General features: G+C 44.9%; 2 protein-coding genes and 1 non-coding gene across 3 annotated transcripts in view; all 3 read right to left on the reverse strand.

The window, feature by feature from the left end:
- Positions 1-15,520, reverse strand: part of LOC121573483 (integrin alpha-2-like) — a 33,947-nt gene extending 18,427 nt beyond the window's left edge. Inside the window, exons 1-4 of the mRNA XM_041885519.2 lie at positions 15,413-15,520; positions 9,926-10,049; positions 1,784-1,893; positions 1,167-1,258 (exon numbers count right to left, since the gene is read on the reverse strand). Of these exons, the coding sequence (XP_041741453.1) occupies positions 1,167-1,258; positions 1,784-1,893; positions 9,926-10,049; positions 15,413-15,461 (375 nt within the window). The 5' untranslated portion in view covers positions 15,462-15,520. The remainder of the gene's footprint in view (positions 1-1,166; positions 1,259-1,783; positions 1,894-9,925; positions 10,050-15,412) is intronic.
- An 8,832-nt stretch (positions 15,521-24,352) lies between these two features.
- Positions 24,353-118,919, reverse strand: LOC121573486 (integrin alpha-1). The gene is made up of 30 exons (XM_041885522.2): positions 118,651-118,919; positions 88,466-88,586; positions 69,544-69,656; positions 60,981-61,069; positions 58,553-58,667; positions 57,256-57,383; positions 51,554-51,702; positions 50,987-51,137; positions 49,799-49,973; positions 49,374-49,447; positions 47,324-47,468; positions 44,382-44,524; positions 42,011-42,154; positions 40,710-40,970; positions 40,449-40,579; positions 36,510-36,685; positions 36,153-36,298; positions 34,837-34,944; positions 31,881-31,957; positions 31,429-31,555; positions 31,213-31,293; positions 31,018-31,094; positions 30,733-30,822; positions 30,476-30,584; positions 28,204-28,317; positions 27,891-27,995; positions 27,694-27,798; positions 27,452-27,547; positions 27,107-27,220; positions 24,353-26,724 (listed from the first exon to the last, which is right to left on the reverse strand). The coding sequence occupies exons 1-30, from the start codon at positions 118,691-118,693 to the stop codon at positions 26,665-26,667; spliced, it is 3,567 nt and encodes a 1,188-aa protein (XP_041741456.1). The 5' UTR covers positions 118,694-118,919; the 3' UTR covers positions 24,353-26,664.
- trnat-ugu lies at positions 96,651-96,725 on the reverse strand. The gene has a single exon. It is a non-coding gene; the product is annotated as a tRNA-Thr (tRNA).
- Positions 118,920-144,179: the final 25,260 nt, after the last annotated feature.

Consider the following 144,179-nt stretch of genomic DNA (forward strand, 5'->3'; position numbering starts at 1 on the left):
GTTAGGGTATCTAGGGTTAGGGTATCTAGGGTTAGGGTAGCTAGGGTTAGGGTATCTAGGGTATCTAGTGTTAGGGTAGCTAGGGTTAGAATATCTAGGGTTAGGGTAGGTTAGAGTATCTAGGGTAGCTAGGGTTAGGGTAGCTAGGGTTAGGGTAGCTAGGGTTAGGGTAGCTAGGGTTAGGGTAGCTAGGGTTAGGGTAGCTAGGGTTAAGGTAGGTTAGAGTATCTAGGGTAGCTAGGGTTAGGGTAGCTAGGGTTAGGGTAGCTAGGTTTAGGGTAGCTAGGGTTAGTGTAGCTAGGGTTAGGGTAGGTTAGAGTATCTAGGGTAGCTAGGGTTAGGGTAGCTAGGGTTAGGGTAGCTAGGGTTAGGGTAGCTAGAGTTAGGGTAGCTGGGGTTAGAGTATCTAGGGTTAGGGTAGCTAGGGTTAGAGTATCTAGGGTTAGGGTAGCTAGGGTTAGGGTAGCTAGGGTTAGGGTATCTAGGGTTAGAGTATCTAGGGTAGCTAGGGTTAGGGTAGCTAGGGTTAGGGTATCTAGGGTTAGAGTATCTAGGGTAGCTAGGGTTAGGGTAGCTAGGGTTAGGGTATCTAGGGTTAGGGTAGCTAGGGTTAGGGTATCTAGGGTTAGAGTATCTAGGGTAGCTAGGGTTAGGGTAGCTAGGGTTAGGGTATCTAGGGTTAGAGTATCTAGGGTAGCTAGGGTTAGGGTAGCTAGGGTTAGGGTAGCTAGGGTTAGAGTATCTAGGGTTAGGGTAGCTAGGGTTAGAGTATCTAGGGTTAGGGTAGCTAGGGTTAGAGTATCTAGGGTTAGGGTATCTAGGGTAGCTAGGGTTAGGGTAGCTAGGGTTAGGGTATCTAGGGTTAGAGTATCTAGGGTAGCTATGGTTAGGGTATCTAGGGTTAGGGTAGCTAGGGTTAGAGTATCTAGGGTTAGGGTAGCTAGGGTTAGGGTAGCTAGGTTAGGGGTAGCTAGGGTTAGGTATCTAGGTAGCTAGGGTTAGGGTAGGGTGGGTATCTGTTAAGAGTAGCTAGGGTTAGGGTATCTAGGGTTAGGGTAACTAGGGTTAGAGTATCTAGGGTTAGGGTATCTAGGGTTAGGGTATCTAGGGTTAGGGTAATTCTACTGCTATACAGACTCAGAAGTAGTGATGTGAAATCTGCTTACCATAAATGTATCTTCTGTAGCTGTACGGGTTAGGGTCAGCCCCAGGCTCATGTTGACATTGACGTTCCTCACTGTTGATATGCTGACTGAGTCTGAAACAGGAGAGGAAGAACAGTTAGTACACTGTACTTACATTACAGGAATAATTACGCTGTAATAAGAAAAACACTTTAATGTAAAGTGTTATTGAATACATTATCATGGTGTAATTACAGAGGTTTACCAACATTCATTAAAACACACAATGAGCACAATGAGTTCAATGAGAACTTGCAACTCTGAACAAAATCCCATCCTAACCACTGTGGCCATCATTCTGACTTACAGACAGATTTGACAGGATTCGAAAAGATTTCAAGGAAATGATGTGGTAAAACACAAGCTAACAATATAGGACTCACATAAGGATTGCTAAAAGAATGACAGTAGTTTATAGAAAATACAAAAGGGGAGAGTATGAATAGTTAGCCTGGGTGCTAGTCTGTTACTGCTCTCTTGCCAACTCCTTATGGAATTTAAAGCAAATTCCATGTTTGGTTTGACAAAGACAAAAATGGAGTTGGCAAGAGCACAAATAGATCTGAGACCAGGCTAATGAATAGCTGTAACTGTCATACTCTGCAGGTTGAGTCTATGACATCCTGAACTGGCCCCTCTGATCTCACACTTGTAGACATCTCCTTTCCTGTCCTGGTTGTATCCACTCCAGGGAGAACCAACCAGCAACCTGGGGGGAAACACACACACACACACACAAATTACTTACAGTTGAAGTCGGAAGTTTACATACACCTTAGCCAAATACATTTAAACTCCGTTTTTTCACAATTCCTGACATTTAATCCTAGTAAAAATTCCCTGTCTTAGGTCAGTTAGGATCACCACTTTATTTTAAGAATGTGAAATGTCAGAATAATAGTAGAGAATGATTTATTTCAGCTTTTATTTCTTTCATCACATTTCCAGTGGGTCAGAAGTTTACATTCCCTCAATTAGTATTTGGTAGCATTGACTTTAAGTTGTTTAACTTGGGTCAAACGTTTCGGGTAGCCTTCCACAAGCTTCCCACAATAAGTTGGGTGAATTTTGGCCCATTCCTCCTGACAGAGCTGGTGTAACTGAGTCAGGTTTGTAGGCCTCCTTGCTCGCACACGCTTTTTCAGTTCTGCCCACAAATGTTGTATAGGATTGAGGTCAGGGCTTTGTGATGGCCACTCCAATACCTTGGCATTGTTGTCCTTAAGCCATTTTGCAACAACTTTGGAAGTATGCTTGGGGTCATTGTCCATTTGGAAGACCCATTTGCGACCAAGCTTTAACTTCCTGACTGATGTCTTGAGATGTTGCTTCAATATATCCACATAATTTTCCTTCCTCATGATGCCATCTATTTTGTGAAGTGCACCAGTCCCTCCTGCAGCAAAGCACCCCCACAGCATGATGCTGCCACCCCCGTGCTTCACGGTTGGGATGGTGTTCTTCGGCTTGCAAGCAACCCCCTTTTTCCTCCAAACATAACGATGGTCATTATGGCCAAACAGTTAAATTTTTGTTTCATCAGACCAGAGGACATTTCTCCAAAAAGTACGATCTTTGTCCCCATGTGCAGTTGCAAACCATAGTCTGGCTTTTTTATGGCGGTTTTGGAGCAGTGGCTTCTTCCTTGCTGAGCGGCCTTTCAGGTTATGTCAATATAAGACTCGTTTTACTGTGGAGATAGATACTTTTGTACCCGTTTCCTCCAGCATCTTCACAAGGTCCTTTGCTGTTGTTCTGGGATTGATTTGCACTTTTCGCACCAAGGTAAGTTCATCTCTAGGAGACAGAACGCGTCTCCTTCCTGAGCGGTATGACGGCTGCGTGGTCCCATTGTGTTTATACTTGCGTACTATTGTTTGTACAGATGAACGTGGTACCTTCAGGCGTTTGGAAATTTCTCGCAAGGATGAACCAGACTTGTGGAGGTCTACAATTTTTTTTCTGAGGTCTTGGCTGATTTCTTTTGATTTTCCCATGATGTCAAGCAAAGAGGCACTGAGTTTGAAGGTAGGCCTTGAAATACATCCACAGGTACACCTCCAATTGACTCAAATGATGTCAATTACCCTATCAGAAGCTTCTAAAGCCATGACATCATTTTCTGGAATTTTCCAAGCTGTTTAAAGGCACAGTCAACTTTGTGTACGTAAACTTCTTACCCACTGGAATTGTGATACAGTGAATTATAAGTGAAATAATCTGTCTGTAAACAATTGTTGGACAAATTATTTGTGTCATGAACATAGTAGATGTCCTCACCGACTTGCCAAAACTTTAGTTTGTTAACAAGAAATTTGTGGAGTGGTTGAAAAACTAGTTTTAATGACTCCAACCTAAGTGTATGTAAACTTCCGACTTCAACTGTACAATGGGGTGTAGATCTAAATTACACCATTAATGGTAGCTAATACTATTGTTAGGAAATATTTGGGTACAGTACCATACATTGACAACAAGACAATTACAGTAACATAATCTGTAAGCAGAGTTTTTCCTTTTCTACAGGTGTGGAAGGTAAACACATCCTGTACCAAAGTCATCATTAACAGTTCATTTTAGGGTGGAAAGTACAATAAGCACCTTAACCCTGAGGAGGCAAAGTGCAGATTTGATCACTCTTTTGTTGCTGAGAATTTTCCTGCACAGCCTGAAATGCAAACTTGTAGTGTGTTGGAGGTTTAAAAAGGCTTCTAAAGTTTGTTATTTCTACTTTAAAATGTCAGACTTGATTTACCCTATGATTTGAAACCCAATAAACCCTATAGAAAATGTCCATTATATAATCCACATAATAATTCACATTTCCTGTTGCTGCAGGATTATTTTCCTGCTGTAGCAAACTGGCTCAAATTAAGATCCTACATCTGTATGAGCATGTTTTCAGTCTCTTTCTGTTGCATGAGAAGGAAAGGGCCATAATAAGTGCCAGTCCTGTCGTCTGCTGCTGGTGGCTCAGGAGCTGGGTAAACATGGGGATTATCACCATGTGAGTCAGCCAGTCAGGACACACATGGCCACTAGATTACACAATGTGATGTCAAACCCAACTTCCACAGAAACCAGCCACACGTATTACCACACATATTTTTACACACACGCACGCACGCACGCACACACGCACACGCATGCACGCACACACACACACACGCACCTACTAGATTTCACACCCTTATAAATGCCAAGCCCACTCCATTACACATTACACATCATGGAGGAAAGCCCCACCTTGCTAGACTACACAGTGTGGACGGACAGACCACACAGCGTTCCTAGACTGATGACACACAGATGGACTCACTACAACATCCTGTGAGGTACAGTATGACAACATAACAGCACCACTCAGACTGAGAATGAGTGGACACAGACATGCTGAAATATGGTCACTGAGGTGTGACAGTGTGTCAGTGAAGTCTTGCTGTGTTTGATTGGCCACTCATGGGAGTACATCTGGAGTTCTGGGAATACCTGTATGATGTTCTATTGCAAACCAATCTATTTTTGTTTGGCCAGGACACAGTGTGTTGGTGTGATATTAAACCTGGTAAAGACTGAATAAAAGCCCATGGTATCAGCTGTATGCCGGACAGGATGGAACGTGGGCAAAGTTCCTCACCTGCTTGGAGTCATTAAACCACAAAGAAGAGAAACATGCCTTCCACTGGCTACAGAATACGCAGCACATTATTATGTTGTGCTTCTCATTGCTGGTGTAAGATGAACTGTTACCATTAAGTATTCAAATCTTGGTATTTGTGTTCTCTGTTTCCTGGAATATTCCAAAACTCCCCTTCTTTAATCGTGCTACATAGGAATAATGATTAAGCTAGTAGTGTGATTCAGAGAGCGATAAACGTCCCCTGACTTTAGAGTTAGAGCCAAAGCCTACACTCTGAGACAGGAAGCAGACAATTAGACAAAGGGAATGTACTTTGACCCCGGCCCTCTCTGTGATGTCATACATTCAGGCTTTCAATACAACAAGGCAATCTCTATTCTTTGGGGTTCACAGGGACTCTGGGTTTTCCCTTTACTGACTCACTGCTTTTTTTCTTTACCCTCCTCATTTCAAGTGGGGTATTTGTCAAGATTACAAATGACCAAAGAATAAATGTCTACTAGTTTGAGTATCAGTCTCTAATACACAGGCTAAATCACTACTGTTATTTTATAATAAACCTAGTGTCATCCACCAGCTGGCTCTCTATCTGTTGAATTAGCCCGGGGAAGAGGTTAGTCAAAACCTGTTGAATTAGCCCAGGGAAGAGGTTAGTCAAAACCTGTTGAATTAGCCTGGGGAAGAGGTTAGTTAAAACCTGTTGAATTAGCCTGGGGAAGAGGTTAGTCAAAACCTGTTGAATTAGCCCGGGGAAGAGGTTAGTCAAAACCTGTTGAATTAGCCCGGGGAAGAGGTTAGTCAAACCTTGTTGAATTAGCCCAGGGAAGAGGTTAGTCAAACCTTGTTGAATTAGCCCGGGGAAGAGGTTAGTCAAACCTTGTTGAATTAGCCCAGGGAAGAGGTTAGTCAAACCTTGTTGAATTAGCCCGGGGAAGAGGTTAGTCAAACCTTGTTGAATTAGCCCAGGGAAGAGGTTAGTCAAACCTTGTTGAATTAGCCCGGGGAAGAGGTTAGTCAAACCTTGTTGAATTAGCCCGGGGAAGAGGTTAGTCAAACCTTGTTGAATTAGCCCAGGGAAGAGGTTAGTCAAACCTTGTTGAATTAGCCCAGGGAAGAGGTTAGTCAAACCTTGTTGAATTAGCCCGGGGAAGAGGTTAGTCAAACCTTGTTGAATTAGCCCGGGGAAGAGGTTAGTCAAACCTTGTTGAATTAGCCCAGGGAAGAGGTTAGTCAAACCTTGTTGAATTAGCCCAGGGAAGAGGTTAGTCAAACCTTGTTGAATTAGCCCAGGGAAGAGGTTAGTCAAACATTGTTGAATTAGCCCAGGGAAGAGGTTAGTCAAACCTTGTTGAATTAGCCTGGGGAAGAGGTTAGTCAAACCTTGTTGAATTAGCCCGGGGAAGAGGTTAGTCAAACCTTGTTGAATTAGCCCGGGGAAGAGGTTAGTCAAACCTTGTTGAATTAGCCCGGGGAAGAGGTTAGTCAAACCTTGTTGAATTAGCCCGGGGAAGAGGTTAGTCAAACCTTGTTGAATTAGCCCGGGGAAGAGGTTAGTCAAACCTTGTTGAATTAGCCCGGGGAAGAGGTTAGTCAAACCTTGTTGAATTAGCCCGGGGGAAGAGGTTAGTCAAACCTTGTTGAATTAGCCCGGGGAAGAGGTTAGTCAAACCTTGTTGAATTAGCCCGGGGAAGAGGTTAGGTCAAACCTTGTTGAATTAGCCCGGGGAAGAGGTTAGTCAAACCTTGTTGAATTAGCCCGGGGAAGAGGTTAGTCAAACGTTGTTGAATTAGCCCGGGGAAGAGGTTAGTCAAACCTTGTTGAATTAGCCCAGGGAAGAGGTTAGTCAAACCTTGTTGAATTAGCCCAGGGAAGAGGTTAGTCAAACCTTGTTGAATTAGCCCAGGGAAGAGGTTAGTCAAACCTTGTTGAATTAGCCCAGGGAAGATGTTAGTCAAACCTTGTTGAATTAGCCCAGGGAAGAGGTTAGTCAAACCTTGTTGAATTAGCCCAGGGAAGAGGTTAGTCAAACCTTGTTGAATTAGCCCAGGGAAGATGTTAGTCAAACCTTGTTGAATTAGCCCGGGGAAGAGGTTAGTCAAAACCTGTTGAATTAGCCCAGGGAAGAGGTTAGTCAAAACCTGTTGAATTAGCCCGGGGAAGAGGTTAGTCAAAACCTGTTGAATTAGCCCGGGGAAGAGGTTAGTCAAACCTTGTTGAATTAGCCCAGGGAAGAGGTTAGTCAAAACCTGTTGAATTAGTCTGGGGATGAGGTTAGTTAAAAACTGTTGAATTAGCCCAGGGAAGAGGTTAGTCAAAACCTGTTGAATTAGCCTGGGGACGAGGTTAGTTAAAAACTGTTGAATTAGTCTGGGGACGAGGTTAGTCAAACCTTGTTGAATTTGCCCGGGGACGAAGTTAGTCAAAACCTGTTGAATTAGTCTTGGGACGAGGTTAGTTAAAAACTGTTTAATTAGTCTGGGGATGAGGTTAGTTAAAAACTGTTTAATTAGTCTTGGGACGAGGTTAGTTAAAAACTGTTTAATTAGTCTGGGGACGAGGTTAGTCAAACCTTGTTGAATTAGCCCGGGGAAGAGGTTAGTTAAAAACTGTTGAATTAGTCTGGGGACGAGGTTAGTCAAAACCTGTTGAATTAGCCCAGGGAAGAGGTTAGTCAAAACCTGTTGAATTAGCCCGGGGACGAGGTTAGTCTAAATCTGTTGGATTAGCCCGGGGACGTGGTTGGTCAAAACATGTTGAATTAGTCCGGGGACGAGGTTAGTTAACACCTATTGAATTAGCCTGGGGACGAGGTTAGTTAAAAACTTTTGAATTAGTCTGGGGACGAGGTTAGTCAAAAACTGTTGAATTAGCCCGGGGGAGAGGTTAGTCAAAACCTGTTGAATTAGCCCGGGGAAGAGGTTAGTTAAAAACTGTTGAATTAGTCTGGGGACGAGGTTAGTCAAAACCTGTTGAATTAGCCCAGGGACGAGGTTAGTCTAAATCTGTTGGATTAGCCCGGGGACGTGGTTGGTCAAAACATGTTGAATTAGTCCGGGGATGAGGTTAGTCAACACCTATTGAATTAGTCCGGGGACGAGGTTCGTTAAACACCTATTGAATTAGTCCGGGGACGAGGTTAGTTAACACCTATTGAATTAGCCCGGGGACGATGTTAGTCAAAACCACATTCAATAGAAGTCCACTTACAGGGCCTTGCAAAAGTATTCAGACCCCTTGGATTTCTTCACATTTTATTGTGTTACAAAGTGGAATTAAAATTGATTTAATTATAGTTTTTTGTTACTCTGTTACTCCTGAACTAAAATACACTGAGTATACCAAACATTAGGAACACCTTTCTAAAATTATTTTGCCCTCAGAAAAGCCTCCATTCATTGGGGCATGGACTCTACAAGGTGTCAAAAGCGTTCCAAAAGGATGCTGGCCCATGTTGACTTCAATGCTTCCCACAGTTGTGTCAAGTTGGCTGGATGTCCTTTGGGTGGTGGACCATTCTTGATACCCACGGGAAACTGTTGAGCATGAAAAACCCAGCAGCATTGCAGTTCTTGACACAAACCGGTGCGCCTGGCACCTACTACCATACCCCGTTCACCTACTACCATACCCTGTTCACCTACTACCATACCCCGTTCACCTACTACCATAATTATTTTTTTGTCATTTAGCAGACACTCTTGTCCAGAGTGACTTACATGAGCAATTAGGGTTAAGTGCCTTGCTCAAGGGCACATCGACAGATGTTTCACCTTAGTCAGCTCAGGGATTAGAACCAGCGACCTTTCGGTTACTGGCACAACGCTCTTACACAGTAAGCTACCTGCCACCCTACCCCTTTCACCTTCTGTAAGGTCCCTCAGTCAAGTATTGAATTTCAAGCCCAGATTCAACTACAAAGACCAGGGAGCTTTTCGAAAGCCTCATAAAGAAAGGCAGTGATTGGTAGATGGGTAACAATAACAAATCAGACATTAAATATCTCCTTAAACATGGTCAAGTTAATAATTATGCTGTGGATAATGTATTAACCACCTAGACACATCGAAGAGACAGTCTTCCTTCTGAACTGAGCTGCAGGACAGGAATGAAACTGCTCAGTGATGTTACCATGAGGCCATTGGTGATTTTAAAAGAGTTACAGAGTTCAATGGTTGTGATGGGAGAAAACTGAGGATGGATCAACAACATTGTAGTGACTCCACAATAATGACCTAAATGACAGAGTGAAAAGAATACAAATATACTGAATAGAAATACTCCAAAAAATGCATCATGTATGCCACAAGGCACTAAAGTAATACTGCAAAAAAAACACAGCAAGGAATACACTTTTTGGCCTAAATGTAAAGCCTTATGTTTGGGGCAAATCCAACACCACATAACTGAGTAACTGCTTCCTTAATTTCAAGCATGGTGTTGGCTGCATCATGGTATGGGTATGCTTTACATCGGCAAATACTGGAGAGTTTTGACTTAAATCTGCTTGAAAATTGCTGGCTAGCCATTATCCCCAACATCTTGACAGAGCTTAAAGAATTTTGAAAAGAATAATGTGTAAATATTGCACAATCCAGGTGTGCAAAGCTCTTAGAGACTTACCTAAGAAGACTCACAGCTGTAATTGATGCAAAAGGTGTTTCTATAAGTATTGACTCAGGGATCCGAATACTTATGCAACAACTATATTTTAGTTATTTAATTTATATATTTTATACATTTTATTACACTTTGACATCACAGAGTATTTTGTGTATATTGTTGAAAATAAAACCAATCCCACTTTGTAACACAATCAAATTTGAAGATATCCAAGGGGTCTGAATACTTTTGCAAGGCACTGTAAGTCCTTGAGGCGATGATACAACTCGTCATCATTATTTGTTCTGTTGGGTCATTTCCCACTTAACATCTCTTATGAAATGTTTGTCTAGTGGAGTGTGGAGACTGAACAACATCTTCAGGTCCCTTTCCTTTGTTAACGATGTTTCCATCCACACAGAGAGAGTTAATGTGCCATAGATTAAACCACACAGTACTTCTGCATTGCGGCCTATGCAATGCATTACTCAGTAGTCTCACCATTTGCCCTGGTGATTCCTGAACTGTTGCACAGTGTATCCAAACTCCTCTACAGCAGGTTCAGAGAATACCTTGGCTCCAGCAGTTCCCACATTAAAGGATAAGGACCGGGGGATGCTCCAACCTGCAGAGATAGAGAGAGCACAGAGAGGGAGCGAGGGAGCACAGAGAGGGAGAGAGGGAGCACAGAGAGGGAGCGAGAGAGCACAGAGAGGGAGAGAGGGAGCACAGAGAGGGAGAGAGGGAGCACAGAGAGGGAGAGAGGGAGCACAGAGAGGGAGAGAGGGAGCACAGAGAGGGAGAGAGGGAGCACAGAGAGGGAGAGAGGGAGCACAGAGAGGGAGAGAGGGAGCACAGAGGGAGAGAGGGAGCACAGAGAGGGAGAGAGGGAGATATAAAGAGAGAGAGAGAGAGAGTGTGTGAGAGAGAGAGAGAGCAAGAGAGAGAGAGAGAGAGAGAGAGAGAGAGATCACACCATCATAAATATCTGGCTGTGCATGACTGTATCAGTGATGACCAATCCGGACAAGTCGCAGCATGACAATGTGTACAGATTACTGGTCTGAGGAGCAGACATGTCGGCGCAGTGGCTGGTCATAGAGAACACACAGTAGTTACAGGGGCCTACTGAGATGAGTGTGAGTGTTATTCAAACCACTACTAAGGCCTCTGAGGACAACAAAACAACACTCATGTCACGACACCTTCCATAACAATAACAGAAATGACACAAAGAGACACTGAGTAACACTAGAAACACTGGCAATGTTTGAAGAAACGACCTTCCTTGCCTTTCTTGCACTAACACTTGCCTTTTATTTTATTAATATCACTGACTTCACTGATAGCTGCTTTAATCAGGAAAGGTTTTACTTACTATGACTGTGATACGTGGTTGTCTTACCGAGCTACCCTGGTTAAATAAAATTAATTACGATGAATGATGATGACGATGCTCTGGATAAGAGCATCTGCTAAATGACTAAAATGTAAAATGTAAAATCTTCAGAACTGAAGCAGTACAGAAATAATGGGTTAGGATTTAGCATTGCCCAATAATGCATTTTTCTTACTTGAAGACAGTGACATAGAATGGGATATAATGCTACTCTTCACGTATGCTGTGGAAGCCAATATAAATCGATTTAATAGACTTTGTTCAAAACACGGTGTCTGAGCATTTTATACTGCAGTCCAAAGAGCCTTTTGCTTAGTAGGGTGGTGACACCACAATCAGGTTAAGTTCATATGCCGTAACAAGACCCAACCCAACACAGGCCAGGTGTCACCACACTTTACACAAATAGAGAAATGAGGCTCACAACTCCATAACTGCAGCATTTTGCTCCATACTACTACACGGCTAAGGTACTATAGGGTTAGGGATACTATTATAAAATTGTAATGGTTTTTAATAACACTGTTAATAACTACATAAAACATTATGAACACCTGCTCTTTCCATGACATAGACTGACCAGGTGAATACAGGTGAAAGCTATGATCCCTTATTGATGTCACTTGTTAAATCCACTTCAATCAGTGTAGATGAAGGGGAGGAGACAGGTTAAAAATATATTTTTAAGCCTTGAGACAATTGAGACATGGATTGTGTATGTGTGCCATTCAGAGGGTGAATGGGCAAGACAAAAGATTGAAGTGCCTTTGAACAGGGTATGGTAGTAGGTGCCAGGCGTACCGGTTTGTGTCAAGAACTGCAACACTGTTGGGTGTTTCGCGCTCAACAGTTTCCCGTGTGTATCAAGTATGGTCCACCACCCAAAGGACATCCAGCCAACTTGACACAACTGTGGGAAGCATTGGAGTCAACATGGGCCAGCATCCCTGTGAAATGCTTTCGACACCTTGTAGAGTCCATGCCCCGACGAATCGAGGCTGTTCTGTGGTGTTTATGTGTGTTTACATTATGGAACCTTCATCATACACTATGATGATAGAATCAGATTCAAAAATACAACAGCAACTGAAATATTCCATGGTGCTGTTTTGGAATGGTTAACAGCCTTGAGAATGTAAATATATACATGCCCACACTGCCCACACTGCCCACACTGCCCACACCCATGTATTAGTCATTCTGATAAAGACTTATACAACTTTCTGTGTTTCCTCATCGTCAGGTAAACTCATCCTCTGTAGGACCTAGCATGTTTAGCATTGGTTGTCTTCTAACTAGTCGGTGAGTCACATCACATACAAACACTAAAACAGGGCTGCGAGGGGGTCAACGTCTCCAAATGACACCCTATAGCCTATATAGTGCACTACTTTTGACCAGAGCCCTATGGTCCCTAGGGTGCTATTTGGGATGCAGCCTTATCCACCTGTTAGATGTATGCACTCACTACTGTAAGTTGCTCTGGATAAGAGGGTCTGCTAAATGACTAAAAATTGGTAGGCAGATAACTTAGAACAGGATGTGAAAATTGGTAGACAGATAACTTAGAACAGGATGTGAGTATGTGATTGTCCTCCTATTTATCACACCTATGAGTTGTGGTTACACTGCTGGGTCTATAGCCATATTAACATGTCTGTTTTAAGCTAAGTAGCACCTGCCTGAAGAGTCCCTGAGAGTGAGATAATGTACAGCATCAACACCAATGAATAGATCCTTAGACACTTCTCAAACACAGTGACTACATGACCCTGACAGTTCAACTTGGGTGTCCATCTATTTCCACAATTTTTTTTAGAATAATGACAGTTATTTCCCAAAACTCTAAAAAAGAACATTGTGGTTGCCATTGACAGAGTATGTGAGATATGAGTGAGAAATGTTTTGCCTCTTGGCCAAAATGGTCAACGACCACTCACATGCCTTATCAGTGTGTTCCCCAACTGTCACCGTGGAAACAGGGATTCCGGGACGGGCAGTGGCAGAGGCACACAGAGGACCTTTAATTAAAGTGGACTGATACAGTGTGACAGAGAGGGAGAGAGTGAGGTATACAGTGGTAGAAAGAGAAAGTGAGGTATAGCAGCGATAACAAGAATGAAAAAAGGAGTCACAGAGAGACAGACAGAGAAAGACAGATAGAGAGAGAAAGAGAGACAGGGTGAGAGAGACAGACAGATAGAGAGATGCAGAGAGACAGGATGAGAGAGAGACAGATAGAGAGAGAAAGAGAGAGAAAGAGAGACAGGGTGAGAGAGACAGACAGATAGAGAGATGCAGAGAGAGAAAGAGAGACAGAGAGACAGGGTGAGAGAGACAGACAGATAGAGAGATGCAGAGAGACAGGGTGAGAGAGAGACAGATAGAGAGAGAAAGAGAGAGAAAGAGAGACAGGGTGAGAGAGACAGACAGATAGAGAGATGCAGAGAGAGAAAGAGAGACAGAGAGACAGGGTGAGAGAGACAGACAGATAGAGAGATGCAGAGAGACAGGGTGAGAGAGAGACAGGTAGAGAGAGAAAGAGAGAGAAAGAGAGACAGGGTGAGAGAGACAGACAGATAGAGAGATGCAGAGAGAGAAAGAGAGACAGAGAGACAGGGTGAGAGAGACAGACAGATAGAGAGATGCAGAGAGACAGGGTGAGAGAGACAGATAGAGAGAGAAAGAGAGAGAAAGAGAGACAGGGTGAGAGAGACAGACAGATAGAGAGATGCAGAGAGAGAAAGAGAGACAGAGAGACAGGGTGAGAGAGACAGACAGATAGAGAGATGCAGAGAGACAGGGTGAGAGAGAGACAGATAGAGAGAGAAAGAGAGAGAAAGAGAGACAGGGTGAGAGAGACAGACAGATAGAGAGATGCAGAGAGAGAAAGAGAGACAGAGAGACAGGGTGAGAGAGACAGACAGATAGAGAGATGCAGAGAGAGAAGGAGAGACAGGGTGAGAGAGACAGACAAAAGAGAGTGTTCCCACTGGCCCTGTGTAAACCTTGCTGATTCTGTCACAATGTGGTTCCAGTCGGCTGGATGCTTTGTGTGCAGCAAGCTGGATAACCCACTGCTCTGTGACTGACTGACTGACTGAGCACCTCATTGGACAGCGGCTGGGCAGCGGGGGGCTCCGGTGAATCCATGTCTATTGGGAGTTCTTCCTGGTAAAGTCAGCTGGTCAGGACAAACTCTAGCCTCTGACGCAATCTATACCGTCTCTTCACCTTCACTAACATCTCAAACAACCTGTCATATGACATGATAGCAAACATAGCTTGTTTTGACTGTGAGAACTGCAGTCAGATCTCATGAAGCCATTTGTAATGGAGTTAATAACATTTACATTTTAGTCATTTAGCAGACGCTCTTATCCACGTGCCGTAAACTCACTTCACAGCTAGCTTGAAATGTCGCCAATGGAGCTATCGAATTGGATCCATTTCTATAGCTCAATCGGTTCGTACGTTGTCAAGCGCGCAGTTACGTGTGTTGGCGAGGTAGAGGAACCTGATTCAAGGCCAGTCAGGGGCAGGTTCAGGGAGGCAGCACTATAAGCTAAGATGGCACACTGACACCGGTTATAAATACATCAATAAATATGACACTCTTAGAAATAAGGGTTCCTTTTTGGTTCCAGGTAGACCTCTTTTGGGTTCCATGTAGAACCCTCTGTGAAAAGGGTTCTACATGGAACCCAAAAGGGTTCTACCTGGAACCAAAAGTGTTCTATCTGGAACCAAAAGGAGTTCTTCAAAGGGTTCTCCTATGGGGACAGCCGAAAAACCCTTTTCGGTTCTAGATAACACCTTTTTTTCAGAGTGTAGTAGTAACTATGGTTTAACAACTATGCTTTGCAACTCCTCAGTCAATAGTCTAATATACTGTTTGTGACTGTGATGTTTAGACCATTGTTGCAGCATGTTCATTCACACACCTCTACAATAAGGTGTATGTGCTCCCCCTTGGCACAGCCCATTGTAACCTCATCCTGATGATATATGGACCTGGCTGGCATTAACGATTTTCATTGATTCAGGCAACAGAATATCACATGGGGATGTCAACACAGCTCTCACCTTACAACACACACTAATACAATATAATCTGACCTAACCTGCAATAGTGCTGCTTTCCAACACTGACTGACACTCTTGACATCAACTGTAGAAAACATGCTCTTTCTAGCAGATAAATGGTCATACAATAAAATAAATAATCAAATTCACTCCAAATACAGTATTTCATTCCTGATATCCATAGTATTTAAAATATTTTAGTACACCTCCAGCCTCATCTGTACTGGCATGATGTTTTCAAAGGCATGGAAGGCAGACCTATGCAGAATGTTACTGACAGATTGAAACAACGTTGTCTTGTGGCCAGTTATCTCAGGGGAGACATTCAACACTGTTATACTTTCCATTGAGAGCCAACTCGCCTAATATGAAGTCAATGGCTCATAGTGTTGATCAGTAAGTAAATCACGCACTTGGAATATCTGTGGCACTTGACACTCCATGCAAAATAAAGTTGTATTATCTCATACGGAACGTGCATAAAAGTGTAAAAAAGTACTTACATTGGATCAAAATCAGCGTTAAAACAGTCCTCTTTGGATTAAACTCCATTGTTGCAAGAGTAAAAAATAGGTGATGAAAGCAGCGCCTCTTCGGGTCCCCTTTTTTAACTTCAGCAGACTTCTCACGGTTGGTGAAATTCGCTCCGGAGGGTAGATATTGAGAAGGACAGAGAGGGAGTGGGCGTACCTACGTCACAGCGCACTACCTGACCCACAATTGCAGTGCGCTTCCGAGGAGCGAACAAGGGCTATAGCTCAATTATTATTTATTTTTTCTTATTGGGGGGTAGATCAGCTTAATATTGCAAATAGATTGTAACTTCCATCAATGTAATTGTCTGCATCACTTCCAATCCCCCAAGTTTTTTATATATATACTCTCCTTTATTACTTTTCAACCCCGCCATCCTTTCCCTACTTGGGGTAAATTAGTGAACAACAATGCCCAGGCCTCTACTTCCAGCCTATACTTACTATCGAAATAATTCGAAATAATTCTATTTTATTTGTTTTTGCTCCTGAACTTCTTCTACTCTCAACCTCTCCGATTATTTTCATGATGTCCATCCGGTTTGCTTCTATATGCCATATCTTTCTAACTGTGCTCTTTCCCAAAAGCTCAATGATTGCGACATCTGGTTGGTTTGACCTTGCAAGGTAATATACTGTACTGTAGTGTAGTGTTCTCGTCTCAAATATGTTCGTGCTGCTACAATTAAATTATGACACGACATTGATTGGCTTGCAGGAGTTCTGTAGGTAAAATTCTTCATGTATACAAATGCCACTTAGATTTCTAACATGAGCTTTTATATGGAGAGAACGACCAACTTCACCAAGCCCATTTTAATATCCTTAATATTGACTTGTCTGAGTGAAAAGGCGCCTGTGATGTAATTATTTTCAATCCAGTATAGCATAGAGCAGGGATCATCAACAAGATTCAACCGCAGGCCGATTTTTTCTTGAGCAGATGGTCGGTCCGGAACAATTTGTAGACTGCAAATTGAAATCAAGAATCCCAAACAGATATAATATTTGACTAAAACATAATAATTTCAAACCTTGCTTACATTTGTATACGATCACGTGTCTCTCTATTATGCGTGAGAATACTTGGGAACAGATTTCTTAAATTAAAATCACTTGGAGCTGATTTCCTGGTGTTTTTACAATCTTTTATGTCCCAAATTAAAAAATTGCTCAGAACTTGGGGGCCAAATAAAACCACCGGTGGGCCTAATGGGGAAACCTGGCCTAGAGTGTAACTGTGGACACAATTGAGCAACATATTTTCTCTCACAAAAGCTCCTTCTCATTTTGTGGACTGTGGTTGATGATGACATCTCTCACGATGACTTGATAACAACAATGCACCTATACAGTCACACTACAGGATATGGTAAGGTATGAGTGGACAACTAGGTCTGGAACCATTTACTGTTATCTACACAGAAGGGAAGGCGGTGCTATCTTCTTTATACTCCTTATAAGATCATCCATTCAAGATAACAACATGCTATATACTCAGTAATACACCACATGCTCGTTCAAACATAGTGATAAACCAAATGGTATGAATGGTGACCAATGAGTCATTATGTTTTAGTAACTTGTCTGATTTAGTATTTACATTACGTCTGTGTGTCCATATAAATGTTTACTGTATATGTTTCCAGAGAATGATATATTGCATTTCAATTTGACAGGTGACTCTTGGGACTATTTGTTAACAACACACCCACCCCTGCCTGACCCCAGTCCCTCATAGTTACATGTCACGACTTCCGCCGAGGCTGCCTCCCCTCCTTGTTCGGGCAGGTTTCGGCGTTCGTCAACAGCGGCTTACTAGCTACTGCCGATCCCATTCTCATCACTCCACTTGTCATGTCTTGTCTTGTCAATCACACACACCTGGTGCTCATTCCCCTAATTAGTATGTGTATAAGTGTTCCCTCTGTCTTTGTGAGTGATTGTTTCATTGTGAGAGCGAGTAGCTCACTCTTCCATTTGTTATTGCCAAGGTGGAATATTTCCCTTGTGATAGTTTCGTTTTGATGCTTGGTGTGTTTTATTTATGTAAATAGAATAAACTCTGGACTTCTGCGTTTTACCCCCTGAAAGATTGTACACCATTTCCTATAAAGCTCTCTCTAAAGGTGCTATGTAAGTCCTGAGGCAGAGCAGTAGTGCTATGGAAGCCCTGAGGCAGAGCAGTAGTGCTATGGAAGCCCTGAGGCAGAGCAATAGGTAGTAGTGCTATGGAAGCCCTGAGGCAGAGCAGTAGTGCTATGGAAGCCCTGAGGCAGAGCAATAGTCAGTAGTGCTATGGAAGCCCTGAGGCAGAGCAGTAGTGCTATGGAAGCCCTGAGGCAGAGCAGTATTCAGTAGTGCTATGGAAGCCCTGAGGCAGAGCAGTAGTCAGTAGTGCTATGTAAGCCCTGAGGCAGAGCAATAGTCAGTAGTGCTATGGAAGCCCTGAGGCAGAGCAGTAGTGCTATGGAAGCCCTGAGGCAGAGCAGTAGTGCTATGGAAGCCCTGAGGCAGAGCAATAGTCAGTAGTGCTATGGAAGCCCTGAGGCAGAGAAATAGTCAGTAGTGCTATGGAAACCCTGAGGCAGAGCAATAGTCAGTAGTGCTATGGAAGCCCTGAGGCAGAGCAGTAGTCAGTAGTGCTATGGAAGCCCTGAGGCAGAGCAATAGTCAGTAGTGCTATGGAAGCCCTGAGGCAGAGCAATAGTCAGTAGTGCTATGGAAGCCCTGAGGCAGAGCAATAGTCAGTAGTGCTATGGAAACCCTGAGGCAGAGCAATAGTCAGTAGTGCTATGGAAGCCCTGAGGCAGAGCAGTAGTCAGTAGTGCTATGGAAGCCCTGAGGCAGAGCAATAGTCAGTAGTGCTATGGAAGCCCTGAGGCAGAGCAATAGTCAGGGATCTCCCTCTCTGTGTCTCTGTCTCTCTTTCAAAGGCCTTTATTGGCATGGGAAACATGTTTACCTTGCGAAAGCAAGTAAAATAGACAATAAACAAAAGGGAAATAAACAAGGACATTTCTCTCTCTCCCTGTCTCTCTCTCTCTCTCTCGCTGTCTCTCTCTGTGTCTCTATCTGTGTCTCTCTCTCTCTGTGTGTGTATGTCCCTCTCCCTGTCGCTCTCTCTCTCTGCCTCTCTGTGTGTCTCGGTCTCTCTCGCTGCCTGCCTCTCTCTCTCACCCCACAGAACCCCAATGATATCCATATCCATGGGTTTAACATCAGCATTGTCATCAATCATTAACCCAAACTGTGTAACGATCCCGGCAGTCTGAGTCGGGTCCTGTCTGTGGACTAGTTTTTTCGGCTCGTGATCTCCAGTTTCCCGAGGGTTCTGGAACGCTCCGGGGAGCTCTCTTGATTTCCGCACCTGCATCCCATCAGCAATCTGCACACCTGGTCCTGATCATCACCCTTCTTAGGCTCTGGCCTAACATCCATTCCCTGCCGGATCGTTAGCCATGAACATCACTCGTCCGGAACCTTCATCCAACCTCTGCCTGGTGGTCGGCGGCTGCCGAGCCATGATCGGATCAACCACTGCACCCCCAACAACTAATCAACGCCGCCCGCTCTGTTCCCTGGATTATTCAGCATCACTCTTGAACTTGTAAATAAACACTCACCTTCGTTTCAACTTACCTTGTCCTGGTCTGCTTCTGGGTTCTGGCTTTGTAACTCGTGACAGAACGATCCGGCCAGTAATGAACCCAGCGGACCTGGACTCTGTTCGCCATGCCATTACCCATCAGGAGAAGATGTTGGGCCATCATAGCATGGAGCTACAGGAGATCGCGTTGGCAGTTCGGAACCTTTCTACCGGTCTGACGGAGGTCCAGAACCAGCGCGAGTTTCCGGTGGAGGATCCACTACCGGTTTCACCCATCTCGCCTGCCGCGTCTGGAGCGGTGTCCTTCCCGTGAGCCCAAGGTTCCGACGCCGGATAAATATGGGAGGGGGAGCTGGGAAGATGCCGTTCTTTCCTTATGCAGTGTGGGTTAGTGTTCGATCTACAGCCCTACTCTTATGCCACAGACAAGGCTAGGATAGCCTTTGTGATTGAGTTGCTGCGTGGTCGAGCGCTGGAGTGGGCTTCAGCCGTTTGGGAACGACAAGACCCTGCATGGCTTCATACCCGGGGGTTCACGGCCGAGCTGAGGAAGCTTTTCGACCATTCCGTCCGAGGGAGGGACGCAGCTAGGCGCCTGTTTTCGCTTCACCAAGGAACTCGTAGCGTGGCCGACTTCGTGATCGAGTTCAAGACGTTGGCTGTGGAGAGTGGGTGGAATGAGGAGTCTCTGCAAGCGGCCTTCTACCAGGGTCTGTCGGAGCAGCTCAAGGATGAGTTGATCTCCTATCCGGAGCCTAGTGACCTGGACAGCTTGGTAGCTTTGTCTATTCGGGTGGATAATCGAGTCCGAGAAGCGAAGGAGGGAGAAGCAATGGGGTCCGTCCAATCGATCAGCTTCTCAGGTTCCAGTCGGGTCGGGGATTGGACCAGAATACGTCGATCATCGTCCACCACACAGGATTAGTGGAGAGGTCCTGTCTCCCGATTCGGAACCAATGCAAGTAGGGCGGCACGGGTTAACCAAGGAGGAACGCCAACTCAGACGTAGGACTAACTGTTGCCTCTACTGTGGTGGTTCGGGACATTACCTCGCCACCTGTTCCCGGCGGTCGTCAAACTGCGCGGCTCGCTAAAGTTGGGAGGACTTTTTAGCGAGCCAGTTTCGACCTCTCAATACCTCTGTCAGACCCCGTTTCCCGGCTACCCTTGTGAACAGGAATCAGAGCTTAGCGATTAACGCTTTTATCGATTCAGGTGCCGATGGAAGCTTTCTTGATGCCGAGTTGGTGGAACAGCTGGGGCTTTCCAAGGAGCAATTGCGGAAGCCATTGAAGCGACCACTCTGAACGGCAGTAGGCTGGCACGTATCACGATGAGGACTGAACCGGTTAAGATGCTGTTGTCGGGGAATCATTCGGAGATGATTTCATTCTTCATTCTGCCGTCTTCCCATGTTCCTCTGGTCCTTGGATACCCCTGGCTGAAGGAACACAATCCCACGTTCGATTGGGTGACGGGCAAGGTAACGAGTTGGAGCCTTGATTGTCATGCTAACTGTCTCAAGACTGCCTGTCCCCATTCGGTTCCCAGTCAGGTGATTGAGGCTAAACCCCCAGATTTGTCCCTGGTTCCCGAGACATATCACGATTTGGGGGAAGTGTTCAGTAAGCAGAAGGCTCTGTCACTCCCTCCCCACCGACCATATGATTGTGCCATCAACCTGTTCCCTGGAGCTGTCTACCCCAAGGGAAGGTTATACAGTATCTCCCGCCCTGAACGTGAGGCTTTGGAGACCTACATCAAGGAGTCCCTAGCTGCTGGTCTCGTTAGTCCTCGTCATCACCCCTGGGGGGCAGGATTCTTCTTTGTGGGTAAGAAGGATGGCTCTCTTCGACCGTGTATTGATTATCGGGGGTTGAATGACATCACGGTCAAGAACAAGTATCCCCTGCCCTTGATGAGTTCTGCCTTCGACTCCTTACAGGGTGCTACGGTGTTCACCAAGCTAGACCTACGCAATGCGTATCACATAGTCCGGATCAGAGAGGGAGACGAGTGGTTGACGGGTTTCAATACACCCGATGGGTCACTCGAGTATCAGGTGATGCCGTTTGGACTGACCAATGCTCCAGCGGTATTCCAGAGTATGGTGAACGACGTCCTGAGAGATATGATCGGTCTCTTTGTGTTTGTTTATCTGGATGACATTCTGATCTTCTCGAAGGAACCTTCCGACCACGTCCAGCATGTCCGGCAGGTTCTGCAGCGATTGTTGGAGAATCGCCTGTTCGTGAAGGCCGAGAAGTGCGAGTTTCACGCCCACACGACATCCTTTCTCGGGTACATCATCTCCAGGGGAGAGATTAGGATGGACCAGGAGAAGGTTAGAGCGGTTCTGGAATGGGCCCAGCCCGGTGCGAGATTGCAGCTCCAGAGATTTTTGGGGTTGCGAATTTCTACCGCAGATTCATCCGGGATTACAGCCGTGTGGCCGCTCCGTTAACTGCCTTGACTTCCAGTATCAGGAGCTTCAAGTGGAATCCGGAGGCGGATCGAGCGTTTCTGGATTTGAAGAGGCGATTCACCAACGCACCGATTCTCTCTCAACCGGACACGGCCCGTCAGTTCGTCGTTGAAGTGGACGCGTCTGATGTGGGAGTTGGCGCCATCCTGTCGCAGCGATGCTCCACGGACAGTAAACTCCATCCCTGCGCCTACTACTCTCGTCGCCTTTCGCCTGCGGAGAGGAATTACGATGTGGGTAACCGGGAGCTTCTCGCGGTGAAACTTGCCTTGGAGGAGTGGCGCCACTGGTTGGAGGGGGGCGGAGCAACCGTTTATTGTCTGGACTGACCACAAGAATCTTGCTTACGTGCAATCGGCTAGACGTCTCAACTCCCGTCAGGCCAGGTGGTCGTTGTTTTTCGGACGATTCAATTTTTTCCCTGACGTTCCGACCTGGATCTAAGAACGGTAAGGCGGACGCCTTGTCTCGGATGTTCTCCAAGACGGAGGAGAGTGGGTCCAAGACCGAGACAATTCTCCCCCGGAACTGCGTCGTGGGAGCTGTTAGGTGGAAGATTGAGGAGGAGGTGATGGCGGCCCCTTCGGACGCAGCCCGGTCCCGGTAACGGTCCACCCGGTCGGTTGTTTGTGCCTGAGTCGGTTCGTCCCTGCGGTCCTCAAATGGTCCCACGCCAGCAAGATGGCTTGTCACCCTGGCGTGGCTCGGACGATGGCGCTTCTTCGCAGACGTTTTTGGTGGCCTGCCATGGCCGAGGATACTCGGGGTTATGTTGCTGCCTGTCCGGTGTGTGCGCAGAATAAGAGTACCAATCGGCCCAGCTCTGGACTACTTCACCCCCTTCCTATTCCCCGGCGACCATGGTCGCATCTGGCCCTGGACTTTGTCACTGGGTTGCCCGCTTCTGAGGGGAACACGGTCGTTCTGACTATCGTCGACAGATTCAGCAAGTTCGCCCACTTTGTGCCTATTGCCAAGCTTTCCCTCTGCCTCGGAGACGTCGAGATCCTGGTTAGGGAGGTTTTCAGGGTCCACGGTTTGCCCAGTGATATCGTTTCCGACCGTGGCCCTCAGTTTACCCTCTGCTGTCTGGAAGTCCTTCTGTTTGGCCATTGGAGCTACAGTCAGTCTCACATCTGGTTTTCACCCCCAATCTAATGGTCAGGCGGAGAGAGCCAACCAGAAGATGGAATCCACGCTACGCTGCCTGGCTTCTTCCAACCCCACCTCCTGGGTCTCTCAGTTGCCTTGGGTTGAGTATGCCCACAATACTCTCCCCTACATCTGCCACTGGGATGTCTCCCTTCCAGTGCCTGTATGGCTACCAACCTCCCTTGTTCCCTTCTCAGGAGAAGGAGCTCTCAGTGCCTTCTGTTCAGGCCCATATTAATCGTTGCCACCGGACCTGGCATCGGGCCAGAAAGGCACTCCTTAGAGTTTCGGACCGGTATCAGCTCCAGGCGAATCGTCGCCGGATCCCCGCTCCCACCTATACCATCGGAGATAGGGTCTGGTTGGCCACACGGGATCTTCCTTTACGGACTGAGTCTAGGAAGTTGTTACCAAGTTCATTGGTCCGTTTGTGGTGGAGAAGGTGATCAATCCGGTGGCAGTTCGACTCAAGCTCCCGAGGGACGCTCAGAGTCCATCCCACCTTTCATGTCTCCTGCCTCAAGCCTGTTTTCCTCAGTCCTCTGTTGCCTCCTCCGCCTCCTCCTCCTCCTCCTCGGATGATCGGAGGTGGTCCTGCCTACACGGTGCGACGCATCATGGATTCCAGACGGCGGGGCCGGGGTTTCCAGTATCTCGTGGACTGGGAGGGGTATGGTCCTGAAGAGAGGAGTTGGATTCCGCGGCGACAGATCCTAGATGCTGACCTCATCCGTGACTTCTACCGCTCCATCCTGGCGCTCCGGGGAGTCCGCCCGGTGGCGTTCGGTCGGAGGGGGGTACTGTAACGATCCCGGCAGTCTGAGTCGGGTCCTGTCTGTGGACTAGTTTTTCGGCTCGTGATCTCCAGTTTCCCGAGGGTTCTGGAACGCTCCGGGGAGCTCTCTTGATTTCCGCACCTGCATCCCATCAGCAATCTGCACACCTGGTCCTGATCATCACCCTTCTTAGGCTCTGGCCTAACATCCATTCCCTGCCGGATCGTTAGCCATGAACATCACTCGTCCGGAACCTTCATCCAACCTCTGCCTGGTGGTCGGCGGCTGCCGAGCCATGATCGGATCAACCACTGCACCCCCAACAACTAATCAACGCCGCCCGCTCTGTTCCCTGGATTATTCAGCATCACTCTTGAACTTGTAAATAAACACTCACCTTCGTTTCAACTTACCTTGTCCTGGTCTGCTTCTGGGTTCTGGCTTTGTAACTCGTGACAAACTGTGGGTGTTCATTTGTCTGCCTGTCTGTCTGTCTGCCTGTGTTCATGTTTTGAGTTATTGTTCTGTAGGCACAAACACCTACAAAGAAAGGCAGATGCCAGCTGCAGAATCATACTGGAAGCTGTCTTGTCCATTTTCTCTCAGCTCTCAGTCTGAACCCATGAAACCCGTCTGTGTAATGGGGTCAGTAGGCCTGCAGGGCCCAGACTGCCCACTGATTTAACAGGATCCAGATGAAAGAATTAACTGTAATCCCAAACACATGAGCAACCTATTTGCAGCAAAATAGCTCACCTGCTGCCTGCCCTGCAGAGAGGGACATCATTTATGACTTCTTAGCATTCAATGATCACACACACACCTGTAACTAACCTGCTATACCACAATCCTTATCCAGTGCTATGGCCATTGATTTCCAACATGTATTAATTAAAAAACAATTCTTTATTATTTTTTGGCATAAGATCCTTGACAGCATGTGCAATGCTTTCAAAATGCTTTCAAATCTGTGCTGATCAGAGTACATACAGTATGACAAACCAGTGCATTAAATGGAAAGTTCACAGCAGTGTGTATGACTGGAGTACATCAGTCTGATGCAGTCCCTCCCATCAGTCTGATGCAGTCCCTCCCTCCCTGTGTTAAGATTATCTTACACATTTTACAGATATATATTCATTTATTACATGTGCTTTCAACAGTAATGGGTGAGCTGATGAGTGTCTCTTATATACACAATCAAATGTCAAGGGTTACACCGGACTGCCTGTGCAAAATATGTAAACAACAAATAATGCAGAGGAATTTAGGGCGGAGAGAAAACAGAGATGGTGCATAAATAAAAGAGGGAACATTTCTACTTTTAAACCTCTACTGCTCCGGCCATAACAGAGACTACAGGGCTTTGGTATAACCTGGTGTTGATATGCATTGCAAACCAAAATCCCCCCGTATGTGACTTTCAACAGCCTAGTTTCCAGAGTTTGACCTTCTCTGAGACAAACATCTCTTTGTTTTGTGATACTGACAGGTTCGAACATCAGGAATCAAGTTACACTCAGCTGAAATACTTTTTGGATTACTGTATGTGACCGTAGGCTACCTCACGAAATCACTCCCCCAAATCAAAAGACAGAACAGAAAGAAAGATGAGTAAAAAAAAAATAAACATCTTAGTGAATAGATACAAAATGCATCTAGTTCCAATACACATTTATCAAACATTTACATTTTGATCAAGATATAAGACCAATATTTACATATTTTCTTTTTAATTATATTTTCTTTTAAAATACTAAGTTTGTTTGTTTTATCTAATTCATACTATTGCCATACTATCATCATACTATCACCATACTATTAACATACTATCACCATACTATCACCATCCTATTAACATACTATCACCATACTATCACTACACTATCACTATCCTATCACCATACTATCACTATTCTATCACCATACTATTACCATACTATCACATTTACATTTTAGTCATTTAGCAGACGCTCTTATCCAGAGCGACTTACAGTTAGTGAGTGCATACATTTTTCATACTGGCCCCCCGTGGGAATACTATCACCATACTCTCGCCATACTCTCGCCATACTATCATATGTAATACCTGAGAAATGTTGGAGCAAATGACTTATTTTCTCTCTATTACTGACATATAGGGCCTTGGTGATACATGCTGGACTCAATTTGATCTTAAATTAGAGGAATTATTGCAAACATAACTTTATGTACAAACTTTACATTACATGTACAGTATAATCAAAGGTTTTCCTAATACTGTAAAGGAACAATCTGTAAGTTCTCTGCCCCCATGTGGTAACAAGATGAAACAAAAACTAGATGAGGAAATATATTTTTTAAATAAACATTGTATTTATGTCAATAGTTAAATGCATCTGTTCCTCCTCTTCTTTTATACTGAATATATATTTGGGGAGGGTACACTTGCATAGACCCCTTCAATATTCAGGGAAACACTCTTGTTAAAACAAATAATAATCCAATTTACAGATTGCACTCGTAAGACTGGAAAAACACTCATGTGAAAATATCAGTGTCTCATATCAGTGTCTCAAAAAGCAAACATCATGCTTAGAAGATGAGGAATGTCTCAAAATATAGGTAATAACACATAAATGCAGCACATGGTATACATTTACAATATATTCGTTAAAAATATCTAACAAACTATAACACAGGACTCTAATCCATCGCAGATTGTCTTGGACATTTGGACCATTTTGGTGTAATGCCATACTGTAATCTGAGGTGTTTTTAGTGTCGTTGGGATGTTGACGCTATAAGTGAACCTGAGAACGTTTTGTCCTGTTGTATAAAGCTGATGTGGCTGCATTTGATCAGGTCTGGGTCAGGGTGCCATTATCCTTCAGGTCTTCTGATTTCCCTTCTAGCTTAGGTCTTTTAGGTCCAGGTCTTGGTACCCAAGTTGGATAGATGGAAGACCAAAGTGTACTGTACAAGTTCAATATTTCCCCAGGCCTCTCTATCCACTGAACCAGATCATGTTTTTAAGGCTGGTAGATGTGCCACATCACATTCAGGTGAATGGTTGTTGCAGAGCCATAAATAGACAGGCTTTTCTTCTGACCTGATGGCATTCAGGTGAATTGGTTGATGGGGTATTTCCTATGGTATCTCTTCTGACTGACCTGAAGACAGACCTGAAGACAGACAGATCTGTAGGGTGGTGGAAGGATCAGTCCTTCATGTCGTCATTCTCCATGTCCTCTATGGATCTTCTCTTGAAAAACCCAGCCTGGTGGAGCAGAAAAGACAACAGTGAATAAAACATCATCCAGAATTCACATCCAAACTCCAAGTCTCAGGTTTGAGTTCAAGTTCAATAGATTTAAAAATGCATTTCACACATGATCACACCACTGTTGAGCCTCTCTATAATACAAGCCTTGACCCTACTCTCCCAGGGTGTCTCAGGGGGAGTTGGGATATGCAAAAAACACATTTGCAATTCACTCATGCATATAATACACACTTGTACATGTGTGAGATAGGCCAAATACAAGCATTATTATTATTATTATTATTATTATTATTCTATTTGGGAAGATACAAATTATAATAGAATAAAAGTTCCCCAACAGACACAAGCAGACAGAAGGTTGTGAACACACACATACCCTCCATAGAGTGAAGATGACCAGTGCCAGAATGAGCAGTCCTATTAGGATGCTGACTATAATGATCCACAGTGGTATACCTCCCAACGCCTCTTTAGAGACCTGGATCTTCACCTGAGATGGAAGCAAGAGTTTTACACGAACCAGAAAACAAGCAAAGGATAAAAAGCAAACACATAAAGGCTGTGTTTACACAGGCAGCCCAATTCTGATATTTTTTCCTGATTATTAGCAAAAAATCAGTTCTGATTGGCCTAAAGACCAATAATTGGGCAAAAGATCAGAATTGTGCTGCCTGTGTAAACACAGCCTATCACATGAAAATGAATAGATAATTGCACTCACATCTCTTGCGTAATTGGGGGTACTCAACACAAAGAGATCAGTGTTCAGGTTCTCCAGAGTGGCATGAACAATCATATGAAGGCTGGGGAACTCTGCCTGTGGAGCAAAGAGCAATTCCATTATTCACTTAATATACCAATACATTTATCAATTAATAAATGTATCAATCAATTAATAAATAAATAAATCAATCAAAAACAATGAATGAATTAAACAAACAGGTGACACTTCACTGTACTCACTTTGATAAAGGTGGGTTTCCACACCCTGAAGGTAACATTGACCTGACTGTTGTTGACTTGAGGGATGGAGCAGTCAAAAGACTTACACGGGTGGTCCTTACAGCCCTGCAAAGGAGAGTACCCACACTGTGAGACTCTCACACTCACACTCACACTCACACTCACACTCACACTCACACACAGTAGTGTTGACTCACCACCAGGAAGACACTGAGGGTCTCTTTTTTAGGATTGATGGTGTGCATGTTGTTGTGGTTGATCTTTAAAGGGTTAATCAGGTCCCTGACATTACATTTCACATCCTGTGGGAGAGAGAAAAGATCCATCAATCAATAAATTATCAATCAATCACATTTGGATCAACTTGATCCACACCACCACAGTTCTGCAGACTGTTTGACTTCCCAGTGTGATTATCTGTTGACTGGTAGAGAACCATGTGCAGGGGATACAGGTAGACCGTCTACCTCTATGGTACAGTACGCATAATGTAGGTTAGAGAAGCCTTACCTGTGAGGAGGTGACATGTGTCAGATAAAGCAGGACGTTCTCTCTAGGTGATAGGTACGGGTACGTCACCCTCAGCTTCAGAGGAGGAGTCTCCATATCCACATCCTTTTTAACCTGGAAACCAGAGAGAGAGACAGGAAGTCACAGGTCTTTCAGTCAAAATGTAACCACGTTTTTTTTTCGCGCTTTGGCAACTTAGAATAAGTGTCTTACTTTTGGTATATAGTCAGTGGATTGCAACCTACTCAATCACCTTTTATAGCTACTGTTTACAGGCCTCCTGGGCTGTACACAGTGTTCCTCACTGAGTTCCCTGAATTCCTATTGGACCTCGTAGTCATGGTAGATAATATTCACATTTTTCAATATTCACATGGAGAAGTCCACAGACCTCACTGCTGCTCAATCAGCCTACTTTTCCAACCTGATTGAGGAGAGTACAAATTATCAAACATTTATTTTTGATACTGTCGCAAAGCTAACTAAAAAGCAGCATTCCCCAAGTGAGGATGGCCTTCACTTCAGCAGTGATGAATTCATTAACTTCTTTGATCATTAGAAAGCAAATTATTTGAATATGCATATTTCTCCGAAGCTCAGTTGTCCTGTGTCTGCACAGAACTGCCAGGACCTAGGATCAATGGAGACACTCAAGTGTTTAAATCCTATATCTCTTGAAACATTCCTGAAAATAGTCATGGCCTCTAAACCGTCAAGCTGCATACTGGACCCTATTCCAACTAAACTACTGAAAGAGCTACTTCCTGTGCTTGGCCCTCCTATGTTGAACAAAATAAACAGCTCCCTATCCTCCGAATGTGTACCAAACTCACTAAACGTGGCAGTACTAAAGCCTAGTGTTTTTACCATCGGCCTATATTATTTCAAGTTGCTGCTCAGCAACTCACTGCTTTCCTGAAGACAAATAATGTATACGAAATGCTCCAGTCTGGTTTTAAACTCCATCATAGTACTGAGACCATACTTGTGAAGGTGGTAAATTACCTTTTAATGGTGTCAGACCAAGGCTCTGCGTCTGGTCCTTGTGCTCCTAGAACTTAGTGTCGCTTTTGACACCATCGATCACCACAATAGTTTTGAAAGATTGGAAACTCAAAATGGTCTACACGGACAAGTTCTTGCCTGATTTAGATCTTATCTGTCGGAAAGATTATCAGTTCATCTTTGTGGATGGTTCGTCTTCTGACAAATCAACGGTAAGTTTCGGTGTTCCTCAAGGTTCCATTTTAAGATTGAAGCTGTCATCAAGGCAAAGGGTGGCTATTTGAAGAATCTCAAATATAAAATATATTTGATTTGTTTAACACTTTTTTGGTTACTACATGATTCCATATGTGTTATTTCATAGTTTTGATGTCTTCACTATTATTCTATTATATAAAAATAAAGAAAAACCCTTGAATGAGTAGATGTTCTAAAACTTTTGACCGGTAGTGTACACTATGGTCACAAGACGCAGGCCTGCTTATTGTTGAAAGAATTTCTAAGCAAGCAACTGGAGGCAGGGCTTTCTCCTATAGAGCTCCATTTTTATGGAATGGTCTGCCGATCCATGTGAGAGACGCAGACTCGGTCTCAACCTTTAAGTCTTTACTGAAGACTCATCTCTTCAGTAGGTCCTGTGATTGAGTGTAGTCTGGCCCAGGGATGCTTAGGTGAACGGAAAGACACTGGAGTGACGAACCACCCTTCCTGTCTTTGCCTTGCCGGCTCCCATCTCTCTACTGGGATTCTCTGCCTTTACCCTATAGAGTACCACAGTATGAGTCATAATACCCATAAAACAGGGAAATTGATTTATACGTTATCAAAACATCACACCAGGGTAAGTCTACACGAAACACAGCACTTATTTTAAGTGTTTCTAAAATCCCCTATGGGAAAATTAATGGTGGAAAAAATGATTGGAACCATTTCCCTGTTTGACCGCTAGGTTTTATGGGTATTATGACGCCTCCACTGTGGGGCTATATTACGGGCACAGCCAGAAGAGGACTGGCCACCCCTCAGAGCCTGGTTCCTCTCTAGGTTTCTTCCTAGGTTCCTGCCTTTCTAGGGAGTTGTTCCTAGCCACCATGCTTCTACATCTGCATTGCTTGCTCTTTGAGGTTTTAGGCTGGGTTTCTGTATAAGCACTTTGTGACATCTGATGATGTAAAAAGGGCTTTATAAATACATTTAATTGAATTGCTCTTATCCCCTGGCCATATTTAACCAGGTATTACTACAGTCTACAGTATGTAGGTCTTACCGTATAGCTGATCTTGACCTCTTCTCCTATCACACTGGTGTGGTTGAAGACGCTGGGGTACTGCTCTCCCTCTTTCACTATGATGTGGTCCTCCTTCATATGCCTGTCACTGAGAGATGGAGGGATGAGAAAGGAGATGGAAAGATTAGAAAGGAGATGGAAAGATTTGAAAAAAGGTCAAACTAATAGTGTACCTCTATTTTTTATGGATATAAAAATGTGCTGTAGGTGTTGTAGCTGCTGCTGTCTGTACTCACGCAGTGAATCTGAGTCCAGCCTCGTACTTCACAGGGATGGAGATTCTCACAGAGTTGTCATGGAGGGTGGTCTTCAATTCCTCACTGTCACTGTAGGAATGAGAAAAGTAATTACATTAGAATTTTGACATTTCAATATTTCTTCTTTGCTCGCTCATTTATTTTCTGTTGCTGAGATTTAGCATGGAACCCAGGACTCCCCGGAAAACACTAGCCATTGTTACTGTGTGGACTTTCCTGGCTAAATAAATAAAATGAATGAATGAACACCATGGCTTACTGTACCTGGTTGCAGTTACGTTGATCTGAATTTCTTTCCAGACGTGGGCAGGGTTGACTTCAAACAGGATCTTAAACACCTCCTGGAGGGAGAACAAGCAGAATCCATCAGTGGCCTATTCATCACAAAATGAAACATGAAGTACATAGTGAGTCTAATGGTACAAGAATAGATTTGCATGATTGCAAGAATCGTCTTACCTCTACATTGCTTTTGAGGAATGGATATCCTACAGCACACTCAACTTTGGTATTATTCAGACTGCAGTCTTTGTCTTTGGGCTGCAGAGTAAAGGGTTGATATCACATACAATGTCAACGTCAAAACCCATACTGACGTTCTGATTCCCAACATCCAAGACATCAATGTAAATCAAAGCTGCACAACAGCTATACAAACATAGAGAAGAATCTCACCTCGACTTTGACGTAGTTGATGTTTTCAGTAAAGCTGAGCATGACTTTGGTGTTGTAGGCATTGTCTTGACTGTTTCTAGTGGTAATGAGCACATGGAACTTTTCCTTGTTGGCTTTGATCACAAGACTGGAAATAATAGGAAAGTTATTACTGTAGCAGGGCAGATTTTACTGTAATGTTATTACTGTAGCAGGGCAGGTTTTACTGTAATGTTATTACTGTAGAAGGTCAGATTTTACTGTAATATTACTACTGTAGCAGGTCAGATTTTACTGTAATATTATTACTGTAGCAGGGCAGATTGTGCAGTAATGCTGCGACACTTCATCTGGACCAACACAAGGGGGCACTAAAGTACAAGGGCAACATACCTAGCACTGAATTACCACATAACTGCCACAAAATCATGACAGTTAGATGGCTTGAAAGAATACAATCTTTGTGAAAATACCTTTGTATACTTGGCACAGCCTTCAGGGATAGGTCAGCTATGCACTTGTCATCGCTCCCACAGTCCACCAAAGGAATCTGAATGACATGTGCATGGTTACAAGCAATATAGGCTAGACCATGTACAAGACAGCACTAGCAAGAAAGCAGTCGAAAACTAATTCACTCGCTTTAGTGATTGCATCAAGAGACAGTGAATTGTCTGTGTTCTTGTTTGTTTTTTGACTGAAAGAGTCCTTTGTTTTTCCTTCCCAAACATTTGGGAGTCAAAATCCCATTGGTTCCCATTCCCAGTGTCATTGGAATGATGACTAGAGCAACACTGTCTGCTCTCAGGAATGACGTTCTGGGATGCCATACGATGTCTCAGGGAAAACATAGCGCTTCCACTTGATAAGTGTGTGTGTGTCAGAGGAAACTGGTGGGAGGAGCTATAGGAGGACAGGCTCATTGTAATAGCTGGAATGCAATGAATGGAACGGTATCAAACATATGGAAAACAAATGTTTGACTCCATTCCATCAATTCCATTCCATTCCAACTATTACAATGAGCCTGTCCTCCTATAGCTCCTCCCACCAGTTTCCTCTGGTGTGTGTGTGTGTGTGTGTATATATGTGTGTGTGTGTGTGAGTGAGCTTGCGTCCGTGCACGTTAGAGAGCATGTGTGTGTTTGTTTGTCCCATCTCTGCTCTCCACTAACAATAACAGGACCCCTCCTCTAGTATCACAGAATGAACTCAATGATCCTGAGTGGTGTGTTGTACTGAGAGTGGTGTGGTGTGTTGTACTGAGAGTGTTGTGGTGTGTTGTACTGAGAGTGTTGTGGTGTGTTGTACTGAGAGTGGTGTGGTGTGTTGTACTGAGAGGGGTGTGGTGTGTTGTACTGAGAGTGGTGTGGTGTGTTGTACTGAGAGTGGTGTGGTGTGTTGTTCTGAGAGTGGTGTGGTGTGTTGTACTGAGAGTGGTGTGGTGTGTTGTACTGAGAGTGGTGTGGTGTGTTGTACTGAGAGTGGTGTGGTGTGTTGTACTGAGAGTGGTGTGGTGTGTTGTACTGAGAGTGTAGTGGTGTGTTGTTCTGAGAGTGGTGTGGTGTGTTGTACTGAGAGTGGTGTGGTGTGTTGTACTGAGAGTGGTGTGGTGTGTTGTACTGAGAGTGTTGTGGTGTGTTGTTCTGAGAGTGGTGTGGTGTGTTGTACTGAGAGTGGTGTGGTGTGTTGTACTGAGAGTGTTGTGGTGTGTTGTACTGAGAGTGTTGTGGTGTGTTGTACTGAGAGTGGTGTGGTGTGTTGTACTGAGAGTGGTGTGGTGTGTTGTACTGAGAGTGGTGTGGTGTGTTGTACTGAGAGTGGTGTGGTGTGTTGTTCTGAGAGTGGTGTGGTGTGTTGTACTGAGAGTGGTGTGGTGTGTTGTACTGAGAGTGGTGTGGTGTGTTGTACTGAGAGTGGTGTGGTGTGTTGTACTGAGAGTGGTGTGGTGTGTTGTACTGAGAGTGTTGTGGTGTGTTGTTCTGAGAGTGGTGTGGTGTGTTATACTGAGAGTGTTGTGGTGTGTTGTACTGAGAGTGGTGTGGTGTGTTGTACTGAGAGTGGTGTGGTGTGTTGTACTGAGAGTGGTGTGGTGTGTTGTACTGAGAGTGGTGTGGTGTGTTGTACTGAGAGTGGTGTGGTGTGTTGTACTGAGAGTGGTGTGGTGTGTTGTACTGAGAGTGGTGTGGTGTGTTGTACTGAGAGTGGTGTGGTGTGTTGTACTGAGAGTGGTGTGGTGTGTTGTTCTGAGAGTGGTGTGGTGTGTTGTTCTGAGAGTGGTGTGGTGTGTTGTACTGAGAGTGGTGTGGTGTGTTGTACTGAGAGTGGTGTGGTGTGTTGTACTGAGAGTGGTGTGGTGTGTTGTACTGAGAGTGGTGTGGTGTGTTGTTCTGAGAGTGGTGTGGTGTGTTGTACTGAGAGTGGTGTGGTGTGTTGTACTGAGAGTGGTGTGGTGTGTTGTACTGAGAGTGTTGTGGTGTGTTTATAGCATGAGAGACAGTGAACATGTGCTAACTGACAAAACAGACATGCAACTTGGATGACATCACACCCTGTATTGTGTTGAGGAACTCGAGTCCTCATGGAATCTCTGTTCTACCACTGTGTTAACATCCTGTTCTACCACTGTGTTAACATCCTGTTCTACCACTGTGTTAACATCCTGTTCTACCACTGTGTTATCATCCTGTTCTACCACTGTGTTAACATCCTGTTGTACCACGGTGTTATCATCCTGTTCTACCACTGTGTTAACATCCTGTTGTACCACAGTGTTATCATCCTGTTCTATCACTGTGTTAACATCCTGTTGTACCACGGTGTTATCATCCTGTTCTACCACTGTGTTAACATCCTGTTGTACCACGGTGTTATCATCCTGTTCTACCACTGTGTTAACATCCTGTTGTACCACAGTGTTATCATCCTGTTCTATCACCGTGTTAACATCCTGTTGTACCACGGTGTTATCATCCAGCTACATGTTTTGGCTCCCTCCGTCCCTCTGCCAAACAACTCATTAAAACGATGTGTGTGGGAGCTGCACTATAGGAACAGGATAACCGTCTGTCAGTGTTTTAGAGCCTCTGATAGGAACTAGTGATGGATGGAGGACAGCCGTTGGAGAGGATATTCATACTCTACAGTGCTAGAAGGAGCCAGACTGTATGAGTGTGTAAAGTACGGATTCCTGACTACTCTGCTCACATTGTGCCGATTCACTGTTGCAATATATGATAGCTGAGGTCTAATCAAAGTAAGGTAAGAAAATCAGATGTTTGCATGCACACACGTATTGTTAGCCAAGGAGGGCCTGTAGTGGCTAAAGAGGGAAGCAAGCCAAGCTAAACAAAATTAATGGAAAGACAAAAGTTACTGGTTTGTGTGTGTGCTTGTGTGTTAAATCTGGCGCAGTGTGGTTCATTGTACCGTTTTGTTGAGTGACGTTGGTAAGTCTCCATCCAGGACAGGGCCTGTGTCCTCAGCCAGACCAAACTCTAGGGAGACCATGATGGGGTCTCTGAAGTCCAGTTTAGCCTGCAAGGAAGAGGGGATAATGTAATTATATGAACAATGTATGTACTCTACACTCTTAGCTGTACTTAGACAAGCTTTTGCTTACTGTCAGAGTACAGTATCGTTTTTTAAAAAATGCATTTTTATTAAATGTCAGTATTTCTCATCTTATGTACTGTTGTCTTCTGTATGCTTTATATCTCATTCGCTGTATCAAATCAAATGTTATTGGTCGCATACACATATTTAGCAGATGTTATTGCGGGTGTAACGAAATGTTTGTGTTCCTAGTGTGCAACAGTGCAGTAATATCTAACAATACACATGTATGTATAACCCGCCCTGTTATCAGTAGTCCCTCTGGATTACGAGGGCTGCATGTCTATTAGTTCTCCCCCTGGGAGGACAATGTGGGTTCTGTGTGTCAGTCTCTATCAGACAGCAGCTATGTTCCAGGTGGGATAGACAGCATGTGATCTGTCTGGCTACGTGGTGTACCAGACTCCCTCCCTCCCTCCCTCCTGTCTCTTTTCCCTCTCTCCTCTGTTCTTTTCATCTGACATTCTCACTAAAACCTTATATTGTACTACTATCTGCTACAAAACTCAGTAAAACAATTAACAATCAATGTAATGTGAATTGATTTCTAGGCCTCTTTTAAGCCGAATGCTTGTATCTACAGTAATGGACCTTTTGTAAAAGGGGTTGTTTTACTGGAGATGATTTTACCTTTGATCAAAGGGAAGGAGATCTGTCTCCGCTTTCATGTTAAGAGCTTTCCTACCATACTGTACATCCATCCACTGCATTCACTGGCCAGTCTACTGAGATACTAATGGCCCTTTAGCCTGGTCCCAGGCTTTGTGCTGTTTTGCCAATCAACTCCTATGGTCATGTCATGCCAAACATAGGAGTTGACTATACAGAACAAACCGATCTGGGGCCAGGCTAAAAGCTTTATCTGATGCTATCACAATGAAAATTGTAACCCATTTTCCCTCTCTGGTTCAAACTCTGCAGCCAGTAGCACATTCAACAGTGTTCTACTAGTATGTAAGAGAGGGAATTTTTTCTTCTTCTATGGGCTCTCTTCCTCTCCCTCCTCTCTCCCTCTCTCCCTCCCTCCTCTCTCCCTCCCTCCCTCCTCTCTCCCTCCCTCCCTCCTCTCTCCCTCCTCTCTCCCTCCTCTCTTCATGTTGACCAGGCTGATTGAGGAAGGATTTACTTGCCTTCATGGCAAAGGAATGCTCCAGACACAGAGTGTCTATGATGTTGACGATGGCCTGGACCTTCCTCTCACTCTTCTCATCAGAGTTGACAAACGCTGCCCTCGACTTCGCCCTCAGAGAGTCCAGAGTCAGGTTGTACTTAATGGCTGAAACACAACAAACACCAAATCCGGTAACTTTCCCATAATTCTCAGGTTTTCCAGAAATCCTGGAGAAAAGACTGTCTGGTTTACAGTTTATATTTTACTCCTTTAGCAGATGCTCTTATCCAGAGTCAGTTACAATCATTGCATTTAATTGAAGTGTTTACACTGTAAACATTCAAACATACTGGAAGTACATTTATCAGACTCTCACCTGTGCCCAAGTTAGTGTGGTCCTTCTCAGACTTGACGCTGTAGCTAAAGCAGACACTGGTCTTCACACACACGGTGTCTCTCCCACCCAGCACACAGTCTTTAGTGGGCTGCTGTAGGTTGATCTTGCTTGGGTCAAAGGTCATGTTGGCATAAAGCTCAGCAACATCCTTGGACCTGAATGACAAACAGAAATTCAGAAACTTGTAACTGGCATATGAAACTGTTACAATAATCAATGAACTGTGAATTAAACTAAAAAAAAAAAGTAGCCAAAATGGTATTGCTATAATTCTTTATACAGTAAACCTCAAAATCAAATTAAAAACACTTTATTAAATTCTTATGTAAAGATGTGTGCTAGCCACGTCGCCGGCCATGGCGGCTCTACAAAAAGATCCATAAATGAGTTATACAGTGGAATTGGAAAGTATTCAGACCCCTTGACTTTTTCCACATTTTGTTACGTTACAGCCTTATTCTAAAATGGATTAAATACCCCATAATGACAAAGCAAAAATACAAATATCACATTTACATAAGTATTCAGACCCTTTCCTCAGTACTTTGTTGAAGTATTTTTGGCAGTGATTACAGCCTCGAGTCTTCTTGGGTATGCGCTACAAACTTGGCAAACCTGTATTTGGGGAGTTTCTCCCATTCTTCTCTGCAGATCCTCTCAAGCTCTGTCAGGTTGGATGGGGAGCGTCGCTGCACAGCTATTTTCAGGTCTCTCCAGAGATGTTAGATCGGGTTCAAGTCCGGGCTCTTGCTGGGCCACTCAAAGACATGTCCCGAAGCCACTCCTGCATTGTCTTGGCTGTGTGCTTAGGGTCGTTGTCCTGTTGGAAGGTGATGGTGCCAGGTTTCCTCCAGATGTGACGCTTGGCATTCAGGCCAAAGAGTTCAATCTTGGTTTCATCAGACCAGAGAATCTTGTTTCTCATGGTCTGAGAGTCCTTTAGGTGCCTTTTGGAAAACTCCAAGCGGGCTGTCATGTGCCTTTTTTACTGAGGAGTGGCTTCTGTCTGGCCACTCTACCATAAAGGCCTGATTAGTAGAGTGCTGCAGAGATGATTGTCCTTCTGGAAGGTTCCCCCATCTCCACAGAGGAACTCTGGAGCTATGTCAGCGTGACCATTGGGTTCTTGGTCACCTCCCTGACCAAGGCCCTTCTCCCCCTATTGTTCAGTTTGGCCAGGTGACCAGCTCTAGGAAGAGTCTTGGTGGTTCCAAACTTCTTCCATTTAAGAATGATGAAGGCCACTGTGTTCTTGGGGACCTTCAATGCTGCAGACATTTTTTGGTATGCTTCCCCAGATCTGTGCCTCGACACAATCCTGTCTTGGAGCTCTACAGACAATTCTTTCGACCTCATGGCTTGCTTTTTGCTCTGACATCCACTGTCAACTGTGCAACCTTATATAGACAGGTGTGTGCCTTTCCAAATCATGTCCAATCAATTGAATTTACCACAGATGGACTCCAATCAAGTTGTAGAAACATCTCAAGGATGATAAATGGAAACAGGAGGTCAATTTCATGACTCATAGCAAAGGGTCTGAATACTTCTGTAAATAAGGTATTTCTGTTTTTAACTTTTAATAAATTTGCAAGAATTTCTATAAACCTGTTTTCACTTTGTCATTATTGGGTATTGTGTGTAGATTGATAACAAAATGTGGAAAAAGGGAAGGGGTCTGAATACTTTTTCAGAATGCACTGTATGTTCTCCAGTTGCAGTATCAAACTGTTAGAGCCACTGTTAGGCCCACTGCAATGGATGCTCTGGAATTAGGGAGTGACTCTCTAACTCTCTACAGCCCCGCTCTGTTAAGCAGAGGAGTGACTCCCGCTCTCTCTACAGCCCCGCTCTGTTAAGCAGAGGAGTGACTCCCGCTCTCTCTACAGCCCCGCTCTGTTAAGCAGAGGAGTGACTCCCGCTCTCTCTACAGCCACGCTTTGTTAAGCAGAGGAGTGACTCCCGCTCTCTCTACAGCCACGCTCTGTTAAGCAGAGGAGTGACTCCCGCTCTCTCTACAGCCCCGCTCTGTTAAGCAGAGGAGTGACTCCCGCTCTCTCTACAGCCACGCTCTGTTAAGCAGAGGAGTGACTCCCGCTCTCTACAGCCCCGCTCTGTTAAGCAGAGGAGTGACTCCCGCTCTCTCTACAGCCCCGCTCTGTTAAGCAGAGGAGTGACTCCCGCTCTCTCTACAGCCACGCTCTGTTAAGCAGAGGAGTGACTCCCGCTCTCTCTACAGCCACGCTCTGTTAAGCAGAGGAGTGACTCCCGCTCTCTCTACAGCCACGCTCTGTTAAGCAGAGGAGTGACTCCCGCTCGCTCTACAGCCACGCTCTGTTAAGCAGAGGAGTGACTCCCGCTCTCTCTACAGCCACGCTCTGTTAAGCAGAGGAGTGACTCCCGCTCTCTCTACAGCCACGCTCTGTTAAGCAGAGGAGTGACTCCCGCTCTCTCTACAGCCACGCTCTGTTAAGCAGAGGAGTGACTCCCGCTCTCTCTACAGCCACGCTCTGTTAAGCAGAGGAGTGACTCCCGCTCTCTCTACAGCCACGCTCTGTTAAGCAGAGGAGTGACTCCCGCTCTCTCTACAGCCACGCTCTGTTAAGCAGAGGAGTGACTCCCGCTCTCTCTACAGCCCCGCTCTGTTAAGCAGAGGAGTGACTCCCGCTCTCTCTACAGCCACGCTCTGTTAAGCAGAGGAGTGACTCCCGCTCTCTCTACAGCCACGCTCTGTTAAGCAGAGGAGTGACTCCAGCTCTCTCTACAGCCCCGCTCTGTTAAGCAGAGGAGTGACTCCCGCTCTCTCTACAGCCACGCTCTGTTAAGCAGAGGAGTGACTCCCGCTCTCTCTACAGCCACGCTCTGTTAAGCAGAGGGCCAAGAACCCAGGAGGAAGAGCTGCCAAATCATGTTTTAAGAGCTATGCCTCTTGGGAGTTTGAGTTTTTCCCACAGCCCTGGTCAACTAGGCCTGTTCCAGCTGAAACTGAGTGGGCGTGAAGGATCCCTGGCTGGGGTCATCCCTGAAATGTGTGGGCTCATCTCCAGAAGAGAAGAGAAGAGAAGAGAAGAGAAGAGAAGAGAAGAGAAGAGAAGAGAAGAGAAGAGAAGAGAAGAGAAGAGAAGAGAAGAGAAGAGAAGAGAAGAGAAGAGAAGAGAAGAGAAGAGAAGAGAAGAGAAGAGAAGAGAAGAGAAGAGAAGAGAAGAGAAGAGAAAGGAGAGGACAGGCAGGACAGGACAGGACAGGACAGGACAGGAGAGGAGAGGAGAGGAGAGGAGAGGAGAGGAGAGGAGAGGAGAGGAGAGGAGAGGAGAGGAGAGGAGAGGAGAGGAGAGGAGAGGAGTAGACTCAGCTCCATGAGAGAAGAGGAGGGACAGGGGTTTGAACAAGGAGAGGAAGGGGTTGTTGGTTCAAATCCTGAAAGGGACACAGCTGTGTAAACCAAAGTGACAGTCTTTGATAGATGAGATAAAGTTACTGCTATTACTAATAGTTCAAGTGGAGTGTGTGTGTGTGTGGGTGCATGCGTGTGTTTGTGTGGGTGCGTGCGTGCGTGCGTGCGTGCGGGTGCGTGCGTGCGTGTGGGTGCGTGCGTGCGTGTGTGTGGGTGCATGCGTGTGTGTGTGTGGGTGCATGCGTGTGTGCATGCGTGTGTGCATGCGTGTGTGTGTGTGTGTGTGCGTGTGTGGGTGCATGTGTGGGTGTGTGTGTGTGTGTGTGGGTGCATGCGTGGGTGGGTGTGTGTGTGTGTGTGTGTGGGTGCATGCGCGTGCGTGCATGTGTGTGTGTGTATGCGCGTGCGTGCGTTTGCGTGTGTGTGTGTGTGTGTGTGTGTGTGTGTGTGTGCGTGCGTGCGTGGGTGCGTGCGTGGGTGCGTGTGTGTGTTTGACACTGAAAGCTGAGGCACTAAACACTCACCAGAACAGAGAAGCCCCTCCCAGCCCTCCGATGGTAATGTCTATAATTCCGTCTCCGTTCAGATCCATGACTCCATGGATCGACTGGCCAAAGAACTTAGTCTTCACCCCATCTCCAGGGCCTGGGATACGCTAAAACCACACCAGCACACACACACTTTCAGAAGGCTAACATTAACAACTCTCACTTTTACTGTATACTCTTAATACTGTCATCTTACTGTAGAATAGTCGGAGAACACATGGTCTTGTCTTTCTTTACCTGCACATATTTTTCCTTGATGGTCTTCTTGGCTCCATGGTAGATGTAGACGGCCCCTTTGTGGTCGTTCTCCAGCGGCGCCCCGATGGCCACGTCCCGGTTCCCATCCAGGTCCAGGTCACTGACTTCTGCGATGGCGGTGCCGAAGCGGGCGCCACACGGGTCGTTGGTGTTGACGATGGTGCAGCCGTGGGAGTGGGCCGAGGTACAACACATCTGGTTGTCTGGCTTCAGCGTGGTCTGGTGCTCAAATAGGCCCTTCTAGGTAGGAAGGGAGGGAGAGAGGGGAGGGGGGGGAGCTGTTGAGTAACACATAGATGTTTGGTGCACATCATTAGACCGCTATGCCTCTGTCCCTTCATACTATAACACACATAGAGATATAATTCAGGAGGCTGAAGAAATTCAGGAGGCTGAAGAAATTCGGCTTGGCCCCTAAGACCCTCAAACTTTTACAGATGCACAATTGAGAGCATCCTGTCGGGCTGTATCACCGCCTGGTACGGCAACTGCATCGCCCGCAACCTCTGGGCTCTCCAAAGGGTGGTGCGGTCTGCCCAACGCATCACCGGGGGCACACTGTCTACCCTCTAGGACACCTACAGCACCCGGCGTCACAGGAAGGCCAAAAAGATCATCAAGGACATCAACCACCCGAGCCACGGCCTGTTCAACCCATTACCATCCAGAAGGCGAGGTCAGTACAGGTGCATCAAAGCTGGGACCGAGAGACTGAAAAACAACTTCTATCTCAAGGCCATCAGACTGTTAAATAGCCATCACTAGCCAGCTACCAGCCGGTTACTTAACCCTGCACCTTAGAGGCTGCTGCCCTATATACATAGACATGGAATCACTGGCCACTTTAATAATGGAACACTAGTCACTTTAGTAATGTTTACATACTGCTTTACTCATCTCATATGTATATACTGAACTCTATTCTACTGTATTTTAGTCAATGCCACTCCGACATTGCTCGTCCTAATATTGATATATTTCTTAATTCCATTCTTTTAGTTTTAGATTTGTGTGTATTGTTGTGAATTGTTAGATACTACTGCACTGTTGGAACTAGGAACACAAGCATTTCGCTACACCCGCAATAACATCTGCTAAATAAGTGTATGTGACGAATACATTTTGATTTGATTTGAATTATATTTCTATGATAACACACATACCCCCAAAGTGCAACAACAATATAGTAGTAATGTTAAATAGTTACATGAATGATATGACCTTGATGTTTGAACATAATTTACTATGATGAATCAGGTGAAGTACATGCACACACACACCTCATTGAGTTTGTAGACGTACACCTGTCCCTGTTCGTTCCTCTCGGGGCCCATGAACATAGGAGCTCCCACCAGAAGGATGTCTGTGTAGGAGTCCTGGTCAACATCCACCGTCTGGAGCACACTGCCAAAGTAGGAGCCAATCTACAGGAGACAGACATAGGTCAAAGTAGGAGTCAATCTACAGGAGACAGACAGAGGTCAAAGTAGGAGTCAATCTACAGGGGACAGACAGAGGTCAAAGTAGGAGTCAATCTACAGGAGACAGGCAGAGGTCAAAGTAGGAGTCAATCTACAGGAGACAGGCAGAGGTCAAAGTAGGAGTCAATCTACAGGGGACAGACAGAGGTCAAAGTAGGAGTCAATCTACAGGAGACAGACAGAGGTCAAAGTAGGAGTCAATCTACAGGAGACAGGCAGAGGTCAAAGTAGGAATCAATCTACAGGAGACAGACAGAGGTCAAAGTAGGAGTCAATCTACAGGGGACAGACAGAGGTCAAAGTAGGAGTCAATCTACAGGAGACAGGCAGAGGTCAAAGTAGGAATCAATCTACAGGAGACAGACAGAGGTCAAAGTAGGAGTCAATCTACAGGAGACAGGCAGAGGTCAAAGTAGGAGTCAATCTACAGGGGACAGACAGAGGTCAAAGTAGGAGTCAATCTACAGGAGACAGACAGAGGTCAAAGTAGGAGTCAATCTACAGGAGACAGACAGAGGTCAAAGTAGGAGTCAATCTACAGGGAGACAGGCAGAGGTCAAAGTAGGAGTCAATCTACAGGAGACAGGCAGAGGTCAAAGTAGGAGTCAATCTACAGGAGACAGGCAGAGGTCAAAGTAGGAGTCAATCTACAGGGGACAGACAGAGGTCAAAGTAGGAGTCAATCTACAGGAGACAGACAGAGGTCAAAGTAGGAGTCAATCTACAGGAGACAGACAGAGGTCAAAGTAGGAGTCAATCTACAGGAGACAGGCAGAGGTCAAAGTAGGAGTCAATCTACAGGAGACAGGCAGAGGTCAAAGTAGGAGTCAATCTACAGGAGACAGGCAGAGGTCAAAGTAGGAGTCAATCTACAGGGGACAGACAGAGGTCAAAGTAGAGTCAATCTACAGGGAGACAGACAGAGGTCAAAGTAGGAGTCAATCTACAGGAGACAGGCAGAGGTCAAAGTAGGAGTCAATCTACAGGAGACAGGCAGAGGTCAAAGTAGGAGTCAATCTACAGGGGACAGACAGAGGTCAAAGTAGGAGTCAATCTACAGGAGACAGACAGAGGTCAAAGTAGGAGTCAATCTACAGGAGACAGGCAGAGGTCAAAGTAGGAGTCAATCTACAGGAGACAGGCAGAGGTCAAAGTAGGAGTCAATCTACAGGAGACAGGCAGAGGTCAAAGTAGGAGTCAATCTACAGGAGACAGACAGAGGTCAAAGTAGGAGTCAATCTACAGGAGACAGACAGCTCATGTTTTAATTTAATTAAGCAATAATGTCAGAGGGGATGTGGTATATAGTATATACACTGAGTATACAAAACATTAAGAACACCTGCTCTTTCCATGACATAGACTGACCAGGCGAATCCAGTGACAACTATGATCCCTTATTGATGTCACTTGTTAAATCCACTTCAATCAGTGTAGATGAAGGAGAGTAGACAGGTTAAAGAAGGATTTTTAAGCATTGAGACAATTGAGACATGGATTGTGTATGTGTGCCATTCAGAGGGTGAATAGGCAAGACAAAACATGTATTTTTACTGCTCTAATTACATTGTTAACCAGTTTATAATAGCAATAAGGCACATCAGGGATTTGTGGTATACTCTGTGTTGCGTCGTGCGTAAGAACAGTCCTTAGCCGTGGTATATTGGCCAGTATGAAAATGTATGCACTCACGAACTGTAAGTCGCGCTGGATAAGAGCGTCTACTAAATGCCTAAAATGTAAAAAATATACCACACCTCCTCGTGCCTTATTGCTTAAATATACCACGGCTTTCAGCCAATCAGCACGCAGGGCTCGAACGACCCAGTTTATAATATAACCTTAACCTCTTCTGAATCTCAAACTAAAGTAGAAACACAGTATGAGCTCATGCCTTGACATCAGGGACCTAATCTGAATTTTATGCTTTCAAATACAATTACAGTACTTTATTTTCTGCTCACCTTTCAGACTCTCAGTCCATTCCTATCTAATGTATACGAATGATGTCCTCAACCAGTTTGTGTGGCGTTGGTTACAGAATGTATAGTCTCTTCCCACACTGCGGTGTCTAACCCTAACCCTTGAGTTCGGCAAAACAACCTACATAATGTAAAGATGTGTATTATGAGATGGTGGTGGAAGATGGATGAATGATAACTGAACACACCTGCTCTCCTTTCAGTACTTGTGTGACTGTGGTGTGTTTCCCATCCAGTTTGTACACAATGACTCTGCCTGTGTGGTTGTATCGCGGTGCTCCCGTGATGTATAACACACCGTTAGGAGTTGATGCTGACTGTACGGCATAACCTGCAGATACGGCAGATAAAACACACACACACACACACACACACACACACACACACACACACATTAGAGCAGTTCATGACCATAGCTTAAGGACACAGCGTGTCTCTATTAGTGGGTTATTTTAGTACATCTTCCTCCTGGCATTAGCTTAGTTTAGTCTCATTGTTAAGAGGACGTGACCTTGGGACTATAAGGTTCTATGTGCGCAAAGCATAGTTGTGAGATATTGAGCATAAAAGTTTTCACATACCAGATCTCAGAACTGTTTTGTAGTGAATTCTTCTTTCATAACCCATTAAGGTCCTCACCTAAAGTGAAGACTATCAAAATCCTGAAACACTTGTAAATCCGTTTTTTTAGGGGGGTGTAATCGCAGATAGAACCTTATGGCTCTGAAATGTCAATCTGGGTTGAGCCATAAGGTTCTATTTGACACTTCTGAATTAGACATGTTCTGTTTTCAAGAAAACTGTAGCTATTTAAATACATAAATGATAGAATAACACATTTTTACCACGATAGTAAGAACACATCATCGAATACATTAAGAAATGTATTATGATCAGACAAATTACTGTTATCACTGAACAATGATGTGACAACATCATTTACCTAAAGATTTGACAGTCATTTTTTTTTCTTGCATTCCATTATGGCTAGACTAGCTTAGACCATACTTAGAGGGACATGGCAAAGATGTGTTCTGATTAGTCCGTCTGTATTTATTCAGGCTTGTGATTGGATTGCAGATAGAACCTTATAGCGCCACCTTCAAATGGGTTTATGCAGATAGAACTTTGTAGTAAAAAGAAAACTAACTTCACAGACATAAAGAAACATCTCAATATCAATTATATGTGACTAACACATTTTTGACAAAAATGTCAGCTAGAACCTTATAGTCCTAAGGTCTCGAGGAAGCAGTAAAACACTGAAGAACAGAGAGGAGTGTGTGTGTGTGTGTCACGGTGTGTGTGTGTGTGTGTGGTTCATTCTCTGAACACTGTACCGAAATGAGTTTATAATGATCTGATGTAACTCTGCCAGTGTTTGAGTTTGTCTGAAACGAACAACCACACAGATTGTTCTCGATGACACTTTTCTTTAACATTATTCTTGAATCCATCACAGCGTCTTCACTGTGGCCCACTGCCCCTTGTGCCCCCTACTGCTGGTCAGGTGTATTTATTTGAACGATAGGTATGATGTGCCATGAATAGGTATTCTTTACATTTAAGTAATTTAGCAGACGCTCTTATCCAGAGCGAGTAGATTGTTTTTTAAGGTTGAAATGTGAAATTAATATGGTTGATTCTTAAGGTTAGGGAAAAGTGCAGTGAATAGTGCCACTGTTTAGGACGTCAATATAAATGAATGTATTTATGGTTGTTTGTCATTTTGTCTAGCCTTTTAATCATTATATGTGTTATTGTTCTACCATCGAGGACCACTTTGGGAACAAGCGTTTTAATTAATAGTTTCAAGTCATATCCTCTGGGTCCACATTGTACATTCTGTTGTATATGTCTGTTAGCCAAAATAAAATAAATTCAATTAAAAAGGTATGAGTGGGTGAGGTGGGCTACTGTTAACCCTGTGTGTCTGTTATTTCAGTTAGAGTATAAGCATATCTGCATCCCAAAAACCACCCTATTCCCTATATAGTGCACTACTCTTGACCAGGGCCCATAGCGCTCTGGTCAAGAGTAGAGTAATATGAATGGAACAGGATGCCATATGGGGACGCAGTCCATGTTTCTGTCTATTTTAGATTGATGGTGCTGGACCTGTGCTGTTTATACAGGAGCTGGGAGGCACTAAGGACTTGGCCCACTGTCTAGTTTCCAGTGCCAGTACAGGTTGTCATTGTACCGTAGTCTAAATAAGTAGCTGTTCTTCTTAAAGATGCACTATGCAGAAATCGCTCCGCCATTTCCTGGTTGCTAAAATTCTAATAGTTCACCTAATTTTAGTTTTATGTGACAAAACAAGCAACTATAGTGTAGAGAATCATTGTACCATCTAAACAGCTGTGAAATACAGTATAATTTCCAATAACCAAAAATATTTGATTTTCAACTGTTTGAAGTTGGTGTACAAAACTGAAAGTAAAAGACGCAAAATGAAACTTCAGACCGGGAAGCATAGAAATAGTCCACATAGAACAGATCTACTGCTTCTTAGACTTGCTTTTACTGAGAATGACAGATCTATAGCTTACATTTATTTTGGGTCGCCCAAAAAGTTACATATTGCAGCTTTAACTGTCTTCAGTTCCATTGAAAATTAAAATACTTTTTTCTACTTTACTTTATTTTTCCCTTCAGGGAACTTCATGTGTTGGTTCATAAAATCAAATCAAATGTTATTTGTCACATGTGCCGAATACAACAGGTGTAGACTTTACCGTGAAATGCTTACTTACAACAATGCAGTTCAAGAAATAGAGTTAAGAGAATCTTTAGTAAATAAACTAAAGTAAAAAAATGTATTAAATGTAACACAATAACGAGGCTATATACAGGGCGTACCGGTACCGAGTCAATGTGCAGGGGTACAGTACATATAAAATATAAAACACAGTAGGTCTACACTGTAAACCTACACAGACATTACTACAGTAACAGAGGACAAGGCAAGAATCAAACTATAAAAACAGTATGGTAGGTAAATAAATACAATGCAATCCATGCGGGTGGTTTGTATGGTCTGGACTCACTCACGTACCCTACCAGGCTGTGTGCGTACGTGCGTATGTGTGTGCGTGTGCGTGTCTGGTCTGGACTGATATGTACTTACCCACATACCCCGCCAGGCTCTCCTTCCTCTCATCCAGGGGGTCTTGGAAGTCTGCGTTTAGGGGAACAACGGTACCCTGGTCGGTATGCATCACCACTGTCCCGTTCCACTCATACGCCCCCACAGCACCCAGCATCACACCCTCCTACGAAAGAGAGAATGAATGAATGAATGCCTTTTATTTAACAAATTAAAAATACATACTGAGTTGCCACACGTGAGTACAACAATAAAGTCAGATGCAAAACTCAATAAAGTCAGATAAGATAATTTATTTCCATTGTGGTCCTCGTTATTAGACAGGCAACAGAATGGACAGCGCAGAGATACTAGGGAGCTCATCTCCTGTCTTTGTAATGGCGTCTTCTGTGACAGCATGGACAGGGCCATTGAGGACCTCTATCCAACTCTATGGGACAGCTATGCTACAGCACAGGAAACATGAAGAGATCCCACAGGAAGTGGAAAAGTGTCAGTGGAGTAGAGCTAAATGGGACCAGAGACCACAGTGACAACTGTCACAATGCACCGTGTCAAGTAGCAGTTCCCACACATAGAACATGAAGACTCTGTTTCGGTAGATACAGGAAGACAGGACGGGGTGAAGTATTTAACAATAGGGAGATATTCTTAGAGTGTTAGTGAGACTGGGGTTGGGCACAGGGCTTACGATAAGTGCAATGGGATCTTTAGTGACCACAGAGAGTCAGGACACTCATTTAATGTCCCATCCGAAAGACAGCACCCTACACAGGGTAATGTCCCCAATCACTGCCCTGGGGCATTGGGATATTGTTTCAGACCAGAGGAAAGAGTGTCTCCTACTGGCCCTCCAACACCACTTCCAGCTGCATCTGGTCTCCCATCCAGGGACCAACCCAGCTTAGCTTCAGAGGAAAGCCAGCAGTGGGATGCAGGGTGGTATGCTGCTGGCCCTGTATGTCTGGGTCTATAAACATTGTGTAAGTGATATGAGGCATGGGCAGGGGAGGAGAGGGCAGGGGAGGAGAGGGCAGGGGCCATGACACAGCTTCAGCTGGGAGTGACTGTGTTTATACTAGGTGACATAGGGGGAGGGGGGACAGGGAGGAAGAGAGAGACAGAGAGAGAGAGAGAGAGAGAGAGAGAGAGAGAGAGAGAGAGAGAGAGAGAGAGAGAGAGAGAGAGAGAGAGAGAGAGAGAGAGAGAGAGAGAGAGAGAGAGAGAGAGAGAGAGAGAGAGAGAGAGAGAGAGAGAGAGAGAGAGAGAGAGAGAGAGAGAGAGAGAGAGACGGGAGAGAGAGAGAGAGAGAGACAGGGAGAGCGAGAGAGAGAGAGAGAGAGAGAGAGAGAGAGAGAGAGAGAGAGAGAGAGAGAGAGACAGAGAGACAGAGAGAGAGAGAGGGTGACTCAATAGGACAGGATGAGAGCATGTTTGCTCACACTCTGATGACTGCACCCAAAGTTTGGACAAAGTGAACATCCTCTCACGGAAAATACATATATTTGTAGTTCTTCCCTCTCTTCCCCCATAGCAAAGTACAGGTCTCTCTGGGCTGAGAGAGGAGATGAAAGGACGGAGAGGAAAGAGGGTCCCTATGTCTCCAGAACATTTGTTGGATCACAGTGAAACAGGGATAGATGAGACGGTGAATGACAGATAACACAACACACACCATTGTTCTGTACTGTATCTGACTAGGGCCGATCAGCGGACAGTCACAGATTCACAAACGTGATCTCCTATAAACCGATCCCCACAGTAATATGCTGCACCCTTTAGCCCAGTTGGCTAGTAGGAGTTAGTACACTATTAAAATAAAGTCTTGAAATATCTTTAAAAAAAATAGATCAATTCTTGCAACTATTGCCTCTCTGTGTTTTGGGTGTTGAGAAAGCAGAGTTGCATATTTTGAAACCCGTTTAACAGTGTAGGGTAGTGGAGAGCAGGGGTGGAAACAGGAGGAGAGGTGCGGGCACTGAAACTAGCCTGGATTCCAGTTAGGGTTAGTATGAGTTGGTTAGTAGGAAAATAAATCAGGGATAGAAACAGGAGTGTGGAGTGGACTCACTTCAGAGGTGTGGGCACTAAATCCAGCCTGGGACATCTCCATCTCAAAGGACGAGGTGTAGTTACCTGACGTTGCTGTGGAAAGGACATTGATGGGTTATTACATTATTACATGGTCACGTGGTCTTGTTATCACGATGGGTATCAAAAGACCATGTAGAGTTGATATGAATCTGGTAAATCTCTCTGATCACTTTCACCAGTATTTAGGTCTGTAGAGAGGAGGACATCTGTAGTAGAGGTTTAGCATTGCTACTACCTTCTTGAACCTTGAAGGCTTTTTGGGTCAGTGGTATTGTACAGTGCTTATTCAACGATTATGTGTTACAGTGCAGAGGCTTGTGAGTAAGTGAGAATAAATACACACTGCCACTTTTATCACCGAGTTCAAACATAGAATGTGATTAATGAGGGGAGTCATCCTACCCTCCAAGGCAAAGATCCTGCTCCCCAGGGCATCTACGATGTTCAGCAAGGCAAACTCATCCGACACGTTGAAGAAGTGATCTCCCACAGGATCACTGGAGATCGATTGGATCTCCTCGATGAACTTCTTCACCTCCTTGATGCTTCTGTTGTTCCTGTTGTAATCACCAAGCACCTGAAAAAAAGGTTTTATTTTATTTATTTAAACCTTTATTTATCCAGGTAAGTCATTCATATTTTCAATGACGATATAACGTCTGAGAAACAGTACTCAATATACACTGAGTATACAAAACATTAGGAACACCTGCTCTTTCCATGACATAGACTGACCAGGTGAATCCAGGTGAAAGCTATGATCCCTTATTGACGTCACCTGTTAAATCCACTTCAATCAGTGTAGATGAAGGGGAGGAGACAGGTTCAAGAAGGATCTTTAAGCCTTGAGACATGATTATGTATGTGTGCCATTCAGAGGGTGAATGGGCAAGACAAAATATTTAAGTGCCTTTGAATGGGGTATGGTAGTAGGTACCAGTCACACCGGTTTGTGTCAAGAACTGCAACGCTACTGTTTTTCACGCTCAACATTTCCTGTGTGTATCAAAAAAGGTTCACCACACAAAGGACATCCAGCCAACTTGTAAAACATTGGAGTCAACATGGCCCAGAATTCCTGTGGAACACTTTCGACACCTTCTAGAGTCCATGCCCCAACGAACTGAGGGCAAAAGGAGGGGGTTGGGGGTGCAACTCAATATTAGGAAGGCGTTCCTAATGTTTGGTATACTCAGTGTACAGAATGTGGTCCATGTAAGAAACAGTACTTGAACCCATAACCTGGTCCTGTCTAGGCTAGAAAATTCCCAGTTTGAGGAATTCTAAATTCCTTTCCTACTCATTCTCTCCTGATTCCAAGAAGCCTCCAACCAGGATTTCTGGAAAACCTGGGAATTTGGGGAAAGTTGTGCAACCCTTATCCTGCCTGCACCAAGCTAGTGAACCATCTAAACTAGGTGATGGATGGTGTGTTTATTTGAAGTATGTCAAGAGACCTGACTGTGAGCTTGTCCTGACTACAAGGTCTGTTACAGCTCTGCTCTCACTGAAGTGAGCAATATGATGGATGAGGTATTGTTGTTATTGAGGTATTATGGCCTTACAATTTTGAGATGGCCTTATACTTACAGCGATACCGAACCTCTCGATATCGTCCTCCGCACATTCTTCGACAACCTTGTCGAGGTTATAAAAGTCATGTGACTCTCCATCCGTCACGATTATCATGACCTTCTTGACCCCTGGCCGCGCCCCTCGCTCCACAGTGAAGGCCTCTTTCCTGAAGGGTCAACAGGGACGATCAGAGGTTAAATGTCAAAGGTCATGGCATAAGTAGGGATATCCCTGTGATCATGAGACGTGGAAAATAGCATTATACATCAGATCTAGTTCAACAAAGGAAAGTGTATTTCCTCGTTCAGGACACACAAACCATATAATTAGGAATTAGAATATTTAATTTAAATTGTATCTCTATGACGCAAACACCCATTAATTCTACACATTAAGAGAGCAACAACTTGAAAATCCTTCATTAATTTTCACTCACTTCACACACAGTAGAAGAAATAGACATGCTTAATTAACTGATTCGAACATTAAACTCAACTGAACTCAATTCAATTAAGTCCAATTGAAGTAAATTCAGCAGGACTAAACTGGACCAGACACCCCTGGTTTACTGTTGTACTGTACCTTGCAGTGTCAATTCCCAGGGCGGTCATAGTCTTGAAACCTGTTTGCTGGGGAAGTTTTGCCACTTTGGCCAGGAGGGATTGAGTGGTATCAAACTGGCTGAGGTTGACATTGTGAATGACGTCCTCTCCATACGACACAATGCCCACCTGGAACAGAAATCTTCTAAATCAGACAGACGGACACTCACTCAAATACACACATCTCATCTTACTTACTCTCTTCCATCCAACCCCCTTTACCCTCATCTCACTCTCTCCAATTCCCTCTTTTCTAACTGTCCCTTCCTGTGGCACACTCCAGTACTCCGAGACAGTCTGGTAAGGGAGGATATGTGGTTTGGTCTGGTGATTCTAATGTGATGTCATTCTCTTTATAAAGCAGGGAGGATACTTTTCCGGCTACGGAATATGTGAACTATAAAGGGAGAACTTCATAGGGTAATATTTTCCAGCGCCGCACAGAGAAAAACGGTTATTTCACCATTAAACTAAACCACCGTGAACCAGCTCCTCTCCAGGGTTCGGGGTATTCTGAAGAGGAATCTCCACATAATGCCCTGGGACATTAAACTAATAATAGTATGGATGTTGATTTAACAGTGTTTATTGTGAGACCAATGAATAATGACTGTAATGAATAGATGATCATAATATCCATGCAGCTCAAAAGCAAGACGGTAACATTTTACGCTGTTACGTAATGAGAAGACAGTGAATTGCATCAGAAGAATGTGACAACCCAGTTTGAGGTTATTGAGCTGGTGGTTTCTTTCTATCCTTCTATCCCAACCTTCTATCCTCTATCCCAACCTTCTATCCTCCACCCCAACCTTCTATTCCTCTATCCTCTATCCCAACCTTCTATCCCAACTTTCTATCCCAACCTTCTAGCCTCTATCCCAACCTTCCATCCCAATCTTCTATCCTCTATCCCAACCTTCTATCCTCTATCCCAACCTTCTATCCTCCATCCCAACCTTCTATCCTCCATCCCAACCTTCTATCCTCCATCCCAAACTTCTATCCTCCATCCCAAACTTCTATCCTCCATCCCAATCGTCTATTCTCCATCCCAACCTTCTATCCCTCTATCCTATATCCCAACCTTCTATCCCAACCTTCTGTCCTCTATCCCGAACCTTCTATCCAAACCTTCTATCCTCTATCCCAACCTTCTATCCTCTATCCCAACCTTCTATACTCTATCCCAACCTTCTATCCTCCATCCCAACCTTCTATCCTCCATCCCAACCTTCTATCCCAACCTTCTATCCCAACCTTCTAGACTCTATCCCAACCTTCTAGCCCAACCTTCTATCCTCTATCCCAACCTTCTATCCTCTATCCCAACCTTCTATCCCTCTATCCTCGATCCCAACCTTCTATCCTCCATCCCAACCTTCTATCCTCCATCCCAACCTTCTATCCTCCATCCCAACCTTCTATCCTCCATCCCAACCTTCTATCCCAACCTTCTATCCTCTATCCCAACCTTCTATCCCAACCTCCTATCCTCTATCCCAAACTTCTATCCTCTACCCCAACCTTCTATCTTCTATCCCAACCTTCTATCTTCTATCCCAACCTTCTATCCTCCATCCCAACCTTCTATCCCTCTTTCCTCTATCCCAACCTTCTATCCCAACCTTCTAGCCTCTATCCCAACCTTCTATACCAACTTTCTATCCTCTATCCCAACCTTCTATCCCTCTATCCCAACCTGCTATCCCTCTATCCTCTATCCCAACCTGCTATCCCTCTATCCTCTATCCCAACCTTCTATCCCTCTATCCCAACCTTCTATACCTCTATGCTCTATTCCAATCTTCTATCCTCTATCCCAACCTTCCCAACCTTCTATCCTCTATCCCAACATTCTATCCTCCATCCCAACCTTCTATCCCTCTATCCCAACCTTCTATCCCAACTTTCTATCCCAACCTTCTAGCCTCTATCACAACCTTCTATCCCAACCTTCTATCCTCTATCCCAACCTTCTATACCTTTATCCCAACCTTCTATCCCTCTATCCCAACCTTCTATCCCTCTATCCCAACCTTATATCCTCTATCCCAACCTTATATCCTCTATCCCAACCTTATATCCTCTATCCCAACCTTATATCCCTCTATACTCTATCCCAACCTTCTATCCTTCTATCCCAACCTTCTATCCCTCTATCATCTATCCCAACCTTCTATCCTCTATCCCACCCTTCTATCCTCTATCCCAACCTTCTATCCTTTATCCCAACTTTCTATCCCTCTATACTCTATCCCAACCTTCTATCCCTCTATTCTCTATCCCAACCTTCTATACCTCTATCCTCTATCCCAACCTTCTATACCTCTATCCCAACCTTCTATCCCTCTAACCTCTATCCCAATCTTCTACCCTCTATCCCAACCTTCTATACCTCTATCCTCTATCCTCTATCCCAACCTTATATCCCTCTATACCAACCATCTATCCCTCTATCCTCTATCCCAACCTTCTATCCCTCTATCCTCTATCCCAACCTTCTATCCCTCTATCCTCTATCCCAACCTTCTATACCTCTATCCCAACCTTCTATCCCTCTAACCTCTATCCCAATCTTCTACCCTCTATCCCAACCTTCTATACCTCTATCCTCTATCCCAACTTTATATCCCTCTATACCAACCTTCTATCCCTCTATCCTCTATCCCAACCTTCTATCCCTCTATCCTCTATCCCAACCTTCTATCCCTCTATCCCTCTCTCAACCTTCTATCCTCTATCCTCTATCCCAACCTTCTATCCTCCATCCCAACCTTCTATCCCTCTATCCTCTATCCCAACCTTCTATCCCAACTTTCTATCCCAACCTTCTAGCCTCTATCCTAACCTTCTATCCCAACCTTCTATCCTCTATCCCAACCTTCTATCCTCTATCCCAACCTTCTATTCTCTATCCCAACTTTCTATCCTCCATCCCAACCTTATATCCTCCATCCCAACCTTCTATCCTCCATCCCAACCTTCTATCCTCCATCCCAACCTTCTATCCTCCATCCCAATCTTCTATCCTCCATCCCAACCTTCTATCCTCCATCCCAACCTTCTATCCTCCATCCCAATCTTCTATCCTCCATCCCAACCTTCTATCCCTCTATCCCAACCTTCTATCCCTCTATCCCAAACTTCTATCCCTCTATCCAAACCTTCTATCCCTCTATCCTCTATCCCAACCTTCTATCCCTCTATCCTCTATCCCAACCTTCTATCCCTCTATCTCAACCTTCTATCCTCTATCCCAACCGTATATCCCTCTATCCTCTATCCCAACCTTCTATCCCTCTATCCCAACCTTCTATCCCTCTATCCCAACCTTCTATCCCTCTATCCCAACATTTTATCCCTCTATCCTCTATCCCAACCTTCTATCCTCCATCCCAACCTTCTATCCTCCATCCCAACCTTCTATCCTCCATCCCAACCTTCTATCCCTCAATCCTCTATCCCAACCTTCTATCCCTCTATCCTCTATCCCAACCTTCTATCCTCTATCCCAACCTTCTATCCCAACCTTCTATTCTCTATCCCAACTTTCTATGCTCTATCCCAACCTTATATCCTCTATCCCAACCTTCTATCCCAACCTTCTATCCCTCTATCCTCTATCCCAACCTTCTAGCCCAACCTTCTATCCTCTATCCCAACCTTCTATCCTCTATCCCAACCTTCTATCCTCCATCCCAACCTTCTATCCTCCATCCCAACCTTCTATCCTCCATCCCAACCTTCTATCCCTCTATCCTCTATCCCAACCTTCTATCCCTCTATCCTCTATCCCAACCTTCTATCCCTCTATACCAACCTTCTATCCCTCTATCCTCTATCCCAATTTTCTATCCTCTATCCCAACCTTCTATACCTCTATCCTCTATCCCAAACTTCTATACCTCTATCCCAAACTTCTATACCTCTATCCCAACCTTCTATCCTCTATCCCAACCTTCTATCCTCTATCCCAACCTTCTATCCTCCATCCCAACCTTCTATCCTCCATCCCAACCTTCTATCCTCCATCCCAACCTTCTATCCCTCTATCCTCTATCCCAACCTTCTATCCCTCTATCCTCTATCCCAACCTTCTATACCTCTATACCAACCTTCTATCCCTCTATCCTCTATCCCAATTTTCTATCCTCTATCCCAATCTTCTATACCTCTATCCTCTATCCCAAACTTCTATACCTCTATCCTCTATCCCAAACTTCTATACCTCTATCCCAACCTTCTATCCTCTATCCTAACCTATCCTCTATCCCAACCTTCTATCCCTCTATCCCAACCTTCTATCCCTCTATCCCAACCTTCTATCCCTCTATCCCAACCTTCTAACCCTCTATCCTCTATCCCAACCTTCTATCCCTCTATCCTCTATCCCAACCTTCTATCCTCTATCCTCTATCCCAACCTTCTATCCTCTATCCCAAACTTCTATACCTCTATCCCAACCTTCTATACCTCTATCCTCTATCCCAACCTTCTATCCCTCTATCCCAACCTTCTATCCTCTATCCCAACCTTCTATCCTCTATCCCAACCTTATAGCCTCTATCCCAACCTTCTATCCTCTATCCCAACCTTCTATCCCTCTATCCCAACCTTCTATCCCTCTATCCTCTATCCCAACCTTCTATCCCTCTATCCTCTATCCCAACCTTATATTCCTCTATCCTCTATCCCAACCTTCTATCCCTTTATCCTCTATCCCAACCTTCTATCCTCTATCCTCTATCCTCCATCCTAACCTTCTATCCTCTATCCCAACCTTCTATCCCTCTATCCCAACCTCCTAACATCTATCCTCTATCCCAACCTTCTATCCTCTATCCCAACCTTATATCCTCTATCCTCTATCCTAACCTTATATCCTCTATCCCAACCTTCTATCCCTCTATCCTCTATCCCAACCTTCTATCCCTCTATCCCAACCTTCTAACATCTATCCTCTATCCCAACCTTCTATCCTCTATCCCTACCTTCTATCCTCTATCCTCTATCCCAACCTTCTATCCTCTATCCTCTATCCCAACCTTCTATCCTCTATCCCAACCTTATATCCCTTTATCCTCTATCCCAACCTTCTATCCTCTATTCTCTATCCTCTATCCTAACCTTCTATCCTCTATCCCAACCTTCTATCCCTCTATCCCAACCTTCTATCCCTCTATCCCAACCGTCTATCCCTCTATCCTCTATCCCAACCTTCTATCCCTCTATCCTCTATCCCAACCTTCTATCCCTCTATCCTCTATCCCAACCTTCTATCCCTCTATCCTCTATCCCAACCTTCTATCCTCTATCCCAACCTTCTATCCTCTATCCCAACCTTCTATCCTCTATCCCAACCTTCTATCCTCTATCCTCTATCTCAACCTTCTATCCTCTATCCCAACCTTCTATCCCTCTATCCCAAACTTCTACCCCTCTATCCTCTATCCCAATCTTCTATCCTCTATCCCAACCTTCTATCCCTTCTATCCTCTATCCCAACCTTCTATCCCTCTCTCGTTCACGGGCCAGTGTAGTTGATACTGGGTTCTTAAAGGGTTCTTTGGTGAAAATGTTCTACCTGTCTGGAACCATAAAGGTTCTTCTACAGGGACAAAGTGTACCTTCATCTAAAGTGTTACCCGTGTTTTCTACTGTACTGAAAGGAAAAATTACCTGGGACAGTTTAGCTCCAATTTCGATATTCTTCAGAAATTTGACCAGGAATTCAATGATGCTGGTCCAGGGCCAGATACTGTTGGAGCCGTCAAGAACCATGACAATGTCAAGCTCTTTGGCACACTCTGCAACACAAGAGGGGTTCAAATAATGGGGCAGTTATTTGTGTAACACAACCAATATACAGTATCACATACAATGTAGAAGTCCATTAAAGAACATTATATGTGTGTTTTGTACATTATTGTTTAAACTATTAAAGCCACAGACAGTTGACAACAGTTTTTACAATAAATACATGAAATATTTGGTTTGGGCTGTGGAGAGAGGTGAAGAGAGGGAGAACGCTACAATACAGAGAGGCTCTCCCATCTAGTCCCTCTGAGACTTGTAAAAAGGCCTTGATAAAAAATTGCAATTTTTAGTAATGTAATGGACATGCCTTTTAAGTGGTATGCTGGTATGGATATTGAAACATATTCACAGGCTACTTTAGAATACACTTAGAATGCATGTCCAATCCCGTGCCTAAAACTACAGAGTGGTGAGGAGCTGTGGAGTTCACTGTACTGTTTACCTTCATTCACTGATCCCTCTCTGTGGAGAGAAGACCGAGAAGACAACTCTAAATTCGGCCCTAACTTGGGCATGCATGGGGGAGTCGAGAGACTGGAGAGTAGTTTAGGCTAAGTGGAATGCTCTTATGTACACAAGTGATGTCTCTCTCTGGCCACGTGGCTCTGAGGTGGGGGAATGGAGGGATGCTCAGAGAGGAATGGAGAGTGTTGGGGCGGGGTGGAGAGAGATGGTGAGTAGAGGGAAGAGGGTGAGGGATGGTGTTTATCTGGTCTGTCTGTGCTCTGTGTTCTGTGCCTTGGGGTGGAGGGATGTGTAGCAGCAAGGTCGCTCAAGATTGACTTCGAAATTAGACGTCCATCCATGTCCTGAGGACGTTGGGAGATGCCTTCAAAACCCGCCACTAGGGGCAGCGTTGAGCGCTACGTAATTACCATCAAGTAGGCTTGGGTTTTGATAGGGTGTTGTGGATCAGGATGGTGGATGGGTGTAAGCCGCGAACTCCGGCTCCGAGGGTCGCGTGTTTAATTCCAGTGGTAGACGCTCGTTTTAAATTGTTTTGTTCTAAACCTAACCCTATGCCAAACCTTAACCCTTAACTTAACCAATCGGAATGAATGCCTAAACTTAACAGTGTAGTTGTTTCTGTGTGTAAAGGAAGGAGTGTGAGGGATACTGCCGTCTATGTTCAGTAGTTAGGGTTAGGGTGAAGTTGTACCTTGCACAGCCGGGGCGATGGAGTTGAGCACCTGGAAGGTTGAGCTGACGTTGGTACAGACCCCAGAGATGTACGTCTGCTGACCACACATGTAGCCGTACTGGGGACCACAGGCCTGGAAGACAAGAGCACACACATACGCACACTTGTCACGTGCGGGATCTGAAACAGGGTTTGCCACAGGAAAAACCTTAACTCTTAGCCCAATAGGAAATGTCCTGGCACTGATTTTGAAGTCGCAGGCAGGGCTACAGGGCTACTTAATCATGAGACCGTGACCACTACACACACACAGGGTTAAAGTGTTTAATTTGGACTCAAAGTAACTGACTCTCTGAAGTACATGATCTGATTGGCTAAGACTCTCTATTCAACAGTCCTTATATGAGCAGTGAGGTACAAGCACAGTGAAAAGGCAGAGGGGAAAGTTCTGGTCAGACCCGGACCTTGTAATTACTCTCTTATAATGTCATCATTATAAATACTCAGACCTATTCTTCCAGACAGACACAGAGAGACACAGAGAGAGAGAGACACAGCGAGAGAGAGAGAGAGAGAGAGAGAGAGAGAGAGAGAGAGAGAGAGAGAGAGAGAGAGAGAGAGAGAGAGAGAGAGAGAGAGAGAGACAGAGAGAGAGATGGGTCTGTAATTACAAGCAATATTTGGAAAATGAAATTACTTTAAATTCTATAACTCTTCCAGATTATGTCCTTAGTGTTTTCCTACAGTTTACTCCCAACTCTATATATGAGGGATTTAGGAGATTTAGGAGACTGAAACAAGTTCTGATTAATCCGTATTGCACTGCATGTCAGCTCCACATAAAGTAACCACCATAAGGTATGTGTGTGTTATACACTACCAGTCAAAAGTTTGGACACACCTACTCATTCAAGGGTTTTTCTTTATTTTTACTATTTTCTACATTGTAGAATAATAGTGAAGTCAAAACTATGAAATAACATATGGAATTATGTAGTAACCAAAAAAGTGTTAAATAGCCACCCTTTGCCTTGATGACGCTTCACCTGGAATTATTTTCCAACAGTCTTGAAGGAGTTCCCACATATGCTGAGCACTTGTTGGCTGCTTTTCCTTCACTCTGCGGTCCGACTCATCCTAAACCATCTCAATTGGGTTGAGGTCGGGGGATTGTGGAGGCCAGGTCATCTGATGCAGCACTCCATCACTCTCCTTCTTGGTAAAATAGCCCTTACACAGCCTGGAGGTGTACTGTTGAAAAACTAAAATGATAGTCCCACTAAGCCCAAACTAAATGGGATGGCGTATCGCTGCAGAATGCTGTGGTAGCCATGCTGGTTAAGTGTGCCTTGAATTCTAAATTAATCACAGACAGTGTCACCAGCAAAATATCACCACACCATAACACCTCCTCCTCCATGCTTTACGGTGGGAAATACACATGCAGAGATCATCCGTTCGCCCACACCGCGTCTCACAAAGACACGGCGGTTGGAACCAAAAATCTCAAATTTGGACTCCAGATCAAAGAACAACTTTCCACTGGTCTAATGTCAATTGCTTGTGTTTCTTGGCCCAAGCAAGTCTCTTCTTCTTATTGGTGTCCTTTAGTAGAGGTTTCTTTGCAGCAATTCGACCATGAAGGCCTGATTCACACAGTCTCCTCTGAACAGTTGATGTTGAGATGTGTCTGTTGGCTGCAATTTCTGAGGCTGGTAACTCTAATTAACCTATTCTCTGCAGCAGAGGTAATTCTGGGTCTTCCATTCCTGTGGCAGTCGTCATGAGAGCCAGTTTCATCATAGCGCTTGATCGTTTTTGCAACTGCACTTCAAGAAACTTTCAAAGTTCTTGAAATGTTCCGGATTGACTGACCTTCATGTCTTAAAGTAATGATGGACTGTTGTTTCTCTTTGCTTATTTGAGCTGTTCTTGCCATAATATGGACTTGGTCTTTTACCAAATAGGGCTATCTTCTGTATACCCCCCCCACACACCTTGTAATAACACAACTGATTGGCTCAAACACATTAAGAAGGAAATAAATTCCACAAATTAACTTTTAAGAAGGCACACCTGTTAATAGAAATGCATTCCAGGTGACTTCCTCATGAAGCTGGTTGAGAGTTCCAAGAGGTTGCAAAGCTGTCATCAAGGCAAATGGTGGCTACTTTGAATAATCTCAAATATAAAATATATTTTGATTTGTTGAACACTTCTTTGATTACTACATGATTCCATATGTGTTATTTCATAGTTTTGATGTCTTCACTATTGTTCAACGATGTAAAAAACACTAAAAATAAAGAAAAACCCTTGAATGAGTAGGTGTGTCCAAACTTTTGACGGGTAGTGTATATGTCAGCTCTACATATAGTAACAACCGTACAGTCCACTGGCTGTTGCAGTCCAGGGCTGACATCTACATTGTCACGTGTCCTCTTACCAGAAAGCCTCCTTGAGGGTTGGTAACCAACGTCGTTCCCATGGTCATGTTTTCCTTGACTTCATGCAAGTTAGGAATTGTTGTGTTTTCTGGGAAAATATGTAATAAAGTCAGTGAAACAAAGAAATAACAGCTGCTCAAATTCCTGTATCCATTTTCCCATAGGCAGAAAGACAGACCACACCTCAAGCCCCCCTTGAACCCCTCTGGACTTCACTTTTAACAACGTGCACTATTGACATGTAGTTATTTATAGGATCGTTCGTTAATTTACCATCCCTTTCTCAGACAATGATGGATGGAATATGATCTATCTCTACAGTCTTCATATTTTGTTTTCCAGCGTAAAAACTGTAGTCTAGTAAGAGCATGACGCTAGCTATGCCAGGGTTGTGGGTTTGATTCCAGCTGGGGTCACAAATACTAAAATGTATGCATGCACACACTGTTTGGTTGAACGTGTCTGCTAAATGGCATATACACTATGTATAATTACATGTGCTCTCTGTCTAGCAGCATTTTTTAAAGCAATCTCGTCAGTAATCATGTGTCACACCTGTCAATTAACGGGTAAACCTAATCAAGCTATTAAGCCGGTACCGCTGTTTCCTATTCCCGTAGTCAGCCAGCCTTTTGGGTATTTGATGGATGACTGTGTTGGTCTGCCTCGCTCTCAGAATGGTAGTAGTTACCTGTTCGCTGTGATGTCAGACCACTAGGTTTCCTGCTGCCTATCCTCTCCGTTCTATCACATCTAAGTCCGTGTTAAAAGCTTTGACTCAGTTGATCTCGCTGTTTGGAATCTCTAAGGTTATTCAGTGTCCAAGATTCTAATTTCACCTCTAATCTGTTTGGTCAGGTCCTCCAACAGCTCCATATTAAACACAATTTGGCTTGCGCCTATCACGCGCAGAGTCAAGGAGCGCTGGAACGTTTCCATCAAACACTTAAGTCTTTGTTGAGAGCTTATTGTACGGAGATGGATAAGGATTGGGAGGAGGGGTTGCCATGGTTACTGTTAGCCGCCAGGGAGGTTTCACAGGAGAGCACAGGTTTCAGTCCAAATGACTTGGTGTTCGGACATAGTGTCCGTGGGCTTCTAGCAGTGCTCCAGGATGACTGGAATTCTCCTAAGCCACCTCATGTCACGATCGCCGTTAGATGAAGCGGACCAAGGCGCAGCGTGATATGCGTACATTCTTTTATTGCAGTACACAACACGAACCAAAACAACAAAACAAACGATACGTGAAGTCCTGGGTTGAACACAAACCTTCCGGAACAAGATCCCACAAAATAACCGTGCCAAACAGGCTGCCTAAGTATGGTCCCCAATCAGAGACAACAAGCTACAGCTGCCTCTGATTGGGAACCACCCTGGCCAACATAGATATACATGAACTAGAACACAAACCTAGAAAACTAAACAATAGAAAATCCACACCCTGGCTCAACATTTAATAGTCCCCAGAGCCAGGGCGTGACAGTACCCCCCCCAAAGGCGCGGACTGCGACCGCGCCAACCAAACACAAGACTGAACACCGGTGGAGCGGATTGCTCTGGCTCCGGCGTGGAGCAGCTGACCGGTGCCGGACCAGGCACCGGTGGAACAGGCACGGACCGTGCCGGACTGACGACGCGCACCACTGGCTTGGTGCGGGGAGCAGGAACGGGCCGGACCGGGCTGACGACGTGCACCACTGGCTTGGTGCGGGGAGCAGGAACGGGCCGGACCGGGCTGATGAAGCGCACCACTGGCTTGGTGCGGGGAGCAGGAACGGGCCGGACCGGACTGACAACGCGCACCATTGGCTTGGTGCGGGGAGCAGGAACGGGCCGGACCGGGCTGACGACGCGCACCACTGGCTTGGTGCGGGGAGCAGGAACAGGCCGGACCGGGCTGGCGACGCGCACCACAGGCTTAGTGCGGGGAGCAGGAACGGGCCTGACCGTACTGGGAACACACACCACTGGCCTTGTGCGGGAATCAGGAACGGGCCAGACCGGACTGGTGACACACACCACTTGCTTGGTGCGAGGAGTGGGCCTGGGTTTCCTCATAAACCTCCGCTCCCTCTGCTGCCTACTCAGTTCCTCTCGCCGTGCCTCCACACTATCCTTCTCCCTCGTGACCAGTGGCCCCCGTAACCTGGCGGCCTCCTCTGCCAACCTGCTGAACCGCTCTATCGCGGCCTCCCGCTGCCTCGTCGTCCACGGCGTGAGCCCCCCCCTAAACATTTTCTGGGCTTGTCTCTCCCCCGTGCTCATGGCCTCCATCCCTCTTGCCAGACTCTCACTCATCTCCTCCCAGGTCCATCCTCTCTCCTCGTCACACTGCTTGATCCAGTCGAGGTGGGATCTTCTGTCACGATCGTCGTTAGATGAAGCGGACCAAGGCGCAGCGTGATATGCGTACATTCTTTTATTGCAGTACACAACACAAACCAAAACAAACGATACGTGAAGTCCTGGGTTGAACACAAACCTTCCGGAACAAGATCCCACAAAATAACCGTGCCAAACAGGCTGCCTAAGTATGGTCCCCAATCAGAGACAACAAGCTACAGCTGCCTCTGATTGGGAACCACCCTGGCCAACATAGATATACTAGAACTAGAACACAAACCTAGAAAACTAAACAATAGAAAATCCACACCCTGGCTCAACATTTAATAGTCCCCAGAGCCAGGGCGTGACACCTCAGTCCCCATTATCTTATGAGTGTGATTTCCGGCGACGCCTGTATGCCACTGGTGAGATGGCTAAAGAGAAGACGTCTTCTTCACAGGGGAGGATGAAGGGAATATTTGATCGGCGAGCTGAGTCTCGTCACTTTAGTCCAGGTGACCAGGTTCTTGCTCTGCTGCCAATTGTTGGTTCTCCTTTTCAAACCAAATGTCAAGGTCCATATACGGTTGTGCGCCAGTGCACTGAGCAAAACGATCTAGTTGCCACTCCGGAACGGAGGAAAGCGCACCAACTGTGCCATGTACCTCTGCTAAAACCCTATTATGCACGTTCCTCTGGGGCCGAAGAGTGAGTCCGCAGAGGACGGTAAACCTGTTCTTTTGGCCGGTACTGTTACATCGCTGAGTTCTTCTTTTTGTCATGCTATGTCCGTGATTGGTGAGGAGGATGTCCCTGGTCCCGACGATTGCGTACTGCAGGGTAGATTGAAAAATTCAGAGTCACTGGATGTTTTGGATAGCCTTCTCACTCATCTACCTGCTGATAGGCAAGACGAGTTGGTCGGTCTGATTCAGAGTTTTCCAGTTTTGTTTTCTGATACACCTACACGTACAAACTTAATAGAACACGATATTGATGTTGGGGATGATGACCCCATCCGTCAGCGATTCTATAGAGTTTCTTCAGAGAAACTTAGTTGTCTGGATGCTGAGATTAGGTACATGCTGGTGAATGATATTACAGAGTCTTCTTTCTCCAGCTGGGCTTCTCCCTGTATCTTGGTCAGTAAACCGGATGGGACAAACATATTTTGTACAGACTACCGTAAGGTAAACAGTGTCACTAAACCAGTTTGATTTCCTCTTCCTCAGATGGAGGACTGCGTTGAGCAAGTTTGTGAGCAAGTTTGACCTATTAAAGGGCTATTGGCAGGTGCCACTGATACATAGGGCACATGGAATCTCTGCCTTTATTACACCCTCCGGTCTGTACTCGTATTCGGTTATGAGTTTCGGCCTGCGTAACGCACCTGCCACCTTTCAGCGCCTTATGAATAGGCTTGTCTCCGGTCTGGTCTGGTGCGCTGTTTATCTGGACGATGTAGTGGTTTATGCAGATACTTACTTGGGAGGAGCATCTGTCCCATATTCAAGCCTTGTTCGACCGCCTGGCTGCGGGTCGCCTCTCTGTCAATCTGGCAAAGTGTGAGTTTGCTCAGACGACCGTTATATACCCTGGTTGGGCAGGGTGAAGTGCGTCCTGTTCGGGCTAAAGTGGTAGCTATTGATGCTTTTCCACTACCAACCACTAAAAAGGAACTGATGCGTTTCTTGGGAATGATTGGTTATTACCGTAGTTTCTGTAGGAACTTCTCTACGGTGGTCTCTCCCCTGACAGATCTGCTGAAAGCTAAGGCAGTTTACGTCTGGTCTCCTCTCTGTCAACAGGCTTTTGAGGATGCGAAGAGGCTGCTTACCTCAACTCCGGTGCTGGTTGCTTCTCACATGGATTTGTCATTCACCTTGCAAGTGGATGTGAGTCACGTGGGGGCAGGTGCAGTCCTCCTGCAAGCTGATGTGTCTGGTGTTGAGAGGCCTGTTAGTTTATGCTCCAAAAAGTTTAACCGATCAGTTGAACTACTCCGTGGAGGAAAAAGAAGCGCTAGCACTCATACGGGCGCTACAACACTTCGAGGTGTATGTCGGGTCGGATGTAGTACCTATTGTGGTCTACACCAACCATAACCCTCTCACCATCTTGAGGTCTATGATGTGTCCTAACCAGACGATAATGAGATGGTGTTTGTTTTTACAGGCATTCCATCACGATGTGAAGCACATCAGGGGATCTAATAATGTTGTTGCTGACGCTCTCTCTCATGCGCGCTGTTCCTGAACGCGTCTGGTCCTATTGATCGGTGGACACGCGTTTTCTCATATGCGTTGTCCCCGAGTGTATGCGTGTCGTCCATGTGACCGGTCACTGTTGATTCTGTGTTTTGTATTGTCCTGTTCTGTCGCTCCTGTCATCTGTTCCCTGCTGTCCTCGTTTTAGTCTTTCCTCTTAAAGGTTGCTTCCTGTGCGCAAAGGTCTGTGAAATGGGACACACCTGGGCCTGGGCTCGGGTGTGTCCCGGGGATATATACACCTTTCCCCCATACAGCGAAGAGATTCTCTCCACACAGACACCCTGTTGTTTTTGGTTGGGGCATTTTGGAGCTTCGTTGTGTTCGTTTGTTTTGGCACCTCTCAACACCCCTCACCTTCACCATCTATGCACCCATCCACTCACTTACACTACTGACTACACACACCACTGCTACTTGGATATAGTTTACTTTGTTGAATAAATATATTTGTTTCTTTATGTCCGCGTTGTCTTCCTCTTTGTTACGGGCTACGAGACGGTTCGTAACAGTAGGTACTCTCATGTTCTCATAACTCACATCACGTCCAGTGGCTGTAGAACAAAACGGCCATCAAGCTATAGGACAATACAGCCGTTGTAAGACTGACACTGTATATGACCAGATCGTCATCTGGAGGACAAATATCCTTATCTCTTACAAACTTTAGCAGGGCACATTCATAAATCTAATACATAAACCATGCATTTCCTACAGATACCAAAACAACAGATAATGTCAATGTTAAATATATATTATGTACCCCAAATGTAATTGATTCAGTTCCATTATATTGATTTAGTAATCCTAACTAAGCTCAACCCTGCCTGCTGAAAGGGAGTCAGTAACAGGGTTGGGGTCAAAACCATTTAATTTCAGTCAATGGAGTTTCCTTCCTTAATTTACTTTACTGAAATGGAATTGACCCCAACCCTGTTCAGTATTGAGTCAGCGTCATTAGAAGCCCAGAGGCTGAAGCATGAAGCAGTGGAGTGGAGTCATATTGGTTATCTGGTTAGTTAATGATGATACAGTTATGAGTGGATGAGATGAGACATTAAAATCCTGTTTATGTAGTGTTTTCCTGTTCTGCTGTGGTGCTGCTGTGCCTCACGTCCTGTCCAGCATACTGTCAGGGAGGGAGGGAGTCCCAGACTAGACCAGTCCAAGATGGCGTAGCAGTGCGGCCGTGTTTTCTGTAGTATCCTTGTGTAAATAGCCATTTTTTTTAGTTTTTTTGTCTATTTTGTATATATATCTCAATTTTACTTTTCATTCTTTAACTGAATATACTTTCGTGCAACCCGACTCACCCAACGTGGAAAGGATTCTATTATTTCTTTATAATTTTTATCAAGAACCTTAAGCTGAAACTAGTCTAGCTGCAACCGAATGGCTGTGGTAGCCAGCTAGCTAGCTACTTGCTATTAGCCACCGTTAGCGTCTTCACCATTGTCCGTGGCCTGCACTACCCACCAGCCAGCACTAGCTCTAGCCTGGACAATATGTCGGCCAGTCTGCACAGTGTGCTATCGACCCAAAGCATATCGGATTTTCTGCCGGAATCACTGGACCCTAGCACCTGGCTACCACTACCCCGGCCACCAGCTATGCACCCTCCGCTGCAACTTGCCCATGCCCCCCCGCTTCTCCTTTACACAAATTCAGACAGCTGATGTTCTGAAAGAGCTGAAAATCTGGACCCCTACAAATCAGCTGGGCTAGACAATGTGGACCCTTTCTTTCTAAAATTACTAGCCTGTTCAACCTCTCTTTCGTAACGTCTGAGATCCCCAGAGATTGGAAAGCTGCCGTGGTCATCCCCCTCTTCAAAGGGGGTGACACTCTAGATCCAAACTGTTACAGACCTATATCCATCCTGCCCTGCCTTTCGAAAGTTTTTGAAAGCCAAGTTAACAAACAGATCACCGACCATTTCGAATCCCACCGTACCTTCTCCGCTATGCAATCCGGTTTCCGAGCTGGTCATGGGTGCACCTCAGCCACGCTCAAGGTCCTAAACGATATTATAACCGCGATCGATAAAAGACAGTCCTGCGCAGCCGTCTTCATCGACCTGGCCAAGGCTTTTGACTGTCAACCACCACATTCTTATTGGCACATTAAATAGCCTTAGTTTCTCAAATGACTGCCTCGCCTGGTTCACCAACTACTTCTCAGATAGAGTTCAATGTGTCAAATCGGAGGGCCTGTTGTCTGGACCTCTGGCAGTCTCTATGGGGGTGCCACAGGGTTCAATTCTTGGGCCGACTCTATTCTCTGTGTATATCAATGATGTCGCTCTTGCTGCTGGTGACGCTCGGATCCACCTCTATGCGGACGACACCATTTTGTATACATCTGGCCCTTCATTGGACACTGTGTTAACAAACCGCCAAACGAGCTTCAACGCCATACAACACTCATTCCATAGCCTCCAACTGCTCTTAAACACTAGTAAAACTAAATGCATGCTCTTCAACCGAACGCTGCTTGCACCCGCCCACCCGACTAGAATCACTACTCTCGGCGGGTCTGACCTAGAGTATGTGGACAACTACAAATACCTAGGTGTCTGGTTAGACTGTAAACTCTCCTTCCAGACTCACATTAAGCATCTCCAATCAAAAGTTAGATCTAGAATCAGCTTCCTATTTCGCAACAAAGCCTCCTTCACTCATGCTGCCAAACATGCCCTCGTAAAACTGACTATCCTACCGATCCTTGACTTCGGCGATGTAATTTACAAAATAGCCTCCAACACTCTACTCAGCAAATTGGATGTAGTCTATCACAGTGCCATCCGTTTTGTCACCAAAGCCCCATGTACTACCCACCATTTTGACCTGTACGCTCTTGTTGGCTGGCCCTCACTACATATTCGTCGCCAAACCCACTGGCTCCAGGTCATCTATAAATCACTGCTAGGCAAATCCCCGTCTTATCTTAGCTCACTGTTCACCATAGCAACACCCACCCGTAGTCTGCGCTCCAGCAGGTATATCTCACTGGTCATCCCCAAAGACAACACCTCCATTGGCCGCCATTCCTTCCAGTTCTCTGCTGCCAATGACTGGAACGAACTGCAAAAATCTCTGAAGCTGGAGACTCTTATCTCCCTCACTAACTTTAAGCGTCAGTTGTCAGAGCAGCTTACCGATCACTGCACCTGCACACAGCCATTCTGAAATTAGCCCATCCAACTACCTCATCCCCATATTGTTATTTATTTTGCTAATTTGCACCCCAGTATCTCTATTTGCACATCATCTTTTGCACATCTATCATTCCAGTGTTAATACGAAATTGTAACTATTTTGCACTATGGCCTATTTATTGCCTTACCTCCATAACTTACTACATTTGCACACACTGTATATATATTTTCTGTTGTATTTTTTACTTTATGTTTTGTTTACCCCATATGTAACTCTGTGTTGTTGTTTTTGTCGCACTGCTTTGCTTTATCTTGGCCAGGTCGCAGTTGTAAATGAGAACTTGTTCTCAACTGGCTTACCTGGTTAAATAAAGGTGAAATAAAAAAACAGCACACCATACAATATGAGGCTGTGTGTTAGGGGCTAAGCCTTAGATCAGCTAGTGCTAACATCTGGAGGATCAATAACACAGTATCAATGACACACAAATGCAGGCATGCACACAAGCGCGCACATATGCAAATGAGAACACACACACGTTTGTTTTACTATCCTTGTGGGGACCAACCCTAACTCTTAACCTAACCCCAAACTTAAACCTAACCGCTAACCCTAATTGTAACAGTAACCCAAAACCTAAACACTAAGCCTAAAATAACCTTTTTCCTTGTGGGGACCAGCGAAATGTCCCCAGTTGTCCGAGTTTTTCTTGTTTTACTATCCTTGTGATGACTTCTGGTCCCCACAAGGATAGTTAAACCAAACACACACACACACACACACACACACACACACACACAGGTTCTCACCAGGCAGCTCCAGTTTGATACATTTAGGGTTTGGTCCTCGACCCACAGGGCATTTGTAGACATCTCCAGTCCGTTTGGCTGGCTGGCCGGCCAGGGGAGAACCAATCAGCACCCTTTAAAGACAGAAACAGAGGAGAGAGGTTAGCAGGTTATTCCATACACCCACCCACCATAAAGTTGACAGGATTTGTGGACATTGTAAGCAACAACTGGAGATCACCTCGTGACCTGGGGTTGAGTTTTTGTTTTTTTCACTAACAAAACACTTTATAAGTAAAAGTATCTGAATAGTGCAGTGGAAAGTATACATTTGAACAGTTAGGCCTACTATGTTTACTCGTCATTACATTGTTTACATGTTCTGAGTGAGTAACCCATACTCTGCATTGCAATACAGCTTGTTAGCTGAGTGCAATAACAAACTCCAGAAGTGCTTGGTTCTCTCTCAGAAATCTTCTGGGTAGGATACGATGCTAAACTAAGCTAGTTATCTGCTAGCATTTAAACAGTCAGCTAATTAACATTCCACCCTCCTAATGGCCCCTGATCACCTAAAGAGGGAGCCAGCAGTGGGAACACACACACACACAGACACACACACACACACACAGCCATCTGAGAGAGAGAAAGCCGTCATCATCTCAGATCTCACAGCTACAGTTACATACTGCATAGACGTCTGTGCCTGATCCTCACTGACCTAGCACACTGACCTAGCACACTGACCTAGCACACTGACCTCGCACACTGACCTCGCACACTGACCTCGCACACTGACCTCGCACACTGACCTCGCACACTTTCAACAACCCTAGCTCTGAGTGAGAGGCGTCTAATGGTGCCATGCCATCTGTGAATGATCACTCACATCTACAGTAACCCAGGTTCATTTCACTCACCTCACATCTACATTAACCCAGGTTATGATCACTCACCTCACATCTACAGTAACCCAGGTTAAGATCACTCACATCTACAGTAACCCAGGTTAAGATCACTCACCTCACATCTACAGTAACCCAGGTTAAGATCACTCACCTCACATCTACAGTAACCCAGGTTAAGATCACTCACCTCACATCTATAGTAACCCAGGTTAAGTAACGTAAGCATCTAGGCACAATCTCGCTCTCACTCTCTCTCTTTGACTTTAATGGAGGTTTCTGTGAATGATCAGTCCAACCAAGGCTATGCTCCAATATCAACACGTACTACTAGCATATGTCTTAGAATGAAGCTAGTGTCAGGCATGCATTCTATGGTATGGTATGTTAGTATGGATATTGGATCATATCTTCATCAATCTTATACAGCGGTACTGTATTTGTGTAATAGAAAGTAAATGGAACTATCAGGTCTTGCTTTACATGATCTCTGGGTGAAATTGCAAGCATAAAAATGCCTTAAAGTGGTACGTATGTGTGGATATTGGAACAAACACATAACTAGCCCTCGTCATTCTTATACAGTGGTATCTATCTGTGTACAAGTGAGAGTAACTGGAGCTATTAGGGCATTCTCTACTAGAACTCTGTAGGAGGAGAAAGCTGTGGGATCGTTCATCGTTCCTCATCACAGCTGCTCCTGCTGATTGAGAAGGACTGAATTACCGTAACTGGTCCCATATGAGGTTAATAAGCCCATTCCAGCTAAATGTATGGGGATAGTTAGCTAGTTAGAGGTTGAGTCCCAAATGGCACCCTATTCGTGCTACTAGACCTTAGTGCTGCCTTTGACACCATCGATCACCACATTCTTTTGGAGAGACTGGAAACCCAAATTGGTCTACACGGACAAGTTTTGGCCTGGTTTAGATCTTACCTGTCGGAAAGATATCAGTTTGTCTCTGTGAATGGTCTGTCCTCCGACAAATCAACTGTACATTTCGGTGTTCCTCAAGGTTCCGTTTTAGGACCACTATTGTTTTCACTATATATTTTACCTCTTGGGGATGTTATTCGAAAACATAATGTTAACTTTCACTGCTATGCGGATGACACACAGCTGTACATTTCAATGAAACATGGTGAAGCCTCAAAATTGCCCTCGCTAGAAGCCTGTGTTTCAGACATAAGGAAGTGGATGGCTGAAAACTTTCTACTTTTAAACTCGGACAAAACAGAGATGCTTGTTCTAGGTCCCAAGAAACAAAGAGATCTTCTGTTAAATCTGACAATTAATCTTGATGGTTGTAAAGTCGTCTCAAATAAAACTGTGAAGGACCTCAAGGCGTATCTTGACCCTGATCTCTTTTGACGAACATATCAAGACTGTTTCAAGGACAGCTTTTTTCCATCTACGTAACATTGCAAAAATCAGAAATTTTCTGTCCAAAAATGATGCAGAAAAATTAATCCATGCATTTGTTACTTCTAGGTTAGACTACTGCAATGCTCTACTTTCCGGCTACCCGGATAAAGCACTAAATAAACTTCAGTTAGTGCTAAATACGGCTGCTAGAATCCTGACTAGAACCAAGAAATTTGATCATATTACTCCAGTGCTAGCTTCCTACACTGGCTTCCTGTTAAGGCAAGGGCTGATTTCAAGGTTTTACTGTTAACCTATAAAGCGTTACATGGGCTTGCTCCTACCTATCTTTCCGAGTTGGTCCTGCCGTACATACCAATACGTACGCTACGGTCACAAGACGCAGGCCTCCTAATTGTCCCTAGAATTTCTAAGCAAACAGCGGAGGCAGGGCTTTCTCCTATAGATCTCCATTTTTATGGAACAGTCTGCCTACCCATGTGAGAGACGCAGACTCGGTCTCAACCTTTAAGTCTTTACTGAAGACTTATCTCTTCAGTAGGTCATATGATTGAGTGTAGTCTGGCCCAGGAGTGTGAAGGTGAACGGAAAGGCTCTGGAGCAACGAACAGCCCTTGCTGTCTCTGCCAGGCCGGTTCCCCTCTCTCCACTGGGGTTCTCTGCCTCTAACCCTGTTACAGGGGCTGAGTCACTGGCTTGCTGGTGCTCTTTCATGCTGTCCCTAGGAGGGTGCGTCACTTGAGTGGGTTGAGTTACTGACGTGATCTTCCTGTCTGGGTTGGCGCCCCCCTTGGTTTGTGCTGTGGTGAGACCTCTGTGGGCTATACTCGGCCTTGTCTCAGGATTGTAAGTTGGTGGTTGAGGATATCCCTCTAGTGGTGCGGGGCTGTGCTTTGGCAGAGTGGGTGGGGTTATATCCTTCCTGTTTGGCCCTGTCCGGGGTTTCTTCGGATGGGGCCACAGTGTCTCCGACCGCTCCTGTCTCAGCCTCCAGTATTTATGCTGCAGTAGTTTATGTGTCGGGGGCTGGGGTTAGTTGGTTATACCTGGAGTACTTCTCCTGTCTTATCCAGTGTCCTGTGTGAATTTAAGTATGCTCTCTCTAATTCTCTCGTTCTCTCTTTCTCTCTGAGAACCTGAGCCCTAGGACCATACGTCAGGACTACCGGGCATGCTGACACCTTGCTGTCCCCAGTCCGCCTGGCCTTGCTGCTATTCCAGTTTCAACTGTTCTGCCTGCGGTTACGAAACCCCTACCTGTCCCAGACCTGCTGTTTTCAACTCTTAATGATCGGCTATGAAAAGCCAACTGAGAGACCTGAGCCCTAGGACCATACGTCGGGACTACCGGCCGTGGTGACTCCTTGCTGTCCCCAGTCCGCCTGGCCTTGCTGCTATTCCAGTTTCAACTGTTCTGCCTGCGGTTATGGAACCCCTACCTGTCCCAGACCTGCTGTTTTCAACTCTTAATGATCGGCTATGAAAAGCCAACTGAGATTTATTCCTGATTATTATTTGACCATGCTTGTCACTTATGAACATTTTTGAACATCTTGGCATGGTTCTGTTATAATCTCCACCCGGCACAGCCAGAAGAGGACTGGCCACCCTCATAGCCTGGTTCCTCTCTAGGTTTCTTCCTAGGTTTTGGCCTTTCTAGGGAGTTTTTCCTAGCCACCGTGCTTCTACACCTGCATTACTAGCTGTTTGGGGTTTTAGGCTGGGTTTCTGTACAGCACTTCGAGATATTAGCTGATGTACGAAGGGCTATATAAAATAAAATTGATTGATTGATTGATTCCCCATTTAGGTAGTAGTGTACTGTGTAGGGAATGGTGTGCCATTTAGGACACATCCAGAGGCTCAAACTGTAAGGGCATCCAGTGGAGAACTATAGGGTCCCGGCTGCCTCTCTCTCTGTCTGAGGGGATAGTGCCTTTCTCTAAAGGGAGGCAGACATAGTTTACTAGCATGTAAAAATGTGCTCCTTGACCAATTAAGAGAGGGATCATGGATGCTTGGTTTCACAGTGTCTTTACTGGTGGGATGAGTGGACACTCTGGTGGGTTGTGTTCACTTAACAGGCGGAGGGAGGGACTCTTTATTTGAGCCAGTGTCTAAGACCGCAGGCCTAACTGATACAGGAGCAGGGATGGAGGCAGGGAGTTGGTCTCCCCTTTGCTGCTATAACAGTCTCCACTCTTCTGGGAAGGCTTTCCACTAGATGTTGGAACATTGCTGCGGGGACTTGATTCCATTCAGCCACAAGAGCATTAGTGAGGTCGGCAATTAGGCCTGGCTCGCAGTCGGCGTTCCAATTCATCCCAAAGGTGTTCGATGGGGTCAAGGTCTGGGCACTGTGCAGGCCAGTCAAGTTCTTCCACACTGATCTCGACAAACCATTTCTGTATGGACCCCGCTTTGTGCACGGGGGCATTGTCATGCTGAAACAGGAAAGGAACTTCCCCAAACTGGAAGCACAGAATTGTCTAGAATGTCATTGTACGCTGTAGGGTTAAGACTTCCCTTCATTGGAACTACATTTACATTTTACATTTTTGTCATTTAGCAGACGCTCTTATCCAGAGCGACTTACAGTTAGTGAGTGCATACATTATTTTAATATATATATTTTTTTATACTGGCCCCCCGTGGGAATCGAACCCACAACCCTGGCATTGCAAACGCCATGCTCTACCAACTGAGCTACATCCCTGCCGGCCATTCCCTCCCCTACCCTGGACGACGCTGGGCCAATTGTGCGCCGCCCTATGGGTCTCCCGGTCACGGCCGGCTACGACAGAGCCTGGATTCGAACCAGGATCTCTAGTGACACAGCTAGCACTGCAATGCAGTGCCTTAGACCACTGCGCCACTCGGGAGATGGGGGGGTGGCCTAGCCTGAACCATGATAGAGATATGGGGGGGGGGGGACTGACAACCAACCTGTGTTGCTAGGTGGGTGGGAAGGGGTGAAAAACATGGTTTCCGGGTGGGCTGGACAGAGACATGTTGGGCTGGGAGGAAAGGGATGGGGAGCTGGGGGTGATGTTGTGCTGGGTGTTGTGCTGGGTGGAATGGGATGGGGAGCTGGGGGGATGTTGGGCTGGGGGGAATGGGATGGGGAGCTGGGGGGGTTGTTGGGCTGGGGGGAATGGAATGGGGAGCTGGGGGTGATGTTGGGCTGGGGGGAATGGGATGGTGAGCTCGGGGTGATGTTGGGCTGGGGGAATGGGATGGGGAGCTGGGGGTGATGTTGGGCTGGGTGAATGGAATGGGGAGCTGGGGAGAATGGGATAGGGAACTCGGGGGAATGGGATGGGGAGCTGGGGGTGTAGGAAAACCTATTTTTGTTTCTCTTTTCTTTACATACCAATTGTATTATTACAAAATCCTGTGTGATCAATATGATAATTTCTCTGTATGTAATTTCTATTATTTTTATAGATTTTTTTGAGTGACAGCCTACGGGTAATAAACTGTGTAAATTGACACCCACCCATCAAAAAAATACAAAAAATACAAAATAAATGTGGTAAAAAAAAATAGAAATGGTAAACTTTACAGGGAGGGACCCATAAGTCATGATATGATTGCAATCGGTATTGCAAGATACTGTATCTCAATGTTGAACTTGTTCAGCTAACAGGAAACCAAACTACTGTCAGGGTTGGGGTCAATTTCATTTAAATTACAGTCAATTCAAAGTAAACCAAATTCCAATTCCAATTCGACATTTTCCTCATTGAAATGCATTGAAGAGAATTGGAATTGGAATTTCAGTGTACTTCTTGAATTGACTGGAATTTAAATGGAATTGACCCCAACCCTGACTACCAGTAATGACTGATTTCAACCACAAGCAGGAGAGATACGTGTAAAAAGACAGTGGCCGGGAGTCATATGATGCTGCGAAGCAAGGTGGTTGTCTGAAAGGAGCCTCCCGATAAAACCCTCCCAATTTCTTCAAAGTTCGATAGAATAGTCAATTTAATATAATAGTTTTTGAGGGGAAAATTACTTTTAGTTGTTTAATCTAAGTTTTTCAACAATGTCTGCATTTAATTCAGCTTCAGCACGTACACATAGCAAGATCGCCAGCGCAGCGGCTAATAGGCCTAGCTCTGTTGCTAGCACTTCAGCAAGCATGACGTTGAAACGGCAGAACATGGAACCCAGCTCGTTGTCGGCCTTGCAATCATCCCTACAGAAGGCCATGGAAGAAATGGGTAGAGTCAGCACCATTCTTGAATCTCTTGAATCAGATGTTTCTCAGGTCAAGCAATCTCAGATGGATATGCAAGAAGATGTATCAGTCATATTACAGAGGCTAGATGAGGCAGAGCGTCGGAAATCAACACTGGAGGATGACAACAACTGACTGATTAAGAAAGCAGAGAAGAACGCCAAACTGTATGAGGATCTCCACAGAAGCGTGCAAGATGGAGCTAACCGAGCCAGGCGCCTCAATTTAAGACTTTTAGGGGTCAAGGAGGGTCTGGAGGATGCCAAGCCACGGGAATGTGTGAGACTAATTATTTCGGAGGCTTGTGATGGAAAACATTTATCATGCTTGAGTACTAGAAGCTTTTTCTTTAAGCCTAGTTGCTTAGACATTCATTCTGAGATTGTTGATATAACTAGATCATATGAGATGGAATTGTATGTGCATGGGTATGGGCCTGTTTCTAACTGTGTGTATGTGTACTGTGTGTGTGTACCATGCGAGAATCAGCCGCCTAGACCGATCATCATCCAATTTCTCAGGGATCTGGAGAGAGAGAGAGAGTGCTGGCCACTGCGAAGGGAATGTATACGGAGAAGAGAGAAGTTACTTGTTTTATTTTTATTTCACCTTTATTTAACCAGGTAAGCCAGTTGAGAACAAGTTCTCATTTACAACTGCGACCTGGCCAAGATAAAGCAAGCAGTGCGATAAAAACAACACAGAGTTACATATGGGGTAAACAAAAAATTAAGTCAAAAATACAACAGAAAATATATATACAGTGTGTGCAAATGTAGTAAGTTATGGAGGTAAGGCAATAAATAAATAGGCCATAGTGCAAAAATAGTTAACATTTCGTAATTAACACTGGAATGATAGATGTGCAAAAGATGATGTGCAAATAGAGATACAGGGGTGAAAATTAGCAAAATAAATAACAATATGGGGATGAGGTAGTTGGATGGGCTAATTTCAGAATGGCTGTGTACAGGTGCAGTGATCGGTAAGCTGCTCTGACAACTGACGCTTAAACTTAGTGAGGGAGATAAGAGTCTCCAGCTTCAGAGATTTTTGCAGTTCGTTCCAATCATTGGCAGCAGAGAACTGGAAGGAATGGCGGCCAAAGGAGGTGTTGGCTTTGGGGATGACCAGTGAGATATACCTGCTGGAGCGTAGACTACGGGTGGGTGTTGCTATGGTGACCAGTGAGCTAAGATAAGACGGGGATTTGCCTAGCAGTGATTTATAGATGACCTGGAGCCAGTGGGTTTGGCGACGAATATGTAGTGAGGGCCAGCCAACAAGAGTGTACAGGTCAAAAAGGTGGGTAGTATATGGGGCTTTGGTGACAAAACGGATGGCACTGTGATAGACTACATCCAATTTGCTGAGTAGAGTGTTGGAGGCTATTTTGTAAATGACGTCGCCGAAGTCAAGGATCGGTAGGATAGTCAGTTTTACGAGGGCATGTTTGGCAGCATGAGTGAAGGAGACTTTGTTGCAAAATAGGAAGCCGATTCTAGATCTAACTTTTGATTGGAGATGCTTAATGTGAGTCTGGAAGGAGAGTTTACAGTCTAACCAGACACCTAGGTATTTGTAGTTGTCCACATACTCTAGGTCAGACCCGCCGAGAGTAGTGATTCTAGTCGGGTGGGCGGGTGCAAGCAGCGGTTGAAGAGCATGCATTTAGTTTTACTAGTGTTTAAGAGCAGTTGGAGGCTATGGAAGGAGTGTTGTATGGCATTGAAGCTCGTTTGGAGGTTTGTTAACACAGTGTCCAATGAAGGGCCAGATGTATACAAAATGGTGTCGTCCGCATAGAGGTGGATCCGAGCGTCACCAGCAGCAAGAGCAACATCATTGATATACACAGGTAATAGTCGGCCCGAGAATTGAACCCTGTGGCACCCCCATAGAGACGGCCAGAGGTCCAGACAACAGGCCCTCCGATTTGACACATTGAACTCTATCTGAGAAGTAGTTGGTGAACCAGGCGAGGCAGTCATTAGAGAAACCAAGGCTATTTAGTCTGCCAATAAGAATGCGGTGGTTGACAGAGTCGAAAGCCTAGGCCAGGTCGATGAAGATGGCTGCGCAGTACTGTCTTTTATCGATCGCGGTTATAATATCGTTTAGGACCTTGAGCGTGGCTGAGGTGCACCCATGACCAGCTCGGAAACCGGATTGCATAGCGGAGAAGGTACGTGGGATTCAAAGTGGTCGGTGATCTGTTTGTTAACTTTCAAAAACTTTCAAAAGGCAGGGCAGGATGGATATAGGTCTGTAACAGTTTGGATCTAGAGTGTCACCCCCTTTGAAGAGGGGGATGACCGCGGCAGCTTTCCAATCTCTGGGGATCTCAGACGTTACGAAAGAGAGGTTGAACAGGCTAGTAATAGGGGTTGCGACAATTTCGGGGGCTAATTTTAGAAAGAAAGGGTCCACATTGTCTAGCCCAGCTGATTTGTATGGGTCCAGATTTTTCAGCTCTTTCAGAACATCAGCTGTCTGAATTTGTGTGAAGGAGAAGCGGGGGGGGCATGGGCAAGTTGCAGCGGAGGGTGCAGAGCTGGTGGCCGGGGTAGTGGTAGCCAGGTGGAAAGCATGGCCAGCCGTAGCATAATGCTTGTTGAAATTCTCTATTATTGTAGATTTATCGGTGGTGACAGTGTTTCCTAGCCTCAGTGCAGTGGGCAGTTGGGAGGAGGTGCTCTTATTTTCCATGGACTTTACAGTGTCCCAAAACTTTTTGGAGTTAGTGCTACAGGATGCACATTTCTGCTTGAAAAAGCTAGCCTTTGCTTTCCTAACTGATTGTGTATTTTGGTTCCTGACTTCCCTGAAAAGTTGCATATCGCGGGGGCTGTTCGATGCTAAATGTAGTACGCCACAGGATGTTTTTGTGCTGGTCAAGGGCAGTCAAGTCTGAGGAGAACCAGGGGCTATATCTGTTCTTAGTTCTGAATTTTTTTAATGGGGCATGCTTATTTAAGATTGAGAGGAAAGCACTTTTAAAGAACAACCAGGCATCCTCTACTGACGGAATGAGGTCAATATCCATCCAGGATACCCGGGCCAGGACAATTAGAAAGGCCTGCTCGCTAAAGTGTTTTAGGGAGCGTTTGACAGTGATGAGGGGTGGTCGTTTGACCGCGGAACCAATTACGGACGCAGGCAATAAGGCAGTGATCGCTGAGATCCTGGTTGAAGACAGCAGAGGTGTCTTACTTGGAAGGGCTGCAAGCTATCATTCTTTCCTGATATGACCAAGGAGCTGGAGGATAAAAGGCTTTTTACCGCAACAAGGAAGAGGCCGTATGAGTTGGATGTATGTTTCACACTCGCCTACCCAGCTGTGCTACGCTTTACATGGAAGGGGGAAAGACAGAGCTTCGATGACTATCGCAAGGTGATGGAATTCCTCAAGAAAAGCTCAGAGGACCAGAAATAAGGGCATGGATGGCAGAGCTATATTGGCCAGTGAGTTCTACAATGGACAGTGTTTATGTGGCACACTATCGCACAGACACTGTGAAATGACAATTCGGCAAACTAATAGCTACAGTATTTAGCTATTTGGCTATTTCCGACTGCATAGCTACAACGCTTTTTTTGTCACTGGAGGTTTAGCCGGTTGGCTACCCAGTGACTGTATTCAAGTTGTCTGGTCAAAACTACCCTCAAGCAAAGATGTCGGTAAATTAAGTAGATGGAACTAACAACCTTTACATTATTTTAATTGATCTGATTTTACAGTTGAAGTCGGAAGTTTACATACACCTTAGATTTCATTTTACTGTGGATATAGATACTTTTGTACCTGTTTCCTCCAGCATCTTCACAAGGTCCTTTACTGTTGTTCTGGGATTGATTTGAACTTTTCGCACCAAAGTACGTTAATCTCTAGGAGACAGAACGCGTCTCCTTCCTGAGCGGTATGATGGCTGCGTGGTCCCATGGTGTTTATACTTGCGTACTACTGTTTGTACAGATGAACGTGGTACCTTCAGGCGCTTGGAAATTGCTCCCAAGGATGAACCAGACTTGTGGATGTCTACAACTTGTTTTCTGAGGTCTTGGCTGATTTCTTTTGATTTTCCCATGATGTCAATAAAAGAGGCACTGAGTTTGAAGGTAGGCCTTGAAATACATCCACAGGTACACCTCCAATTGACTCAAATGATGTCAATTAGCCTATCAGAAGCTTCTAAAGCCATGACATCATTTTCTGGAATTTTCAAAGCTGTTTAAAGGCACAGTCAACTTAGTGCATGTAAACTTCTGACCCACTGGAATTGTGATACAGTGAATTATAAGTGAAATAATCTGTCTGTAAACAATTGTTGGAAGAATTACTTGTGTCATGCACAAAGTAGATGTCCTAACCGACTTGCCAAAACTATAGTTTGTTAACAAGAAATTTGTGGAGTGGTTGAAAAACAAGTTTTAATGACTCCAACCTAAGTGTATGTAAACTTCCGACTTCAACTGTATATGGGTTCATAGAAAATATTGTTTTCCCCCTTTCCTTTAATTCAGTTTAGTTTCTTTTTCTTCCCTATTCTTGTTACTTATTGCCATTTGGTGGGTGAATACAAGTATTGTTAGCTATGTTAGCTATATGCTATGTTAGCTATATGCTATGTTAGCTATATGCTATGGTTAAATAAGTGGACGAAAAGGGGTGCACGCATTCAAATTTATTTTTTACTAAGGTGTCCTGTATATTTTCAAGTAGACGGCTAAATTGGGTGGGGGGGAGCCTTGGGTGACCGCTTGTAAGTGTCTCGCGGACCGAGTGAGGGAGGGCTTTTCTCTTCAAGTAGAAAAACAGGGGGAGAGGGGTGGGGTGGTTGTTACTGTTTTGTGTTTTGTATTGTGTCGTTAGGTTTTTGGCTCGTGCAAGTGTTTTTAGCGCGACCAAGGTTGAGGTTGTAATATCTGATAGCATGACAGCACCGAAAATGATTGACTTTCTATATAATTCTAACACCCAATATGCAAGGTTTGATAAATGTCTAAAACATATACAAATATAATTTCATGGAATATCAACGGTTCACAGAATCCTATTAAGAGGAAGAAATGTTTATGTTATCTCAAATCCCAACAATCTGATATAGCTTTTATCCAAGAAACTCATTTGGTTGATTCAGAGGCTGCTAAATTGAAAAGGGATTGGGTTGGGCAGGTATTTCATAGCTCATTTTCAAGCAAAAAACATGGTGTTGCAATTTTAGTACATAAAAAGTTGCAGTTTGTCATGTTTTTTGTTTGTTTTTTAGGGGGTAGATCAGCTTTAATATTGCAGATAGATTGTAACTTCCATCAATGTAATTGTCTGCATCACTTCCAATCCCCCATATGTTTTTTTCTCTCACAAAATATATATATATATATATATATATATATATATATATATATATATATATATATATATGTATGTATACACATACATATACACATACAGTGAGGGAAAAAAGTATTTGATCCCCTGCTGATTTTGTACATTTGCCCACTGACAAAGAAATGATCAGTCTATAATTTTAATGGTAGGTTTATTTGAACAGTGAGAGACAGAATAACAACAAAAAAATCCAGAAAAACACATGTCAAACATGTTATAAATTGATTTGCATTTTAATGAGGGAAATAAGTATTTTACCCCCTCTCAATCAGAAAGATTCCTGGCTCCCAGGTGTCTTTTATACAGGTAACGAGCTGAGATTAGAAGCACACTCTTAAAGGGAGTGCTCCTAATCTCAGCTTGTTACCTGTATAAAAGACACCTGTCCACAGAAGCAATCAATCAATCAGATTCCAAACTCTCCACCATGGCCAAGACCAAAGAGCTCTCCAAGGATGTCAGGGACAAGATTGTAGACTACACAAGGCTAAAATGGGCTACAAGACCATCGCCAAGCAGCTTGGTGAGAAGGTGACAACAGTTGGTGCGATTATTCGCAAATGGAAGAAACACATAATAACTGTCAGTCTCCCTCGGCCTGGGGCTCCATGCAAGATCTCACCTCGTGGAGTTGCAATGATCATGAGAACGGTGAGGAATCAGCCCAGAACTACACGGGAGGATCTTGTCAATGATCTCAAGGCAGCTGGGACCATAGTCACCAAGAAAACAATTGGTTACACACTACGCCGTGAAGGACTGAAATCCTGCAGCGCCCGCAAGGTCCCCCTGCTCAAGAAAGCACATATACAGGGCCGTCTGAAGTTTGCCAATGAACATCTGAATGATTCAGAGGAGAACAGGTTGAAAGTGTTGTGGTCAGATGAGACCAAAATGGAGCTCTTTGGCATCAACTCAACTCGCCGTGTTTGGAGGAGGAGGAATGCTGCCTATGACCCCAAGAACACCATCCCCACCGTCAAACATGGAGGTGGAAACATTATGCTTTGGGGGTGTTTTTCTGCTAAGGGGACAGGACAACTTCACCGCATCAAAGGGACGATGGACGGGGCCATGTACCGTCAAATCTTGGGTGAGAACCTCCTTCCCTCAGCCAGGGCATTGAAAATGGGTCGTGGATGGGTATTCCAGCATGACAATGACCCAAAACACACGGCCAAGGCAACAAAGGAGTGGCTCAAGAAGAAGCACATTAAGGTCCTGGAGTGGCCTAGCCAGTCTCCAGACTTTAATCCCATTGAAAATATGTGGAGGGAGTTGAAGGTTCGAGTTGCCAAACGTCAGCCTCGAAACCTTAATGACTTGGAGAAGATCTGCAAAGAGGAGTGGGACAATATCCCTCCTGAGATGTGTGCAAACCTGGTGGCCAACTACAATAAACGTTTGACCTCTGTGATTGCCAACAAGGGTTTTGCCACCAAGTACTAAGTCATGTTTTGCAGAGGGGTCAAATACTTATTTCCCTTATTAAAACGCAAATCAATTTATAACATTTTTGACATGCGTTTTTCTGGATTTTTTTGTTGTTATTCTGTCTCTCACTGTTCAAATAAACCTACCATTAAAATTATAGACTGATCATGTCTTTGTCAGTGGGCAAACGTACAAAATCAGCAGGGGATCAAATACTTTTTTCCCTCACTGTACATACATATATATACATATCCTTTTTTTAAATATATTTCCCTTTATTACTTTCCAACCCCACCACCCCTTCCCCAATTGGAGTAAACTATTTTGTCATGTTAAAGCATCATAAGGATGAGGAAGGAAGAATGATTTGTGTTGAGGTTCTGGTAAATGGTAATAAGGTTAATATGTGTAATATTTATGCACCAAACAAGGAGGATCCTGGGTTTTTCCATAAGGTTAATAAGGTCATGGGGGAAATCATTGGTGGCAATACAGTGGTGGCGGGAGACTTTAACCAGGTTCAAGATGGTATCCTTGATAAAACTACTTATTCTAAAACTGTACCAAGGGACAGAGCAGGGATACACCTATTAATGAGGGATCTGGGTCTGGTAGATATATGGAGACTTGTCAATCCTAGAGAGAAGTAATATACATTTCATTCACATAACCATAAATGTCATTCCAGGATAGATTACTTCCTAATTTCCAAGAGTATGACTAAAGAGGTGATAGATTGTAAAATAGGGGTTACTGCTTTGACTGACCACGCAACAGTGGAATTATGTATAGCAGTTGAGGCTGATATGGCTAAGAAAAGCATTAGAGGGAGGATGAAGACGTCCTTATTCCAAGACGAACATTTCATCTTCCATCAATGAAGACCTTGTCATGCCCTGATCGAGAGAACTCTTGTTGGTTGGGTCAGGGTGTGAGTTTTCTGTTGAGATCTATGTTAGTGTATTTCTATGTTGTAGATCTAGGTTGATCTTTCTATGTTTGGCCGGGTGTGATTCCCAATCAGAGGCACCTGTCACTCGTTGTCTCTGATTGGGGATCATACTTAAGTAGCCTGGTTGCCTACCTTAGTTGTGGGATCTTGTTTGTGTTCCTGTTAGGCTTGTTGTGAGTATAGCCCATTGGACGTCACGTTTGTTGTTTTGTCTATCAGTTCTAAATAATATGTACGCATACCACGCTGCACCTTGGTCTGACCCGTCTCTCAACGATCGTGACAGACCTCAAGTGTTTTTTTCAAACAAACATTGGTTCCACTGATAAATTTAGTATGTTGTGAGAGGCCTCTAAAGCTTTTGTTAGGGGTAAAATAATAGCACACACCAGTAGAAAGAAAAGGGAAGATAGAGAGAGTTGAAAAACTAGGGTCTCAAATTAAAGAGTTGGAAAAAGAGTTTTCCAATAAAAATACTGAGTCACTGTTGAAACAAGTCTGTGATCTGAAGTTTCAATTACATGAGATCTGTAACAAAAAGGCTGAACACGCAATGTTTCGGCTGAGGACAAACTTTTATGAAAGTGGTGAAAAAACAGGTAAATTATTGGCTAGACAATTGAAACAAAAAGATGCCTGTTTTGTAATACCAGCTATCAAAAATTGTACTATCATAATGGGCGGCAGGTAGCTTAGTGGTTAAGAGCGTTGTGCCAGTAACCAAAAGGTCGCTGGTTCTAATCCCCGAGCCGACTAGGTGAAAAATCTGCCGATGTGCCCTTGAGCAAGGCACTTAACCCTAATTGCTCCTGTAAGTTGCTCTGGATAAGAGTGTCTGCTAAATGACTAAAAATGTAAAATATATATATTAAACACAGGAGCAGCTACTCGACACCTTTAATAAGGCACTAATTTCATTAATTATCAAGAAGGATAGAGACCCCACTGACCATGGGAGTTTTCACCCTATCAGTTTAATCAGAGTTGATTTTAAGGTGCTCTCCAAAGTACTAGCCATGAGGCTGGAGAAGGTTCTACCTCATATTATTCACAAAGATCAGGTGGGATTTGTAAAAAGTAGAACCTCCACAGACTATCTTAGATGTTTGCTTCAGCCATTTCCCTAGATGCGGAGAAGGCATTGGATAGGGTGGAGTGGGGCTTTTTGACATATACCCTTGAAAAGTTTGGCTTTGGCCCTGGATTTATCAAGTGGGTTAAGGTATTATACTCCAATCCAAGAGCAGTAGTCCTCACAAATGGTATGATCTCTGGGGCCCCGTGTAGCTCAGTTGGTAGAGCATGGCGCTTGCAACGCCAGGGTTGTGGGTTCGATTCCCACGGGGGGCCAGTATGAAAAAATTTATGCACTCACTAACTGTAAGTCGCTCTGGATAAGAGTGTTTGCTAAATGACTTAAAAATCTCTTCCTTTTTTAATTTGTAGAGGGGAACCCAGCAGGGCAGTCCTCTCACCTCTCCTTTTTACAATTTTTGGAGCCCTTGGCAGCAGCAATCAGAGCTGATTCAGGAATCAAAGGAGTGATGGGAGGTGCCAGAGATCATAAACTGTTTTTATATGCTGACGACATATTGTTACTTAGTAGGGAACCGGCCACATCAATCCCTTTGGTTTTGAACACAATTTACATGTTCTCACAGATATCTGGTTATAAGATTAATTGGCAGAAGTCAGAGGCTATGCCTGTATCCAAATTATGTCCTCCTGTTGCAATTACTTCATTTCAGTTCAAATGGGTGCCATCAGGGATGAAATAGCTGGGTATAAGACTGAGCAACGAACTACAGAATATTATGCAAATTAATATGATGCCACTACTACAAAAAATAAAGAATAATCTTGATAAATGGAGGTTGCTTAACCTCTACGGGATCGGTGTCCCGTATACGGGACGGTTGAGCTAACGTGCGCTAATGTGATTAGCATGACTGTTGTAAGTAACAGCAAACTTTCCTGGACATAGACATGTCTTATATGGGCAGAAAGCTTAAATTCTTGTTAATCTAACTGCACTGTCCAATTTACAGTAGCTATTACAGTGAAGTAATACCATGCTATTGTTTGAGGATAGTGCACAACAACAAAAAACTTAGCACGGCAAATGGTTTGATATATTTACCTCTGAAAATAATGTACTTACATTCAGTAATCTTGCTCTGATTTGTCATCCTAAGGGTCCCAGAGATAAAATGTAGCATAGTTTTGTTTGATAAAATCCATTTTTATATTCAAATGTAGGAACTACGTTCTACAGTTTGAACCCCTGCTGTCTCTAGCTCCACACCCACCCCGCCCGGCCATCTAGATGTGTGAAAGTTAGTGTATAAGCTAATGATCCATCATGTATGACATTTTGTATTACCATATCATTTTTGTATGTTCTCTATAGTTATGTACTTGAAAATGTATCAATTGACCAATTCAGCACATGTGGGCAGACTTGATACAAAATAGTATAGTATTGCAATGCTTCACTGGATCAATCTGAAACTTTGCACACACACTGCGCCTAAACTGCAATATTATATTGTGGCCGTTCTCTTGCATTTCAAAGATGATAAAAAATGAAATTAAAATAAAATGCATGTTTTTTTGTTTGTGTTATCTTTTACCAGATCTAATGTGTTATATTCTCCTACGATAATTTCACATTTCCACAAACTTCAAAGTGTTTCCTTTAAAATGTTATCAAGAATATGCATATCCTTACTTCATGTCCTGAGCTACAGGCAGTTAGAGGTTAATCTTACTTTATGGGGCAAAATAAATACTGTTAAAATGGTTGTGGCACCACAGTTTAATGATGTGTCCATGATGCTCCCTGTGACCAATTCTCCCTTCCTATTTAAGCAGTACAATCAAATTATTAAGGATTATCTTTGGGATGGGAAAAAACCCAGAATAAATGTGAACAAGTTATATGCTCCAAGGGATAAAGGAGGACTAGCATTACCCAATGTAGAACTATACAACATATAATTTGAAGTAGCCAAATTGGCCAGACACTGGGGCAATTATGATTCCAATTTGGGATGGACTCAGATTGAGAGGTCTATCACAGCCTCGTTTAAGCCTATTGAGGCCTTATCACAAAGAATGACTCAATCCTACAACATTCCCGAGAGGTATGGGTTAAGATTCATAGATGCTTGGAATTTTCCAGTATAAACAAAAATATTCTTCCACATGGCACAACCCATCAGTTTACATTGGAAAACATTCATTTATCTGGGAGGTATGGCTTAGACAAGGCCTGCATGCACTAGGGGATCTATATGAGAAAGGAGTGCTTATGTCCTATCAGGTCCTGAAGGAGAAATGTAATTTGCCAGATAAGGGAGATTTCTGGAAATAATAACAACTAAGGAGCTGCATGGGGTCTCCTATGAGTATTAACCTCTAGAGTGATGAAAACTTGTTAGAACAATATTTCATGTTACCAGGAATATCACACTCTGTTTCAGTGTTTTATAAAATAGTCTCATATGCACAAAATGGAAATTGTGAGAATTTAAGGTTGATTTGGCAGAGGGATCTTAATTGTGACATTGAGGAGAATGTATGGAAAATGTTTCCAATGTAGGCTGGTGTACCAGGGATACAAGGGGTAAATGTACACATACGATTGTTCATAGATACTACTGGACCCCAGTTAGATTCCATAAAATGGGTTTATTGCAAAATAATTTATGCTGGAAATGCAAGGGGGAAGTAGGTACCTTTTTGCATGCTATATGGGAATGTCCCATGGTGCTCCCTTTTTGGAAGGAGGTTCTTAAAAAGCTTGATGAATGGGTGGGGCAGCCTATCCCAGAGTCCCCACAGCTGTGCTTATTAGGGGATATATCTATTTTACCACCAGGTGTTAGCAAAGAAGAGTGTGGTCTTGCCTCAGTGGGGTTTCTTACTGCGGCTAGACTCATACTATGTAACTGGAAGAGTGCAGATAGTCCGAAATCAACAGATTGGCTCAAAGTCATGGTGGAGACCGCATCTTATGAATCAATGATAACAAAATGACAGGAGAGGAAAGGGAGATTTAGTATGATATGGGAACACTTTTTGAATTATATAAGGGACCAGACGTGCGGGTGAGAAGCTAGGGTAAAAGTTTGAACAAATGTATGTATAATGGGTGTTGTCAAACACAGGTGAGAATGGAAAGACCATTCTCTTCCTCAAAAGTGTGCAGTGAATTCTACTAGATGAAAAGCCCAAATCATCTAAATTAGTATAACATCCTAGAATTGAAAGCATACTTGATTTTCGAGATGTCACATACTATAAAATGTTATATTTTCGCATACCTAAAATGCTACTATTTAGAACGCAAGAATGGTATTCAGACATGGCCAGTGTCAAGTGTCAGAGTGTATGATCACAAACCTGGGTTCAGATAGTATTTGTTTTCTCTTTAAAGACTTTCAGTGTTTCATTGAGCCTGCCTGGAGTGCCAGATGGGTGGGGTTTGCTGTTTAAACCTTTGGGACTATTTCATTGATTCCATGGAACCAGGCAAGCTTAATCAAGTGCAGCTAAATTATTTGAAAGAGAACGAACACTATGTGAACCCAGGTCTCGTGGATGATAACACGAATGGACTCACCACTTCCCCTCACTGTTCTCAAACTGCTGGACAGAGTATCCAAACATGTCCTCCAGCGGACCACTGAACGTCAGCCCATTCTTGTCATCCACATTAAACGACAACACACACGGTAGCAACACTGCAAGAAAAGAGAACTGTTGTTACTACAGAGCAAACAAACACTTTTATTGGAGAAAAGATTTGGATGCAGTCAAAAATGTGATTTTCATGTGTTTTATATATATTTACACACTATGAGGTTGTGAAAATGATGATAATGCCCTTTTAGTGTAAGAGCGGTTTGAAAAAAACGCCTGAAATTTCAGCCTGTTTTGGTGGGATGGAGTTTTGGCCTTCCTGGTGACATCACCATGCGGTAAATTTGTTAATAGACCAATGAGAAAGAGAGTTCCAAACCTTTCTGCCAATAACAGCTAATTTTCAGTTTTCCCCTCCTCACTTAGAACACTCCCAGACAGTCCTAGCTAAATTCTTGCTTGAGAAATTGCTAAGAAGCGATTTTTGTTCCTTTTTGACCATTTTAATTGAAAACAATCACAGTGAGATATTTAATTGTTACCCAAAAATGATTTAATAATTAGATCAAAATGGCTGCATTGGACCATTAACGAGAATCATGTAAACAAATTGTGTGGTTTTGGAGTGCCAATGATCTTCCCTCACAAAGAAGTTATTGGCAAGCAGGAAAAATCGAAAACATAAATATTTACACAATATGTTACACAAACAAGAAGCACTGAAAAGTCAGCTGCAGAAAATCAGGATGATAAACTGGTTACTTTTCCCACTTTTAGTACAATTTTGTTATTACAAGTTCCATGGGTGGTCTCTTAAATGTTCCTAAATTGTTTTTTTTGTGTATTGTTGCTTTCGCAATACAAATGTAATGTTCAGCATGCCAATAAAGCATTTTGAATTGAACTGTATAGAATATAAAAGGCAGTGGGATGGAAGTACAATAAGGAAATCATAACCACTGTACAGAGAGCGAGAGAGAGAGAAAGAGAAAGAGTGGAGGGAGAGAGAGAGAAAGAGAGAGAAAGAGAGCGAGAGAGAGAGAAAGAGTGGAGGGAGAGAGAGAGAAAGAGAGAGAGAGAGAGAGTGAGAGAGAGAGAAAGAGAGAGAGTGAGAGAAAGAGAGAGAGAGAGAGAGCCCTTCCAGTGTTCATAGAAGACAGAGGAATGTCATCATAGAATGCTAAGAGACCCCTCTGCCACCTCTGACCTCTAACATCTGACCCCTTCAAGACAATGCCATCTTCACCAGACATCCCCAGTCTGCTATTTAGCTACTGTGAACTACAGAGCCACTAAATATCTAAATATAGACTATGAACGTCTCATTGTGCTTCCGCCAACAAGGACACTTTTCATTTTTAGTGTGCCATGGAATTCCTCCGAGCAAATCAATTCCTGGATTTGTAAGGGGGATGTGAGGATTAGCAGAGCACTGCAACATGGGCCAAGAGACAGAGTAGTAGGGGGGAGATACAAAACACAAAGACCACCAAACACACACACAGGATAAATACTGGACACAACACAGACTTGTCCTCTAGTGATGAGGATTGAGCATCCCACAGCCAAACATCACTAAAGCATACTGTACTGATGCCTACAGTATGGAAATCAGCTGTGGGAGTACACATTCACTTTATCCTACACTTGGAGTTGGACACGGCGCCATGCAAGAAGCCTTAACACTGGTCCATTATGTATTTGTCACAGACAAACAGAAACAGACAGAAGAACCAGTATACTGTACTGCACTCCACTGTAACAGTCCACGTGCAGCCAGTTAGTCACAGGCCTTCCTTACCAAGCTCCCTGTAAGACTTCCAGGCCACTTTCCATTCACAGTGCTTCATCTACTTTGTCTGCAGCATATTCTGTTGGTCTTTTACAGAGGCCTCTTATAAAACGTATTACGCTGTCTGTACAACAACCACTTGAACACCGCTACCCTTTCTCCAAATGAAGTCTCTCTGCAACAACTCTGACCCGTCTTGAGTTTTACCCATCAGTATGAGAGCAAGATCAGAGAGGACCAGACGTGCATGTTTTCTTTTGCAACTTCTCTGTGCTGTCATACAGGTAACTGCCAAATTAAAGGAAACACTTGAGTAAATGAGGGATACTAAGTATATTGAAAGCAGGTGCTTCCACACAGGTGTGGTTCCTGAGTTAATTAAGCAATTAACATCCCATCATGCTTAGGGTCATGTATAAAAATGCCCAGTTTCCCATTGTTTTGACTACCATGGCGAGAAGAAGAGATCTCAGTGACTTTGAAAGAGGTGTCTCAAAGGAGCATAGGGGTTTAAAGGGTGTGTGTCTCAGTCACCAGATCTCAACCCAGTTGAACACTTATGTGAGATTCTGGAGCGGTGCCTGAGACAGAGTTTTCCACCACCATCAGCAAAACACCAAATGATGGACTTTCTCATGGAAAAATGATGTTGCATCCAGACACTTGTAGAATCTATGCCAAGGTGCATTGAAGTTGTTCTGGTGGGTCTTGGTGGCCCAACGTCCGATTAAGACACTTTATGTTGGTGTTTCCTTTATTTTGTAAGTTACCTGTAGGTTTGAATGCCCCTACGTCCCTGGGATGAGACCATACTAGACGTGGTCATGGTCATCAGGTTCTGTTTTCTATGCACCACATCCATGAATGCCCTTACAGTACAGACCAGACTGGACTTGGTTAGTCATAATCAGGTTCTGTTTTCTATGCACCACATCCTGTCCTAGTCTAGTGCGCCAGACACTTCCTCCCCAACCTCAGAAGCAAGTATGTTCCGTACACAATTAGCCTGGGGACGAGGTTACTTCTGTCCAGTCCTGAGTTTGAATACCCTAACCAGTATATTAAACAGCCTGGGACCAGACCAGAGTGTGAATGCCTCTATGTCCCCGAGACCAGACTGGATGGATGTGATGGGTCATTACTCTTTGTTTTCTTAGGGAGCAACTGTTTTTCTAGGGAGCTGTTCTCTGTCCTGTCCTGACTTTGAATGCGTCCGTGAGCATCAGCACGGATATCATGGCTGGTTATTATCAGCTTCTGTTGTCTTTGGGAGCATCTATTTTGTTTTGGGGTGCTAGATAAACATGATGAGCTTCCTCTGCAATCTCCAATGTGGCTTGTAAACAGGAGCCATAGTCTGTGTCCCAAATGGCACCCTATTCCCTATGTAGTGTACTATACAGAGTCCATAAAGCTCTGGTCAAACGTAGTGCACTACATAGGGAATAGGGTGCCATTTGGGATGCAAGTACAGGCACGGCCAGAGACACAGATATACCATGAGGTGCCTCCCAGAACAGCCAATCTCAGATCCATCGTCTGGACATTGGATGGAGAAGTAAGTCATTATACATCCCATAATGAAATAATACATTGGGGTAATGCATGTTACAGTGTGATAGGGCCACACGGTGGTAATACATGTTACAGGGTGATAGGGCCACACAGTGGTAATACATGTTACAGGGTGATAGGGCCACACGGTGGTAATGCATGTTACAGGGTGATAGGGCCACACGGTGGTAATACATGTTACAGGGTGATAGGGCCACACGGTGGTAATACATGTTACAGGGTGATAGGGCCACACGGTGGTAATACATGTTACAGGGTGATAGGGCCACACAGTGGTAATACATGTTACAGGGTGATAGGGCCACACGGTGGTAATGCATGTTACAGGGTGATAGGGCCACACGGTGGTAATACATGTTACAGGGTGATAGGGCCACACGGTGGTAATGCATGTTACAGGGTGATAGGGCCACACGGTGGTAATACATGTTACAGGGTGATAGGGCCACACGGTGGTAATACATGTTACAGGGTGATAGGGCCACACAGTGGTAATACATGTTACAGGGTGATAGGGCCACACGGTGGTAATACATGTTACAGGGTGATAGGGCCACACAGTGGTAATACATGTTACAGGGTGATAGGGCCACACGGTGGTAATGCATGTTACAGGGTGATAGGGCCACACGGTGGTAATACATGTTACAGGGTGATAGGGCCACACGGTGGTAATGCATGTTACAGGGTGATAGGGCCACACGGTGGTAATACATGTTACAGGGTGATAGGGCCACACGGTGGTAATACATGTTACAGGGTGATAGGGCCACACAGTGGTAATACATGTTACAGGGTGATAGGGCCACACGGTGGTAATACATGTTACAGGGTGATAGGGCCACACGGTGGTAATACATGTTACAGGGTGATAGGGCCACACGGTGGTAATACATGTTACAGGGTGATAGGGCCACACGGTGGTAATACATGTTACAGGGTGATAGGGCCACACGGTGGTAATACATGTTACAGGGTGATAGGGCCACACGGTGGTAATACATGTTACAGGGTGATAGGGCCACACGGTGGTAATACATGTTACAGGGTGATAGGGCCACACGGTGGTAATACATGTTACAGGGTGATAGGGCCACACGGTGGTAATGCATGTTACAGGGTGATAGGGCCACACGGTGGTAATACATGTTACAGGGTGATAGGGCCACACAGTGGTAATACATGTTACAGGGTGATAGGGCCACACCACAAACACAGTCTAGAAGTGATTAAACACTCCCAGTGAGAGGCACTCAAATCCTTTCAGCATGTTTCAGATGAAATCCAGTCCTCCTCTGATGTGGGTTGAGATATCCCAACCAGACCGACACCCTTTCTGTGTCACGTCTGTGGTCGCCCCCGACCTGTCAGCCATGCTTAGCCACAATAAAGCCCACCTTAAATCAGCACTACAGGCCTGTTAGCCAGACATAACCGTAAAACTGATCCCCAATCAGTGTTAGAAGTGTGATCAGCCACACTTGACAAAATATAAAACTTCAGGTCTGGGAGCCATTAAGTGGAGCAACCTGACATTAATCTTACATATCAGTTCAGTTCAGGTTAGGTGAGCCGTGGTTAAACTGATCCTAAGTCAGCGTCTGGTGTTTGACCCTCCGAGCCAGATGTGGTCACTAACTCAGTTCAGGCTGGCGGTGAGCCGTGATAAAAAAATTATCCTAAATCAGTTGGCTAGAATTTTATCCTTCCCGGGCAGCAGTGGTCACTAACCCATTTCAGGCTGTGGTAAAACTGATCCTAAATCAGTTGGCAGGCAGTGGTGGTCAGGGAAAGAATTGAGAGACATCAGCAGCACAGTGCTCTGCTCTCTAATGAGAAGGATAGTCTGAGTCTGCGACATATGTTGGCATGGACCAGGAGCTCTCTCTCTGAGGCCCAGTTAGTCTATTAAATGTGTCCAGGTTTCGTTTCGTTTCATCTCTCTCTCTCTCTCTCTCTCTCTCTCTCTCTCTCTCTCTCTCTCTCTCTCTCTCTCTCTCTCTCTCTCTCTCTCTCTCTCTCTCTCTCTCAATTTAAGGGCTTTATTGGCATGGGAAACATATGTTTCCATTGCCAAAGCAAGTGAAATAGATAATAAACAAAAGTGAAATAAACAATTTAAAAAAAAACAGTAAACATTACACTCACAAAAGTTCCAAAATAATAAAGACATTTCATATGCCATATTATGTGCAAATAGTTAAAGTACAAAAGGGAAAATAAATAAACATAAATATGGGTTGTATTTACAATGGTGTTTGTTCTTCACTGGTTGCCCTTTTCTTGTGGCAACAGGTCACAAATATTGCTGCTGTGATTGCACACTGTGGTATTTTACCCAATAGATATGGGAGTTTATCAGAATTGGGTTTGTTTTCGAATTCGTTGTGGGTCTGTGTAATCTGAGGGAAATATGTGTCTCTAATATGGTCATACATTTGGCAGGAGGTTAGGAAGTGCAGCTCAGTTTCCACCTCATTTTGTGGCAGTGTGCACTTAGCCTGTCTTCTCTTGAGAGCCAGGTCTGCCTACGGCGGCCAGTCTCAATAGCAAGGCTATGCTCACTGAGTCTGTACATAGTCAAAGCTATCCTTAATGTTGGGTCAGTCACAGTGGTCAGGTATTCTGCCACTGTGTACTCTCTGTTTAGGGCCAAATAGCATTCTAGTTTGTCAGTTTTTTTTTTTGTCAGTAATTCTCTTTTTGTTTTCTCATGATTTGGTTGGGTCTAATTGTGTTGCTGTCCTGGGGCTCTGTTTGTGTTTGTCAACAAGGGCAAACTGCAACGCATTGTCCGGTCTGGAGATAGGGTAATCTGCTACCACCTGCTCCCCATCGAGGTCCTGCATGACTCCAGGGCAAGGAAGCGTGCAGGATATTGGGAACTGATGTTGGGCGATTAGGCCTGGCTCGCAGCCAGTGTTCCAATTCATTCCAAAGGTGTTCGATGTGGTTGAGGTCAGACATCTGTGCAGGCCAGTCAAGGCCTAGCCCGAACCATGAAAAACAGCCCCAGACCATTATTCCTCCACCAAACTTCACAGTTAGCACTATGCATTGGGGCAGGTAGGGTTCTCCTGGCTTCTGCCAACCCCAAATTCGTCCGTCGGACTGCCAGATGGTGAAGTGTGATTCATCATTCCAGAGAACGCATTTCCACTGCTCCAGAGTCCAATGGCGGCGAGCTTTACACCACTCCAGCTGACGCTTGGCATTGTGCATGGTGATCTTAGGTTTGTGTGCGGCTGCTCGGCCATGGAAATCCATTTAATGAAGCTGCCGACAAACAGTTGTTGTGCTGTTGCTTCCAGAGGCAGTTTGGAACTCGGTAGTGAGTGTTGCAACCGAGAACAGACAATTTTTATATGCTACGTGCTTCAGCACTCGGCGGACCCGTTCTGTGAGCTTGTGTGGCCTAACACTTTGCGGCTGAGCCGTTGTTGATCTTAGATGTTTCCACTTCACAATAACAGCACTTACAGTTGACCGGCGCAGCTTTAGCAGGGTAGAAGTTTGATTAACTGACTTGTTGGAAAGGTGGCATCCTATGACAGTGTCACGTTGAAAGTCACTGAGCTCTCCAGTAAGGCCATTCTACTGCCAATGTTTGTCTATGGAGATCGCATGGCTGTGTGCTCAATTTTATACACCTGTCAGCAACGGGTGTGGCTGAAATAGCCAAATCCACTCATTTGAAGGAGTGTTCACATACTTTTGTATATATAGTGTATGAACTGTCCTCCCCTCAGCAGCCTCCACAGGTATACCCACTGTACATGTGTATATCTGCTCATTCTCTTACAGCTCTATGTTCACTCTACCTAGTTGTATATCATGTATGCAAACTTTGTTTAAACTCCTCTATCTGTATTCTGTCTCCAAATGTTGTCTATCACTAGCAGAACCATATCACCAAGTAACATTCTGAGTATGTTGTCTATCACTAGCAGAACCATATCACCAAGTAACATTCTGAGTATGTTGTCTATCACTAGCAGAACCATATCACCAAGTAACATTCTGACTATGTTGTCTATCACTAGCAGCACCATATCACCTAGTAACATTCTGACTATGTTGTCTATCACCAGCAGCACCATATCACCAGGTAACATTCTGACTATGTTGTGTATCACTAGCAGCACCATATCACCAGGTAACATTCTGAGTATGTTGTCTATCACTAGCAGAACCATATCACCAAGTAACATTCTGAGTATGTTGTCTATCACTAGCAGAACCATATCACCAAGTAACATTCTGAGTATGTTGTCTATCACTAGCAGAACCATATCACCAAGTAACATTCTGACTATGTTGTCTATCACTAGCAGCACCATATCACCTAGTAACATTCTGACTATGTTGTCTATCACCAGCAGCACCATATCACCAGGTAACATTCTGACTATGTTGTCTATCGCTAGCAGAACCATATCACCAAGTAACATTCTGAGTATGTTGTCTATCACTAGCAGAACCATATCACCAAGTAACATTCTGACTATGTTGTCTATCACTAGCAGCACCATATCACCTAGTAACATTCTGACTGTGTAAATGTACTATGTGAATAAAGGTGATTCTGATTCTGAAACGCACAACAATGGGTGTCGGCACCAAACCATATGCCGACGCGCCAAACTCTAATACATGTTTCTCATATTTGACAGATGATCAGCAACAATCAATTGTACATTTCTAACCCACATTATTATTACATTGACATTTTAGTCATTTAGCAGACGCTCTTTAACCAGAGCGACTTACAGTTAGTGAGTGCATACATTTTCATACTGGCCCCCCGTGGGAAACGAACCCACAACCCTGGCGTTACAAGCGCCATGCTCTACCAACTGAGCTACAGGGGAGCTAATAAATAGATGTGCTTCTCATCAACCGTAAATCATCAGTGTCTGGTTATTCATAATTTCTTTAGATTAATTGATGGAGGACATGGGACGATCATCACAAACACAGTGTATGATGATCGGTTCTACACAGTAACATTGCTAAGCACAGCACAGAGATAGACGATGGGGAGAATTCTCTCAGAAGAGAGAGAACGCATTGCATGTTCAGTTTCTGGCTTGGACAAAAATTCTACTTGGACATTTTGGGGTATTGTATGTAGATCAGTAACACAATCTCAATTTAATCTATTTTAAATTAAGGCTGTAACAACAAAATGTGGAAAAAGTAAAGGGGTGTGAATAATTTCTGAAGTCACTGTAACTATACAGTAATAACTCAGTGTAGGAACTGTGTGAACTTGAACTAGCTAACTTTTCCAGGGTTCCATGGGTCAAAGTTCAGGGGCATGTACATAAGCCAGGTTGATCCATCATGAAGAATGTCTAAATACTTTGCAAGTAGGTTCCCCTGGTCCGAAAGTGAAACTCTTTAGAAAAAAACATTTGTCTTGAAGAAGAACAACATGGCGGTGCAGTGGACTGCGTGTTGCCCTGCCATAGCTGAGGACTGTGGTTAATGTGAACGAGGTGCCCCGTGCAGCCTGTACATCATCTCAGTGTGATGCCACAGTGATGGATAGGTCTGGCCCCCTGCTGCTGGGGGTGAGAGGAAAGAGAGGGGGTGGGGGGCTAGTTTGATCACTGCTCTGAGGCCTGGTGCACAGATGATGCAGGGCTGAAGCACACACAGAAACACACACAGACGCACACACAGACGCACACGCACACAGACATTTATGCACACACACACATGCACACACCCCTCAGGGGCCTTGTGTATCTGCTGACAGCCTCTGATCCTGTGTGTGTGTGTTTCTTTTAGTGGGGTGTTGATAGTGCATCTGGAACACCAGAGAACACCAGAACACCAGAGAACACCAGAACACCAGAACACCAGAGAACACCAGAGAACACCAGAACACCAGAGATCACCAGAACACCAGAGAACACCAGAACACCAGAACACCAGAACACCAGAACACCAGAACACCAGAGAACACCAGAGATCACCAGAACACCAGAGAACACCAGAACACCAGAACACCAGAACACCAGAACACCAGAGATCACCAGAACACCAGAGAACACCAGAACACCAGAGATCACCAGAACACCAGAGAACACCAGAACACCAGAACACCAGAGAACACCAGAACACCAGAGAACACCAGAACACCAGAACACCAGAACACCAGAGAACACCAGAACACCAGAGAACACCAGAACACCAGAACACCAGAGAACACCAGAGAACACCAGAACACCAGAGATCACCAGAACACCAGAGAACACCAGAACACCAGAGAACACCAGAGAACACCAGAACACCAGAGATCACCAGAACACCAGAACACCAGAGATCACCAGAACACCAGAGAACACCAGAACACCAGAACACCAGAGATCACCAGAACACCAGAACACCAGAACACCAGAACACCAGAGAACACCAGAACACCAGAGAACACCAGAACACCAGAGTACCATGGACAGAGTTCTCTGTCAAAGCATTGAAGCATTGTGTAAAAAATGATTACTCTTAACACAATCAAGACACACCAGAACAACAATTTTCCATAACCAGATTATTACATTTAATCAGAAAATTCCATAAGAATTCCATAAATTCCATAAGCATTCCATAAATGTCATAAGAAAACAAACACAAAAAGTCTACTAGCCTAAATATATCTTGACATTTGAAGAACTTGACTTTCCTTCCCCTCAAGAGCTTTGCGGAGCTTCTTTTCTTTTCTCAGAGCTGGTGTTTGTTTGTGAACCTAACGGCCCTGGTTGCTGTAGCTGGTGCCTGGCATCTCTCTAGCGTCTCTCTAGCCTTTCTCCCACAGTTGCTGTTCATGTTGTTGTGCTAAAGTGAAGATAATGTAATCTCACCTCCTCCACCTCCCACAGTCCTCCTCCCACTTCTCACCCCTCCTCCCCACCTCTCCTTCCCAGTCCACCCCTCCCTCCTCTCCAGGATAGAATAGAACAGAACAGAACTGAATAGAACAGAACCAAACAGAACAGAACAGAATCAAACAGAACACAACAGAACAGAACAGAACCAAACAGAACAGAACCAAACAGAACACAACAGAACCAAACAGAACAGAACCAAACAGAACACAACAGAACAGAACCAAACAGAACAGAATAGAAAAGAAAAGGACAGAATAGAATAGAACAGAACAGCACGGGGGGCCAGTATGAAAAAATAAAAAATATAAATAATAATTAATAATAATGTATGCACTCACTAACTGTAAGTCACTTTGGATAAGAGCGTCTGCTAAATGACTAAAATGTAAAATGTAAATGTAAACAGCCATCTATCAGAAAACCTCAGAAGGTACATCTCTTAACAACTGGCCCAATATGGTAACAATTACCAGAGTAAGTTCCATGGGACCCTATGTCCATCAGTCCCAAACGGCACTCTATTCCCTGTATGTGACACTCTGGCTCTAGGACTTTTGTATGTGAGCTAGAGTGTATGTTGTTTTGTTGGGGATTTGGGTGTTTTTCTATGTTGGTAGTTCTGTCGGGTGTATTTCTATGTTTGCAGGTCTGTGGGTTGTTTTTCTAGGTGGTTGTATGTTGTAGTCAATGACTCCCAATCGGAGGTAACGAGTGTCAGCTGTCGGCTCGTTATCTCTGATTGGGAGCCATATTTAAACTGTCAGTTTTCACCTTTGTTTTGTGGGTTATTGTTCCAAGTTAAGGTATTGTTCCAGTGTTCTATGTTCTGTCGGTGTCACAGAGGACTTCACGTATCGTCATTTGTTGTTTTCGTGGTTGCTGTATTTAATAAAAGTCATCATGTTCACTCGCAACGCTGCGCATTGGTCCGCTCCTTTAGACGATCGTGACAGAATAACCCACCAAAAAAGGACCAAGCAGCGCGTCCAGGAGCAAAGGGTCTGGACATGGGAGGAACTGTTGGACGGTAAAGGGTCCTGGACGTGGGAAGAAATCCTGGATGGCATGGATCGCCGTCCATGGAGCGAAACAGAGGAGAGGCGACGGAGAGAGGAGCAACGGCGTCGGCAGAGCCAACGTCGGAAGGACGAGAGGCAACCCCAAGAATTTTTTTGGGGGGGCACATGGCTTGGGCGACGGAGCAGCAGGAGGCTGCCACAAGGCAGAGTCAGAGGGCTGCCAGGTTAAGGGGGCTGACGGAGGCAGAGAAGGGACGGATTCAGTGGGCTACCAGGTCAAGGGGGCTACTGGGTAAAGCAGGGAAGGAAGGTGTTGAGGCACGGCGTGAGGTACTGGGGTGTGTAACCAGTTCGGTCCGGCCCGTTCCTAGTCCCGAGGTGCAGCCAGTAGTGTGTGTTCCCGTACGGTACGGCCTGTTCCGGTCCCTCGCACTAAGTGTAAGGTGCGCGTCGCCAGCCCGGTTCGGCCTGTTCCTGCCATACGCACCAGAGTATGCGGTGCGCGTCGCCAGCTCAGCCCGGCCTGTTCCTACTCCACGCACCAGGGATACGGTGCGCTTCGCCAGCCCAGCCCGGCCTGTTCCTACTCCACGCGCCAGGGGATACGGTGCGCTTCGCCAGCCCAGCCCGGCCTGTTCCTACTCCACGCACCAGGGATACGGTGCGCTCGCCAGCCCAGCCCGGCCTGTTCCTACTCCACGCACCAGGGATACGGTGCGCCGCCAGCCCGGCCCGGCCTGTTCCGGCCACTCGCACCAGGGATACGGTGCGCGTCGCCAGCCCCGCCCGGCCTGTTCCTGCTCTCCGCACTAGGCGTGAGGTGAGTCCCCAGGGTCCAGCATGCCCTGTTCCGGCTCCCCGCACTAGGCGTTATGGGAGTCCCCAGGGTCCAGCATGCCCTGTTCCGACTCCCCGCACTAGCCCTGAGATGCGTGTCCTCAGCCCGGTACCTCCAGTTCCGGCACCACGCATCAGGCCTACGGTGCGTCCCCAGGGCCATGCATGCCCTGTTGCTTCTCCCCGCACTAGCCCTGAGATGCGTGTCCTCAGCCCGGTACCTCCTGTTCCGGCACCATGCACCAGGCCTACGATGCGCCTCAGACGGCCAGAGTCTGCCATCTGCCCAACGGGGCCTGAACTGCCCGTCTGCCCTAAGCCTGCAAAGCCGCCCGTCTGCCATGAGCCATCAGAGCCGTCCGCCAGACCGGAGCCGCTAGAGCCTTCCGTCAGACAGGATCAGCCAGAGCCTTCCGCCAGACAGGATCAGCCAGAGCCTTCTGCCAGACAGGATCAGCCAGAGCCTTCTGCCAGACAGGATCAGCCAGAGCCTTCTGCCAGACAGGATCAGCCAGAGCCTTCCGCCAGACAGGATCAGCCAGATCCGTCAGTCGGCCATGAGCAGCCAGATCCGTCAGCCAGCCATGAGCAGCCAGATCCGTCTGCCAGCCATGAGCAGCCAGATCCGTCAGCCAGCCATGAGCAGCCAGATCCGTCAGCCAGCCATGAGCAGCAAGATCCGTCAGCCAGCCATGAGCAGCCAGATCCGTCAGTCAGCCATGAGCAGCCAGATCCGTCAGCCAGCCATGAGCCGTCCAGCCAGGATCCGCCAGAGCCGTCCAGCCGGGATCCGCCAGAGCCGTCCAGCCAGGATCCGCCAGCCAGCCAGGATCCGCCAGAGCCAGCCAGCCAGGATCCGCCATTTAGTCAGGTGCTGCCCCTTAGCTCGGTGTTGCTCCTTATCCTGGTGCTGTCCCTTATCCTGGTGCTGTCCCTTAGCCTGGTACTGCCCCTTAGTCCGGTACTGCCCCTTAGTCCGGTACTGCCCCGTAGTCCGGTGCTGCCCCTTAGTCCGGTGCTGCCCCTTAGCCCGGTGCTGCCCCTTGTTCCGGTGCTGCCCCTTATACCGGTGCTGCCCCTTATCCCGGTGCTGCCCCTTAGGCCGATGCTGCCCCTTAGTCCGGTGTTGCCCCTTAGTCCAGGTGGGGTTAGTTGGAGGGTGGTCATTGGGAGGAGGCTACCGAAGCAGGTTGTGACTGTGGTGGGGTGGGGATCACGACCGGGGCCAGAGCCGCCACCGTGGACAGACGCCCACCCAGACCCTCCCCTAGTCCTGATGTTGGTGCGCCCGGAGTTCGCACCTTTAGGGGGGGGTACTGTGACACTCTGGCTCTAGGACTTTTGTATGTGAGCTAGAGTGTATGTTGTTTTGTTGGGGATTTGGGGTGTTTTTCTATGTTGGTAGTTCTGTCGGGTGTATTTCTATGTTTGCAGGTCTGTGGGTTGTTTTTCTAGGTGGTTGTATGTTGTAGTCAATGACTCCCAATCGGAGGTAACGAGTGTCAGCTGTCGGCTCGTTATCTCTGATTGGGAGCCATATTTAAACTGTCAGTTTTCACCTTTGTTTTGTGGGTTATTGTTCCAAGTTAAGGTATTGTTCCAGTGTTCTATGTTCTGTCGGTGTCACAGAGGACTTCACGTATCGTCATTTGTTGTTTTCGTGGTTGCTGTATTTAATAAAAGTCATCATGTTCACTCGCAACGCTGCGCATTGGTCCGCTCCTTTAGACGATCGTGACACTATATAGTGCACTACTTTTGACCCGGGCCCATAGAGATCTAGTAAAAAAAAATTGCACTGTATAGTGAATAAGGATGTTTTTGAAAAAGGTAACAGTCAGATGTGAAATGTGAATCACAACATGTAGATAAGTGGAAAACACACGTAGACCTTCTCCACTACTGCCAGTACTTTTATGTGAGGTGGGTCTCTTGAGGCTCCTGACCCCTGGGACCGGGGTCACAGGAGGTCACAACCTTGGGGTCGCTAGATGACTGGACGTCACACCTGCTCCAGCCCACCAGAGAGTAATGGCTGTTATTTAAAACACTTTACGGGAGAAACTTGTCTTTTTTCCCTAATATGTTTCATTACATGGAGATTATTCCAACACATGGTCACACAGTACACCAGGAGCCCAAAAGATACTACTGCCAGGAACTAAGATGTTGTTTTCTCCCTCAAACAAACCAGGGCGGTACTTCAGCACTATTCAAATATAAATCATTGTTTTCTTGGTCAAGCTGCAACACAGAAGCAACCCAGGCCAGCCAAATGATCTGTTCATGACCTGACAGAAAATAATACACATATGTTCTGTTCCATATAGCGTGCACATTCGTTCGCTGTGTGTGTGTGTGTGAGTGTGATTGTTTGAAGTGTGTGAACTGTGTGAACTTTGCCATAGTGTGAGAACCTGAAATCACAAAACCTGAACGAGATATACACAAACACTAATCACCCTTATACCCATGATGCCTTTCCTTTATCCCTGTCTTCACTGTTCAGCATTGGCAGTACATTAAAGACAGAGCATGACGATGATTTCTCCTCTATGTGTATTCCAGACACACACTTCCCTCATTGCTGGGTTGGTTTGTAAAGCCCTTGAGACTTCAGTACAGTGATGTCAGATGATAATGTCTTCACATGGCTTTGGTCTGCACGCACCATCCAACTCTGAGGAACTTCAGAGGACCTCTAACACAGTCTGTAGCTCCGGGAGCCTTGTATATCTAAGAGCCCCTCTCTCTCTCTCACACACACACACACACACACACATTAATGTTCTCTAAGAATTATGGAGCATGAACACCTGTGTGTGTGTGAAAGAGAGAGGAACTATGACATCATAGCTCTGTGGAGTGGCTCCAGCGTCAGCCATCTGAGAGGCATGACTTCCTGACATGGCTTGACCGCCCGTGAGTTCAGCTTAGAAAGAATCATGATGACACATGATGACAGATCAGCTCTAGCCTCCCCTGCTGCTTAAAGATGTTTCAATAAGTTTTCAATGCTGTTTCTCACACATTAGCGCAGTGGTCACCAACCTTTTCAAGATCGCTTTCTGAGTAAAGATGCAAGCCAAAGCATTACAACTGTGTACAGAAACATGCTAACAAAAATAAGTACCCTACGAATTCTTCCTTTGTTTGACAGCAACAGGAAATGACAGAGGCACTTTTCTCGCTCCTCCATATCCACACCACTATGAGCATACCGTATACAGTCAACATCATGATACACAAAAACAGATCAAATCAAAGTTTACTGGACACGTACACAGATTTGCTGGTGTTATAGCAGGTGCAGCGAAATGCTTATGTTACTAGCTCCAACAGTGTAGTAGAATGTCTAGCAAATACAATACAAATACACAAATAATCTAAACAAGAAATCAAGAAATGTCAGAACAACAAATTATAAATACGTGGTGTGTATAGACAATATAGAATTTGGAAAATAAAATAGTAGGCAGTATGTATATTAGGATGAGCTATGGCGAGAACACAGTTTACACAGTGAGTAAACAACAGTTTATAAACAGTATATGACGTGACCAGTGTCTCTTTATACATGAGGCATTCATCTCAAGGTACAGGGTAGAGTACCGTGCAGGTAGCAGGCTAGTGATGTCTGTTCAACAGTCTGATGGCACCACAGGTGTGGCAGAAAAAATACTCTGGGGCCCGTAGTTTTTCCTGATCTGGTAACCTAACCAGGTAAAACTCTGGACCTTATATGTTATGACGTGATTCAAATGATTCACCATTTGTTTACACTTTTTTTTTAGGGGATAGATCAGCTCTAATATTGCAGATAGATTGTAGCTTCCATCAATGTAATTGTCTGTATCACTTCCAATCCCCCGTATATGTTTTGCAAATACATATATATATATATATATATATATATATATATATATATATATACACACACATATACATACATACATACTTACATAAATACATACATACATAAATTACATATCCTTTAAAAATATATATATTTTCCTTTATTACTTTCTTGTTCAGTCATGTTACCTCGTTGGCTAGCTAGCTAACAACCTGGTAACTTTACCAGTAAACAAACATTTGGGGCACAGAGAGAAAGGAAAAGGGATAGCTTCTTCAGGAGATCAATGATCATAGCAATGAATGAATGACAGATCTTTTCAATGACAGATCACTTGCAAAAACTTGACGTTTTTAAAGAGACAGTGTACAATTTCTATGGAATGCATCTGAATAGGAAAATAGTGCTTTTACACAATGTAGAAACCTAATATTCCACAAATGACTTTGTCATTTCAATGACAGGTATTCATGTCAACGTTTTAGCTTTTATAATAAACTAATGTATTTACAGTGTTACATATTAGTTTCTGGGGCACAACATGTGCTTCAAAATAAGTTCGAATTCACATAGGCCCAATACTGTACAGTCGTGGTCAAATGTTTTGAGAACGACACAAATCCTAATTTTCACAAAGTCTGCTGCCTCAGTTTTGATTATGGTAATTTTCATATACTCCAGAATGTCATGAAGAGTGATCAGATGAATTGCAATTAATTGCAAAGTCCCCCTTTGCCATGAAAATGAACTTAATCCCCCCAAAACATTTCCACTGCATTTCAGCCCTGCCACAAAAGGACCATCTTGTCAGTGATTCTCTCATTAACACAGGTGAGAGTGTTGACGAGGACAAGGCTGGAGATCACTCTGTCATGCTGATTGAGTTAGAATAACAGACCGGAAGCTTTAAAAGGAGGGTGGTGCTTGAAATCATTGTTCTTCCTCTGTTAACCATGGTTTACCTGCAAGGAAACACGTGCCGTCATCATTGCTTTGCACAAAAAGGGCTTCACAGGCAAGGATATTGCTGCGAGTAAGATTGCACCTAAATCAACCATTGCCTAAGAACACAGCCATGAATAAAAAATGGTACCAACACATCCTCCGAGAGCAACTTCTCCCAACCATCCAAGAACAGTTTGGTGACGACCAATGCCTTTTCCAGCATGATGGAGCACCTTGCCATACTGCAAAAGAGATTACTAAGTGGCTCGGGGAACAAAACGTCGACATTTTGGGTCCATGGCCAGGAAACTCCCCAGATCCTCAAGAGGCAGGTGGACAAACAAAAACCAACAAATTCTGACAAACTCCAAGCATTGATTATGCAAGAATGGGCTGCCATCAGTCAGGATGTGGCCCAGAAGTTAATTGACAGCATGCCAGGGCGGATTGCAGAGGTCTTGAAAAAGAAGGGTCAACTTTGCAAATATTGACTCTTTGCATAAACTTAATGTAATTGTCAATAAAAGCCTTTGACACTTATGGAATGCTTGTAATTATACTTCAGTATACCATAGTAACGTCTGACAAAAATATCTCATAACACTGAAGCAGCGAACTTTGTGAAGACCAATACTTGTGTCATTCTCAAAACTTTTGACCACGACTGTATAGGCTGAATCTCAATCAAACAATCAAATCTTATTTTCTGGTGCTCTTAAAGTTCATGTGGTGCTCCTTACTTTTTAAAATTTGGAGCACCAGTGCTACCAATGAATTTTTTTATAATTTTTAGAGCCCTGGGCGTGCAACCTCTTCTGTCTCCTGTAGTCCACAATCAGCTTCTTTGTTTTGTTGACATTGAGGGGGATGTTATCACCATTCCGCCAGGGCTCTAACCTCCACCCTGTAGGCTGTCTCCTTGTTGTTGTTAATTAGGCCTACCACTGTCGTGTCGTTAGCAAACTTGATGTTTGAGTTGGAGTTGTGCATAGCCACGCAGTCATGGGTGTACAGGGAGTACAGAAGGGGGCTGAGCACACACCCCGGGGGGCCCCTGTGGTTAAATGCAGTGGTTCGCAGTTTCAGTTTTCCGTGAATGCTGCCATCTATTCATGGATTTTTGGTTTGGATATGTTTTAATCGTCACTGTAGGAACAACATCCTCTATGCACTTCCTGATGAACCCAGTGACAGAGTCAGTGTAGTTGTCAATGTTATTTCCAGAGGCGACCCAGAACATTTCCCAGTCCACATGATCAAAAAACAGTCCTGTAGCATGGATTCTGATTGGTCAGACCAGCACTGAACAGTCCTTATCACGGGTGCATCTTGTTTACATTTCTGCATATAGGCGGGGAAGAGCAGAATGGAGGCGTGATTTGATTTGCCGAAGGTGTTAGATGGGGGAGGGTCTTGTAGCCGTTGTCGTGACGTGACTTTCAATATTGTGATGACTATTATTTATCGAATAATTACCTACTAAGTTTAATTGTTACTAGATTCAATTAATCATGTAACAATTAACTCATTAGGAATTTTGGGGCACCACGGGAAAAGTTGTTTAACGAGTTACCTTTTCCCGAATTAACTCTAAAGATATCTAGATATCTCTTGTCATTTATTAATAATTTACCTCATATCAGTCCCATTCTGAAAGCCGTAGACTATTTAAGTCTGCACGAACCTGGGTCTTACTGATCATTCCATACAACACAAATTGATTTCATTATTTATTTACTAACTAATAAAAAATGATAACACAAGATACAAACACGTACACGGTATACATAGGGATTCGAAACGTAATACAATGATAACAGGTCCCTAGCGGACTAACACAATATGACACTTGTTACAAAAGATGGCGAGTTAAAGAGAGGGAGAGAAAACAGTTGGATACACATGGACCTACACTCACAGTAATCCTAAAACTTTGCCCCGAACTGCCGACTGTTTGGGAAGGAAATTAATGCATGTATTTACGTGTTGGAGGTCTTTGTCGTGTATCTCTGTTGGACCCAGGCCTTCGTGGGAAGGGGTCGATTGGGCCTTCTCTTTCGGATGGCCTTTTAGATGTAAGGCTCAGATTGTCCACAAGAGGTCACAATGTCCTTCTTCTTAGTTGTCTGTTTCCTTTCACTCATTCTGGAAGTGGTCTTCTGAAGACGGCTAATCAGCCGTGTCGATGATCCCCTGTGGGGTGATGAGAACAGTGTAGTAGACGATGGCTTAAAGAGAGTAACAGGATGGTCCCACTTAAATTCACCTTCTTAGATACAGTACTTAGAACAGCTACTCAGCCGTAACATTGATTGTTACTGGAGGCAACTTTGTCATCTTCACCTCGTGTTGATTTTCAGGGTCGGGACCAATATGGACAAAAGCTGAAGCTTGAGGTCCGTCTAGTCTGATCTGATCATTCTTATCTCAATCTTTTATGCACTGTGGTAAAGAGGGGCGTTTCCGTCATACTGACACGCTCTCTGAGCTCCCTCGGGCGTGGCTAGTTACGAGGCAAAAGTATTATCATCACTATGATTTCGTTAAAAGCTAAAATCACATTCCTATCTTCACGAAAACATTGTCTTCCTCCTTGATATTTTCTACACAAGGTAAAGGATGTAATCCTGATATACAGTGGCTTGTGAAAGTGTTCCCCCCCTTGGCATTTTTCCTATTTTGTTGCCTTACAACCTGGAATCAAAATGGATTTGGGGGGGTTTGTATCATTTGATTTACACAACATGCCTACCACTTTGAAGATGCAAAATATTTTTTGGGGTGAAACAAACAAGAAACAGGCCCTCTCTTGGCAGTTTTGTTGTGGTGTCATATTCTTTCCATTTTTTAATAATGGATTTAATGGTGCTCCGTGGGATGTTCAAAGTTTCAGATATTTTTTTATAACCCAACCCTTATCTGTACTTCTCCACAACTTTGCCCCTGACCTGTTTGGAGAGCTCCTTGGTCTTCATGGTGCCACTTGCTTGGTGGTGCCCCTTGCTTAGTGATGTTGCAGACTCTGGGGCCTTTCAGAACAGGTGTATATATACACTGAGATCATGTGACAGATCATGTGACACTTAGATTGCACACAGGTGGACTTTATTTAACTAATTGTGTGACTTCTGAAGGTAATTGGTTGCACCAGATCTTATTTAGGGGCTTCATAGCAAAGGGGGTGAATACATATGCACGCACCACTTTTCTGTATTTTTTTTCATTTCACTTCACCAATTTTGACTATTTTGTGTATGTCCATTACATTAAATCCAAATAAAAATCCAATTAAATTACAGGTTGTAATGCAACAAAATAGGAAAAACGCCAAGGGGGATGAATACTTTTGCAAGGCACTGTACACAGTGTAAAAGCTCTTCAAGTCACAATGTTTTCGTTATAACGCCTTTATACCATTTTAAATGACATCACAAAATAGACATTAATTTTCCATATTCCATTTCTCATCATTCCCAACATTTGGATGTTAAAATATATTGCCCAATGTTCATTGTTGGATGTTGAAGTTTTTGGGTGGCAAAAAGTCTCTGAAACAAAGGCATTCCTTTCACCATACTAGAGTGCCAGAGATAGATTCTCCTCCTCTCTAATTTATGGCAGCGTTAAGGTATCAAGACCGGCACAGAGAGTCTGGTTGTTGTCGGCCATTTGCCAAGCTGATTTGATCCTCACCCAGGGAGAGTCATGACACTGTCATGGAAGGGAGAATAACAATGTTCAAGCGTCCTCTCTCTCTCTTTAACACAGGAGATGTGTTGGTGGAATTTCAGGAGATGTTTTCCTATAAACTCTACTGAGGTTTCCTGACAGCGAGATTGTCATATTTTACATTCAACACAAACATTTTGATAGTTCCAAACCAATTATTTGTCCGGTTAAATGGTTGCAAGTGTATAGACATGAAACTCCTACAAAGCATTATAATTGTGTCTACTGGCATACAGTTACAGTGATGTTTGATAGAGGTTGTTTGATATCTTCACTCCTTGAAAAAAAGGTGCTATCTAGAACCTAAAAGGGTTCTTTGGCTGTCCCCATAGATGAACCCTTTTGGGTTCCATGTAGAACCCTTTCAACAGAGGGTTCAACATGGAACCCAAAACGGTTCTACATGAAACCAAAAAGGGTTCTCCTATGGGGACAACCGAAGAACCCTTCTTGAACCCTTTTTTCTAAACGTGTAGTTTCTGGTTCTCAGTGACCAACAACAAGCTGCTTGCTTCCAGTGTTTCATGTGAGCCGATAAAAGAGAAGACAGTAGACAGTGGGTCAGCCCGTCAGACGGCCAGTAAAGGAATGTGTTTTTTTAGGCACCAAGTATGGAGGGAGACGTTCAGAGTGAGATCTTCTGGGAGATCTGGGGCTTCTGCCAGGGGATGCTCTGGATTTACGACCAACCGAGCAGAGGGCGAGATGAGACCCTCAATGCCAGGGCCAGGGTTAAGGGGAGGGAGTGCCAGCCTGTCTGTTGGACAAAGCTTGACCATCACTCCATACAAAAAAATAAAAAATGTATGCACGCATGACTGTAAGTCGCTTTGGATAAAAGCGTCTGCTAAATGGCATATTATTTATAATTATAATTACTCCCTCTCTCACTCCACTGGTATACCCTAACCTTTGTTAAAAATGATTTCAAATACTTTTATTGAACCGGCTGGAGAGCCAGATGGGCGGGTTTGCACTTTTGGGACTATTCCATTGGTTTCATTGCATGAGGCAAGCTGGAGTTCACTGAATGAAAATAAACAATATTTTTGGCATATACAGTGCATATTAAATTAGCAGCGGTGCAAACATCTACTGCATTTACAAAGTGAACTACTAATAGAGGATGATGCTGCTAAGGGAATCATTCAGACTGCTGGTCTGTGGGTTCAGTTCAGACTGTCTCCTCTTCTCCAGACTCATAAATACAGCCAGACCACTAATGTCTTCAGACAAACTGCCCGGCCTCCACCCCTCCACTCGTCTTCAAACAGCAAATTAATTAGCGCTTTAATCAAATCAGCTGCAGCAGCATTCCATACCTAAAGGAGCCTTCAGACAGTGAAAGAAATTAAGTTGGCCAGTGGTGCGCGTCACCAGCCCGGTCCGGCCTGTTCGTGTCCCTCGCACCAAGACAGTGGTGCGTGTCGCCAGCCCGGCCCGGCCTGTTCCTGTCCCTCGCACCAAGCCAGTGGTGCGCGTCGCCAGCCCGGTCCGGCCTGTTCCTGTCCCTCGCACCAAGCCAGTGGTGCGCGTCGCCAGCCCGGTCCGGCCTGTTCCTGTCCCTCGCACCAAGCCAGTGGTGCGCATTGCCAGCCCGGCCCGGCCTGTTCCTCGCACCAAGCCAGTGGTGCGCGTCGCCGGCCCGGCCTGTTCCTGCCCCTCGCACCAAGCCAGTGGTGCGTGTGTCCAGTCCGGCACGGCCCGTGCCTGTTCCACTCCGGAGCCAGAGCAGTCCGCTCCACCGGTGCCCAGTTCAGCTCCGGTCAGCTGTTCCACTCCGGAGCCAGAGCAATCCGCTTCACCGGGGTCCAGTCCAGCTCCGGTCAGCGGCTCCACTCCGGAGCCAGAGCAGTCCGCTCCACCGGTGCCTGATCCAGCTCTGGTCAGCTACTCCAGTCCAGACCCAGACGTCAGCCCCTCTCCAGGTTCGGGGTCTCCCACACCAGGGTCCAGACAGGGCTTGGAGTATAGTGGGAGGAAGGAGAGGGGAAGCAACGCGCCGAGGTCCAGACCAGACCAGGGGCGCAACAGGGAGGCGGAGAGTGAGAGGTCGTCACGCCCTGAGCCGGATCCGCCTCCGAGGCGGAATGCCCACCCGGCCCCTACCCTGTTATGTTTATGTTGTGCGGTCGGAGTCCGCACCTTTGGGGGTACTGTCACGCCCTGACTCTGGGGACTCTTATTTGTTGAGCCAGGGTGTGATTTTCTATGTTTGTGATCTAGGTTTTCTAGATCTATGTTGGCCGGTGTGGTTCCCAATCAGAGGCAGCTGTCGCTCGTTGTCTCTGATTGGGGACCATACTTAGGCAGCCTATTGGCACTAGTGGGTTGTGGGATCTTGTTCCGTGTGAGGTATGTTGTTTGTGTACCTTGGACTTCACGTTTCGTTTGTTGTTTTGTCGTTTTTTATTCGGTTCAGATAAAAATGTATGCATATCACGCTGCGCCTTGGTCTGACCCGTTCATCAACGATCGTGACACTGGCAGAGGAGAGATGGGTGATACACTGTGGACCTATGTACACATGCTGATATACGGCAAAGGGAAAAATCTCACTTCTCTAAAGAATGCTGAGGATTCGCTTCTCTGGGTATTTTTGAGAGCGTTCCCTAAAATGTAAGTTGAAAGACAGTTCATTTGAAAGACATAAAACATTACTCCTTGATTGCGTATGCGAACAGATGTACAGATGTTCAATGAACACCCTTTGTAAGTATCATACCACACACATCTGTGAGTTCCATGAATACGTGAATGTACACAATCTGTTATTTTGAGTTGGCTACATAAGCCCTACATCCCATAAATTGATTAGAGACATTCAGACTGACAAAACATAATGAAAGCATCTGAGATATACAGTGGGGGAAAAAAGTATTTAGTCAGCCACCAATTGTGCAAGTTCTCCCACTTAAAAAGATGAGAGAGGCCTGTAATTTTCATCATAGGTACACGTCAACTATGACAGACAAAATGAGAAAAAAAGATCCAGAAAATCACATTGTAGGATTTTACATGAATTTATTTGCAAATTATGGTGGAAAATAAGTATTTGGTCAATAACAAAAGTTTCTCAATACTTTGTTATATACCCTTTGTTGGCAATGACACAGGTCAAACGTTTTCTGTAAGTCTTCACAAGGTTTTCACACACTGTTGCTGGTATTTTGGCCCATTTCTCCATGCAGATCTCCTCTAGAGCAGTGATGTTTTGGGGCTGTCGCTGGGCAACACGAACTTTCAACTCCCTCCAAAGATTTTCTATGGGGTTGAGATCTGGAGACTGGCTAGGCCACTCCAGGACCTTGAAATGCTTCTTACGAAGCCACTCTTTCATTGCCCGGGCGGTGTGTTTGGGATCATTGTCATGCTGAAAGACCCACCCACGTTTCATCTTCAATGCCCTTGCTGATGGAAGGAGGTTTTCACTCAAAATCTCACGATACATGGCCCCATTCATTCTTTCCTTTACACGGATCAGTCGTCCTGGTCCCTTTGCAGAAAAACAGCCCCAAAGCATGATGTTTCCACCCCCATGCTTCACAGTAGGTATGGTGTTCTTTGGATGCAACTCAGCATTCTTTGTCCTCCAAACACGACGAGTTGAGTTTTGACCAAAAAGTTATATTTTGGTTTCATCTGACCATATGACATTCTCCCAATCCTCTTCTGGATCATCCAAATGCACTCTAGCAAACTTCAGATGGGCCTGGACATGTACTGGCTTAAGCAGGGGGACACGTCTGGCACTGCAGGATTTGAGTCCCTGGCGGTGTAGTGTGTTACTGATGGTAGGCTTTGTTACTTTGGTCCCAGCTCTCTGCAGGTCATTCACTAGGTCCCCCCCCGTGTGGTTCTGGGATTTTTGCTCACCGTTCTTGTGATCATTTTGACCCCACGGGGTGAGATCTTGCGTGGAGCCCCAGATCGAGGGAGATTATCAGCGGTCTTGTATGTCTTCCATTTCCTAATAATTGCTCCCACAGTTGATTTCTTCAAACCAAGCTGCTTACCTATTGCAGATTCAGTCTTCCCAGCCTGGTGCAGGTCTACAATTTTGTTTCTGGTGTACTTTGACAGCTCTTTGGTCTTGGCCATAGTGGAGTTTGGAGTGTGACTGTTTGAGGTTGTGGACAGGTGTCTTTTATACTGATAAGTTCAAACAGGTGCCATTAATACAGGTAACGAGTGGAGGACAGAGGAGCCTCTTAAAGAAGAAGTTACAGGTCTGTGAGAGCCAGAAATCTTGCTTGTTTGTAGGTGACCAAATACTTATTTTCCACCATAATTTGCAAATAAATTCATAAAAAATCCTACAAGGTGATTTTCTGGATTATTTTTCTCAATTTGTCTGTCATAGTTGACGTGTACCTATGATGAAAATTACAGGCCTCTCTCATCTTTTTAAGTGGGAGAACTTGCACAATTGGTGGCTGACTAAATACTTTTTTCCCCCACTGTATGTATATATATATATATATATATGTGTGTGTGTGTGTGTGTGTGTGTGTGTGTGTGTGTGTGTGTGTGTTCTTACATTCATATGGCTAAGCACATCTGCGTGTTTTCAAGTGTCCAGAGTAAGTTCACTTGTCCCAGTCCCACACCCCTGATTGAAGCCAGATGAACTCTCCTCGAGGTCCCAAACCAAAAACACCTGTACTCCCATCTCTGAATTTATAAGGTTTAAATGCTGTCACTACAATAACCACATGTGGGCCCCTGGGCCAGCATGATCCCAAACAGTAGGTTCCAGCCAAGCCCTCTTCATTCATAAACAATCAGGCAGCTCACAGAGACAAGGCCATAGATGGGTTCAATACTCAGGATGAGTAGCTAGGACAGTAACCACTAAACAAAGCTCCTCACAAGTTCATTATTCCAAGGAGGGGAGGGGTGAGGGTTGAGGGTGGGAGCATAGGACTGAGGAGATGTCATCCCTCTACTGTAGATGTGTTCCATCTGAACTAAAAAAGTATAGGGTCAGAATCATTAGGGCATGGAACGGAAAACATTTTGCAGCAGAAAATGTAAAAGAACATTTCTTATTGGACAAGTATTCTCTCCCCGTTTCATTCCGTTTACTTCCGTTTGGTGTTTAATGAACACGACCCAGACTGTCTGAGGCTGTCTGGGTGTGCAGTCAGTAGTCTGTGGAGAGGACCCAGAGCCTAAGTAGAGAGAGTCTTGGTCTTTGTCCCAAATGGCACCCTATTCCCTATTTACGGGCCCTGGTCAAAAGTAGTGCACTACATAGGGAATAGGATACCATTTGGGACGCAGACTTGGTGTGATGTGATAGCGGCTAATGTGAGCCTCTATCTCCAGCTGCATCTCTAACTCAATTCTCTAATGACGGTCATGAGCCGGCGTCCCATGTGAGCGTAGGAATTTGAGAATCAGAGGGACGCTCACACTGTTGACTTTACAGTAACAGAGGAGCGTTTCAAGGTTTCAGATCCAGTCCCAGGCTGTGTCCCAAATGGCACCCTATTCCCTACATACTGCACTACTTTTGACCAAGGCCCATAAGGCTCTGATCAAAAGTAGGCTACTATATAGGGAATATATATATATGGGTGCCATTTGGGAAGCAGAACCTGTCTCCAATCCGTTGTTGGTACTTTCCCCCCTTTTAGAACTACAGGAACATGACCTGAGAAGTTAATTCAGTACTGCTGGACTTATAACTGAGTGTTCAGTCACTACCAGCAACAGGCATATCTGTTTTCAAATACACACCGGTACAAAACAGGCTTTAAAAGTGTCTGAAAATGAAATGAGTTCAAATTGATAAGGCCGAAGTTCCAAATGTGCAAACTTTCAATAATTGGTCTATGGAATATTGAAAATTGAATTATATTGATAATTTATTACATGACTGGCAGTGTCAGAAATCCCACACATGGTTGCATGACATGAGGTCTGGCTCTGGGCCAACACCACACAGGAACTCAATTTAATTCACTTCAGATTACTTATTATTACTGTAGGTACTTTCCCAATTTTTCCCAGTACTGATTGTATTCCAAAATACAAGACATCACAATTTAGAAAAAACCCAAATTGTTGATAATAATATTCCTACATAGTGCCTTCAAAAAGTATTCACACTCCTTGACATTTCAAACACATATTCAACCACAAAGACCAGGGAGGTTTTCCAATGCCTCTCAAAAAAGGGCACCTACAGTGAGGGAAAAAAGTATTTGATCCCCTGCTGATATTGTACGTTTGCCCACTGACAAAGACATGATCAGTCTATAATTTGAATGGTAGGTTTATTTGAACAGTGAGGGACAGAATAACAACAACAAAATCCAGAAAAACGCATGTCAAAAATGTTATAAATTGATTTGCATTTTAATGAGGGAAATAAGTATTTGACCCCCTCTCAATCAGAAAGATTTCTGGCTCCCAGGTGTCTTATACAGGTAACGAGCTGAGATTAGGAGCACACTCTTAAAGGGAGTGCTCCTAATCTCAGCTTGTTACCTGTATAAAAGTACCTGTCCACAGAAGCAATCAATCAATCAGATTCCAAACTCTCCACCATGGCCAAGACCAAAGACCTCTCCAAGGATGTCAGGGACAAGATTGTAGACCTACACAAGGCTGGAATGGGCTACAAGACCATCGCCAAGCAGCTTGCTGAGAAGGTGACAACAGTTGGTGCGATTATTCGCAAAAGGAAGAAACACAAAATAACTGTAAATCTCCCTCGGCCTGGGGCTCCATGCAAGATCTCACCTCGTGGAGTTGCAATGATCATGAGAACGGTGAGGAATCACCCCAGAACTACACGGGAGGATCTTGTCAATGATCTCAAGGCAGCTGGGACCATAGTCACCAAGAAAACAATTGGTAACACACTACGCTGTGAAGGACTGAAATCCTGCAGCGCCCGCAAGGTCCCCATGCTCGAGAAAGCACATATACAGGCCCGTCTGAAGTTTGCCAATGAACATCTGAATGATTCAGAGGAGAACTGGGTGAAAGTGTTGTGGTCAGATGAGACCAAAATCGAGCTCTTTGGCATCAACTCAACTCGCCATGTTTGGAGGAGGAGGAATGCTGCCTATGACCCCAAGAACACCATCCCCACCGTCAAACATGGAGGTGGAAACATTATGCTTTGGGGGTGTTTTTCTGCTAAGGGGACAGGACAAATTCACTGCATCAAAGGGACGATGGACGGGGCCATGTACCGTCAAATCTTGGGTGAGAACCTCCTTCCCTCAGCCAGGGCATTGAAAATGGGTCGTGGATGGGTATTCCAGCATGACAATGACCCAAAACACACGGCCAAGGCAACAAAGGAGTGGCTCAAAAAGAAGCACATTAAGGTCCTGGAGTGGCCTAGCCAGTCTCCAGACCTTAATCCCATAGAAAATCTGTGGAGGGAGCTGAAGGTTCGAGTTGCCAAACGTCAGCCTCGAAGCCTTAATGACTTGGAGAAGATCTGCAAAGAGGAGTGGGACAAAATCCCTCCTGAGATGTGTGCAAACCTGGTGGCCATCTACAAGACACGTCTGACCTCTGTGATTGCCAACAAGGGTTTTGCCACCAAGTACTAAGTCATGTTTTGCAGAGGGGTCAAATACTTATTTCCCTCATTAAAATGCAAATCAATTTATAACATTTTTGACATGCGTTTTTCTGGATTTTTTTGCTGTTATTCTGTCTCTCACTGTTCAAATAAACCTACCATTAAAATTATAGACTGATCATGTCTTTGTCAGTGGGCAAATGTACAAAATCAGCAGGGGATCAAATACTTTTTTCCCTCACTGTATTGGTAGATGGGTAAGAAAATAAAGAAAAGCAGATATTGAATATCCCTTTGAGCATGGTGAAGTTATTACTTACACTTTGGATGGTGTATCAATGCACCCAGTGACTACAAAGATACAGGCGCCCTTCCAAACTCAGTTGCTGGAGAGGAAGGAAACCACTCAGGGATTTCACCAATGGTGACTTTAAAACAGTTACAGAGTTGAATGGCTGTGATAGGAGAAAACGGAGCATGGATAAACAACATTGTAGTTACTCCACAATACTAACCTAAATGACAGAGTGAAAAGAAGGAAGCCTGTACAGAATTAAAATATTCCAAAACATGCATCCTGTTTGCAATAAGGCACTAAAGTAATGCGACAAAGCAATTCACTTTTTGTCCTGAATACCAAGTGTTATGTTTGGGGCAAATCCAATACAACACATTACTGAGTACCACTCTCCATATTTTCAAGCATAGTGGTGGCTGCATTACCTTTTGGGTATGCTTGTAATCATAATAATAATAATAATAATAATAATAATAATAATAATAATAATAAGCCATTTAGCAGACGCTTTTATCCAAAGCGACTTACAGTCATGCGTGCATACATTTTTGTGTATGGGTGGTCCCGGGGATCGAACCCACTACCTTGGCGTTACAAGCGCCGTGCTCTACCAGTTGAGCTACAAGGACTGGGGAGTTTTCAGGAAAAAAAATCAATGGAATGGAGCTAAGGACAGGCAAAATCCTAGAGGAAAACCTGGTTCAGTCTTCTTTCCACCAGAAACTGGGGGATGAATTCACCTTTCAGCAAGACAATAACCTAAAACACAAGGACAAATCTACACTGGAGTTTCTTACCAAGAAGAAAGTGAATGTTCCTGAGTAGTCGAGTTACAGTTGTGACTTAAATCTACTTGAAAATCTATGGCAAGACCTAAAAATAGTTGTCTAGTAATGATCAACAACCAATTTGATAGAGCTTGAATACTTTAAAAAAATAATACATGGGCAAATGTTGCACAATCCAGGTGTGGAAAGCTCTTAGAGACTTACCCAGAGAGACTCACAGCTGTAATCGCTGCCCAAGGTGTTGCTACAAAGTATTGACTCAGGGGTGTGAATACTTATGTAAATTAGATATTTCTGTATTTCATTTTCAATAAATTTGCAAAAAATTTAAAACACATGTTTTCACTTTGTCATTATGGGGTATTGTGTGTAGATGGGTGTGAAAAAAACATATTTGATCAATTTGAATTCACGCTGTAACACAACAAAATGTGGATTAAGTCAAGGGGGTATGAATACTTTCTGAAGGCACAGTAAAAAATAATCCAAGCCATTATAACTGTCTCAATTAATTGGAACCAGGACAGTTCTGGAGTTGCTTCACTCTTGCATGTTCACTTTTTCTCACAGGCAGTTGCACAACTCACTCAAGCGCCCAAATTAGACTCCACTGGTGTACCCCCCCCCCCCCTTGCTTACTTGAGGTTAAAAAAGGGTCAATTCAATGTAAAAGTCATTTACACCTAATGGATGCTTTTATGAGTCACTATGACTTATTAATAATAGAGTACACCGCTAATGTCTGTGTGCCTGTGGGACGCGCACTGGAACCTGGATAGTGGACACACAGAAGGTAAAACATGCGCGCGCGACAGACTGTTCGCTTGTAGGCTAATAAACTGGTAATAACATGCATATTCACAGAAAATATCACCTACCGAGTGCTGTCGTTAATTTCAAATATTGCATTTGCCCGAGCATCTTGGAATAATTAGTCTCCACCGCGGCTGGAGCTCGTATTCTCCGACCCTTCCCGTCTGACGCGCAATGTTCAACTGAAGACAGAACTCTCTAGGGGCGTGAGGGGGTGATTGAACTACTCTGAGAATTAGCCTGGCATTTCCTGTATGCTAGCATCTGCGTTTGAAGTATTTTAATCGTACAAGAGGAGCCCTGTAAGTGTCACTTAAAGACTGTGGCATTTATTCCGTTAATAATAAAAAAAAAGTGTTATTCTCCTGGTCAACGGCACACCACTGCTCCATATCCTCTTCTGCTGCGTAGGCTACTGCGTGGAGTGGACGAAGCCGGGAGAAGAAGTCATCACACAAGACTCCAGTTCAGCCTGACTCCACCATCACCAGTGTTATGTTCCATAGCCTATTTCAAAAGTTATTCCCTTGCTACATCTTGTGGAGTGATGGAAAAATAGCAGGTGCCCCCAGCCCTATACCTTTCCCTGATACTTCATGTTTAAATAGGCAACTAGCAACATGACTGAAAACTACCTGATAATGTCAAAGAAAACCAATTTACATTAAAAGCAACTGAGGTCACACGAATTGTTGATGGAACTATTTCACTAAAAATATTTGCCAGCTATAATGATCATTCGGGAAAAATATATTATTGTGTAAAGAACAGAACCTTTACCATCTCCTTATGGATAATACAATCTGGACGTTTTACATTTGCTTTACCTTCTGGGCTGTAATAACAGGATGACATTAGTTTTAGATTTAGAGGTATGGGGGCATGCTCCTGGTTTATGGAGTTATGACAAGCATGCATAGTATGATGTTTGACTCTCACTGAAACCCTACTGACAGTTAATTCACTATGCATGTTCTAGAGAAGATCCTTGTGGGTTTCTTATGGTAGCCAGGGGAATAACATCCATAAATTAGGCTACACTCTTAGAGAAAAGGGTTTTAAAAGGGTTCTTTGCCTGTCCCGATAGGGGAACCCTTTTTGGGTCCAGGTGGAACCCTTTTTGGTTGCAGGTACTCTTTTGGGTTCCATGTGCCCTTGTGAAAAGGATCCTACATGGAAACTGGGGTTGATTATTACGGATCATTTTTCATAACAATTCTCAGATTGAGACTATGCTCTGAGCCTCATGGTGCTGTTGTTGTGGTGTGAGTGTGTGGTTTTGGATGCTGGTTACATGAGATGTGTTCGTATTTACCTTGACGTCATTTTCCATTTGGAAGGTAATGCCTTAGTAGATACAGTGAGGGAAAAAAGTATTTGATCCCCTGCTGATTTTGTATGTTTGCCCACTGACAAAGACATGATCAGTCTATAATTTTAATGGTAGGTTTATTTGAACAGTGAGAGACAGAATAACAACAAAAAAATCCAGAAAAACGCATGTAAATTTTTTTATAAATTGATTTGCATTTTAATGAGGGAAATAAGTATTTGACCCCTCTGCAAAACATGACTTAGTACTTGGTGGCAAAACCCTTGTAGGCAATCACAGAGGTCAGACATTTCTTGTAGTTGGCCACAAGGTTTGCACACATCTCAGGAGGGATTTTGTCCCACTCCTCTTTGCAGATCTTCTCCAAGTCATTAAGGTTTCGAGGCTGACGTTTGGCAACTCGAACCTTCAGCTCCCTCCACAGATTTTCTATGGGATTAAGGTCTGGAGACTGGCTAGGCCACTCCAGGACCTTAATGTGCTTCTTCTTGAGCCACTCCTTTGTTGCCTTGGCCGTGTGTTTTGGGTCATTGTCATGCTGGAATACCCATCCACGACCCATTTTCAATGCAGTGAAGTTGTCCTGTCCCCTTAGCAGAAAAACACCCCCAAAGCATAATGTTTCCACCTCCATGTTTGACGTGGGGATGGTGTTCTTGGGGTCATAGGCAGCATTCCTCCTCCTCCAAACACGGCGAGTTGAGTTGATGCCAAAGAGCTCGATTTTGGTCTCATCTGACCACAACACTTTCAACCAGTTCTCCTCTGAATCATTCAGATGTTCATTGGCAAACTTCAGACGGCCTTGTATATGTGCTTTCTTGAGCAGGGGGACCTTGCAGGCGCTGCAGGATTTCAGTCCTTCACGGCGTAGTGTTTTACCAATTGTTTTCTTGGTGAGTATGGTCCCAGCTGCCTTGAGATCATTGACAAGATCCTCCCGTGTAGTTCTGGGCTGATTCCTCACTGTTCTCATGATCATTGCAACTCCATGAGGTGTGATCTTGCATGGAGCCTCAGGCCAAGGGAGATTGACAGTTATTTTGTGTTTCTTCCATTTGCGAAATAATCGCACCAACTGTTGTCACCTTCTCACCAAGCGATGGTCTTGTAGCCTATTCCAGCCTTGTGTAGGTCTACAATCTTGTCCCTGACATCCTTGGAGAGCTCTTTGGTCTTGGCCATGGTGGAGAGTTTGGAATCTGATTAATTGATTGCTTCTGTGGACAGGTGTCTTTTATACAGGTAACAAGCTGAGATTAGGAGCATTCCCTTTAAGAGTGTGCTCCTAATCTCAGCTCATTACCTGTATAAAAGACACCTGGGAGCCAGAAATCTTTCTGATTGAGAGGGGGTCAAATACTTATTTCCCTCATTAAAATGCTAATCAATTTATAACATTTTTGACATGCGTTTTTCTGGATTTTTTTGTTGTTATTCTGTCTCTCACTGTTCAAATAAACCTACCATTAAATGTATAGACTGATCATTTCTTTGTCAGTGGGCAAACGTACAAAATCAGCAGGGATCAAATACTTATTTCCCTCACTGTAGATAGAGCGAAAGAAGTTCCCCTCTCTGAATCAAATAATCAAATTAGTCATGACAGAAAGAAGAAAAGACAGTAAGAAGTTTGCTTTCTGAGAGTCTATTCATTTAAATATTTCATTTATTTACTGCTTTCATGTCTCTCCCTCTCTCTCTCTGACCATTTAAAAAACCCTGATTCCACTCCCTGTTAAAGGTGAATACCACAGGCTAAGGAAACCCTGTTTAGCTACACAGGGGACATGGATTGGAAAGGCTTCAAACCATTTTCTGACAACTCAGTATGAAATAAAGCAGAATGATTCCTACTGATTCTATTCTCAGAACTATGACGGAGAAGAAAGGTAATGTAAACATGAACCAGACGTGGGAGGAGTGATGAGTCTTTTCCCCTTTTTACTTCTTCGTTTCATCCTAATTTAGAAACGGTATTTAGACAGTTAGTTTAAAACGCGTTGTACATACACAATAAACAGGAAATGCCTTTTAGGGAATGGCAGCTGTGATTACATGTACATTTACATTTTAGTCATTTAGCAGACGCTCTTATCCAGAGCAACTTACAGTTAGTGAGTGCATACATTTTCATACTGGCCCCCCGTGGGAAACAAACCTTTTTGTTGTGTTACAGCCTGAATTCAAAATGGATAAAAAATATATAATAATTGTCACCCATCTACACACAATACCCCATAATGACAAAGTGAAAACATGCCTTTTGAATTTTTTGCAAATGCATTGAAATGAAATACAGAAATATCTAATTTACATAAGTATTCACAACCCTGAGTCAGTACATGTTAGAATCACCTATGGCAGTGATTACAGCCGTGTGTGTTTCTGGGTAAGTCTCTAGGAGCTTAGCACACCTGTACTGTACAATATTTGCCCATTATTCTTTCCAAAATTCTTCAAGCTCTGTCAAATTGGTTGTTGATCATTGCTAGACAGACATTTTCAAGTCTTGCCATGGATTTTCAAGCAGATTTAAGTCACAACGAACTCAGCCACTCAGGAACATTCTTCTTGGTAAGCAACTCCAGTGTAGATGTGTTTTAGATTATTGTCCTGCTGAAAGGAGAATTCTCCCAGTGTCTGATGGAAAGCAGTCTTAACCAGGTTTTCCTCTAGGATTTTGCCTGCGCTTAGCTCCATTCCGTTTATTTTTTATCCTAAAAAACTCCCCAGTCCTTAATGATTACAAGCATACCCATAACAACACTATGCTTGAAAATATGGAGAGTGGTACTCAGTAATGTGTTGTATTTGCCCCAAACATAAGACTTTGTATTCAGGACAAAAAGTTAATTGCTTTGCAAATATTTTTTGCAGTATCACTTTAGTGCCTTGTTGCTAACAGGATGCATGTTTTGGAATATTATATTCTATACAGGCTTCCTTCTTTTCACTCTGTCAATTAGGTTAGTATTGTGGAGTAACTACAATGTTGTTGATCCATCCTCAGTTTTCCCCTATCACAGCCATTCAAATCTAACGGTTTTAAAGTCACCATCGGCCTTATGGTGAAATCCCTGAGCGGTTTCCTTCCTCTCCTGCAACTGAGTTAGGAAGGACTCATGTATCTTTGACTATGTTTCATGTCGTCGTCGTCGGGTGAGGTTGTGTCTCTCTCTGGCGGGAGGTAACCTTGGCTTATATGGCTTATATACAGTGAGGAAAAAAAGTATTTGATCCCCTGCTGATTTTCTACGTTTGCCCACTGACAAAGAAATGATCAGTCTATAATTTTAATGCTATGTTTATTTGAACAGTGAGAGACAGAATAACAACAAAAAAATCCAGAAAAACTCATGTCAAAAATGTTATAAATAGATTTGCATTTTAATGAGGGAAATAAGTATTTGACCCCTCTGCAAAACATGACTTAGTACTTGGTGGCAAAACCCTTGTTGGCAATCACAGAGGTCAGACGTTTCTTGTAGTTGGCCACCAGGTTTGCCCACATCTCAGGAGGGATTTTGTCCCACTCCTCTTTTGCAGATCTTCTCCAAGTCATTAAGGTTTCAAGGCTGACGTTTGGCAACTCGAACCTTCAGCTCCCTCCGCAGATTTTTTATGGGATTAAGGTCTGGAGACTGGCTAGGCCACTCCAGGACGTTAATGTGCTTCTTCTTGAGCCACTCCTTTGTTGCCTTGGCTGTGTGTTTTGGGTCATTGTCATGCTGGAATACCCATCCACGACCCATTTTCAATGCCCTGGCTGAGGGAAGGAGGTTCTCACCCAAGATTTGACGGTACATGGCCCGTCCATCGTCCCTTTGATGCGGTGAAGTTGTCCTGTCCCCTTAGCAGAAAAACACCCCCAAAGCATAATGTTTCCACCTCCATGTTTGACGGTGGGGATGGTGTTCTTGGGGTCATAGGCAGCATTCCTCCTCCTCCAAACACGGTGAGTTGAGTTGATGCCAAAGAGCTCCATTTTGGTCTCATCTGACCACAACACTTTCACCCAGTTCTCCTCTGAATCTTTCAGATGTTCATTGGCAAACTTCAGACGGGCCTGTATATGTGCTTTCTTGAGCAGGGGGACATTGCGGGCGCTGCAGGATTTCAGTGCTTCACGGCGTAGTGTGTTACCAATTGTTTTCTTGGTGACTATGGTCCCAGCTGCCTTGAGATCATTGACAAGATCCTCCCGTGTAGTTCTGGGCTGATTCCTCACCGTTCTCATGATCATTGCAACTCCACGAGGTGAGATCTTGCATGGAGCCCCAGGCCGAGGGAGATTGACAGTTCTTTTGTGTTTCTTCCATTTGCGAATAATCGCAGCAACTGTTGTCACCTTCTCACCAAGCTGCTTGGCAATGGTCTTGTAGCCCATTCCAACCTTGTGTAGGTCTACAATCTTGTCCCTGACATCCTTGGAGAGCTCTTTGGTCTTGGCCATGGTGGAGAGTTTGGAATCTGATTAATTGATTGCTTCTGCGGACAGGTGTCTTTTATACAGGTAACAAGCTGAGATTAGGAGCACTCCCTTTAAGAGTGTGCTCCTAATCTCAGCTCGTTACCTGTATAAAAGACACCTGGGAGCCAGAAATCTTTCTGATTGAGAGGGGGTCAAATACTTATTTCCCTCATTAAAATGCAATTCAATTTATAACATTTTTGACATGCGTTTTTCTGGATTTTTTTCTGGATATTCTGTCTCTCACTGTTCAAATAAACCTACCATTAAAATTATAGACTGATAATTTCTTTGTCAGTGGGCAAACGTACAAAATCAGCAGGGGATCAAATACTTTTTTCCCTCACTGTACATAGTTTGGGCTTTGTCGAGTAAAGCTTAAACTATGTATTTAGATTGTAGGTAGTTTTCGTGGGTTGTTGTATGTAATTATTGTAGGTTAGTATTGTATTCGGCTGAGCCTGGTGAAGCACGAAGCTAGCTAACCCACTACCTGGACTGGCTAGCAGGTAGCTACTGGTAACTATTAGCAACTGTGGATAGTTGTTTCACGCCTGAGAGTACCTGTAATTACGCCAGCTAGCTGCCTACAATAATTACATACAATAATGCCTACCATTCAGCTGTTTTTCTAACCTCATTGTCTGAAGCGTTAACGTTAGGTAGTAAGTGGCTATTGTGCTTGAAATTTAGCTAGCTTGTTGCTACCTGGATGGCTACTAAACAATAGCTGGAACGACCTAGCGAACAGACGCGAACTGGCTGAGTCAATTCAGTGGCTAGCTTTGCACTTGGCTAGCTAACAGTAGCTGCTAGGGGTAAGTTATAACCTACATTTGTGTTTTGTTTTTACATACTAGTAGCCAGAGTCGTTCAAGGGAATTCGGGACATGGGTGACTAGTTAACGTTAGCTTGGCTCTCTCTGTGTGTTCGTGCCGTGGGAGGAGGGGTTTCTTCGTTGTCTGAAAGCAATGGCTAGCTAGTATGCTAACTATTCTAGCTAACTAACTGGCTGAATAAGTTGACGACGGACTCGCTCAAGCTGTCGGGACTAACCCACAACGTTAGACACGGACACGAATGATCTGCTTGGCGTGTTGACAAACTGGTGGTTTGTTGTGGCCGAGTATTGGTGCTAAACCGTGTTGTTGGAGTCCGGCATGCTATTTGGCTGTGGCGTCATATGACTAGGTGCCCTGGACAATTTTCACGGAAGAATACTGTACCAAGTTAGCTAGCTGAATAAACTAAGTTAGTCTATTCCTAGAAAACATTGAACCGCTGTAGTTTACAACAATTATAGTTTCAGAGGTGGAAGTTGGGAGAGTTATATTTGGGTGTTTCAGTGAAACGTAAGTGAGGGAGGCCCCGCTCTCTCCTTTCCCAGATGTTTAGTTCATTTCGATCTCCTTTGCATTATTGTAGCCATTTTCTGTAGCCTGTCAACTATGCCTCTGTCTATCCCTGTTCTCTCCTCTCCGCACAGGCTATACAAACGCCTCACACCGCGTGGCTGCTGCCTCTCTAACCTGGTGGTCCCTGCACGCACCACCCACGTGGGGTTCCAGGTCTCAGGCAGCCTCTGGAACTGCCGTTCTGCTGCCAACAAGGCAGTTCATCTCAGCCTATGCTACCCTCCAGTCCCTCGACTTCTTGGCGCTGACGGAAACATGGATTACCACTGAAAACACTGCTACTCCTACTGCTCTCTCCTCGTCTGACCATGTGTTCTCGCATACCCCGAGAGCATCTGGTCAGCGGGGTGGTGGCACAGGAATCCTCATCTCTCCCAAGTGGACATTCTCTCTTTTTCCCTTGACCCATCTGTCTATCTCCTCATTTGAATTCCATGCTGTCACAGTCACTAGCCCATTCAAGCTTAACATGCTTGTCATTTATCGCCCTCCAGGTTCCCTTGGAGAGTTCATCAATGAGCTTGACGCCTTGATAAGTTCCTTTCCTGAGGATGGCTCACCCCTCACAGTTCTGGGTGACTTCAACCTCCCTACGTCTACCTTTGACTAATTTCTCTCTGCCTCCTTCTTTCCACTCCTCTCCTCTTTTGACCTCACCCTCTCACCGTCCCCCCCTACTCACAAGGCAGGCAATACGCTTGACCTCATCTTTACTAGATGCTGTTCTTCTACTAATATCACTGCAACTCCCCTCCATGTCTCCGACCACTACTTTGTATCCTTTTCTCTCTCGCTCTCCTCCAACACTACTCACTCTGCCCCTACTCAGATGGTAATGCGCCATCGCAACCTTCGCTCTCTCTCTCTCGCTACTCTCTCCTCTTCCATCCTATCATCTCTTCCCTCTGCTCAATCCTTCTCCCTCCAATCTCCTGATTCTGCCTCCTCAACCCTCCTCTCCTCCCTTTCTGCATCCTTTGACTCTCTATGTCCCCTATCCTCCCGGCCGGCTCGGTCCTCCCCTCCTGCTCCGTGGTTTGATGACTCATTGCGAGCTCACAGAACAGGGCTTCGGGCAGCCGAGCGGAAATGGAGGAAAACTAGACTCCCTGCGGACCTGGCATCTTTTCACTCCCTCCTCTCTACATTTTCTTCATCTGTTTCTGCTGCTAAAGCCACTTTCTACCACTCTAAATTCCAAGCATCTGCCTCTAACCCTAGGAAGCTCTTTGCCACCTTCTCCTCCCTGCTGAATCCTCCTCCCCCTCCCCCCTCCTCCCTCTCTGTGGATGACTTCGTCAACCATTTTGAAAAGAAGGTTGATGACATCCGATCCTCGTTTGTTAAGTCAAATGACACTGCTGGTCCTGCTCACACTGCCCTACCCTATGCTTTGACTTATTTCTCCCCTCTCTCTCCAGATAAAATCTTGCGACTTGTGACGGCCGGCCGCCCAACAACCTGCCCGCTTGACCCTATCCCCTCCTCTCTTCTCCAGACCATCTCCGGTGACCTTCTCCCTTACCTCACCTCGCTCATCAACTCATCCTTGACCGCTGGCTATGTCCCTTCCGTCTTCAAGAGAGCGTGAGTTGCACCCCTTCTCAAAAAACCAACACTCGATCCCTCTGATGTCAACAACTACAGACCAGTATCCCTTCTTTCTTTTCTCTCAAACTCTTGAGCGTGCCGTCTTTAGCCAACTCTCTTGCTATCTCTCTCAGAATGACCTTCTTGATCCAAACCAGTCAGGTTTCAAGACTGGTCATTCAACTGAGACTGCTCTTCTCTGTGTCATGGAGGCTCTCCGCACTGCTAAAGCTAACTCTCTCTCCTCTGCTCTTGTCCTTCTAGACCTGTCTGCTGCCTTTGATACTGTGAACCATCAGATCCTCCTCTCCACCTTCTCCGAGCTGGGCATTTCCGGCGCGGCTCACTCTTGGATTGCGTCCTACCTGACCGGTCGCTCCTACCAAGTGGCGTGGCGAGAATCTGTCTCCGCACCACGTGCTCTCACCACTGGTGTCCCCCAGGGCTCAGTTCTAGGCCCTCTCCTATTCTCGCTATACACATGGCCTCTCCTATCATTGCTACGCTGACGATACACAACTAATCTTCTCCTTTCCCCCCTCTGATAACCAGGTGGCGAATCGCATCTCTGCATGTCTGGCAGACATATCAGTGTTTATTTTTTATTTTTATTTTATTTCACCTTTATTTAACCAGGTAAGCCAGTTGAGAACAGGTTCTCATTTACAACTGCGACCTGGCCAAGATAAAGCAAAGTAGTGCAATAAAAACAACACAGAGTTACATATGGGGTAAAAAAAAAACATAAAGTCAGAAATACAACAGAAAATATATATACAGTGTGTGCAAATGTAGCAAGTTATGGAGGTAAGGCAATAAATAGGCTATAGTGCAGAATAATTACAATAGTATTAACACTGGAATGCTAGATGTGCAAGAGATTATGTGCAAATAGAGATACTGGGGTGCAAAAGAGCAAATTAAATAACAATATAGGGATGAGGTAGTTGGGTGGGCTAATTTCAGATGGGCTGTGTACAGGTGCAGTGATCGGTAAGGTGCTCTGACAACTGATGCTTAAAGTTATTGGGGGAGATAAGAGTCTCCAGCTTCAGAGATTTTTGCAATTCGTTCCAGTCATTGGCAGCAGAGAACTGGAAGGAATGGCGGCCAAAGGAGGTGTTGGCTTTGGGAATGACCAGTGAGATATACCTGCTGGAGCGCAGACTGCGGGTGGGTGCTGCTATGGTGACCAATGAGCTAAGATAAGGCGGGGATTTGCCTAGCAGTGATTTATAGATGGCCTGGAGCCAGTGGGTTTGACGACGAACATGTAGTGAGGACCAGCCAACAAGAGCGTACAGGTCACAGTGGTGGGTAGTGTATGGGGCTTTGGAGACAAAACGGATGGCACTGTGATAGACTACATCCAATTTGCTGAGTAGAGTGTTGGAGGCTATTTTGTAAATGACATCGCCGAAGTCAAGGATCGGTAGGATAGTCAGTTTTACGAGGGCATGTTTGGCAGCATGAGTGAAGGGAGGCTTTGTTGCGAAATAGGAAGCCGATTCTAGATTTAACTTTGGATTGGAGATTCTTTATGTGAGTCTGGAAGTTGAGTTTACAGTCTAACCAGACACCTAGATATTTGTAGTTGTCCACATACTCTAGGTCAGACCCGTGAGAGTGGTGATTCTAGTCGGGTGGGCGGGTGCTAGCAGCGTTCGATTGAAAAGCATGCATTTAGTTTTACTAGTGTTTAAGAGCAGTTGAAGGCTACTGAAGGATTGTTGTATGGCATTGAAGCTCGTTTGGAGGTTTGTTAACACAGTGTCCAATGAAGGGCCAGATGTATACAAAATGGTGTCGTCTGCGTAGAGGTGGATCTGAGAGTCACCAGCAGCAAGAGCGACATCATTGATATACACGGAGAAAAGTGTCGGCCCAAGAATTGAACCCTGTGGCACCCCCATAGAGACTGCCATAGGTCCAGACAACAGGCCCTCCGATTTGACACACTGAACTCTATCTGAGAAGTAGTTGGTGAACCAGGCGAGGCAGTCATTTGAGAAACCAAGGCTATTTAGTCTGCCAATAAGAATGCGGTGGTTGACAGAGTCGAAAGCCTTGGCCAGGTCGATGAAGACGGCTGCACAGTACTGTCTATTATCAATCGCGGTTATAATATCGTTTAGGACCTTGAGCGTGGCTGAAGTGCACCCGTGACCAGCTCGGAAACCGGATTGCATAGCGGAGAAGGTACGGTGGTATTCGAAATGGTCGATGATCTGTTTGTTAACTTGGCTTTCGAATACTTTCGAAAGGCAGGGCAGGATGGATATAGGTCTGTAGCAGTTTGGATCTAGAGTGTCACCCCCTTTGAAGAGGGGGATGACCGCGGCAGCTTTCCAATCTCTGGGGATCTCAGACGTTATGAAAGAGAGGTTGAACAGACTAGTAATAGGGGGTTGCGACAATTTCGCGGCTAGTTTTAGGAAGAAAGGGTCCAGATTGTCTAGCCCAGCTGATTTGTAGGGGTCCAGATTTTGCAGCGCTTTCAAAACATCAGCTGTCTGAATTTGTGTGAAGGAGAAGCGGGGGGGCATGGGCAAGTTGCAGCAGAGGGTGCAGAGTTGGTGGCCGGGTTAGTGGTAGCCAGATGGAAAGCATGGCCAGCTGTAGCAAAATGCTTGTTGAAATTCTCGATTATTGTAGATTTATCGGTGGTGATAGTGTTTCCTAGCCTCAGTGCAGTGGGCAGCTGGGAGGAAGTGCTCTTATTCTCCATGGACTTTACAGTGTCCCAAAACTTTTTGGAGTTAGTGCTACAGGATGCAAATTTCTGTTTGAAAAAGTTAGCCTTTGCTTTCCTGACTGCTTGTGTATATTGGTTCCTAACTTCCCTGAAAAGTTGCATATCGCGGGGGCTATTTGATGCTAATGCTGTACGCCACAGGATGTTTTTGTGCTGGTCAAGGGCAGTCAAGTCTGAGGAGAACCAGGGGCTATATCGGTTCTTAGTTCTGTATTTTTGAATGGGGCATGTTTATTTAAGATTGAGAGGAAATTACTTTTAAGGAACAACCAGGCATCCTCTACTGACGGAATGAGATCTATATCCATCCAGGATACCTGGGCCAGGTCAATTAGGAAGGCCTCCTCGCTAAAGTGTTTTAGGGAGCGTTTGACAGTGATGAGGGGTGGTCGTTTGACCGCGGACCCGTTACGGACGCAGGCAATAAGGCAGTGATCGCTGAGATCCTGGTTGAAGACAGCTGAGGTGTATTTAGAGGGTATATTAGTCAGGATGATATCTATGAGGGTACCCATGTTTAAGGATTTAGGGTTGTACCTGGTAGGTTCGTTGATAATTTGCGTGAGGTTGAGGGCATCTAGCTTGGATTGTAGGATGGCTGGGGTATTAAGCATATCCCAATTTAGGTCACCAAGCAGTACAAACTCAGAGGATAAATGGGGGCAATCAATTCACATATGGTGTCCAGGGCACAGCTGGGGGCTGAGGGGGGTCTGTAGCAAGCGGCAACAGTGAGAGACTTATTTCTGGAAAGGTGGATTTTTAGAAGTAGAAGCTCAAACTGTTTGGGCACAGACCTGGATAGTATGATAGAGCTCTGCAGGCTATCTCTACAGTAGATTGCAACTCCACCCCCTTTGGCAGTTCTATCTAGACGGAAAATGTTATAGTTGGGGATGGAAATTTCAGAATTGTTGGTGGCCTTCCTAAGCCAGGATTCAGACACTGCTAGAACATCAGGGTTGGCAGAGTGTGCTAACGCAGTGAATAACTCAAACTTAGGAAGTAGACTTCTGATATTTATGTGCAAGAAACCAAGACTTTTGCGATTACAGAAGTCAACAAATGATAGCTCCTGGGGAGTAGGAGTGATACTGGGGGCTACAGGGCCTGGGTTAGCCTCTACATCACCAGAGGAACAGAGGAGGACTAGAATAAGGATACGGCTAAAGGCTTTAAGAACTGGTCTTCTAGTGCGTTGGGTACATAGAATAAAGGGGGCAGATTTCCGGGTGTTATAGAAAAGATTCAGGGCATTATGAACAGACAAGGATATGGAAGGATATGAGTAAAGTGGAGGTAAACCTAAGCGTTGGGTAACACTGAAAGAGATAGTATCTCTAGAGGCATCAATTGAGTCGGTCTGTGAGTGTATGGGTGGAGGGACAAAGGAGCTAACCAAGGCAGGTTTAGCTAGGCTGGGGGTCTACAGTGATATAGTACAATTAGAAATAACCGAAACAACAATAAACTAACCATGTTTGGGCTGAGGCTAAACATAAACAGGATGTAGTACCGTAAAAAGGAACAGTCCAGCAGATATCAGCTGTATAGCTGAGTTATCATAAGGTCCGGTGGTGAAGCGCTAGTGAGTAAGAGGCCACGGCTAGCGTGTGCCACGTCCGTTTTGTTGTAGCCAGCTGGTAGCGATGAATCCGGAGTTAAAGGTCCAGTGATTCAGTGATGCCGGGCGGAAAAACTGATATGTTCTGGGTCGATAACACGCAGTGCTGACTGGCCGAATATCCGGTGATCAATGTCCAGTGATTAAAATTAATCCCAGCGGAAAAAAATCAAATGTTCTGGGTAAAACACCGCTAGCTGTGGCTAATAGCAAGTAGCTAGTTCAGTTTAGTGAGTAAGCGTGTGCTAACGGGCCAGGGCTAGCAGATGGATGGAATCTTCGTGGTTACGTCGTAACCACATCAGACGACTTTGTCGGCAGACCAGTCGTGCAGGATCGGCGGGGATCCGTGTCAATACTAGGTGGTCCCGTCCGGTTGATAGAGAGGTAGATAGCCGGGAGATGGGCCCAGCTCAGGTTGATTAGCCAGACCACAGCGTCCGTCCTGTTGTAGCCAGCTGGCAGCGATGAATCGGAGCTAAAGGTCCAGTGAATCAGTGATTCCGGCGGAAGAACTGATATGCTCTGGGTCGATAACGCGCTGTGCAGACTGGCCGAATATCCGGTGATCAATGTCCAGCGATTAAAATTAATCCCGCGGAAAAAAATCCAATGTTCTGGGTGAAACACCGCTAGCACCGCTAGCTGTGGCTAATAGCAAGTAGCTAGTTAGCTGGCTAGCTAGTTTCAACTGGAGATTCTAGATTCTAGATAAAAGGTAAGTCAATAATAGAATCCGTTCCACATTGAGTGAGGCGGGTTGCAGGAAAGTATATTTTGTAGAAGGATGAAAAGTCTGATAGGGAAACATGTACGAAAAATACAAAAAACTGGGTATTTACAGGCTATTTACAGACACACGACAGAAACAGAACTGCACTACTTCGCCATCTTGGAAAGCTTTAGTGTGGATGACGGATCACCACCTCAAGCTGAACCTCGGCAAGACCGGAGCTGCTCTTCCTCCCGGGGAAGGACTGCCCGTTCCATGATCTCGCCATCACGGTTGACAACTCCGTTGTGTCCTCCTCCCAGAGTGCGAAGAGCCTTGGCGTGACCCTGGACAACACCCTGTCGTTCTCCGCTAACATCAAGGCGGTGACCCGATCCTGTAGGTTCATGCTCTACAACATTCGGAGAGTACGACCCTGCCTTACACAGGAAGCGGCACAGGTCCTAATCCAGGCACTTGTCATCTCCCGTCTGGATTACTGCAACTCGCTGTTGGCTGGGCTCCCTGCCTGTGCCATTAAACCCCTACAACTCAGTTCTCTCACGTCACCCCGCTCCTCCGCACACTCCACTGGCTTCCAGTTGAAGCTCGCATCTGCTACAAGACCATGGTGCTTGCCTACGGAGCTGTGAGGGGAACGGCACCTCCGTACCTTCAGGCTCTGATCAGTCCCTACACCCAAACGAGGGCATTGCGTTCATCCACCTCTGGCCTGCTGGCCCCCCTACCTCTGCGGAAGCACAGTTCCCGCTCAGCCCAGTCAAAACTGTTCGCTGCTCTGGCACCCCAATGGTGGAACAAGCTCCCTCACGACGCCAGGACAGCGGAGTCACTCACCACCTTCCGGAGACACTTGAAACCCCACCTCTTTAAGGAATACCTGGGATAGGATAAAGTAATCCTTCTACGGAAAAAATAAAAAATAAAATACATATTGTAAAGTGGTTATCCCACTGGCTATAAGGTGAATGCACCAATTTATAAGTCGCTCTGGATAAGAGCGTCTGCTAAATGACGTAAATGTAAATGTAGTAACTAGGTGTATTGATATACCATCCAAAGAGTAATTAATAACTTCACCATGCTCAAAGGGATATTCAATGCCTGCTTTTTTTATTTTTACCAATCTACAAATCTGTGTTTAAAATTCACTGCTCGACTGAAGTACCTTGCAGATATAATTCTATGTGAGGGGTACAGAGATGAGGTAGTCATTCAGAAAGCATGTTAAACACTATTGTTGCACATAGAGTGAGTCCATCCAACTTATTAAGCACATTTTTCACTCCTGACCTTATTTAGGCTTGCCATAACAAAGTGGTTGAATTGACTCAAGACATTTCAGATTTTCATTTTGTATTAATTTGTAAAAGATTATAAAAAAAAAAACATAATTCCACTTTGACATTATGGGGTATTGTGTGTAGGCCAGTGACCAAAAAATCTAAAAGTAATCCATTTTAAACTCAGGCTGTAACACAACAAAATGTGGAAAAATTCAAGGGGTATGAATACTTTCTGAAGGCACAGTAGAAACATCAGTCCTCACCAAGGTGATACAATGTCGTGATGTGTGTTTTGTCCTGTATATTTTTTTAAAATCCAGCTCCCGTCCCCGCAGGATGCCTTCTGCCTTTAGGTAGGCCGTCATTGTAAATAAGAATTTGTTCTTAACTGACTTGCCTAGTTAAATAAAGGTTAAATAAAAATACAATAAAATAAAAAACAATGAATCACCAACTTCAGTGCTTTACTTTCTGGGTTTGATGAGACACAACCTTATCTTGGCCAATTAGAGCCATGTAAACACTCTGGCCCCGCCCTATGTACCCTCCTTAGGCCCCTCGAGGCCCTATCTGCTCCTCTGACCTAATGGCCATGCCTAGGCCATCAGGGTGCTGTGGCATTTTGGCTTTGTCAACAATGGCTCAAACAAAGCCTCTCGTCTCTCTCGCTCTTAATAATATCCCCCTACAGTCGATTGAGGCTCTACAGCGTCAAACAGTGACATCATTTTGAATCTTGAATAGCTCCCTGTGTGTTTATGGTAGAGATGTATCGTTTCTTGTAGTGGCTGCAGCTCAATCCCCTCTTTCTGCCATTATAAAGTCTGCACGTATTCCATAACATGGGGCTTGTGAAAGCTGCCTTTTTCTACACATGAGAGGATCCAGACAAGAAAATCATCATGTTATGGATCACTATAACAAAACTGACCGTAACTCTATCCTCATGATTCCTGCTTACAAACAAAAGCTCAGGCAGGAAGTACCAGTGACGCACACAATACGGAAGTGGTCCGATGAAGCAGATGCTAAGCTACAGGACTGTTTCGCCAGCACAGACTGGAATCGAGGAGTTTCCCACATTAGTCACTGGCTTCATTAATAAGTGCATCGACGACATCGTCCCCACAGTGACAGTACGTACATATCCCAACTAGAAGCCATGGATAGCCTATACTGATAGCATGGGAAACATATGTTTGTGGGTTTTTTTCTCTCTCTCTCTCTCTCTCTATCTCTCTCTCATCAGCGTGCCCTTGCCTTTTGGCTCTGTCAACAATAGTTCAAAGCTGGGGGTTACAGCAAAGGCATAACCTCTCTCCCTTCTCTCCCAGTTACTTTTGGTGTTGTGAAACATGTTCTCTTTGTGAGTCGTTTACAGTTGACAGATTTGATGGGGCTAAATTGGATTGTTGTGAAAGAGAGTTCCAAAGTTGGAAGCCAAGCCATTATGTAATTCAATGCATTTTGCCATTGATCCTAAGTCACTGCATGCTGTGAACTTAGATCTGAATATCAAAGTGAACTCTCTTTTTGTTTTTATTAAAGTTACTTCTACTGGCGCCCATAAAAAATTAATCCCCTCTTCCAATAATTTGTTGTTCCCTCAGTAAGTGGCATGAACAGTAAAGGATGTCAAGCTATACCACAGCAGTAACTTTCCACTCAACGGGCAGTTTCACACCAATTGTATTCAGAAGGTTACAGCTTGCAAGCAGTGGTTCTGTGAGGTACAGTGAGGGAAAAAGGTATTTGATCCCCTGCTGATTTTGTACGTTTGCCCACTGACAAAGACATGATCAGTCTATAATTTTAATGGTAGGTTTATTTGAACAGTGAGAGACAGAATAACAACAAACAAATCCAGAAAAACGCATGTCAAAAATGTTATAAATTGATTTGTATTTTAATGAGGGAAATAAGTATTTGACCCCCTCTCAATCAGAAAGATTTCTGGCTCCCAGGTGTCTTTTATACAGGTAATGAGCTGAGATTAGGAGCACTCTCTTTAAAGAGTGTGCTCCTAATCTCAGCTTGTTACCTGTATAAAAGACACCTGTCCACAGAAGCAATCAATCAATCAGATTCCAAACTCTCCACCATGGCCAAGACCAAAGATCTCTCAAAGGATGTCAAGGACAAGATTGTAGACCTACACAAGGCTGGAATGGGCTACAAGACCATCGCGAAGCAGCTTGGTGAGAAGGTGACAACAGTTGGTGCGATTATTCGCAAATGGAATAAACACAAAAGAACTGTCAATCTCCCTCGGCCTGGGGCTCCATGCAAGATCTCACCTCGTGGAGTTGCAATGATCATGAGAACGGTGAGGAATCAGCCCAGAACTACATAGGAGGATCTTGTCAATGATCTCAAGGTAGCTGGGACCATACTCACCAAGAAAACAATTGGTAACACACTACGCCGTGAAGGACTGAAATCCTGCAGCGCCTGCAAGGTCCCCCTGCTCAAGAAAGCACATATACAAGGCTTTGGGGGTGTTTTTCTGCTAAGGGGACAGGACAACTTCACTGCATCAAAGGGACGATGGACGGGGCCATGTACCGTCAAATCTTGGGTGAGAACCTCCTTCCCACAGCCAGGGCATTGAAAATGGGTCGTGGATGGGTATTCCAGCATGACAATGACCCAAAACACACGGCCAAGGCAAGGGTCAAATACTTATTTCCCTCATTAAAATGCAAATGAATTTATAACATTTTTGACATGCGTTCTTCTAGATTTTTTTGTTGTTATTCTGTTTCTCACTGTTCAAATAAACCTACCATTAAAATTATAGACTGATCATTTCTTTGTCAGTGGGCAAACGTACAAAATCAGCATGGGATCAAATACTTTTTTCCCTCACTGTATCGTCATAGGAATTCAGAGGCAACCAGTCTACCACATATTTGTTTGCAACGTGACATTACATTCAGTGCATTTCCATTGCTCGTTGTGATTGGAGGATATCGTATTCTGCTTGGGCAGCAGTTCTGAACAGGAGAAGCCCCAAGCGTGACATATGACATGACAGAGTGGTGTAGCGAAGTGGTCAGGGGATCAGACTTGTGACCGCAAGGTCAATCACAAAAAATGATATGGCTTCTAGAATCTAGACCCCTTGAGCAAGGCATTTCAATTATTTATGTTGAGTACATGGGTGGCCTTCTGTAAAGCACAACATTAACAACATAGGCAATGGGATGAGCAATAACTGGACCATCACACTGTACATTGATGCTGCTTACTGATGCGCTGCATTTTATAGTTTGACTAATTTAATTGACAAACATCTGATCCACTCAGGATCAGTGACAGTCTGACTGTATCCCCTAGTTTTGAGTTCCTTCTGGTTTGACAGCTTTCCTTTAGTCATAGTGAGTTCAATCTGCCCAGGGCTGTGTGTCATTAAAATTGATACACTTCAGGGGAGTCAAATCTCCTCAAGTGTCTGCAGCGTTGCTCTCCGGTGTTGGGGAATTGACCCATGTTGTAGAGTATGGATCTGACCCATGCTAAATTTCCTTGACTCGAGTAACAAGACATGATTGAGATCATAAGGTCTCCATGCTCCCTCATGGTGCTCACATTAAGATTACTTTTACCCCCCCTAACTCCTTCATTTGAAACACATTTTGGCCTTTGATACTTTGACTAGAGATAGATAGCCTGAGGGAAGGGTTATCCATAGATAGAGAGCCTATAGGCTGGAGGGCAGGGTCATCCTGGGTAGAAAGTGGACCAAGACAGGATCATCCTGGTAGAGATTAAATAGAACAAGATTAGCCTTAGCACTGCAGTTTTGTTTTCAACTCTCTACTGTCTTTCGGGCTTGGCATGCAGGTCTAGATTGAGTCTAAGTTAGGTTCTCTATCATTCTCCTGAAGTGTGCATTTGCTCACTCCCTCTCATGGATTTAGCCATGTTGGTAACTCCTTCCAGACAATGTTTACACCAATCCAATGCTTTTACTGTAAATCCATGACAGGGAGAATACCCATACTTCAGGAGAAGTCCATTCTTCAGTAGAAGTCCATACTTCAGGAGAAAGGAAGAGTATCGGGAAGCAGTCTTAGTCAAGGGAATAGAGATTAGGACACGTGACTAGACATTCTATACAATATGTTCTCTACCCTTCTATTCAATATGTTCTCTACCCTTCTATACGATATGTTCTCTACCCTTCTATATGATATGTTCTCCACCCTTCTATACGATATGTTCTTTACCCGTCTATACGATATGTTCTCTACCCTTCTATACGATATGTTCTCTACCCTTCTATACGATATGTTCTCTACCCTTCTATACGATATGTTCTCTACCCTTCTATATGATATGTTCTCTACCCTTCTATATGATATGTTCTCCACCCTTCTATACGATATGTTCTTTACCCGTCTATACGATATGTTCTCTACCCTTCGATATACGATATGTTCTCCACCCTTCACCTGAAGTGTACATTTACACACTACTTCTCATGGATTTAGCAATGGTGTAAACGTCCACCTCCCTCCAGCCAATGTTTACGCAAAACATTTGGAGGAGGGTAGAAAACCGGGAAGCAACCCTAGTCAAGTTCCTATGAAGTGACTGGGTGCCGGCCCGTAGCCTTCTTTCTCCCTTTGGGATTTTGTCCTAAAGGTTCACAAGGGTTTCAGAAGGGGTTGGAGGCAGTGGACCTTCAAATCGAATCAAATTTGATTTGTCAAATACACCTGTTATTGCGGGTGTAGCGAAATGCTTGTGCTTCTAGCTCCGACAGTGCAGTAATATCTAACAAGTAATATCTAACAATTTCACAACATACAGTGGCTTGTGAAAGTATTCATCAACCTTTGGCATTTTCCTATTTTGTTGCCTTACAACTTGGAATTAAAATAGATTTTTGGGGGGTTTGTATCATTTGATTTACACAACATGCATACCACTTTGAAGATGCAAAAAATATGTTAAATTGTGAAACAAACAGAAAACTTGAGCATGCATAACTATTCACCCCCCCCAAAAAAAAAAGTCAATACTTAGAGCCACCTTTTGCAGCAATTACAGTCTCTTGGGGTATGTCTCTATAAGCTTGGCACATCTAGCCACTGGGATTTTTGCCCATTCTTCAAGGCAAAACTGTTCCAGCTCCTTCAAGTTGGATGGGTTCCGCTGGTGTACAGCAATCTTTAAATCATACCACAGATTCTCAATTGGATTGAGGTCTGGGCTTTGACTAGGCCATTCCAATACATTTAAATGTTTCCCCTTAAACCACTCAAGTGTTGCTTTAGCAATATGCTTAGGGTCATTGTCCTGCTGGAAGGTGAACCTCTGTCCCAGTCTCAAATCTCTGGAAGACTGAAACAGGTTTCCCTCAAGAATTAGAGCCATCATTCCTTAAATTCTCCACAACTTTGTCCCTGACCTGTTTGGAGAGCTCCTTGGTCTTCATGGTGCTGCTTGCTTGGTGGTGCCCCTTGCATAGTGGTGTTGCAGACTCTGGGGCCTTTCAGAACATTTACATACATTACATTTACGTCATTTAGCAGACGCTCTTATCCAGAGCGACTTACAAATTGGTGCATTCACCTTATAGCCAGTGGGATAACCACTTTACAATATATATATTATTATTTTTTTTTTTATTTTTTGGGGGGGGGGTAAAGGATTACTTTATCCTATCCCAGGTATTCCTTAAAGAGGTGGGGTTTCAAGTGTCTCCGGAAGGTGGTGAGTGACTCCGCTGTCCTGGCGTCGGGAGGGAGCTTGTTCCACCATTGGGGTGCCAGAGCAGCGAACAGTTTTGACTGGGCTGAGCGGGAACTGTGCTTCTGCAGAGGTAGGGGGGCCAGCAGGCCAGAGGTGGATGAACGCAATGCCCTCGTTTGGGTGTAGGGACTGATCAGAGCCTGAAGGTATGGAGGTGCCGTTCCCCTCACATCTCCGTAGGCAAGCACCATGGTCTTGTAGCAGATGCGAGCTTCAACTGGAAGCCAGTGGAGTGTGCGGAGGAGCGGGGTGACGTGAGAGAACTTGGGAAGGTTGAACACCAGACGGGCTGCGGCATTCTGGATGAGTTGTAGGGGTTTAATGGCACAGGCAGGGAGCCCAGCCAGGAGGAGAAGGTGGCAAAGAGCTTCCTAGGGTTAGAGGCAGATGCTTGGAATTTAAATAGAACAGGTGTATATGTACTGAGATCATTTGACAGATCATGTGTGTTAGGCTATGGTTCAACCCAGCACTCAGAGAAACAAACACGACAAAGGGAGTGGAAGAAACAAAAATATTTAATAAAAGTTAAAATTGTCTTAGTCCAAAAACAACTGAAGTAAAGGAACAGAGTGGGCTAGTCGGCTCCGGAGGAAGGAGAGGCTGAGGCAGGCAGGCAGGCAGGCAGGCAGGCAGGCCGACAGGCAGGAAGGCAGGCAGGTTGGGAGGTATGTCCGAAACGCTCTGGTAAGAACAACGATCTGGCGCGGTGGAGAGCCATGCCCCGGAATTAGTAGTGCAGGTTGATTAGAGAATAGGATGCAGCTGCGTAGGCAGGAATCACTGGAAACAACCCGCAGCTGCACAGGAGAGGCAGATCCTGAGCACGCCCCTGATCCACTCCAGACACACCCACATAAAGGGGACAAACACATACAGATACAACAGACACAGAGGGGGACAAAACAAGGAGGAAGGGAAACAGAAAAGGGAGAGACAAGCTGCCCACATAACAGTACCCCCCTCAATGGTCGCCACCTGGCGACCCACCAGGCCTGTCAGGGTTGTCGTGATGGAAGTCCGTGATCAACTGAGGATCCAACACAAAACGCTTAGGGACCCAAGACCTCTCCTCTGGTCCATAACCTTCCCAATCGACTAGGTATTGAGACCCCTACCCCGCCTCCGAGAGTCCAGTAGCCTACTGACGGTGTAGGCCGGATGGTCGTCAATGAGACGAACAGGTGGAGGTGGAACAGCCGCGGACACAAAAGGCTGGAGGACACAGGTTTCAGTTGGGAGACGTGGAAAGTAGGGTGTATCTTCATGGCTGAAGGCAACTTCAAACGAACCGCAGCGGGGTTAATGATGGACTCCACCACAAACGGACCCAGGTACCGAGGAGACAGCTTGCGTGATTTGGTACGAAGAGGTACGTTCTTAGACGACAGCCAAACCTCTTGACCAGGATGAAACACAGGTGCGGGAGTCCTGCTCCTATCCGCTGTCATCTTGTTCCTGTCGGTGGTCCGCTAACGCGCTTCCAGGGCCGCGCCACACTCTCTGGCAGCGGCGGAGGTTCTCCTGAACCGAAGGAACAGCCAATTCCTTCTCCTGAGCAGGAAACAGAGGGGGTTGATAACCATGGTAACCGAAGGGTGAAAGACCAGTGGCAGAGGTGGTGAGGGAGTTGTGGGCGTACTCCATCCAAGGCAGATGTTTGGCCCAGGATGATGGATGTTGAGCAGCCACACAACGAAGGGTTGCTTCGAGGTCTTGATTGGCTCTTTCTGTTTGACCGTTGGTCTGGGGATGAAACCCTGAGGACAGACTAACGGAAGCACCCAAAGCAGAACAGAAAACCTTCCAAACACGGGAAGTAAACTGTGGGCCTCTATCAGATACGATGTCCACAGGTATTCCATGGGGACGGAATACATGTTGGACTAGGAGGTCCGCTGTCTCACTGGCAGACGGTAATTTTGCCAATGCTATATAGTGAACAGATTTAGAGAATCTGTCCACAATGGTAAGTATAGTATCATTACCTTCAGACTTGGGTAGGCCGGTGACAAAATCCATGGCTATGTGGGACCAGGGACGGGCTGGGAACTGGGAGGGGTAGGCAGCAGCCCCGAAGGGGACTGATGGGAGGCTTTGCCCGAGCACAGGTTGAACAGGCTGCCACAAAAGCCCGAACGTCAGTTTCCATTGAAGGCCACCAAAAATGTCTCCTAAGCAGCGTCAACGTACGCTCATCCCAGGGTGACCAGCAAAACGGGAGGTGTGAATCCACTGCAACACCTGAGACCGGACCGTCTCGGGAACAAAGAGTAGGTTGGGAGGTCCATCACCCCGGTCCCGGTCCGTGGCAAGTGCAGTCTTCACAAGAGACTCGATCTCCCACTGAACAGCCGCCACGACGCATGAGGAAGGCAGGACTGCCTCAGGCTCGCTGGTCTCCGAAGGGTCAGCAAACTGGCGGGACAAAGCATCTGGTTTAACATTTCTTGACCCCGGTCTGTATGTAAGAATAAAGTTAAACCTACTAAAAAACAGGGCCCATCTGGCTTGGCGTGAGTTGAGTCTCTTAGTGGCTTGGATGTAAGCCAAGTTCTTGTGGTCTGTCCAGACCACAAACGGCAGTTCAGCTCCATCCAGCCAGTGCCGCCATTCTTTCCAGTGCTAGCTTGACCGCCAGCAGTTCTCGGTTTCCAACGTCAGAATTCCGTTCTGTGGGTGACAATTTTTTGGAGAAAAAAGCACAGGGGTGAAGCTTTTGGTCAGTGGGGGAGCGCTGGGAGAGGACGGCTCCCACACCTGAGTCCGACGCGTCCACCTCCACAACAAACTGCAGAGAGGTATTGGGGTGTATCAACACAGGGGAGGTGGAAAACAGTTCCTTCAAAACCCTACCGCCTGCTCCGCCTCAGGGGACCACAGAAAAGGGACTTTTGGGGATGTGAGTCTAGTAAGGGGTGCCACCACTTTACTAAAACCCTTAATGAACCTACGGTAGAAGTTAGCAAAGCCCAAAAATCGTTGAAGTTGCTTACGGGTGGTGGGTATGGGCCATTCCGTCACTGCCCGGATCTTCTCGGGGTCCGCCTTCACCTGCCCGCTCTCAATGATGAAACCAAGGAACGATGTAGACTGTTTGTGGAACTCACACTTTCTCTGCTTTGACATACAGCTTGTTTTCCAAGAGCCGTTGAAGGACTTGACGGACGGTGACTCATGCTCCTCGGGTGACTTGGAAAAAACAAGAATATCATCCAGGTATACAAAGACAAAAACGGTTCAAAAATCCCTAAGAACATCGTTCACCATGGCTTGGAAAACAGCAGGGGCGTTTTGAGAGCCCAAAGGGCATGACCAAATACTCAAAATGTCCCAGTGGAGTGTTGAAAGCGGTTTTCCACTCATCTCCCTTACGGATCCGGACAAGGTGATAAGCGTTCCTGAGGTCGAGCTTGGAGAAAACTGTGGCGCCATGCAGAGGTTCAAAAGCAGAGTTGATGAGTGGAAGGGGATACTTGTTTTTAACAGTTATGTTGTTTAAACCCCTGAAATCGATACAGGGGCGTAACGACTTTGTCCTTCTTTTCCACGAAAAAGAAACCTGCACCCAAAGGAGACGACGAGGGACGGATTATGCCCGAGACCAGAGAATCACCAATGTACTGCTCCATTGCCTCTCTTTCCGGTCGGGACAGATTGTATAAGCGACTAGAGGGCAAGGGAGCACCAGGAAGCAGTTCAATAGGGCAATCATAAGGCCTATGTGGTGGTAGAGACAGAGCCTTGTCCTTACTGAAAACCTCCGCTAAGTCATGGTATTCTTTGGGGACAGATGACAGATCAAGAGGAGCTGAGGGATGAGTTGGGTTACACTTAGTGGGGGGAACCGCTGACCTAAGGCACTCTGAATGGCAGTTAGTGCTCCAACTGAGAATGGTGTGACGTGTCCAATCAATTTGTGGGTTGTGAAGAGCCAACCAGGGGAAGCCAAGGATTAGGGGAGGTAGCTGAGCCAGACATAACTCTTAGCTGAATGCTTTCACAATGATTGCCAGAAATCACTAGGGGAAACGGGGGTGGTTTGATGAGTTATCTCCGCGAGGAGGCGCCATCAAGGGCTGTGACCCGAATGGGGGTAGGTAGTGGCTCCATGGGGATACGAGCTTGTGTAACGAACTGGTGGCTAATAAAGTTGTCTTCTGCACCTGAGTCTATGAGAGCTGAGAGTGGCAGGGAATGACTCTGGAAACGTAAGGTTACAGGTACTTGTAATCGGGGAATGATGGGTTCAGGATCTAACTCTGGGCTCGCAAGTAGACCCACCAAGTTACGAGCGAGCCTTGTCTTTTGGCCGCTTAGGGCATGTAGCCAGAATGTGTGGCGTCTCCACAGTACAGGCACTCACCCGCCTGGAGGCGCCGTTGCCGTTCTGCTGGAGGTAGTCGAGCTCGACCCACTTGCATAGGTTCCTCCTCTGTGCTCGGGGATGGAATCAGGAATAAGAAGCTGCCGGCTCCGGGGAGGCGAGACTCGAGTGGTTGAAGGCTGGGGAACTCGTCCTCCTAGATGCGGCCGACCGCCTCTCTCCCGACGCCTCTCCCGCAACCGGTTGTCTAGCTTAATGGACAGGGAAACGAGAGAATGTAAATCATGTGGCTC

The sequence above is a fragment of the Coregonus clupeaformis genome, chromosome 9, assembly GCF_020615455.1.
Source record: "Coregonus clupeaformis isolate EN_2021a chromosome 9, ASM2061545v1, whole genome shotgun sequence".
NCBI classification, from domain to species: Eukaryota; Metazoa; Chordata; class Actinopteri; order Salmoniformes; family Salmonidae; genus Coregonus; species Coregonus clupeaformis.

Bases quoted from the DNA above. Each gene is read 5' to 3' on its own strand.
- LOC121573486 (XM_041885522.2), bottom strand. From the start codon at position 118,693: ATGCTCGGGCAAATGCAATATTTGAAATTAACGACAGCACTCG. The intron at 57,384-58,552 runs GTACAACTTCAC...CTTGTGTTGCAG, and splicing joins CATCGCCCCGGCTGTGCAAG to AGTGTGCCAAAGAGCTTGAC. The intron at 27,548-27,693 runs GTGAGTACAGTG...TTTGCTCCACAG, and splicing joins GGAAACCCACCTTTATCAAA to GCAGAGTTCCCCAGCCTTCA.